Here is a 144,179-nt window from a genome sequence, read left to right as displayed (position 1 = left end):
CCACTCTACCCCTAACACCCAGCATAGAGTCTGGGGCGTCACAGGGAACAAAAAACGAGTGTTGAACAAATAGAGCCCCAGGCACCGTCCAACAGCTGCCACGGAGGACACGCCAGAGTCACGGTGAAAGAAGCCATGTCACTGCCTTGTGTGTGAAAGCAAAGAGCCAGTTCAACTTATTAAAAAATATGCTTTCAGTTAACATCACAGAAGACATTTTCTAACCGATTACAATGAGCTGGGGAGCGAGATACAAAGAAAATAAACACATTTAATTTAAAACAGATGGGAAGTGGTCCGTTCCCCCACGGGTGACTTGATGTGGGGCCCCTTAGAAGGTCTCCCCTTCTTTCCAACATTTTATGAGCGTAATTTTTACAGGCCAGAATGTGCTCGGGGTGGGGGCCGCATCCCCGCCCCTCGGCAGCCACTCGATGGCCCATTTCAGCTTGACAAGGAAAGGCTTAGCTGAGTCCTGTGGGCCACACTCATTTGCCTATCTGCCTGGGTCCTATAAATGGTACCACGCAGCTACAACTTCATAAACAAGCATTCCTGGCGGAGGGGAACCCTCCTCCATCCTTGAATAGGGCCCTAGAGACACGTACAATAGCATCTTTATTGAGTGTAGATTTCCTTAATGTGCCAAGATATGCCTTGGGTGATCGGTTCAAATGTTACAACTTGCTAGCGAAGTTGGAGGTTTCTGATGATCAGACACAGAGCAGATGTTCTTCTCAGTTCAAGAATGTTGTTTTTCTTAAGAAACTGCCCGGCTACTCACAACCGTGCCGCACACAAGCCGCTGAAGTTGCATCTTTGGAGAAGGGGCCAGAGAACCACCATAAGTGAATAGAGGCTTCAGAGACCACAACTCCAGAAACCAAGTTCAAACTCATCAGGGAAAAACCATGCACTTTTGTTTTTATATGGTATGGAGAAAATTCCAGGTTCCTGTCCAAGCTCAGTGAGGACAGTTCCGTACGTGGTGTTAACTCAAGGCTCCCAGAGGGACACTGTTATTTCTAAACCTTAACGTTCTCTTCTAATGATTCACCTCCAGGAGCCTGGGTTTCATATTAAGTTTCTCTGGCTTTCAGGGAAGAACTTAAGCTCAGCAGAGATGTTACCACTTAGTGCTTCTTCAGATGTGCTAACCATGAAAGGCAAAGGCAAAACCATGTCCTGTTTTCTGGGCCCTTAGCGCAGCTGGACACTCTTGACAAATCCCAGAGAGAACATTGGTACAAACACGACCTTGACCTTCTGCCCCTGACTGACCCTGGGTACCACTGTGGGTCTGCAGTGGAGTGATCATACCCGCGTCTCTCCCTTCCACGTAGTTAATTTTTTTTTTTTTTCTTTTTTGCTGTACACAGGCCTCTCACTGTTGTGGCCTCTCCCATTGCAGAGCACAGGCTCCGTACGTGCAGGCTCAGCGGCCATGGCTCACGGGCCCAGCCGCTCCGCAGCACGTGGGATCTTCCCGGACCGGGGCACGAACCCACGTCCCCTGCATCGGCAGGCGGACTCTCAACCACTGCGCCACCAGGGAAGCCCACGTAGTTAATATTTTTAATCTACTGTCTTTTATTCCCCTCTACCTATACCCAATACTTTGTCCTCTACCCATCCACCCTTCCATTCATCAATATGAACTGAGCAACTACCTCTTGCCAGATACAGTGCCACGTGCTCGGAGACACTGGTGAACAGACAGAGGCTAGGACCTCATGGAACGTAAAATCTAACAGTGGAGAAAGACATGAAGACAGATCATTGACTGCACTCTTGGTCAGTACTAGAATGGAGGTGCTTGAAAGGGGCTGGGGACCAGAGGGAGGGCAGGTCTACATCGATGGCTGGGACAATTCGCGGACGTGGCAATGAGGAGTCCCCAGTAGGGTGGGAGTACAACGGAGGGAAAGGGGGAAAGGGTTACACTCCCAGCAGAGTGAGAAACGCAAGCTGAGTCACGCAAGCCTGAGGGCCCTGGGCTGTTCCAGCACTCGGGGGAGCGGGGAGGGGATGAAGTGAGGAGGGGTCAAATCAGGAAGAACCTTGTGGATCCCGCCAAGAGGGATGACTTGGAGGTTTGAGAATCACTGAAGAACTGTGTTCATTACTCCCCCAAATACTCTCTTTTTAACTGATATAATGGGAAATGGGGAAAACTGAAAGAGAGAACACAGTTGGACGTGCAGTATATTAATCCTACCCCATAAAAATGAAATGCTAGACTTTAGCTGTAGCCTGACCTCCTGTGTTTCATCCCTGTAAGAACTATTTTCTTTCATTCATTCATTCATATGCATACACACACACACACACACACACACACACACGCACACACATACACCTGTTCTCCAATCGTCCTGCTACTTGGGGGATACTGTCACCCTTCTCTCATTCTACTATATGCAAGAATAAGCTAACGGCATCAATTCAGTTTCTTTCCAGATTACATAACCTTTTTAAAGTTGTGTTTGATGGGGACCATTTTTAAAGTCTTTATTGAATTTGTTACAATATTGCTTCTGTTTTATGTTTTTTGGTTTTTTGGCCGCGAGGCATCTTAGCTCCCCGACCAGGGCAGGTGAAGCCCTAACCACTGGACCGCCGGGGTGGTCCCGTACGTAATTTTTCATGAAGTTAAGCGTTCCAGTTCACCTCCTTCCTCTTAATGACCACACGTTAGGCCACTTATTTAGGGGCAGTTGAATCCCTCAAAAGCGTCGCAGCTGATGGTGGGGTTCGTGTGTAGAGCTCTCCGTGGGAGAAGGAAGGAGAATAAGAAGGAAGATCTGCCTGAAGCCCAGACCTCGCCTTGCAGTCAGATGCTGCAGGGGGGGCAAGGGGCCCAGACCACGGACGACAAGGCAAAGGAAACGGGGCGACAAGGCTGCCGAGGAAGGCCCTTCTCCTGGCAAAACAGAACCACGAAAAGATGCCAAGGGTAAGGCCAGCTCAGGGCTGCAGACCCGGCCCAGCCTGGCGCATCTACAGGCATCCTTCCGTTTTGGGAAACGGGGCTCTGGGCCTGGAGGCTTCTGGGGCAAGGGCGGAGTTGATGTGATGGGACACAGCGAACAGGGCGGGAAATTAGGTTGTCAGACGCAAGTCTGCAGAGCTACTACTCGTCATGACTTAACGTCTGGCTCCCAAACTCTCATTTCCGTACTTAGGTAATAGCCAGGGTTGGACCGAAGACGGCTGTGCCCGGTGAAACCGAAGGCCACACAGGCCAATTAGCTCAATAGCCACAGACTGTGTCCTGAGTCCCAGAGGGTCAGCCTCACCTTTTCAGGGAGAGAAATCAATTCTGGCCCAGGACCCAGCATCCCTTACCCCATTCGTTGCCTTTACTTCTGCAGAGTTGCGCTCTTCCACAGGGGCTCCGTCTCTAAGCCCACAGAGCACATACCTGAGCCCCGGGCACACCCCATCCGATAGAGAGCGGCCACCAGCCAATGAGGCGTCTCTTCAAGAATGGGGAACAATCACTTAGTGCCAACGGTAGATGTCAGAGGAGGGGCAGCAGTGACTAAGCTGCAGCACAGGATGGCACCTGAGCTGACGGGAAGCAGGTCTCCTTCCTTCTCCTTTCGTAACGTCTCTCTCCTGTTCCCTCTCCCTCTCTGCCTCACCCCAAGGACTGACTTTTCTCTGCCTGTGGCTCTCGAAGTCCTGATGTACCAACACAGGCTTAACACAGGGAGGGGCCTGCACTCTCTGTGCCCAGAGCCGGGTAAGTCATCTTTGCATGTCCATCTCCTCTAGCCAAAGAAATCACACCTTTGGTAAAGACATCCACAAAATGTTTCTGCTCTGAGTGTGCCTCATTGATAGAGGAGAGGAGAACAAGAGTGTATTTTTTAAGGTACAAAGTTATCTTCTGGCTTCATTGACTAACTGGAAGATGCCACCCTTTCTGACCATTAACATGGAGCTATCACTGACTCCAAGTGCTAAACCAAGTGACAAATTCCAGTTGCCAGAGCAGGGGTTACAGAAATTCTCTTAATTACCCCCAGAGCCCTATTCACACAGAGTCAGAAAGGGTTCTTAGTTATGCAGACACGGCTCACGTTTTGCAAATCACTTTCTATTCCCTAAGTCTTCTTGGTTTCAGTCACATTGAGGCCAATGAAAACTGTGAAGACATGAACCAGATAAGGCAGAGCTCAGAAAATGGGTCTTTTGCAAAACCTGGTCCTACTCCGCAGGACTGAAACTAGAACTTAAGAAGCACTGTGGGGAAGGCGAAGAGGAGAGAAGAAATGCAGCAAAAGTAGAAGGAGAGAAAGAGGAGATTCTTTATCTCGAAGCAAAGCAAGTGCAAATGCCAACAGAGTTCAGAATGAGCTGTCAACTTCAAAGGCACCAGAGACAGACGTCTGGCCTTCTCCTGTCTCCCAGCTCAGACGCCTTCTGAGGGTCTGCACATGAGCCCATAGCTTTCCCAGACACCTCCACGCTGCTGTGCTGATTTTATCCTACTCTTCCAACCTGCCTAATTTATATCCCCTCCAGCTCTGCTTAGAGATCGAAGCCTCCTTTGCTTTTTCACCTTAGTTTCATGCATCAACCGTGGGTACAAAGTCAGCTAAGTGACAAGGAATTTAGGGAGTGTGTAGGATACAAAAAGGGACTCGTTCTTTCATTCACTGAATATTTTTTGAGCACCCATTCTGCTCCAGGCACTGTCGCAGGTGCTGAAAATACCTGGGTGAATAAAACCAATAAAGATTATCCGAAACACTAAGGCAGAGAGTATGTAGCTACGGACCCTATTCCATCTTCCAGCTCAGCTCCAGCCTCACAGAGCAGTGTGGGGAGAGGGTGGATTTGAACACCACTCCCATCCACTGATGGTCCCAACTGGGCCAAATAAAGGACCTCAGGAGAAGATCAGGGCTTGGTCCCTAAGCGACCAGTGTTTTGGAAGCTTTGGAAACTATCGTGGGAGCCTGCACCCACGTGAGCTTGTCTGTTTCTTATTTTCCTCCCACTTGAAAGTGATTAGGATTTTCTTCCATTTGGGGGGTTTTTACCCACTTCTGACCCTGAAAGCCTCGGGAAATTACAAAGCAAGTTTTCCAACAGATGCTTTTTCAGCGTCCGGCACTCCTACACAGCTGCTAATTTGCCCTCCCTACATCTTGCAAGCCTGCCGCATACAAAAGAAGAGAGGCCGGATCCGGATGGCCCTCCTTGCCTGTGGAATGCCCAGCTCCAAAGCCAGGTTGGTTTTCGCTGCCTGGTTAGGTGCCCCTAAACCAATGGGGGTTCTGCCAGGAAAGAGGTCCCGGCAGGAGATACCCGAAGACGGAAGACGTAAAGATCCGGCACGGTGGAGTGGTGGGGAGAGAGGCTGAGAGATTGAGAAATGGCTAAAAAGAAATGGGCTTTTGCTTGGAAATGTGCGGTTTCCACAGCAATTTTTGGAATCTCGGTGCAGAGAATAGCAGGGGTGACTGTATCTGAAGAATCCGCAGCCGCTCCCCAACCGGCGAGTCACGTGTTGTATGAAATCTTGAACCACAGCCCTTGCGTATAACCCGTCTCTGCTCGAGGGTATCTGGGGAGATTTGGAAGATTGCAGATCAAAGGGAGCGTTTGCTCCAATTTCTCAGAGTCGGAGAAACATCTTTCAGACCAATAGTGCACCTTCTGCCTAAACGTGCTCAAGACTACATGGCTTAGCAGAGCATGATTTGGTTTTCTCGGAAAAGAACAGACGATTGAACGAGAAAGGAGAGCGGAGAGAGCGAAAGCTCAGAGAGGACGGAGGGTCCACCCCTTGCATGCTGTCTGGCTTTGTGCAACTCTTGCCAGATCTCAGTGCCATAGTTTTTCTTGGGCAAAATGGAGCTCATCGTCCTCAGATCCTCAAAGAATCACCAAGTTCGGAGAGATCTTAAAGGTCTGACCACTAAGAGCCTGACGCATAGTAGGGGCTGAATAACTCTTTGACTCATCGCTGGAGACATAGAGGAAAGGAAACGGCATGTGAACGTGTGCCGGGATCCTGTACCGCATCCCTGCAAACGGTGTTCCACCTACGCTTCCATGTCACCAGCGATGGGACCATCTACTGAGATGGGCCACTCCGTCTTTGGCGGCTGTGGCTGTTAGCATCGTGTCCAAACCCCAATCCAAACCTGCCTGCCTGTAGCTTCCTTCATTGGTTCTAGTTCCACCCACTGGGGCTGGTCAGATGAGTCTGCTCCTTCTTCTACATGGCAGCCTTCAGATATTTGAAAGTAACAGCCATGACCCCCATTGGATTAATTCTTCTTCAGGCTAATTATGCCCACCTCTTCCAGTCATGCCCCAAAGAACAAAGAGAGTTTTAGGGTTTTCGTTTTCCGCATCATACTCATCACTCTCCTCTGAGTGAGCTACAGTTTGTCCAGGTGGCCTTGAGCTGAATTTGAGGATTCAGCTGTGATGGGACCAGGAAGGGAAAAGTGGGTCCAGCTCCTGTGTCTACTGATGCAGGGGGTGGCCTTGCTGGCATGTATGCTGGCTACACTCCACTCACCTTACCCCAGACTTGCATATATTTTTTAGACAGACACTCAGATAAGGGGGCTCAGAGGCAGAGAGCAACTCCTTCTTGGGTCTTCTCTGCCTCAGACAAAATTAGACACATCAGGCCCAATGGGTGATTTGCTATCCTGGTTAAGTCTGTTTAGGCCACCTTATTCCCCATCCCACGCCATGATCCCAACTTCCCATGAGTCAGTACTGAGGAAGAGGGGCATCCTCGTCCTTCCCCTTCTTACCAATTGCATCAGTATTAAGAGATCCTGAAATTATAACAAAGACATTGAATTTTTCCGTGCACGTGCTAACGCTGGTCAGTTTGCCAAGTATTCTCCAATACCTAGGGATAAACCTCATGAAGTAGGTGTGTATATCAGACAGAACAGCATTTGACCTGAAGAAATGAGAAGAAAAATGTCCACCAACACAAAGAAGAGTGTATTTTCCCCAAATGACAAGATGTCCAGAGGAAGGCCAGGAGGGCTAGTAGGTGGCCCCACGGTAGCGTCAGAGACCCAAGGCCATCATCACTGTCTGCCTGTCCTCATCCTCCCGAGATGGCTCTCTCCTTTGCTGGCTTTAAAAGTCAAAGGAGATGCTGACTATAACAGCAGGTGTCCAGGAAGCAGCAGCTGCTCTAATTCGTTTAGAATTTTTGAGTATCTACTACATGGCAGGCCCCATGTTAGGAGCTGGGGATTCAGAAAATAAGAACACAAACCTTGTTCTGAAAGAAATGCTAGCATTTCTCTAACACTAAAAATGCTCCCTCCACCCCCAGTTCAAAAGTTGTCAAATAGGGCTTCCCTGGTGGCGCAAGTGGTTGGGAGTCCGCCTGCCGATGCAGGGGACTCGGGTTCGTGCCCTGGTCCGGGAAGATCCCACGTGCCGCGGAGCGGCTGGGCCCGTGAGCCATGGCCGCTGAGCCTGCGCGTCCGGAGCCTGTGCTCCACAACGGGAGAGGCCACAGCAGTGAGAGGCCCGCGTACCGCAAAAAAAAAAGTTGTCAAATAGCGATAAAGCTTTAATCCCATGAAATCTGACGTTTTGATATAAAGACTCAGAGTTTTCTTGGCTCAGAGAAGCCATGTCAAAAATAAAAAGTGCTGACTCCACGCAAGTGCTGTAATCCACAGCATTCTTATTTCCACCCTTAAAAGCCCCCTTGTTTGCTGCTAAATTATAGTCAGAGCAGCAAACTTAACTTTGGCTGTACATGTCTGAATCATCTGTAGGGCTTGTCCAGGGCCCCACCTGCCAAAACGCAGATGGATACGGCCTGGGGTGCACGCTTGCCTTGGAAGTTTTTAAAGTCCCCAGGAGTTCCCAACACCCCACCCCCACCCCGCAGGGATGAGAACCGCTGCTGTTGCCAAAGCTTGATCTTGTCCCAATGGTGTGAAAGCGAAATTCCCCTTTAAGAGATGGGCAAAGACCTAAATAGACATTTCTCCAAAGAAGACATACAGATTGCCAGCAAACACATGAAAGGATGCTCAACATCACTAATTGTTAGAGAAATGCAAATCAAAGCTACAATGAGGTATCACCTCACACCAGTCAGAATGGCCATCATCAAAAAGTCTACAAACAGGGCTTCCCTGGTGGCGCAGTCGTTGGGAGTCCGCCTGCCGATGCAGGGGACGTGGGTTCGTGCCCCGGTCCGGGAGAGTCCCACATGCCGCAGAGCGGCTGGGCATGTGGGCCATGGCCGCTGGCCCTGCGCGTCCAGAGCCTGTGCTCCACGGCGGGAGAGGCCACAGCGGTGAGAGGCCCGCGTACCGCAGGAAAAAAAAAAAAAGTCTACAAACAATAAATGCTGGAGAAGGTGTGGAGAAAAGGGAAGCCTCCTGCACTGTTGGTGGGAATGTAAATTGATACAGCCACTATGGAGAACAGTATGGAAGTTCCTTAAAAAACTAAAAATAGAACTACCATAGGACCCAGCAACCCCACTACTGGGCATATACCCTGAGAAAACCACAATTCAACAAGAGACATGGACCCCAATGTTCATTGCAGCACTATTTACAATAGCCAGGACACGGAAGCAACCTAAATGCCCATCGACAGACGAATGGATAAAGAAGATGTGGCACATATATACAATGGTATATTACTCAGCCATAACAAGGAATGAAATTGAGTTCTTTGTAGTGAGGCAGATGGACCTAGAGTCTGTCATACAGAGTGAAGTAAGTCAGAAAGAGAAAAATACCATATGCTAACACATATACATGGCATCTAGAAAAATGGTTCTGAAGAACGTAGGGGCAGGATAGGAATAAAGATGCAGAGGTAGAGGATGGACTTGAGGACACAGGGAGGGGGAAGGGTAAGCTGGGACGACGTGAGAGAGTGGCATGGACATATATACACTACCAAACGTAAAATAGACAGCTAGTGGGAAGCAGCCGCATAGCACAGGGAGATCAGCTGGGTGCTTTGTGACCACCTAGAGGGGTGGGATAGGGCGGGTGGGAGGGAGATGCAAGAGGGAGGAGATATGGGGATATATGTATATGTATAGCTGACTCACTTTGTTGTACAGCAGAAACTAACACACCATTGTAAAGAAATTAGACTCCAATAAAGATGTATAAAAAAATAATAAAGCCTCCGACAAAGTGAAAAAAAAAAAAAAGGCGAGAGAGAGAAACTCCTGAAGACATAAGCCAAAGAGACATGGCCAGCGACAAAGCATTTTTCCATTTACTTTCAGCGAAGAGATTGAAATTCAACACATTTCACACCTTTTCAAGCCACCCTCCCAGGTCTGGACGGCGGCTACTTTTAGTAGGCAACCCGCCTCTGGCTGGGGAGTAGCGGGGGTAGTATTGAGACAAGATTAAGTTGCCCACGTACCCAAGAAGGCTGTTTTCTCATGTTGCTCGTTCAGCATTTACTCTGTCACCTGCAGGTATCAAGCACCTACTACATGCCAAGTTTCATGCCAGGTGCTGGGTTTTCAAAGATCAGTACAATCCAGCCTCTGCCTTAAAGAGCCCAGAATCGAACGCCAAGATGCAAAGCTGCCCTTTCTGTACAAGAGAAGTGCTTTCAGGATTGAGGGCATGGAGCTAGTTTTGAGGTGATAAAGAATCATCTCTGAAATTTGCTCAGTCTTCTATGAACATCTGTATCTCTGTCCAGGGTTTAATCACTTCCGGAGAGCAGCCTCTTTCTAATTTCCCCCTCTGGTCCCCCAGCCACCATTCCCCTGCCCCCTCAGAAAATTACTACCACGGAGAGGGTCCTAAAAATTGCCAGGGTGCCACAATTTTTTCACAAGGAGAAAGAGCCACGTGAAGCCGCAGGCTCCCCTTCCCTAACCCCTTCTCATCCGCCGGGTCCTTCTCCCACACGAAGGGCGCACCCCACACCCCGGGAATGCGTCCTGTCCCCTTCTGCCTGCGGAATATTCCCTGATTGCAAATGCGGCAGGAATCCGATCCTCACCGGCTGAGGAGGCTTTGGCAAAGCCCAGGGAAGCTGGGTTCCTCTTTTTAAGATAACCACTCAGCCAGTGGCCGCCCTTTGACACAGAGAGCGATGTGAACCCTGGGTTTGTAAAATTAAGGCTGGATTTGGTTTGCCTGGGTCCAAACAGGAACTTTGCCCCCCATAACATCACAGGCTTCTACAAAGACCTGAAATGCAACCTGAGAGGCAGTGCAGCTAGAAGGAAACCCTCAGCCCCTTTTATTTGTTTTACAGACATCTGCCGAGAGTCCACTATGGGGGGATGCCAGGCTTTGCTAATCACCCACCACTGCATTCCCACCCACTAAAAGCAGCAGAATCCCACTGAAGTTTCAGTGTTTTTTGGCAGACTCCAGAGAGGATCATTCCGAGTCGTTGGTTTTTTTTAATACCGACTCTGGCATCCTGGAGAAGATGCTGTGTCACGCTTACTGCATGCTCTTTTATCTTCATTCTGGTAGAAGAGCAATGCCTCCCCTCGGCCGCTGGAAGGATGCAGGAACCATGTCAGCAGACACCTCTCTTCACAACATCAGCTCTTAAAATCTGGGGTAAAGCCAGTGAGGAACACCAAGGTCACGGCTGGCCCAGCAGAGGAAAGCGTTGAAGAAATGCTTTCTTCAATGCGTAGAGGCGTAGTCTTGCCGTGATCTACCCCCTCAGTGCCTACGTGTGGGAGGATAAATAACTGCCCAGCAGCATTAGGAAGTTAGATTACACTCAGGCAGGGTTGCATCGCGCCTGTGAAAGTTAGCCAGCGTGGACACGAGTGACGGATGAACACAATGAGATCACTGACTCTAGGAGATGGGTTCTTTTTTCTCTTCTCTCCTCTCCTCTCCTCTTCTCTTCTTTTTCCTCTCCTTTCCTTTCCTCTTCTCTTGTAGAAGGGAGCCTTGTATCTCCAAGCTGCTTTAAGTGCAGTCACACGTAAAGTCTAGAACATGGACTGGATGACTCCTAGGTGCGTTGGGACCCTAGATTTTGTAATTGAATTTGCAGCCAGCCTGGGCTTGATTCCTTGAAGGCTCTGAACTTTTGAACATACTGAACAACGCGCACCCCCCCAAAACAAAAACAAGACCCTGTCCTTCTTTACTTCTAATCCTTAACCTTTTTCGCTGATTCACAGAGGGCTTAATTTTTTAACATCAGCCTGTTTCTTTCTGAGCTGTAGGAAAGGCACAGACACCACGGTCCCCTCCTTTCTGGCACATGTCCTCTTTCAATCTAGGGTACACAGCTCCCTTTGCAGCTATGCTGATTAATTCAATTGTCTACTTGCTTTTCATCTTATTGCCATGATTCACGACGACACAGGGAGAATTTTATATTTTAGCGTTTCCCATCTCTCTTAAAGCAGGGATTCCCACACTACAGCTCTTGGGCCAAACCCGACCCTCCTGGTTTAAGTACATCAAGTTCTATGAGGATGCAGACACACCCTCTCGTTTGCACATTTTCTACTGCGGCTCTGGGGCTACAACAGCAGAGTCGACTAAGTTAGTTACAACAGAGACTCCATGGCCCGAAAAGCTGGAAATATTCACTATCTGGCCCTTTGCAGAGAAAGCTGCCTGCTCTTTCTTAAGCCAAATTCCCCTTCACGATTTCTGACTAAGGAATTCTACCTATCTCCACTTTATAAAATTTTCCTTGAAGTCCAAAGTCCATGACTATGTCCATTGACCAGCAAAGGAAGTCAGGAAGGTATCCAGGTCTCACATCCAGACCTCGGTGCACGTGTGTGGGGGTGTCATGAATTCAGGAAAATTCCTGCGACACTCCCTCTCACCATCCGGGGAGCCGCACCTTTCTCTCTGATGCATACCTTTCCCCTGAAAGTAAAGAAATTCTCCTCCTGCCCTGAAGGGCAGCGGGCCCCCTCTTGCCGCCAGGTGTGCCAGCCTACCCGGGAGCCCTTGGGATGCGCAAAGGCTGGGACCCCCGCCGGTGGAGGAGAGCACAGGCCGCTGACTGTTTACAACGGGGAAGCGAGACTGAAACCCAAAGAAACGGGGTTGGTCCCATTTTTACGGAGTTTCAGGGGTGCCTTTTATTTGATGCTCTAGAAATGGATTTTCTTACTGTGTGTTAAACTTCCCCATCTGCTTTGCCATTGTGACTGTGGATATGTCCCTGGATAAAGATAAGAGTCCTCAGAAGCCCTCCCAACCCCAAGGTGGCAGGAAGGACAGGAGACCCGTGATGCTGATTGGTCTGGGCTGGGAGAGACTCGTCCTGGCGGGAAGCTGCACAGCCACTAACCCAGAGACAGAGCACTTCCTGCCCCCTGGGCGCCTGCAGGGGATTTGGGTCCTGAGGGTGACAGGTAAAGGAGGGAGGCAGGGTCATTGGGGAATGAGGGGGAGTGAAGAAGGGGACCCCTGCCCTCTGCCCCTGCATTCATGTGCCGAGCATCTCCCACATGCCAGGCTCGTACCGGGGCCTGGGCATAAACTGTGGGTGGGACGATGTCCCTGCTTGCGTGGGGTCCTCAGTCCACTCTCCCCATCGCCCTGCTCAGTCCACTGCCCGCGCCCTCACCAGCCGGCTCTGTGGTCCTCTGACCCCTTCCACCTGCCCTGCTGCAGCGCCTGTCCTGACCGTGGCACCTGCCCCCATGGCTTGGCCTGAGGCAGTCTCTACTCTGTCCACTCAGGGTGGTGGCTGTGAAGGCGGGGAACTCTGAGATGGTGTCATGGTGGCTGGCAGGTGTCTGTCCCTCAGGCTCTGTCATTCATTCGGCAAATGTCTCCGTGAGTCCCTACGATGTACCAGCGGGAGCAACTGGGTGGGTGGCGGTACCGCTTGCTGGAATAGGGTCAGCCATCCAGGCTGACCTGAGGACCCATACACCACTGTCTCCAGTTCCAAGACACAGATCTAGCAACAAACTGCTGAAACAGAGCTCATGCAAAAATAGCAAATAACAAGCTCCTACTATCTAGTACAGGGAACGAAAGTCAGTATCTTGTGATAACCTAGGATGGAAAAGAATCTGAAAAAGAATAGGTATACGTGTATATCTATATACATATATATATAACTGAACCACCTTGCTGTCCACTTGAAACTATCACCACATTGTAAATTAACTCTACTTCAATTAAAGAAGTGAACTGAAAGACAAAAACAAAAAGTAGCAAGTAGCCCGTCCGTCTATGATTGTGTTATATCAGGGAATTTCAAACAGTCTAACCCTTTATAAGCACGCCTGGGTCTCACATTATCCACATCCCCAAGAAACCAAAGAAAGCAGAAAAAAAAGAAAAATCCCAAGACTTGCTCCCAGTTTTGTTTTGTTTTGTTCCTATTTCTTGCTGACTGGAACTAAATGTTGCCACATGCTCAGAAAACGTCCAACATTTGCATGTTGGTTTTTTTTTTTTCTTATTTAGTTTTATCTGGTCAACTCACAGAGCCTTCAGCTATGAAACCCTATAATCTGCACTTCGTGACTGGCCGTATAATTGAGCGATTGCAGTCACGGCTGAGGGCTGCTGTGTGGACGGTAGTCTCTGGGGTTTTTTCCAAATGTTTTTCTGAATGCCGGGAAAGGTACCACGTGAGTGGAATCTCGGGGCCCCTGGTCCTGGAATCTGCGGACCTTCTTCCAGGAGTAATGAAGGTGAAGAAACAGCCTTGGAAAGCACGGTGAATCCAGCTTGGGAGCGTTTCCCAGAGTGGCCTTCTGTGGGTTTTTTTTTTAAATTAGAATCTTGGGAAAAGCTAAATCTGCCCAGAGCCTACTTGAGGGCTTAGAAGCGTCTCTTTAGAGCTCTGTGCCACAGACACCGCTGCTTGCAGAGCGCCGTCCATGCCTCAGGGCCTCAACACCAGCCCACGGTCTGATATCTCAGCACAGAGCTGGGGAGTAGCATCCTCCGCTTTTCAGGCGTGCGAGCAGGCTGGCTGCGGGTCAGCTTGTTGTACAACAGGCTGTACGTAACTTACGGTGACAGCTCTTGAGCCCAAGCCCGCGTGATGCTCAAGAAGATAAAGTCTCCCATTGCACCCTAAACTTGTTGGCCTGTGAGTCAGGTGCAGAGACGCTCCACAGCACGGCACCGTCTGTCCTTTCGTCCCTCTTCCCAGGGTTCTAGAACTGTCTGGGTGTCTCTAAGTCCAACATGTCCCAAACTCCAAATAAAGTCCCAAACTTTATTCCTTCCTCCTATATTCCCCATCTCACTTAATAAAGCTGCCGTCTACTGTTATTAGAAAAGGAAATATGGGGAAGTCTTAACATCTCTCTCCCTCCTGTGTGTGTGTGTGTGTGTGTGTGTGTGTGTGTGTGTCCCACTTCTCTTCCCTTCTGAGCATCTTTCGAATTAACTACATCCCTCATCTCCATCCTCTCTCCACTATCTTAGCTTTAACCCTCTCCATCTCTCCTCTACATTTGCAAGAGCCCCATAGCAATTCTCCTTGTCAGAACTATTTTTCTGAAACACAAGTGTGATTGTGGGTCCCCACTCCTCAAATTGCTCCCCTTTGCCTCTAAACAGTAGGAGCCAACATCCTTGGCGAGTCACACAGGGCCCTTCTTCATCCGCTCCAGCCTCATCTCCTGCTTCTTCTCACCCAGCTTCTTTGATTCCGCCCCCTCACATCCACCCTGCTCCGTGCACACTGACCCCTCTGCACCACCAAATATCCTGGATGCCCACGCTCTTCTCTACGTTTACACAGAATCATCCTTCTGCCAGGACTGTCCTTCCTCTCCTTATCTTCTGGGGAACTCCAGCGTATCCTCAGGACTTAGCTGGAAAGTCACCTTCTCTGCGAAGCCTCCTCCCGACTCACAAGCAGGAACCGTGCCTCTATTTTCTCCGCTGTTACGATCTTTATCGCAATGAGTCGTGGTTCTCCGTTGTCTGTCTTGAGGACTCTGATTTCCCAAAGAGCATCAGTGATGTATTAACTGCCCCCGTGTCCTCCTACGCCCGGCCCCACGCCTGGTACTCAGCGGCTACTCATTCAATGTCTGGCAAAGAAGAGGATGAATGAGAAAAAGAAAAACATGGCCCCCAGGCTTTGGAAAATCAGGTGTGGTTTTGCACTAAGGGGATAGCTGTTACCAGGCACTGGAGAAGATGCTGATGAAAGCACAAGGAGACTCAGAGGTCAATGTGCCCGTGACGGAGGGGGTGCACGTGGGGGTGTTTGAAAGCTCCAAGAGCTACAACTGGACGTCAGCAGGCTCCCCTGCAACCGGCCGGCAGCTTCCTTAAGCAGCATCGTGTGTTTTGTGTAACTGAGGCAGTTCTACCCATCTTGTAAATCAGAGTCTGAAAATGGCCACGTTGCGGCAATCTTGCAAGGAAACGGGAGGAAGGCTTTGTTGGGAGGCCTTCCGCTGTCAGGCTGGGCAAATCGTTTCCCAGGTCCCATTTTATTTCAGCATGAATATATTGCACACCTGTTGGCGACCTGGCCTTTTGCTCTCCACTCTGATGAAAGTTTTTAAGTAGTAGATATTCTCTCTCCACCCAGGAGACCTCAGTCTGCTTGGAAAAGCCAGCATATATCCCTGGAATTATTAGAAGTCCCAAGACCGTATCAGATCAGTGGAAGACCGTATAAAATGAGTAGGGAGTAAAGAGGCACCTAGAGAATGGACAGATGGATGGACGGGTGGATGGATGGATGGATGGATGGATGGATAGATGGTTGGGTGGGTACATCGATGAATGGGTAGACGGATGGACAACTGAATATTCTCTGGACCGAGAATTGCTTTAAGTTCATCAGATACGTGAGAAAATTTTAGTGCTTCAAGGTGCCAGTCTTTCAACACTCCGAGTAACACAACGATTTAGCCCAATTTAAAATAGTCTATATTACTTTAAGGAGTGACACTGATGAGTGTGAGATGTGAGCATTTTTGGAAAGTTGCAGGTATGGACGTTTTTTTGGTCCCCAAATGACACCTACTTTGTCTGCAGAAAATGCTAGTCCTGGCAGGAAGTCCCAGAAGCTCATCACCACTTAGGAATGAAAATAAGCAACAAACAGGAAACCACGATTATTTTTTACTGCAAGTCAGCCAAACTCCCACACCTGTGCTTTGCATTTCCTCTGTTGGGTGTCATCAAGTGCAGCAAGAAAATGACACTTGCCTGCTCCCTTTCTCCCGAGAAGCTGTCTTACCATCGCCCTGCTGGGTTCAGAGAGTGTGAGGGAATGCAGGGGAGCACAGCTGGGGACAGTACGGGGGAAAATGCTCCATCCTCCAGCCACGATTCCTCAAGAGAGTCATTTTGCAACTCTCCCTCCCAGGGAGGCGTGTAGCTCCTTAGCAACGGCTATGCTTCTGAGTACGAGGTAGCATTTGATAAACCGGCCCCTCCCACCGACAACATGAAAATTATTCTGGAATGAAATGATTTGGAAGAAAACGATCGACCCTGACAGCCACGGGCTGTGCTCCATGTTTCTTGCTCACCAGGACAGGGAACATTTGCCTTCGAACGATGATCTTGCCCACGATTCCTTCAGTCAATGTACTTTATCCCAGGCAGTCTCTTCCTGAGAGCGATTGAAACGTGAATACCTTTTCCAAGTTAGACTGCTCTTTCAACCCCATTTAAATTACTGTTTTCGTGCCTCGTCTTGCATAATGATGCACCTCGGGAGGCCAAAACGTCTCTGAGGTGCAGGACTTTAATGAGGATCTTCATCCAAGAGATATAATTTGACCCGACGGCTGCACAGCAGTCACCAGCCCAGCTGGGTCTTGTCCCCCCTTGCACTGAACTTCTCTTGCCCTCTTAAGAGGTCTTCTGCTTGGCTCTCTCCTGTCTTCTCATGGCCTGGGCCCCTGAGGTGTCTTTCTGCTTCGACCTGCCTGTGCAGTCTTCATATAGCGATAGCATCATATCTGAACCCTGACAGACAGATTGGAGAAATTTCCTTCTTCATAGTCACAGGAGTAAAAAAATCACCATCAGGTTGTTCAGCTGAGAACAAAGTTGCTTTCTTTTCCTAATTTTAATTTTTTTATTGAAGTAGAGTTGATTTACAATGTTGTATTCGTTTCTGGTGTACAGCAACGTGTTCAGTTACACATATACATACACGTGTGTATATTCCTTTTCATTATGGTTTATTACAGGATATTGAATATGGTTCCCCGTGCTATACAGCAGGACCTTGTTGTTTTTCTATTTTATATATAGTACTTTGTATCTGCTGATCCCAAACTCCTCATTTATCCCTCCCGCCTCTTCCCCTCTGGTAACCGTAAGTTTGTTCTCTATGTCTGTGAGTCGTTTTCTCTTCATCAATAAGTTCATTTGTATCATTTTTTTTTAGATTCCACATGGTAAATGGATATCATATGATATTTGTCTTTCTCTGTCTGACTTACTGCACTTAGTATGATAATCTCTAGGTCCATCCATGTTGCTGCAAATGGCATTATTTCATTTTTTTATGGCTGAGTAGTATTCCATTGTATATATGCACCACATCTTCTTTATCATCCATCTGTCGATGGACATTTAGGTGGCTTCCATGTCTTGGCTATTGTGAAATAGGACTGCTACGAACATAGGGGTGCATATATCTTTTCGATTAGAGTTTTGTCCGGATATATGCCCAGGAGTGGGATTGCTGGATCATATGGTAGCTCTATGTCTAGTTTTTCAAGGAACCTCTATACTGTCCTCCATAGTGGCTGTATCAACTTACATTCCTACCGACAGTGTAGGAGGTTTCCCTTTTCTCAGCACCCTCTCCAGAATGTGTTATTTGTAGACTTTTTCATGATGGCCATTCTGACTGGTGTGAGATGGTATGTCATTATAGCTCCAATTTGCATTTCTCTAATAATTAACGACATTGAGCATCTTTTCCTGTGCCTATTGGCCATCTGTATGTCTTCTTTGGACACATGTCTATTTAGGTCTTCTGCCCTTACAACAGAGTTGCTTTCAAATGTAGTCACTCTCTACCTCACACCCATTAGGATGGCTACTATTAAAAAAAAAACAAAAACAAAAACAGAAGATAACAAATGTTGGCAAAGATGTGGAGAAACTGGAACCTTTGTGCACTTTTAGTGGGATGGTAAAATGGTACAGTGACTGTGAAAACTAGTATGTCAGTTCCTCAAAGAATTAAAAACAGAATTACCATATCATTCAGCAATTCCACTTCTGGGTATGTACCCCCAAAGAATTGAAAGCAGGGTCTTAGATGTTTGTACACCCATTTTCATAGTAGCATTATGCACCAGAGCTAAAATGGGGAAGTGAGCAAGATGGATGGATAAGCAAAATGTAGTCTATAAATACAGTGGAATATTATTTAGTCTTAAAAAAGAAAGAAATTCTGACATATGCTATCACATGGACGAACCTTGAGGAAATTATGTTAATGAAATAAGCCAGTCAAAAACAGACAAATACTATATGAGTTCACTTATATGATGGACCCAGATTAGTAAAAATCAGAGACAGAAAGTGACTGGTGGTAGCCAGGGGCTGGCGGGGGGAGGAATGGGGAGTCAGTGTTTAATGGCTTTAGGGTTTCAGCTTTTCAAGACGGAGATAATTCCGGAGACGGATGGTAGCGATGGTTACACAACAGGGTAAATGTATTTAATACTACTGAGCTGTATGCTTATAACGGTTAATGCAGTAGATGTTGTATTTTATCACACTTAAAATTTTTTTAATTCTTTATACAACGTGTGCCTGAGTTTATACACGTATGGACGAATCTAGACCATTCTGACATTTTCCCAGGTACAAAAGAGTCTGAAAACTCTTCTAAGAGTTTCAGGAAAGCAAACTGGCGTTGCTTTCAGTGTAGGAAGGATCTTGTCCTGAACTTAAGCTGTGTTTCCCTGAGGACTCAGGCATGAGCAGGAATCACTAGAGGCCTCTAAGGTTGGTCAAATAATGATGCCTCGATCATTGGGAAGCAAGAGGCCACTTCTGGCCCTGCAGGGGGATCTGTCACTCAGAACAACCCCTCGTGGACTTAGGACTGAGTCCCGGGAAGAAAGGGGCTGCAAGTAAAATGATGGAAATATTATGGGATCGTGGGGGCCATGACAGTGATGGCCTGGTACCGAGACACGGTAACACCTCATAGCCACCAGCCCATTAGCAGCGCCCAAGGCTCCAGCGCTGGCAGTCTGAGCCCCCGGAACCCATAGCTAATTGGGAAGCAGGAAGAAGCAATGGCGACTCTGGACCAAAGTCAGTGCCCTCGGTGGAGATGCCAGTATTTTTAATCATGGGCCCCTCCCATGGCAGTGCTGTGGCCAAGTCCTTGGGTACAGCTCCACGGGCAGAAAATATCATCAAAGGAGCCAAGGCAGAAGGAAAAGAACGTGGCAGAGGCCAGGTGAAGCACAAAGATCTACTTATGGGCCCATAGGAGGACACCCTGAGGACAGCCAGGAATAACGGGTGGGGATATAGAAGGGAGCCCTTCATTCTTCAACAACAAGCAAGGCACATCCAAAGTCAGCATCCGTTATTACTATTATTAATGTGAACCCATTCTGACCCCTGGGCAGGCTGGAGATACCATGAGTTGCATTAAGATTCTTAAATATATTTGCTAAGTGAAAAATTCTCACCAGGCTATGTGTATAGACGGGCATGTGGACATTTGGAGTATGAACTACCTGTCCTAGGATAGGAGCCCTAGGACACAACGCCGAGGTGGAGATACCTGTGACTAAGGCTCGCTGGTGAGTGCCCTTAGGAGCCGTACTTGTAAAGGAGTGAGGGACATGGGACGGGGAGAGGGAGGCTCGAGCTTGGAGGCAGTTGCAACTGCAGCCTCAGTTCCCACCCCATGGGGGGTCCTGAAGCAGAGATGGTCCTTCTTTCTAGAAAGCTGAGTCTTTGGACTTCTGCATCAACCAGTCACTGGACGGGGCTACCGCGCAGGAGGACGTGCTTTGAGTAAGGATGCTCTGTTCAGTGAGGGGGGCGCTGGGGGCTCAACGCGAGCCAGGCAACCATCGGGACATCTGTAGGAACAGCCTCTGGTCCTGAAGTGGGATCTCAGTGGCATATTTCATCATCCACTACACTCCATTTCACGTAACTTCTTTTTACTGCCGTGCACCCCTAATCCTGAGTTGTTCTGAGAAGTAGAACACAAAGACCCAGCTGAGCCTTCCAGCCTCCCTCCCCCAAACTCACTTGAACTAGAAGAGGGAAATAACGGGGTAGAGGAGGGGGTATTAAGCAGAGACCTAACTTGTTGAGATTAGACTCTGGGAAGGAAAGGAGCCGGCACCAGCAACCCTTAGAGACCATCACAGCGTCTGCCTTTGGTGCCATCTGACCTGCCTTTCTTCATTCTTCCCCTCTTCTTCCTCTCTTCCCTGCTCATTCATGACTGAAGTCCTTCTCTTGTACGGACGGGCAAGACCCCAGTCTTCATGGAACTTCCCGTCTAGTCGGAGACACAGGTAAATAACTCCAGTAGGGTAATGAGAGGTTACGACTCTGGCAGCACAGAAGGGTGCAGGGGAGGGGAATCCAGCACCAACATCAGGCAGGCCTGGAGCTGGGACGAGGTCAGGAAACGCGGGGTGAGCGTGCAGCAGGGGAGAGCTGGAGGGCTACTCACAAGCAGAAAGCACAGAGGCGCAAAGACGTCAGCTCACACCATTTATGAGCCCTCTACCTGAAGATTAGTGGGATGCTGTGGGCTGTCGTCTGACGAAACAACACGATAAACATGTTTTAGCTGTCGTGGTCTCTGTTGTTGTTTATTACATCATTCAGACTTCCATCTAACAGCCTCCCCACCCCAGCCCTGCCTTTCAACTTCAATTTTTTCTTTTTTCTCAATCGAAACTCCCGTTCCAGGAGTGTTGCTGCCTGTAACTACGTGTGGAGTTGACGGCCAGGTTACAGCAATCAATACAAAGATGTACCTGTGTTCACAGCAAGCAGCACTGTTTACAGTAGGCAGGACATGGAGGCAACCTAAGTGTCCATCGACAGAGGAATGGATAGAGAAGATGTGGTGTATATATATACGATGGAATATTACTCAGCCATAAAAAGGCATGAAATAATGCCATTTGCAGGAACATGGATACACCTAGAGATTATCATACTAAGTGAGGTAAGTCAGAAAGAGAAGGACAAATACCATACGATATCTCTTATTTGTGGAATCTAAAAAAAATGATACAAATGAACTTATTTATAAAACAGACTCACAGACGTGGAAAACAAAAACTTACGGTTACTGAAGGGGAAAGGTGAGGGGGAGGAAGAAATTAGGAGGAGGTTGGTATTAACATATACACACTGCTAGACATAAAATAGATAACTAATGCACTTCCCTGGTGGCACAGTGGTTAAGAATCTGCCTGCCAATGCAGGGGACACGGGTTTGAGCCCTGGTCCGGGAAGATCCCACATGTCGCGGAGCAACTAGGCCACTGCACCACAACGACTGAGCCTGCACTCTAGAGCCCGCGAGCCACAACTACTGAGCCTGCATGCCACAACTACTGAAGCCCACGCGCCTAGAGCCCACGCTCCGCAACAAGAGAAGCCACCGCAATGAGAAGCCCGCGCACCACAACGAAGATTAGCCCCCGCTTGCTGCAACTAGAGAAAGCCCGCACGCAGCAATGAAAACCCAACTCAGCCAAAAATTAATTAATTAATTATAACAGATCGGTCCACTGTGATGACTGAATAAGAAATAAAGCCGTTTGCCTTGAAGGGAGTGACATCAGTGTGGAACGGGTTTAGTAACAGTGAAGCCCAAATGCAGGGACGGGTGAGTGGAAGGTCTATCCTCCCTTCATTTAATCACCTCCCATCCTTACCACTGTCCTGAGATTAAAATACACAAACATCTGTTTAGTCGAGATGACGTTCACCCAGAAACAAAATCTCTCACCTCTTGGTCCCCTAGATACTGACCTCATAACCAAACCAAAGGAAATGCAGGATGAGAAGACAAAGACAAGGCAGGGTTTGGACCATAATGGCCGTTTCCTTTCACCAGATGGGTCTGTCCTTAATTTCACGGTCCTGCTAATTGGTAGGTCTCTGCTGTTATGGACTTGCTGGCATTTGGGGCCGGTCTGGTCCTGATTTAAGAGAAGGAAATAAGTCACAAATCTTTGTGGACAAAGATATTTGCCATGGGCCACGCGTTTCCCAACCAGAGTCTTTTCCTCATTGCCACTGGATCCACGAGGACTCCATCTCGCCAGCCTCGGCCACAGTTATTCCCCCAGAGTGGGCGTCCGGGTCCCGGCCCTCACAGCTTTTAATGTAGCCATCGGCTAGTCGTTGAATTTCTCCTCTCCCACCCTCTGCTACCCATCTCCCGAGGCTTAAGAGAAGTTTCCTTGAGAGCAACAACTCTCAATTGTCCAGAGAAAGGCTTTTGTACTTGTCCATTTGCAGTCTAACTGTTCGATTCATAAGTTGATGAACGAAATGGTCTATTATCTCTCCGTCTACATATTCTGTGAACTGGCCTAAGGGTCGTGCATAACTTGTAAGCTGTTTAGGGAGATCGTGGCAGCTGCTAAAGAAGTTTAGGGTGGGGAAGGTTTAGCTATTCTCTTACAACCTTCCTGCCAGGGCGTAAGGAAAGAAAATCTCAGACCAAAGTCTTCCAAGTACATGGACATTTACTCAACAAACGTTTCTTGGCAAGCAGACACAAAACAGTTCACGCAATCAGTTCTGCAGACTCAAATGAAGTCCCAACTCTCTGTCTCTTGGGAGCTTTGAACAGTTCCTTTATTAGAAAGGTTTGCTCAAGACAGACACAACAACTCCAGAAGCAGGATTCAATTCTCTCAGTTGGATTCAGCCACTGGAAATGTTCCAGGGTCACAAGCTGGACACAAGACTACTCACTCTAAGAGTACCGGCTACAGGCTTGCAAGATCTTCATACCCTGGGGTTGGAAGGTACAGGTGTCTCCAAAACATTTTAGCCAACACCCCAAACCTGAATACTTTCTTTTCTCCGAAGAAAGCTGATTCTAACAATCATCGTTCTAGTTAACAAGGTACTATTTTCACCAATAAAAGTCATTCTAATATTACTCTGTTTCCCAGCAATGTCTGCTGTTTTCAGCCACCAGCCTGTAGTATTTGCTTCAGTGAGAGAGAGTGCAGGACAGAACAATGAAGAAGACCAATCCTCCGGGTCAGAGGAAGAGCGGTCTGCAAAGCACAAGGACTTTGGAAAAGTAACAAGAGAGGAATGCATGGTCTTCAGTGTGTTGGACAAAGCTCCAGGAAGGAGTCGACTTTTGGAGAACTTGCAAGGTGGAAATGAGAAATTGGATGAGGATGAATTTTCGACACTGGTGAAATCAGGGTAGGAGCTGTGACTGGGAAGATCAAAAAAACGAATTAAGAGAATAAGATCAGGGCCTGGGTGTGATGGGGGGAGAACAACAAGATGACACAGAGGATGCAGAGTGCAGGGGCGAGGATGCTGCAAGTGACACACTGAGAAGACCGGCGGACAATCGAACAGCAGAGAAGCACCCTCTCAGGACGTGTGCAATCACAGCGAGCCTACATCTGATTGGCTCGTGAAGAACCAATCAGAGCAAGCCTGGGGCCTCCAGCGTAGTCATTCTTTTGCCAGAGTAGACCTTAAACTCACGGGGGTGAATGATGCCCTAGAATTAAAACGATGTACGGACTTGCAGGAAAGGCCCCTAACTCGGATTGTCCCTCACTTCTTTTCAAAATAGAATTCCTTTGACTTGACAGAATCTGATTCACCAGTCATTTGTATGAACAAGCCCACACAGATCTGGGAGTTTTGCTTTATTCTAGGACAGCGTATAAAATGCGAATGAACACAGTCTCCTCGCTACTTTTGAAAAAAAAATAGAAAAGAAAAAATTCTGTTGCAAACAATCCTCCTTGAATTTTGACACTGCTCCTACAACTTTCCCTCTGGTAGCCAAAGGTAACTGCACTCAGTTGGGGCAAACAAATCTTTGTTTTCTCATTACAGAACAGCTGTTTTACAGAAGCCATTACCCCTATGCCACCCGTAAAAAATAATCTAACAAATTGATCTTTGATTTAGAAAATAGCTGTGTGATTCTGCCAGCAAAAAAAAAAAAAAAAAAAAAAATCTTATTAGGAAAAAAATGAGTTGTCATTTATATGGACCAGACGTAGTTCAGAGCAGTTTTCCTTGATTTCCCAGGATTCTGAGAGTCCAGGAAATGGGGACAAGTGCCTGTCACTGCTGGTTCCGTGGAAGTAGGTAAGGGGGGTGGAGGTTAGGGGGAGGGAGTACAACACAATTTACTTTGGCAGAAGAGGTGTTTCTTCTGTTGGCTCTCAGGACCGAGGTCAATCTCAAGTGATATCTGCTCTGTAAAGGTAACTTTCAACAGGATTATTGCGACCCATCAGTCACGTAATATTCAACTTTACGGAGCAACTACAGTCTCAGGCAGGTACCACTGCCCTGCTCAAGAACTTTCAGTGGTCTCCCTATTGCCTACTAAACTAGGCATTAGCGCTTCTCCTGGAAGCTGGAGACCTGCCGTGGATACTCCTAAAATCCTTCTCCAGCCCCAGTTTCCTCTCCTCTGTGCTCCCACCAAGCTAGACCACTCACCTTTTCACCAATCCCCCTCAGCTTTCCCACCCATCCCAGCTGGACCTTCCCAGCTGGAGGTGGGTCCCGTTGTATGCAAGGAATGTGTTTCTTCGATTCACACATCTTAGGACAAATTAACCTGCAGCAACACATATAAAGTTTGGAGTATATATTCCCTGACCAGCCAAGGCTACAAGCAAATTTGTTCTTACAGATGTGTAGCCGTCAGTTTTTCCAATTTCCAAAGCTATAAACTATTTTAGGACTTTTGTTAGCCACAAGTATATTTTATAAAGCATCCATTTGAAACTGTATACTTCTAATATTACCCTTTTCTTTTAAACATTTGTGAAAATGACCATGTATGTTGTCCAGTAGCCTCCTTTCTTTGCTTGTTTCCTTATCCACAAATACAGAGCCACCTTTTCATTGTTAACAGTTAGCATTTCAGTGAATGAATACACCACAATTTATTTTACTTTTTTTGGGGGGGCAGTCTTGCCAAATCATTTCTTTGGATGTAGCCTGGAAATGTAACTATGTGTAATCTGGAAGGGAATTGTGGGCCAAATTTTATTACCAGATTTCCATTCATCCATTCTTTCAACAAATGTTTACTGAGCACAGACTACAGAAGAAACCTTGTTTAAGTACTGGAGATACGGTGGTGAGGACGGCGGGCACGGACTTTGCCTTCTGGGAGCAACCATTTCAGTAGGAAAAGACATAAATGTATAGACAAGTAAATATATAAATAAGCAAGGTAATTTTAGATGGAATCCAGTGCTTCGGAGGAAATAAATGGGGTTTTGTGATAAAGAGCAACTGGTAGGTGGGGGAAGAGGGATGTGTCCTTCAGGGTCAATCGGAGAAGAGGACCAGTACAGATACATATCACGAGATGTATTGCAAGAAGCCGGCTTACACAGTGGTGGGCCCTGGCTACGCAAGTCCAAAACCCATAGGGCAGCCTGTTGGGAAGAGCAGGCTGACACTTTGGACATGGACTTAAATGGCTAAGCACAGGTGAGATTTCTTTTTCTTTTCTTTTTTTTTTTTTAATTAATTAATTTATTTTTGGCTGCGTTGGGTCTTCGTTTCTGTGCTAGGGCTTTCTCCAGTTGCCAGGAGCGGGGGCCACTCTTCATTGTGGTGCGCGGGCCTCTCGCTATCGCATCCTCTCCCGTTGCGGAGCACAGGCTCCAGACGTGCAGGCTCAGTAGTTGTGGCTCACGGGCCCAGCCGCTCCGCGGCATGTGGCATCCTCCCAGACCAGGGCTCGAACCCATGTCCCCTGCATTGGCAGGCAGATTCCCAACCACTGCGCCACCAGGGAAGCCCTCTTTTTCTTTATGGAAGCCTCAGCTCTGCTTTTGAGGCCTTTCAAATGGTTGAATCAGGTTCCCCCAGATTATCTAGGAAAATCTCCCTGTGTTCACATCAACTGACTATGGACTTCAATCACATCCACAAAATACTTTCACAGCAGTGCCCAGATTTGTGTTTGGCTCTAGAACTAAAGACTGTAGCCTAGCTAAATTGACACATCAAAAAGACCATCACAGTGTCCTGGATGGGATGGTCCCAGAGAGTGACATTTGGACAAAAACTTGTGGAAAGAGAGAAGCCGAGCAGGAGAAACAATTACCCAGGCCCTAACACTGGAAAGATCACAGTGGGTTTAAAGTACTGCCGGGAGGCCAATGTGCCTGGCCTGTTATAAGCCAGGAAGAAGAAAGAGCAAAATTAAATGGAGGATACCCAATTACGTGGGCCTTTTAGGTCACAGAAAAATGTGTGCATTTTATTCTAACTCAAATAGGAAGTCATAAAAAGTTTTAAACAGCAAAGTGATCCAAATTCACACCGTTTTAAAGAGATTACAAGGGAATACCCTGACGGTCCAGTGGTTAGGACTCCGAGCTTTCACTGTCGAAGGCCTGGGTTCGATCCCTGGTCGGGGAACTAAGATCCCACAAGCCACGAGGCACGGCCCAAAAGAAAAAAAAAAAATAGAAAGAAAGAAATGTGAAGCCGTTTAAAAAAATAAACTAAAAACTACAAAATAAATAAAAATAAAAAGATAACTCGTCACTGTGCAGGGAGATCAGTTATAAGGGGATACAGGTGAGTGGATCGTGGTACCACTGGGCTGCTGCAGGTGAGATGCAGGAAAGCACAGAGGTTTGGGAAATTTGGGGGAGGAACCCCAAGACAGACACTGCTTCTTAACTCTCAGGATGCATACTCCCCTTTTCACTTACGAGTCTCACCTTTGTTCGAGGCAGGAATATTGTAAGCTTATTATCCTCAGCTATGTCTACTGCTGGAGTTTCCGGGGACCTGTGTGAAGGATCCTAGGAGAGATTTTCTTAAGGACAGACTCAACCGGCCTGATTCTTGCCCTTCCGCCTTCTTCCTGCCTAAATAAGAATGCAGTTTTAGGTGCAGAGGCTATCTTGCAACGATGAATACAAAAGCCGCACTCTTAGGGGTGTGCATCTGCGCGTATATCTGTACGGAGACAAGGGTGCTTATTTGCATATACATTAAGAAAGGGAACCCTTGGGACTTCCCCGGTGGCGCAGTGGTTGAGAGTCCGCCTGCCGATGCAGGGGACGAGGGTTCGTGCCCCGGTCCGGGAAGATCCCACGTGCCGCAGAGCGGCTGGGCCCGTGAGCCATGGCCGCCGAGCCTGCGCGTCCGGAGCCTGTGCTCCGCAGCGGGAGAGGCCACAACAGTGAGAGGCCCGCGTACCGCAAAAAAAAAAAAAAAAGAAAAAAGAAATGGAACCCTTTATAAATGAACTAACTTGTTGAGTCTGGACTTGAGTTATCAGAGGTAAAAGTTCTAAGAAGTCTCTTCTCTTGTCTTGACAAACAGAGCACCCGTTTGTCTTTTCCTAGCAAGACCCAATTAGGCCTTGATGTAGAGATGGCAGGTTGAAATACTATGATTCCACCCATCATATTCACAACTGATGCATTTGCATCTCTAAGGAACCAGATCAGAATAAACAAACTCCTGGCATTTTCTTAAATTTTGGTCTCTGTCATTTATCTCTTAATAATTTCCAGAAAAGGCGGTGGAAAAAGAAGCAATGGTTCAGCCGGGGTCAGCTTCCAAGCAACTGACTGATGTTAGCATTGGAATCTTTCTTCAGTGACATCTTCAGAAGAGAGAGGAGTGTGGAGGCATAATGCGTAATCCCCACGTATGCTGAAAGGATGCAAGAACTCAACAGAGATGCTTACAATCTAGTGCTTTTGGATTTCTTTCTGTTTTTGGCTTTGCTGGTTACTTTTGTTAGGAAGATACCTCCATCTTGTTTCACTAAAGTAAATGTCAAAGTGGCCTTTGGAATAATAGGACCCAAGAGTTTATTTGTAGCATCTCTTGTTAGGAAACTAGAAGAGCGACCCTAGAGAATCATTTGCTGCACCAGATGTTTTGTTCTCACAGCTCTGGTTGCTCAATTATCATCTTATTTACAAACGAGAGATTAGCCTGCAGAAAGAGCAAAGGCCTAGCTTTGTAAAGGTGCAGATTCTAGGGCTAAACCTCAAACCAATAAACTTCAGGGGTGAGACCTGGGAATCTGTATGTGGTCCTGATAACCTATGACTCTTCCCCACTCCTAAGATTCCAGCATATGGTGATTTCTCCTGGAAGCAAACAAGAACAAGGTTGAAAGAAAAAGCCAGAGGCAAAGTCTGTTGCAAGTGGCTAAATTCAGAGCTGGGGAATATGCAGGAGAGAAAGCTACCGGGCTCGCCACCATTTCTTGGGGAAATTAAGCCTGTTCACAAGGTCAAATGTTTCAGGAGTAACACAAAGTACTACACCAACAAAAGAAAGAAAACCAGCCATACATGCTAAAGGTACGAGTGGTAAAAGAAAAATCAGAGGTGGAAGGGGACTGTTTCTTGCAAGAAAATTAGTTTGTTTTGATATTGGGGAAACGGCACATCTGCATAAGCAATACTGATTTGGTGACAGTTCTATATTAGAATTAATTATTTTCAGCCCAGAAACAAAAGCATGACTGTGTGGGCCTATAGTACAGGATGTAGCATTTTCCAAGTGGAGGGGAAAAGAAACACTATTTAACAATTGTGTTGAGATATTCCATTTTGCAAAAGGAGTTAGATCCCTCCCTCATACACAAAAATGAATTCCAGATGGATTAAATACCCAGAGATAAACCACAAGCTACAAAAGCATTAGAAAAAATAGACAAATTTTTTATAATTTTAAGGCTAAGAAAGACTTCCTAAGCAAGACATAAAACTGAGGTCTAACTGAAAAGATCTGACAGATTTGACAACACAAAAAATGGAAAATCTGCACTACAAAAGATACCATAAATAGAGTTAAAATCAAACAAACCAATAACGGCCTGAAAGAAAATATGCTCAGCAAATAAAATATAAAGAAATAATAACCAGGGCTTCCCTGGTGGCGCAGTGGTTGAGAGTCCGCCTGCCAATGCAGGGGACACGGGTTCGTGCCCCGGTCCGGGAAGATCCCACATGCCGCGGAGCAGCTGGGCCCGTGAGCCATGGCCGCTGAGCCTGCGCGTCCGGAGCCTGTGTTCCGCAACGGGAGAGGCCACAACAGTGAGAGGCCCGCGTACCGCAAAAAAAAAAAATAATATCCAGAATGTAGAGTTATTGCAAATCAACGAGAAATGGGGAAACAGCACAACAGAAGACCAACAAACAAATGAGACCAGGTGAACGGTAAGAACAGACAACAGGAAAGGAACCCAAATCATGAGCAAATATGAAAAAAATGCTGAACCTCATTGAAACTCTAGCGGGATAAAAATTATTACAGGAAATACTTTCATGATATTGATAACATCCACTGTTAGCAAAAAGGCAAGATCAAAGACACTGTCGTACACTCTTGGTACGACTGTAAACGCACAAATATTAATTCGTTAATGCCCATGTCCCTGGAATCTGAAATTCCATTTCTAAGAGTGTATCCTCAGAAAATACCAGTGCCAGTACTACAAAGATGCATGTAGAAAACAAAAAAGTTCACTTCAAAACAAAAAGATGTGGCATACAGACATACACACACACACAATGGAATACTACTCAGTCATCAAAAAGGACAAAACTTTGCTGTTTGCAGCAATATGGATGGACTTGGAGGGCATTATGCTAAGTGAGATAAGTCAGATAGAGAAAGACACACACTGTAATGATCTCACTCATATGTGGAGTCTAATAAACACAACAAGCTAGTGAATATAACAAAAAAGAAGCAGACCCACAGATACAGAGAACAAACTGGTGGGTACCAGTGGCGGTGATGGGGGCCGGGGGGAGCCGCAGTACAGGGGTGGGGGAGTGAGAGGTACAGACCACTGGGCGTAAGACAGGCTCAAGGATGTAGTGTACAACACGGGAACTATAACCAATATTTTGTAATAACTGTAAATGGAGTGTAACCTTTTAAAACTGTACAAAAATTAAAAATTAAAATTAAAAAATAAGTTAAACATTAGAAACGCCTGCAAATAGAATTCTTGATCAAGGGGTAAGAAGATTTTTAAGTTCTCTATTTTTTTTGTAAATTTACTTATTTATTTTTGGTTGCATTGGGTCTTCGCTGCTGCGCACGGGCTTTCTCTACTTGCGGCGAGCGGGGGCTACTCTTCGTTGCGGTGCGCGGGCTTCTCATTGCAGTGGCTTCTCATGTTACGGAGCACAGGCTCTAGGTGCACGGGCTTCAGTAGTTGTGGCTCACGGGCTCTACAGCGCAGGCTCAGTAGTTGTGGCTCGCGGGCTCTAGAGCACAGGCTCAGTAGTTGTGGCGCACAGGCTTAGTTGCTCCGCAGCATGTGGGATCTTCCCGGACCAGGGCTCGAACCCGTGTCCCCTGCATTGGCAGGAGGATTCTTAACCACTGCACCACCAGGGGCACCAAGTTCTCTATTTTTAAGAGGCATATTTCAAAATACGCTGTATATTTTCTACACAGGACTCAGGATAAAAATAATTAAACTGCCCTATAATTATTTGTTCAGCAATATTACAGCCCTGCCGCTGTAAGCTACCCGAGGGCAGAGACCATGCCCAGCCTGCCTCATGGTCATTAAGGAATGAGCGCAACTTTCCAAGCCTTGATCAAACACCAAATTCTAACTAAATAAACAACTTCAGCTATTTATGAGAGTGTGAGACTCTTAAAAGGACCCCGCTTTGTCTAATGAAGATGGCATGAAACTAGGAATTGGATGACTTAAGTCAAATCACCTAACGCAAGCCATTTCACCTCCCTGATCTCCAATTAACATGTTTGCAAAAGAAGGATAATAACTGTCCTTCTAAAGGATTCCTGTGAGGATTCATGAAATAACCTAGGAGGTCAAGCTCAATGTAGATCTGGAGTTTTATCAAGACTGAGTATTTTGTGCAATAAAATGAAAATTGAAAGATACTTATGACGGGTAATTGCTTCCTTCAGGAAATGGTTTCTTCAGGGAATGGTTTCTTAGAAATACCAATGATTTACCCCATCCCGGCATTGGTGTATCAGCAGAGCCAAGAGGAAGCAGAATGGACAACTCATCTTGAGCTCTCAGGAAACAGGGTTTTGCTTCAAGAAAAGAAACAGAAGCTTGTTGTTTTGTTTCAGCCTCAAACTGGGGTTTTGACATACATCTAATCTTCACATCACTTCCTGAGCTTGTGTGGTGGATACTTGGAAGAGGATAGGTCCAGCACCCTATGACATGTCATTGTGTCCCTTTGCAAAGTCGTGAACCCCTGGAATCCATTCTGTACACGGTGACCTCAGCCCCTGGTCACAGATGATTAGTCTCGAAAGGGGTGGCTGCCCAAGCTGGTCCAATCAGAGTATCTCTTCTAGAAACTTGCAAAAGGCCAGCCCCTCTGTTGGCCAAAGCTGTTAACTTTAACCCTGGAAAGGTGTGGCAACCTGTCTCTTTACAGTCATTAAAAGTGGGATTTATTGCACTCCACTGACTAACCTCAGAGAATTTATCAGTAGAGGTAAGACTGAAATCACAACCTGTTATGTATTTTTGGCTTTGATCTCTCTGTCTCTCTCCCTCCCTCTCTCCCTCCTCTCTCTCTGGTCATGCACATGCACGGGCGAGGGGGGCGGGTAGGGGAATTCACAAAACGTTAGTACTTGTCATGTAGTCCCCCCCCCCCGTGGTGCAAGTTTAAAGAACAGTAACAATAGTAGGCTTCCTCATCCACAGCCCCACTCTCCTCCAGCTGTTGAAATTTTATAAGCCAACAAGACCAGCTTGTGGCTGGATGAAACAGCACACAGAAAACAGACGAAGCGCTTCCTAGGCCACAGCTCCCTTGGATGCATCGGAGAACGCAGTGTGGCTTTTCCTGTGCACCGAGGCAGGCTTTTTGCGGCCACTAATACATGCAGCAGAAGCCATGTGACCCGGAGCACACCACTCAATACGAGAAACAACTTTGAAGAAGACCTGTGTCACCAATATGGAAAGGCCCCAATCGAGTATTTTAAAATAATGACTTCCACAGCCAAGTTTATACAGATATCCTCCCAAACTCCCCCTCCCCCCATAAGTAGTTTAGAAGCTGGTCTGGAGGGTGGGATGGGAGAATGAAAAAATCGGCAAGGGAAAAGTAGAAAAGAAAAAAATTCTTTTTCCCGGAGTTCCAGTGGCTTTCCTACTCCTGATTCCTTTTTTTTTCGTAAGTTACATGAGATAGATACAGAAGCAGCCTTAAGATAAATTACTGAAGTTGTCTTGGGTGAAGTTCCAATGTCCGTAACAAAACAAGTCTAAATTTTACTGATAGATGTTACTATCCCCCTTTCTCAGTGAGGAACCTGAGGGTTAATGAAGGCAAGTGAGTTGGCCAAGGTCAAACGGTTCTCGCCCCAGGTTTATCTAACTCCCAAGCACACGGTCTTCCCATTGAGCTGATGCGGACAGGATGTGTCCCAGCCGATAGCAGCCTGAATTATCCTGAATTATCCGGCTACACCGCCTTGTTGATTTCCTTCTTGGCTCTAGGAAACAAGTTATCTAATGAGAGAATCTCATTCATTCCTTGTTCCTCTGCTTCCTATTCTCCAGGTCAGGACTAGAATTCCATTCCCACCCACAGCCCTTGAAATCTCTAGGTCATAGCAGGTCAGGGAGAGAGGAATCTGGGAATCCTCCCAGACCCGAAGCTGGAAAGGGTGGCTACTGTCTACCCTTGTATCATTTGACTGTGCTCTTAAAAATTAAAAGGCAAGAGGTAAATCTAAGTCCTTCCAAAGGTCAGCTCACTCAGTCTTCCCTCCCAGCTTGCCTTTACACACAGGTATTTCTGAAGGAAGTGGGCCCTACAGTTGAACAGAATTGCTGCCTTTGAATTTTCTTTATTTGGGTAAAAATTAGAGGGACAGAAACATGGATCACCCAGAATCCTACCATCCTAGCAGTACCAGTGTTAAGGGATTTGGTACATCTTTCCCATCCTTTTTCTGATGCATCTGTTTCAAATAAAGTTGTTATGAAGGGGTCCGATTTTGTAACATGTTCTTTCTTAATAAGCATTTTCCCTGTTGCTGCCTGTTCTTTGCAACCATAAATTTAAGGATAGACAAATTTTAAGGATATAGCATAATTAAGATGGACATTTACAGGGGGTTCTCTGCAGGGAACCGAATCATTGTAAAATAAACTTTACTTCAATTTAAAAAAATTAAAAAGGTAAATAAGCATTAGGGATGTAATGCACAATAGGATGACAACAGCTACCACGGCTGCACGATACATCGGAAAGTTGTTCAGATCCTGAGAGCTTTCATCACAAGGAGAAAATTTGCGTTCTTTTTTCTTTCTTTTCTTTCTATTGTCTCTACATGAGATGATAGATGTTAGCTAAACCTATGATTTCATGTATTTCACCGTATATGTAAATGAAACCAGCACGCTGCACGCCTTAAATTTATCCAGTGATGTATGTCAATTATTTCTCAATAAAACTGGGAAAATATATAGACAGTTCGTGAGTTTTGAAAAGCACACACATCTGTGTAACCACCACCACAGTTAAGATGTGGAACTTTGTCTTCATTCCAAAAAGTCCGGGCTTCCCTGGTGGCGCAGTGGTTGGGAGTCCGCCTGCCGATGCAGGGGACACGGGTTCGTGCCCCGGTCCGGGAAGATCCCACATGCCGCGGAGCGGCTGGGGCCGTGAGCCATGGCCGCTGAGCCTGCGCGTCCGGAGCCTGTGCTCCGCAGCGGGAGAGGCCACGGCAGTGAGAGGTCCGCGTACCGCAAAAAAAAAAAAAAAAAAAAAAAAGGCAGAAAGTCCTCCATGTCTACCTTCAGCCCCAGGCAACCACTGAACGGTCACTCTAGACTGGTTTTGTCGGCTGTAGAATTTCATGGATACCATTTACTCTATTTCCTTCCACACATCATAATGTTTTTGAGATACAGCCATGCTGATGCACGTATAAAGTAGTTTTTGTTTCTTTTTATTGCTTTATATCCACCGAATGGATATATCACAATTTCTTTATCCATTCACTATCTGGTGAACGTCTGGGCTGCTTCCAGGGTTTTTTTTTTGTTGTTGTTATTATAAATAAAACTGCAATAAACATTTCTGTATAATTCTTTTTGTGGATGTATGTTTTCATTTCTTTTACGTGCACACCTAGGAGTGAAATTTCTGGATCGTCTGGTAAGTGTATAAACTTTATGAGAAACTGTCAAGACTTTTTCCTAAAGTGTTTCTACAGCTTTGCATTCCCAGCAGTCATGAAGTCGGTTCTCATTTCCCCACATCCTCACGGGCAGTGCTGTTGTCAGCCTTTTTAATTTGAAATGGGTGGAGGCAGGACCAAAATTCCAAACTCTTTCTCTGGAAAGAGGTAAAGTATTATACTACTGTGCTGCACAGCCATGCAGCTTGTGCCTTACCAGATGATACTGGTTAATTTCTGTGATGTTTGTTTTGGTGGAGAGCAGGCTAGAAAGAAAAAAGCAAAGGGGGAGGTAAGGAGGGGGGGAATATTAAAGAAGTGAAGGACAGTGTGTAGGTGGGCAGCGGGGCTCCAAGGACACATCCCAAAAGGATTAGCTGGAACTCAGAGGTTGGCAGATGTCTGTCATTCCCAAGCTTAGGTTCCTGGATAGAAGGAGTCCATAAAATTGGCGCAGGAGCCCAGAAATCACACTCGTGGCAGCAGACGGAGACTCCTGCCTATGTATGAACTCTCCGATGATAAGACTCAGCTTATCGCTCTGTGATTTTTATCAGTCCTTGCTCACGGGCTTGTGAACACCTGTCTAAAGTTTTGCAACTTGTGAATATCCAGCCTCAATTACTGAAATGAACCGTGTGTTTAGGGTGAAAATACCCTTTCCTTTGCCAACTCCAAAGCATGTGTCTTGCTTCTTGGACATGACCAGTCATGATGTCAACAGGTACAGCCTAACCTAGTCTTCCCACCGCAAGCATCTGCGAATATGTTACAAGAGGCCATGCTTCAGATCTTGTATATTAAAACCAGGGTCTTAGGTTTGCTAAATCAACATGCTCAAAATAAAACGTTAGAGCCATAATTCCCATGGTGAAAAAGGCAATGGCTAGTGCACATCAGAGGCTTTGCCTGCTTTCAGACTCATGCACAGTTAAATAAAGGTCTTTGTGCCTCTTGGGTTTTTCCATCTTCATAAACAAGGACCAAACAATGGACCTCCTTGATGCTAACTTAAAAAGGGGAAATTTTCAGAAAACCAACCCTATCTGTATGATGATTATCATAAATTAACATTTATTCTGTGCTTGCCAAAGGCCAGGCATTCATTGCACTAAGCTCTTAACAGGCATCTGAGTGACTCATTCAAACATTTAAACAGCCCCATCCCATACAGTCGTCTCTTGACATCCCTGGGTGATGGGTCCCAGGAGCCCCTGCCGATACCCAAATTTGCGGATGCTCAACACCCTCATATAAGATGCTGTCCTAAGCGAGTACAGTCGACCGTATCCGCGGGGTTTCGCATCCGAGGACTCAACCAACCGCAGATCGTAATTTCGTGATTGGAAATCCTCCATGGGTTGAATCTGCGGATATGAAACCCGCGGATACGGAGGGCAGGTGCTGTACTCCTCTTATCCCCATTTTAAAAACTGGCGAGGTGGAGTAGCTTGCCCAAGGCCAACAGTGTGAAAAGCGTCAGAACCAGGAATCGAGCACACGCTTTCTCACTCCAAAGCTGATGTCCTTAACTACCACCCAGTTACAGCACACAGTAAAATGAACGTGCCACCAGTACTATCTCAATGACTGGAATTGAGTTAATTAGTTTATCTCACCTTGCTACAAACGCACATAGGTTGGGCCATTAGTATAAGCCACGTTTTCCAAAGCGTAACCCAGCAAAGTTTCCAGGAGGGTTCTCTTATTCTCCTTCCTTCTCCAGCTCCGGAGCTCCCACCTCTCCAGACGCCACACGTTTTTAGCAGACATCGGGTGAACCTTAAGAAAGAAGGCCAAACATGAAGAGTAGCTTCTAGGAGAATTATAGCATCATTAAAATGCCTACAGGGTGGAAAAAATCAAAACACACCCGGATCTACACAAATTACACGGCAGTTCACCTGGGGCATTAGATTTTGTAGCAACGTAACGTATTTCAAATACTATTAACTTTTGTTCTCTCCTTTTGGGCCCTTCTTCTGTTTTTAACAGCAAAGATATTTCATGCTTATTGGTTCAGGGGATGATGTAAAGAAGGAAGCAAAGGGAAAAAATAATACTTTCCAGACTGTGATGTTTCAAAAGCCCAGGATGTTAGCGCCCTGGAAAGGACTCTCAGCTTAGACAAAATATTTCTTGGAAAACATCCTGAGTAAGAGTAAAGCCAGGTAGGAACCATGCAACAGGAACAAGGAAGTCCCTACGGGGACACGCTTGGGCCAATGAAGGAAGACCAAGTTGGGTGGTAGTTGTCTCATCCAATGCCCTTGTAACCTCATTAAAGAGCAGATAAGCCCGTGGGACATTTGGTTCCTCCAAATTTAAATACAATCCTAGAGCAGAAAAAGAAAAAAAAACAGTTAACCGAGATTAAATGTTTTCCACTCTGGTGAAATAAGGGTTTGAAATAGAAGTTAGATTGAATTTCAAAAATACATTGTGAGTTGTTTTTCTTGTACACTCAGGCTTCTGGGCTAGCATTCACACCTATGACAATTTATACAATTGAATGCAAAGCAGGCGAGCATTCCTGGCAGGCTCCTGTCTCAAAGGGTATCTCAGGGAAGGATGGAAAGGAAGACTACAGGCCACAAGTTTGGGATATTTCTGGACAGCAAAAGGGACAGGCCATGCTTTACTGCCAAGTCATCTCGTATTAAAGGACAATTTGTTTCTTTATAGACATCCCAGAGCAGGGACGTCAAACAATTTCGAAACACTTCTTCTTAGGGAAAGCGCCAAAATGTTACATAAAGTTAAACACCAACGTGCAGCCCAAGGCCCAAGACGAACAGCGAACCTCTCCAAACGTACTAGGAACCCTGTTTCCCTGGAAGGGGCAGCCTCCGCCTTTGTGCTCTGTGGACTTGATGCCACTGTTTGCTTTTCTCTTTGAGAGGAGCTAGACAGGCTACATTTTTAGCCAACACATAAAGGATGGGAGAAATCCACAGAAAAACAGGTGCTGCATCTGGTTCTCCTCTGATGGCCGAATATCCTGAGTGTGGATCCAATTTCATGCACACGTTTAACTCAGTTGCTGCTTTACAGACAGGACAGGTACAGAAATGACAAGAGAGGTGCTTCCTGCAGTCACAAAGGATTCTGGGTCTTTACATGCAAGGTGTGGCCCAAGGACCCACAGGAATAGCATCACCTGGGAGCTTGTTACAAACGGCTCCTCCGTGCTCCACTCTTGGGCCCCACCCAACAGTGGAGCACACGGCACGTTTAGGGCCGTGAAAATACTCTGTATGACATCATCATGATAGGTAAACGTCATTATACAATTGTCCAAACCCACAGAATATACAACACCAAGAGTGAACCCAAAGGTACACGACGGGTTTCAGGCGATGAGTTAATGTAAGTCCATCCATTGTAACACACATCCGGCTCTGGTGAGGGATGTGGATCACGGGGAGGCTGTGTGGGGGGAGGGGGCAGGGGGTATATGGGACATCTCTGTGCCTTCCTCTCAATTTTGTCTTAAACCTAAACTTCCCTAAAAAATATATAAAGTCTTTTTTAAAAAATGAGACCCCCAACTGCTCCAGCTCACGGTGGGAGCTGTGTGAAACCCTATAATAAGCACACAGAGGCGTACAGGCCTGGAGGGAGTCTGCCTGAGATCGAACCCTGCCCTCTTTACTATCAGCTCTACAGCTTTCAGCAAAGCGCTCTCTGGGCCTCAGTTTCCTAATCTGTAAAATGGGGACAATGATGATAGTAATGGAATTTAGCTTCCAGGATTGTCGAAAGGATTAGATGGAACAAAATACATTAAAAACATTTAGGACGACACCTGGCACAGTGAGCTCTCAGGAAACGTCAGCTTTTAGTGTTTGTAAGAGGAGGTGTTTTGTATGTCAATACCTCACAAAGGAGTTGAGACCATCTTGGAGATTTCTTCCCTGCTCTTCCTTTTCAGCGGCAGAAGACACAGTAAATGGTTTTAACTGCTTCTGTCGGGTCCATGCTAAATGGTGGGCAGTGTAGTCAACTCTAGGAAAGAATGGCTTACATCACTGTTTCTCAAACTAGTCATTCTAGAAACGTCTTCATTTTTTTAAACCATTTCCATATACAACCCTTATACATTATTTTTACATAAATCAATTTACAATGAATCTGGTTTTTTTAGAAGCCACATCCTAGGCAATAAATAAGACCTATGAAATCAGTAGTTTGATGTGCTAAGTTGTATTTTTTTTCTAATCCATGTGAAAGGGAAACCATAACTATGGAAATAAAAACATTCACATATGCATAAAAGTGTGACTGAGAACTTGAAGAAGTCTCTTCATTCCTACGTGAGCATTTTATTAGCTCCCAGCGGCACTTCTAAATGTTTTGACGTTAAATCTCTCCACCCAAGTGACTTGAGCAAAACCTTCTGGCTTCCAGCTCGTCCAGCTCAGCCAGGGATCAGAATCACCAGTCGATTTGCCCAAGATTTGCACGGCCGGTGCAGGGAGGAAGAGACCACAGCTTTTCTGAAACACAGAAGGGGTGAGCATCCTTCTTTGCCCCGACAGCACTGAGACAGCAGCTGTGTCTCCAGCCCTATTCCAAGCCTCCCCACTTGGTGACTTTGTGTCTCACTCCTGCGATTGTTTAGAACGCCTTCCTTTCACATCAGGATGATTGGTGCGTTCATACTGCAGAGCTAGAAGTAATTATTTCTAAATGTCATGGCTTTCATGTTGCAGTTTTCCAACGTCCGAGGGGCCCAATTTCTTCCAGAGTCAGTCATCAAAGTTTTTTTCACAGAACCAACGCAATGGCTTGGTGTTCCTGCCATCCTGCTTGTCACAAAGCATATTTCAAAGGCTGAGTCTCCTGGGCCTCAGATTCCATTCTTCTTAAACATGTAAAAAAAAAAAAAAGCTACTCCAAAAGGAATGTGTGAGCAAACTCCCATGAGTGACAGCCTCCAGCCCAGTTATTTCTTTTCCACATTTTTTCCTCTGTGAATTGCCTAGCAATAGTCTAGTGATCCTTGACAACACTAATTGAGGTATGAGGAGGGAGGACAAGTTAGTAGTGTCTCTCTGCTCTGCTTTAGAACAAGCGTGATAACATCCTTGGACATGGTTACCATCAACATTCAGTTCAACTGAGTAACTATTTTTTGAGGGTTCCAGGCAAGCCACAAGCGCTAAGTGCTTCCCGGTGACAGGACTTCCATGTGACATCCTGCGGTCATCACAAACGAGGGATGTGTCTTTTCCACCCAACAAAAAATGTTTTCAGCTTGTGTTTATCTAAATCATGCATTCTCGGTGGGAGGAAAATCGGTTCTTAGAGGTGAAAAGACCTTGGCCGTGAGAACAGTGCGCGGCCCTCCAAAAGCTCAACTCTACCCCACAGAATCTTATTTCCTAGAAGTTAATTTCTCTCATCAGAGACACATTTAATTTTAATTAACTGAAGTATTTAATTGCATTTAATAATTTAATTTTTTTCTCAGGGGCAGCGATAATGGGGGAAGAAAAGGTCGAGAAACACCGAAAATGAAATGAAACTGTACGTCAAATGGACTTCTCCTTTGACCTAGAAATTCTGCTTCTCTTATCCTCCTAGAGAAAAGGTTCCCAAAAGAAGCACGTATACAAGGTTGCTGACAGCACCATCTTTTTTAATAGTGCAAGAACCTACATGTCCATTAGTTGAAATGGTTTAAGTAAACCAAACTCTGTATTACGAGAGACTATGTACCAGTTAAAAGGAGTAAGGTAAGTCTGGATACAGACAGTGAACCATGTCATATTACTGGGTAGAAAAAGCAATCTGCAGAATACATATGCGTGATCGCATTTATATTAGAACAAAAACACAAGATCTACATGGTTTTATATGCACATGTCATATATGTAAATACAAAAGAAAGCGCATGGTAGGATACACACAAAAGTAATAAACCCAGGTTACCTCTGGGGAGAGGAATGGATGTGATGGTCGAGGGGTGGTGGAAGAGGTCCCTGGGCTGTTTATTTATCTCTTGCTTTGTGCTTTGTTTTTGCATTTTTTTCACAAGAAAGAGTCGTGAACAACTTGTAGAAATGAGAATAATAATAAATATTTACACAAAAGTAAACCCTACCTCAACCACCTGACTACTGCCCTGAAGAAAAAGTTAGTCACTTTATTTCTAATAAAACTGGGAATCAAAAGCCTGCAAGCTCCAGTTGGGTTAAAGTTGTATCTGTTTAAAAACTCGAATTATAGGAAAAAATGACAAAAAGATATGCCAAGGCTTTGAAAAGAAAACGTCTACCAAGGTTTGAATAGAAGAAATCAAAGAGTAAAGAGATCGGGCTTCCCTGGTGGCGCAGTGGTTGAGAGTCTGCCTGCTAATGCAGGGGACACGGGTTCGAGCCCTGGTCTGGGAGGATCCCACATGCCGTGGAGCAACTAGGCCCGTGAGCCACAACTACTGAGCCTGCGCGTCTGGAGCCTGCGCTCCACAACAAGAGAGGCCGCGATAGTGAGAGGCCCGCGCACCGTGATGAAGAGTGGCCCCCGCTTGCCACAACTAGAGAAAGCCCTCGCACAGAAACTCAGACCCAACACAGCAAAAGTAAATAAATTAATTAATAAACTCCTATCCCCAACATCTAAAAAAAAAAAAGTAAAGAGATCGATTTTACTACATAAAAATGAAACAACAGTGAGCAAGATTTCTCCAGGGCGGCTTGGGAATACGTATCCAGGTGTAAACCAGCGCACCTTTAACCAGCAGTCATAATTCTAGGAATTACACAAGGACGTTTACCGCTGCACGCTTTACTATGCAATAGAGAAGGATTAGAAATCACTTAAAAGTCCATTACTAGAGGATCGATTAAGCAAAATATGGCAGATACGTACAAAGAAACACTCTGCATTCACTCCCAATGATGGTCTATTATTTACTGACATGGAAAGAAATTTCCAAGACATAACTGTATTTTTTTTAAGTTGCATCCACCAAGGAGATTTCATGTTGATTTGCAGATACAATACAAATAAGGCTTTCACTAACTTGCCAGAGAGGAAAATTCTAATTGTTAAAAAAAAAAAATGTATTGATGGTCAATCAAAGAAATTTGGTGGCCCTCTTTCAGGTGTAATGATGACCCACTTGCGAGGTCAAACAAACAAACAGATGTATTATTCCCACCTATCAAGTTATCAAATATAAAACATACATATAATGTACAAAAATACATTAAGAAATAATATACACATAGGAAAGGACAAAATCTTCAATGTAACAGTCAATGAATTTTGACCCCGATGTGCATACACACACAGTGAAACAAGACTTTACTGTATTTTATTTTATTTTTTTATTGCGGTACGCGGGCCTCTCACTGTTGTGGCCCCTCCCGCTGCGGAGCACAGGCTCCGGACGCGCAGGCTCAGCGGCCATGGCTCACGGGCCCAGCCGCTCCGCGGCATGTGGGATCTTCCCAGACCGGGCAACGAACCCGTGTCCCCTGCATCGGCAGGCGGACCCCCAACCACTGCGCCACCAGGGAAGCCCTGCGTGTGTCTTAATGAGAAAGAAAATATAAGACATTTAAAACGTTGAGTCTGAACGTTCTAAACCGTTTTTCAATCTGTCATCAACGTCCACATTTTTCCACACAAAATTCAGGCGACCAATGATTCTCCTCCGGGATTTTCTTCTAACACTGACACCTGTTCTGCAGCTTTCGATGCTGGTGCTTTCTTGATCATACTACAATCAATCACAACAACCTCTCATTGCTTTGAAATTTCTTCCGTCTAGTCTGTGGAACTTCACAATTTCTCCTGCCTTCAGTCACATAGCTTAGCAAGGGATAAAAAAAATCCTTCTGTGTGTATTTCCAAAATAAATAAATAAATAACGCAGTTTTATCTACTCATCGATATCGACTCACTTTATCAAATCCCTTCCTTAGGGTCTCATGAAACCGTCATTGTTTTGCAAGAACAAAACATGGAACTGTGGTCATTTCTCCACTGATGAATACTTGCTTCACAAATATCCAATTCATGTGCCACCTGTCTGGCAATAATTGTAAGATGCATCCTTGACTTCAGAGATGTTAAACTATGGACAATATACAGCCTAGAATTGATGACATATAGTGTCCTATTTGAACCTCCCAACAGCCCTGTGAAATAGTTAATGTTTTTACAGATGAATATGCAGAAATGTAACTAGAGAAAAGAACTTGTCCAAGGCCACACAATCAGTGAGACAGAACAGATACTCAACTCCAGGACCTTCTGATGCTATAACCCGAGCATATGACCTCCACACTCTGCTACTTCACGAGTCAGTAGAGTCACCTTCGTCCCTAGCATCGTGGTCGACATTGTCATCGCCATGACTCTGTCGTGGTCATCATCATCACTGTCATAGTGAGACAGGCTGGGACCTGGGACCCTTTGCTGCAGGGCTTGCACCTGGACAAACGTCTCCTCAAGCAACAAAATACACAGAAACTACATGGGACTAAAAATAACTGCGTGCATGCCCAGTTGGGGCAAATTCTGGACAACAAGATACAAAAAGGCCAAAAGAACCCAACTGCCACTTCTAAGGAGCCGGGAGCGACAGCAGGGTGCTGCGCAGGCCCCCTGCACTCGACACCACCAAGGGGTGGGCAGAACGCCTGAGCCACCACTCCCGCCCGACCCCCGGACGCACCCCTACCCTCACCCCACGTAAGGAGCCAGCTGCCCCCCCGGCCTCAGCCAGCCAGCAAGGGGACCTGTTGTTTGTTCTCGCTCCCCCTGCTGCAGCAGCGGCCCCAGTAAAGCCTTGCCTGAATCTCTTGTCTGGTCTCTAGTCAATTTCTATTGATTAAGGAGGCCAAGAACCCCAGTCAGTAACGACAGTGATCACCAGCATCGTGGTCATCAACACAGCTAATATTTACTGAGCATGTATTTACCCTGTGCTAGGCTCTGTGCTAAGGTTTGCCTCCTAACTACCCAACAGATAGGGTTTCTTCTAACCTCATTCCACAAGCATTGATGGTAAGATGGTAAGATTCAACAGGGTCAAGTAACTTGTTCAAAATTATTCATCTGACACCCGAATTCAAACCCTGGCCATCTGACTCTTAACTACTACAGGATCAAGTACAGGACGCAGCAAACTGTAGGCGCTCGATCAATGACATACATACTGTGCCTATCCCAGGGCCTGGTGTGCAGGAAATGAACAATTATAACAACAATAACAGCAGCTAGCATTTACCGAGCAATTATGACACGCCAGGCATTAGGCCAACGGCTTCATACAGTTTATTTCTTTTTGTCTTCATATGAGCCCTAGGAGGCAGGCACTCTCTTACCCTCATTTTACAGGTGAGGAAATTGAGAACTGGAGAAATTAAGAACATGTCCAAGGTTATACAACCAGTGAGTAACCAGCACTAAGTCAAGTCCAAGAAGCCTGATTCAAAAGCCCATGTTCTCGAGCACCACACAATATGGCCTCCTACAAAGAGCGTCACGAGTGAATTTGTTTCCACTGACTCACTCCACAAGTATTTCCAGGGCTGTGTGTTGTGCTGAGTGCAACGGATACAGTAAAGAATAAGAGAAAGATCGACTCTGCCTCCATGGAAATTAAGAGTCTGGATGAAACACCAATCAAAATGAGAACACTGAAGACCGAATAGAAAGGTGGTGATTGGACACTCGCATGTACACCCTACCCTTCCCAAAACTCTGCTAAGAAGATAATGAGATTATAATGATGATAACTAAAATGTATCATGATGTGTCAGACATTGATATGAATGTTTTACAGGTATTATAACATTAAACTGTCATAGGAAAGAACAAATCTGACTCCATATTGGATGTTTTTTTTACTTTAACCTTTGTACTCTATTGCTTTTGCTGTAAGTTAATCACTAAACGAAAGTTGCTTATAGCCTGAAATATACAGGATAGCCCATTCTCAAGGCCCTGACCTTTATAAGTATAACACTTTCCCGTTCACTCATAGAGAAAAAGTTGCAGAACAGAGAATAACATTTGTCTGGTTGGAGGTTTACAGGACCATCATGACCTGACCTATGGGGACAGATGCAAGAACAAAGGATGCTGACACCAAGAAGTCTGCCACAACCAACCACACCCCCCCCCCTTTTAGTATAAAAGAAGCCTGAATTCTACCAACCACACCCCCTCCCCTTTTAGTATAAAAGCCTGAATTCTAACTCGGGGAAGAGGATTCTTCGGGACACTAGTCCACCAGCTTCTCGGTCTGCTGGCTTTCCAAATAAAGTCACGATTCCTTGCCCCAATAACTAGTTTTTCCATTTATTGTCCTTTCACGTGGCAAACAGTATGAGCTTGGACTTGGTAAAAAAAAAAAAAACACCTTATAACAACCTGTTTTACAGATGAAAAAAATCTAAGGCTTGGAGCAGTCAAGGAATTTGTCCAAAGCCATACAATTAGTTTGTGGCAAAGCAAGTGTAAGAATCCAGGGCTTGCGCTTTAATGCACCTCTTTACACAGTAAAGGAACAGAAATATAAATTCTCAAGGACAGAGGCTTCAGGAGAAGCGATATCCTCGAACGGATCAATAGAAGCTTAAAGAATGGAAAGCAGGGCAGGAGGAGCGGCTTATTTCGCCGGGCAGAGAACATCATGAATAAAAGAAGAGGACTGAGAAAAGCACTGCTTCTCCCCACTGCTGGACTTCCCAGACACACATAATTTGGGGATATCTGATGTCACAGAGTGTGGGAGGGGGTCACAGGAAGTCACCCTCGAGTATGCGGTGGAAGCCGATACTCATCACCATCAACACCTTCACCTACTCCTGTGCAGGCAAGGACCCTCCCCGCAAGCAGACGCCAGCAGGGAAACGTACCAGCTTCCGGTGTCTCCTTCTGAATGGAGATGTGACTCACTCTTGGCCTCTCCCAAACTCTCACCTGCTCCTCCCACAGGGCAAGAATGGTTAATCTGGGAAGATCTGGCCACGCTTAGTTCAGCGCCCTGCCCCCCATTTCTTCTTGGGAGAGAGTCTGTCCAGGAGACAGCATGTTTCCTTCTGCTCTTCCCTGATTTAAGTCTCACCATGACAGGAGGCCTGTCTGGGTCCAGCACTGCCCATGACTGGGTATATAAGTCTCCAAATTCTAGGGTTCAGGTCACAGGCCCACTTGGCTTTCACTCTAAGCCACATCTCGACCTGAGCTTTTAATAGTTTAAGAAAAGTGGTGTTTTGATCTCCCATCTGCCTTAGGTTTTTGTCTTATTTCTCAATTTTCTCAGAACTTTGGTTCATTAAGAAGAACAGAGAAAGAGACAGAGAGAGACAAAGGAAGAAGGAAGGAAGGAAGGAGGGGAGGGAGGGAGGGAGGAAGAGGACAGGAAAACGGAAGATGCAGGATTTTTAAAAAATGTTAACATCCTTGGAGAGATATGAGGAGAATAATGTATCCATAAAACAAGAATTTATTAATCAGAGAGCAAAGGAGAGTTCTCAAAAAGTAAAGAGAAAGCTCTCAAAATAAAAATTTCTCTTGATGAACTTGAAGATGAAGTTCATCCTAGTTTCTCTCCCAGAAAGAGAACAAATAGAGATAAGGAGGTGAAAACTATTGGGTGGAAGGGGAGAGACATGAGAGAAAGGATCAATCCAGAAGGTTGAACAGCCAAACAATAACAAGAGCTCTAGTTCCAAACAGAAAACAGTAGGTAGGAAATATATATATCCAAGGAGAAAGGAGCCTCCAGGTTGAAAGAGCATTCTAGGAGCCCAGCATCAGAAGCAAAAAGACACCTGCATCAAAGGCACGTCCCCACAGAATTTTACAATCAGGGATCAAGAGCCACAGAAGGCAGCCCTCCAACAGCGCCCCCGCGACAAGGCACTGTGAAGGTTAAGACAGCAAACCTCCGAAATCTTCACACCTTCAAGCCCCTGGATTTTCTGCCGCAGCTTTTTTTATTTTTATTTTTTTTAGCCATTCCTGACCCTGAATAAAGCCAACCTTCCATTTTCTCTGTTCCTCTTCCCAAGTGTTGCTAGAGGAAGTTCTAAAACTGTGCTGATTGTGCTACAAGCCCAGGACTCACAGCTTCCACTGGGCACACCCTCTGGCTCATCACGCCCAGCCAACAACCTTCCCATCCCTGCATGGCCGTAAGAAGACAGTCGGATGTGAGTGTATATTCACGTGTGTAGATATGCTGCTTTCATATTGTAAAGTATATTACATACTATATAAAATATAAATAATGTATACAATTCTGTATTACAAACTATATCATTACATAATATATAAAATATCTAAAATATTTTACATATAAAATATCATTACACATATAACCATATAACCATATATATACACATACGTATATATGTATATACCATATACATACACACACATATGTATATACGTATATATATAAAAACTCAGATCATGATAAGGGCTGTAAAATCCACATTCCTCCGTGAACGAGACCCTCACAAAACGTCACCCTGTTCACTGCATTGTTACAGGGACCCTTCTGCCTGGACTATTCCTACCCATTAATTCATGTTCATTAATGATAGTGTCTTCGTTCGAACCTCCTTTCACGCAGAGGCCTCCTTTGAGCCCCTACCCCAATGCATTGTGATGCCCTGGAGCACGGCAGCAAATTCACAGGGAACACTCTGGGGTATTTTTTAATTTCAAGGGAAATCCTACAGTGGTTGACATCTGTTGGACACATAATTCCTAATTCAAGGTTTTGCAGTTTCAACGTTAGATCACTGCCTTCTTTTTGATCAAATTCGAGCAAAGTTGGGATTAGGGCAGTTGGCGTGATCCAAAAGCAAGAACCACCTGACAGGGCTTCCCTGGTGGCGCAGTGGTTGGGGGTCCGCCTGCTGATGCAGGGGACATGGGTTCGTGCCCCGGTCTGGGAGGATCCCACATGCCGCGGAGCGGCTGAGCCCGTGAGCCATGGCCGCTGAGCCTGCGCGTCCGGAGCCTGTGCTCCGCAACGGGAGAGGCCCGCGTACCGCAAAAAAAAAAAAAGAACCACCTGACAATCACTGTGGGAAAGGACCTGAGAGTGGCGGGGTCTGATCTGATGCCAACATTTGAGAAGTTATCCTCAACAAGCACACATGTAACGTTAGCAAGTAATCATTTTTCAAAACAAAAGAGTTTTCTCTCGATTTCTGTGTATTATTTTTCAAACTTCTACTAAATTGTTAGGACATAAACCCTAAGTTTTTTGGACCTGATCACTTAACAAACAGAACTTGGGTATTTCTCTTGGCCTCACGCACTGCGGAAGAATTACTAGGGCACTAAGGACTCTGTGAACCCAGAAAGTTTGGGAATCTCTGTCCTAGACCATTAGATCCACTATCATCTGTCTTTGTGGGGCTCTTTACTTCCCTTCACACAACAGTCACTGTACTTTTTTTAATATATAAATTTATTGCTTTTATTTATTTATTTTTGGCTGCATTGGGTCTTCATTGCAGCACACGGGCTTCTCACTGCGGTGGCTTCTCTTGTTGCGGAGCAAGGTCTCTAGGTACACGGGCTTCAGTAGTTGCAGCACACAGGCTCAGTAGTTGTGGCTGGCGGGCTCTAGAGTGCAGGCTCAGTAGCTGTGGCGTGAGGGCTTCAGTAGTTGTGGCGTGCAGAGTCAGTAGTTGTGGCCTGTGGGCTCTAGAGAGAGAGCTTTGTGGCACACGGGCTTAGCTGCTCTGCGGCATGTGGGATCTTCCGGGACCAGGGATCGAACCAGTGTCCCCTGCATTGGCAGGTGGGTTCTTAACCACTGCGCCACCAGGGAAGTCCTAGTCATTGTACTTTGTTGCAAAGTACTTTGATCTGCCTGCTGCTAGTACAGACCACGCGTGTGCACGTGCGCACACACACACACACAGGCACACACATCTCTATCTCCTTTCACATGCATGGGAGCCTCCTCCATTTGTAACTAGCATTTGAAAGAGGAAATTTGGAGAACAAACCAAATGAAGACGAATGAAACTGTGTCCATGCACGGGGTCCCTTTCAGGTCCAGCAGGAGGGAAGACAGTAGAGGCAGAAACCAGGGCAGCTGTTGTAAAACTATAGACAGAAAAAGGGATATTTCGCAACCTCAGGAGACAAAGCATAGACGGAGCCCAGTGCAGGGTGGCACCCTTGCACTTGACATTGATGCTCCCCCGAGCACAGGTTTTTCAGGCAGTGGGGATGGAACAGAGGAATGGGAGGTGGAATGGGAGGGTCCAAGCAGGACAGATGCACTGCAGGGGACAGACTGGTTTCTGGACCCACCCCTTGAGAGAGTCCCCTCAACATCTGGGAAATCATTTAAATGAGGGCTGAGAGCCTGCCATTCATAGATGGGAAGATTTTGGATCAATGGTGAGCTGTATGAAGACAAGGACAAAATCTAACATCTTGACCCTCGTGTCTCTAATACCTAAGACAGGGCTGAGCTCACGGTTAAGTGCTCGTTCATCTGTTTTCGTCTATGTGTGTTTCTTTGTTTGCGTCTAACTCCCTGCTAAGAGAGCACAAACCTTTCCAGCCTATCCAGCTCAAAACATACAAAGCCAAACTCAATGTCTTCTCCTCATTTGCTCCTGCCTGTCTTGGGAGGTACTTTAACTGTCCCACGTTCTTCAATACCCCCAAACCAATCCTCCGCTATGGTTTCCATCTCTGGTCTCTCTCTTGAATTCTGCCTGAGTCAGGTCTTCATTGCCTCTTCCTTGAGCCTCTCCTCCATTCTAGCCCATCCTACACACTCCTTCCTAAGACTCTGGCGGGGAGGAGTACGTCTGACTCCGTGTGGATCTCTTTCTTGTACTTCCACCTCTGTGCTGTGTTGCCTGTGCTTAGTCATGCTGACTCTGCACCTTTTGCAAAAGAATGTTGCCTATAGCCAGAAATATACAGGACAACCCATTCTCAAGTCTCTGACCTTTAATAACACTCTTCCATTCACACAGAGTTAAAAAGTTGCAGAACAGAGAATAACATTTGTTTTCTTGCAGGTTGACAGGAACACCATGATCTGAGCTATGTGGACAGTTGCAAGAACAAAGGATTCCAGCACTAAGAAGTCTGCAACAGCCAACCACAGCCCTCCCTCACCTTGTCTTTAAAAAAGGTTTTGCTGAAACCCTTTGGGGGAGTTTGGGGCTTTGGGGGCAGGAGACACCCATCTACTCGCGTGGCCCTGCAATAAACCTTTCTCTGCTCCAAACTCCCATGTTTCAGTTTGTTTGGACTCGCTATGTGTTGGGCACACGAACTTAACATTCAATAACCCGTAACAAAACCCAACTGTTTGCTCTGCTACTCAGAAACTTTCCATGGCTCCTTAGTCCTGTCTAATAAGGACCAAATTCCTTAATGAAGATTGTGAAGGCCGCTTCTGGCCCCTTTCAACATCAGTTTCTCCCATTTCCCTCACCCTGTACTGAATGCCCTACACTCGTGCATCTCTGTATTTTTACCCATTGCATCATGCTGTATCTACTCTCTCATGCTGGATTATAAGTTCCTTGAACCCTAGGGCATGTGTTATTTGTCTTTGTAACCCCCTGTGCCCCTGCACCCAATACAAGTGCCTTGTTTGGGGAGGGGTACTTAATACACAGTCTACGGGAACAATATTTATTAGCATGATACTCAGGGCTCTCCCTTCCCCCCTTAATGACTCCACCCCAGGGAAGGAGACAATGACTTATCTGACTCATGAGTTTGGCAAAAGGATCTGAGTTTGCTCAGCTCAGCACCCAGCCCCCTCCATTCTCCCTTTGAGGAACCAGCCACCTATAGTTAACCTGTATTCTCACTGAATTCTCATTTCTTCTTGGCCACCCAGAAAGTTTGGGGTAGGATCATTCCAGCAAAGGAGGCCTCCAGTTTTGGGGAGGGATGCAAGTTTGATCCAGGGGCATGTACACAAACCTATTGGCCAGATTAACCCATGCCCTACAATATAATGCTTTGTGAGTAAGAAAGGTGATATTTTTACCTCCATCTGTCTAATTCTTATGTCCATTTTTCACCTCTTCCCAATTAAGGCGGGTTAGAGGGGTGTTATATTTTAGGCCCTCTCAAAACCTAGTGTCTCACACAGACGATGTGTATCCTATATGTAGCCTTGGTTTAGCTGGCTCGAATTCGGTCCCAGAGACTTATTTTCAGCTTTCTCATCCTGAGTGAGATTGAACAAACAAAGCCTTACTTTATAAATAGTACAACAGCAACATGGCATCTCTCAACTGAGGAAATTGAAACATTTGGGTTTTGAGAAACACTATTTGTTATTGCACAAACAGCAGGCGGTTGGGAAAAGCCAAAAGTGAATTTTCCATGTCAAATTCCTCTTCATCTATAAATCCTCCCCTTCCCGGGGAAATTTATAGGATTCTGGCTCCCGTTTCCCTTTGGTCATCAAATTTAATTTCCCAGGAGGTTTGTGTTTCCTTTTTTTAGTTTCTATTCTAAACTTGTAACATTTTCCCGATTCTTGACGTTCCAGATCTTCTCCTGTCTCCTCAATCTGTCACTTCTAACCTATTCCTTCCCTCTACCTCCACTCTCCACTTTTATTCCTCTGTAAATTCTAGAAATGACCAGACCTCCTGCTTCTCTAAGATCCATTCTGAGCCTTTGCGTTTCTTTTGTTAACATCTCAGAACATCCACCAACATTTTTCATCCTTCTCTCCATTCTTTGATCATATGCCTCTTCTCCTCCAAAGTGAGCTTTTCACTTCTACCCTCCATTGAACCCAGGAGACCCACTTTTCTCCATTCCTTTTACATCCTTTCTATTGCTTTTTCTCCCCTGGCTGCTTCCCACCGCCTTTGAACATACCCAGATCCCTTCGTTTTGAAAACCCTCTCACTTTTCACTTCATTTGTTGCCCAAATGAAGGCTGCCTTCCCGCCTGCCTTCCCGGCTCACCGCCCTCTCATTCACTGTCAAAGCTCTAAAAACATCATTACACAGGTTCTACCTGTATTTCCACATCACTGAATTGCTCCAGGACTCCACGACCTTTTGCTTCCAACCTAAGCATTCAGTGGAAAGAACTGCTCTTAAAGTTCACCAACAATTTCTTCATTGTCACATTCTTCAGTCTTTACTCAGCCCTTGTTCCTCTTGACTTCTCTGATTCATTCAACACTGATGGCCACGTTCTACCCAACCAACACCACCGGCTTATTTATCTGTCTTTTTGTCTTAGTCTTTTGTTCTGTCTCTCAAAACTGTGATCCAGTCCTGAGTCTTGGTAAACTCTACAGCAAGCATTCGTGGTTGCTGTGCTCACGTGACCTGACTAATAGAACAAGGTGTTCAACCCAATCATGGCAAAATGTTCCCATTTGACGGCGAGTGGTGTAGGGATGGGCATGTGAACCATTTCTGATCCATGATAAAGGGAAGACCTCTTAGGGGTTCAGGGGAACATTTTACTTCCTATAAGAGAGGCATACAAGGAGAAAAGCATTTCTTCCCGCCCATCTCCTTTTTCTTGGGATGTCATCACATAAGAACATGAAGTATCCAGCCGTGCCATCTCGTCACCAAGAGGGAAGGTCAAGAGAAGAACATAGAAGCCAAGACTGTCCCCTGACATCAAGGAAATTCCAAGCCAATGCTGAAACTTCCCATATGCTTGAACAACAACAGGTCTAGAGTTAAGTAATCAACTATTGACTGTACTTCTATTACTTGCACCCAAATACATTGAAGCATTCTTCCAAAACTCTACCTCATCCATTCTCACAGAATAGACTGTGATATCTATGCTGACCTCATCAAGATCCTTATGTCCAAATGTCTCTCCCACCCCCAGACTCCCCGAGTCCTCGGTGTTTCCACTCAGGTTTCACACCATCAGCTTAAAGCACCATGTTCCAATCCACACTCGTCAGTTTTCCGCTAAAGTCAGCCAGCCTTTTGTCATCTTCATAAAGATTAAGAAACCATTTGAGCTTTATTAGAAGAACATGAGTTTCAACCTTGCTAGAACTTCCCAGGTGGTATGGGTCGGGGCGCGGGGAATTATGCAGACAGGTAAGACAGAATTTAAGATGTATGTCTTAATGAGGCTTATCTCTGTCTGGGTATGCTAGGTATTTCACAATGGATATGGGTATAAAAACACGGATGAGACACAGGGTACAGAGCAGGAAGTGGCCAAAGATAAAGCCCAAATGAGGGCAGCATGAGACCACAAGAGACGCCTTCTCAAAGAGTTAGGCCTTAATAGTGTCGATGGTGTGAGATTTTAAGCTGTGGAACAACATGACAGATTTACACTTTGCAGAAGGAGCTTCAGCAACAGCATGAAGAATGGATCAGGAGATGAAAGCCTGAGATACCAGAGCTTTTAAGGCAGTTAACTGAGCCAGGCAGTGGTTGCCAAGATCACTTCTTAGCTGAGGCAGCCCTGCCAGTGACAGAGCAAAGCATGGTGCAAGATCCCCACCAACACAGGACTCCAGAGCTCTCCACTGGGCTGGTGGAGACTATCAGAGCTTCATCGCAGTCAGATGGCCCCTGCTGCCCAGTAAATCTTGTGTACGCAGCACCTGTATCCCAGAGAACCCAACGGACGCAAAGGACATGAGTTCATGTCTGTTATTCGATTTGCTTAAATAAGCATTTAATAGGTATTAAAGTAAAGAGGTAAGAGGTTAGTGATTTCCTCAACTAACCAAAACTACCAAATACAGATATTCTTATTCAAAGCAATTCACTTTCTAATTAATGTGCTCAGTCCTCCCTGGTTCTTTTATTAAATTAATTTTTATTGGAGTATAGTTGCTTACAACGGTGTGTTAGTTTCTGCTGTACAGCAAAGTGAATCAGCCATAGGTATACCTATATCCCCTTTCTTTTGGATTTCCTTCCCATTTAGGTCACCACAGTGCATTAAGGAGAGTTACCTGTGCTATACAGTAGGTTCTTGTTAGTTGTCTATTTTATACGTAGTATCAATAGTGTGTATGTGTCAATCCCAATCTCCCAATCCCTCCCTCCCCTCCCCCCTCTCCCTTGGTATCCATACGTTTGTTATCTATGTCTACGTCTCTATTCTCCCTGATTGTGTATCTCTGTTAACCCAGAATATAACCATATTCCATCAATACTCTCTCCAAAACATCCTCAATTTCTACTGTTTTACTTTCCTCTTAAATTTTATCTTGCAACCAAATATTACGTAGGAAAAATAAACCAGGATGAATAAATAAATCACATGGAAAAGAATTCATTCAAGCCCCTTTGTGTAGGTCATCACTGATTATTTTCCAGACTCAGCTATCTTATGACATAAACCACAGTCACTCAACACATAACTCCATATGGCAAAAGCTCTGTATAGTAAGGTGAACTTACAAGGCAGGTATTAAATCTGTTCCCAGAACATCACGGGCAGAAGCATTGCCAAGAGAATTAGTTGAAAAGATTCTTGTTTCTGAGAATCTAACAATTTATTTCACAAAGACAGAGGTTCATTTTCTCTTTCTTCCTTTTATACCAATCATCACTGATCCCAGATTAATCTTCCAAGAAAAGCACATATAGCTACAAATATGTTGGCATTTCCTTCTTACAAGAAAAGCAACAGGGACGTCCCTGGTGGCACAGTGGTTAAGAATCCGCCTGCCAATTCAGGGGACACGGGTTCGAGCCCTGGTCCAGGAAGATCCCACACGCCATGGAGCAACTAAGCCCGTGCACCACAACTGCTGAGCCTGCGCTCTAGAGCCCATGAGCCACAACTACTGAGCCCGCGTGCTGCAACTACTGAAGCCCGCGCGCCTAGAGCCGGTGTTCTGCAACAAGAGAAGCCACTGCAATGAGAAGCCCGCGCACCGCAACGGAGAGTAGCTCCTGCTCACCACAACTAGAGAAAGCCAGCACACAGCAACGAAGACTCAACGCAACCAAAAATAAATAAAAAGAAAAAAAAGAAAAAGAAAAACAACAAAGCAGATAAAAATCTGCTTTCCCAGATACAGCCAGTACTGTATTACTGGTATCCTATTGCAACTTTCTGATTTTTTCTTTCAGGGGTCAGCAAACTACCACCCATGGACGTCATCTGGCCCACCACTTGTTTTTGTAAATAAAGTTTTACTGGAACACAGAGATGCTGTCTGTTTACTATTGTCTCTGGCTGCTTTCCTACTACAATGACAGAGTTAAATCATAGCGACAAGGACCATCTAGCCTACAATGCCTGAAATATTTACTATCTGGCTCTTAACAACAACAACAAAAATTGTCCTAATTTAAAAAGCATGGCATTTTCTCACATTTCAGGTATTTATTCGTTCATCATTAACCATTCAAAACATTTTAACTGATACCTTAACATGTTAACATCATTGTTAATGTGTCAATCTGAAATCAGCAATGATTTTTTTTTTCTTTTTTTGCGGTACGCAGGCCTCTCACCGTTGTGGCCTCTCCCGTTGCAGAGCACAGGCTCCGGACGCGCAGGCTCAGCGGCCATGGCTCACGGGCCCAGCCGCTCCGCGGCATGTGGGATCCTCCCGGACCGGGGCACGAACCCGTGTCCCCTGCATCGGCAGGCGGACTCTCAACCACTGCACCACCAGGGAAGCCCCGGCAATGATTTTTGAAGATCATAATGAATTAATTTTCTTTTCTTTTGATTAATATGTGATTATTATTTTTTTAATGAACCTAATTTTTAAAAATCTATCACCAAGAAGACATTTAGAATCTTGAGTATAGCACTCTATATTCATCCATGTTTTAGGCTAGCTTTAAACTTCAAGCTTTAAAACAAAATAAGATTAACCTCCACAAGAGACTGGAAATAAAACTATAGCTTTAAAAAAAATTAAAAGATAATTGTACCCTAACTGCCGTGTTTTCCTTTCTTTCCTTTTGGAAAGATTGCCTCTCTAAATAAAAGAAGATGTCAGCCTTTTAAAATGCCTTTTATCCCCGGATCTTTTGACGTCACAGAACTTCCTATTTTAATGGTGCAACATCTTCCTAGGAATTAATCAATGAATCATAGCCTGAGAATGAGATGGAAAAGGAGGAGGTCTACGCTGAAAGAAAGAGATGCAGGGAGATTCCAGACCTGATCTGCTGCTACAGGCGGTGAGGGCTGCCCAGACCACAAGTCTGCTCAACTCAGGTGCCCAGGAGGCTAAGCGTGGACGTCTGGTTACCGACTTCCGTGTCCAGCTTTGAGCTGGGAGCTCCTCAGGTTTGCCCTAGAGCATAACCGAACACAGGTCTCTGCATGATGAACTTGCCCCTCCACCTGAGATGCCTTATTTCCTCCCCGTTTTCTTCTCAAAGTGGATACAGTTGTTTGGGGTTTTGTGAACTCTGGGCTCAACCATATCTTCAAGAGGATGAGATCGGCATTTCTCAACGTAGTCCCTCATTTGTCATATGCCAACTATTTTTTTACTTTTTATTTCAAAAGTAATACAAAGATCTTTGCATAAAAATCATAAAAATACTGGTAAGCAAAAAAAAGAGGAAAATTCAGATGATCCCTAAATCCTACCACCCAAGAAGCCACTGTAACATGTTGCTATGTATTTGGTCATACGTGTCGTGGGTCAAATGTGCTCATCCACTTCCCCCAAAAGATATGTCAACTAGACCTGGAAATGTGACCTGATTTGGAAAAAGGTTCTTCGCAGATGTAATTACGTTAAGGATCTCAAAATGAGAGCACCCTGGATTATCCGACAGGTGCTGAATCCAATGGCTCGTGTTCTCATAAGGAGAGGAGAAAGTACGTGAAGACAGAAGCAGAGACTCGAGTGGTGCAGCCACGGGCCAAGGAATGCCTGTGACTGGAGCGGGGCCCTGTGGTCCTTCCCGCCCATGTCCTCCACCTGCCTTTTGTCTGTAGAAAAACTTTAGCCAAAGAATACGTTTAATTAGAGACGCGAGAAAATGCAGAAGCCAAGGAAAGCAAACAGGGCAAAATAATAACAGCTGAGTCATTAAACAGGGTCAAGGACCTTTGGCTCCTTCTCAAGGGCTATAGATGATATTCTGAGCCACGTCCTGTGAGCTGCCTTAGAGATACTGAAACCCCACCAGGCGGAAGAAGTTAACTACATGGTGACCAGACTGTAGCTGTGACATAAGCTGCCGTAATTCCAAGGCCTCAGGGAAATGGGAACAAACCTACCCTGGCACTGAAGACTTACTGTACTTAAAACAATCAAGATGATGCTGGTCAGACACCGCAGGATCAATTTCAAGACGACTGTCAAGCTGACTGTGCTGTCTCTACAGGTAGCCCCCTCCTTCTGCCTATATACCCCTGAAACTCCCCTTTAAAACCTCTCGCCCTGGTTGTCAGTCAGGGAGTTGGCCTTTGGACATGAGTCTGCCCTCCCCGCAGTTGCCAGCCTCGGGAATGAAGCAGACTTTCCTTTCCACCAACCTAGCCTCTCGTGCAGGGAGGAGCCACGCCCCACTTTTGGTAACACCTGGGGCCTCCAGAAGTTGGAAGACAAGGGAGCGTGGCCCTTGCTTTCAGACTTCTGGTGTCCAGAATTGTAAGAGAATAGATTTCTGTCGTTTAAAGGTGCCAGGTGTGCAGCCATCTGTTATAGCAGCCCTAGGAAGCTAACACAATACATCTGCTCAGTAAATAGTGACCAACAGCCGTGAACCAGATATTATACCCAGGAGTTGAAGAATAAGACACCAAACCTTTCAAAGTCTTTTTCTACCCATACACAGAAATATATGTATAAATATATTTTTAATGGGTTATAATGTAAAAGTTGCTATTAATACATCCTTTTACCTAATAATATAGACACATGTTCATGATAATAAATACACAGAGCTTCATCTTACAGATTTTGCCTAAGCAGTTCTCAACTTTGGAACATTGACCTGATTTCCATTTTTTTTTTTTCTATACTGCAATAACCATTCTTTATCTAACTACTTACGTACACGTTTGATGATTTCCTTAAATTTTTAAAAATGGAATTTGGAGGTCAACGTCTGTGCCAGTTATCAATTTCTTGTCTCAGTTCCAAATCTACCTTTCTTGCCCCTGCTTTGTGAAACCAGAGCTGGACCCTGTAAACATTTCTCCTCTACCAGCTGGCACAATGTGGGGCTTTGTCGACCGTAGAAAAACCGCAAGGCGACAGAGGCAGGAAGACACTTCCTTCTGGGTCCCAGCGCCTCTTATTTTAGGCAGCAAAGAGGCCGCCCTCACAGACCAGCTCCAACCCCAGGCTCAGCCACATGCACAGCTCCACACTGTAGCTGTTTCCACTGCCACTCTGGCCATGGCCTCAGACACCTGCCTCACCTTCCATGGACACGTCTACAGATCCACACGGCGTGCTGTGTGCACAGTTTCTCCGCTGCCCGTGGCTGGGTTTTCCAGTAGCGGACACATGACCTCCAAGGAGATCTAAGTCTCAGCCTTGCGTAGGGGGTGGGAGAATCTTCCTCAACCTAATTCCTTCACTGTCCACTTCTCCTCAGCCTAGATGCACACGCTACTTCTGGATCCTTGAAAGGCGCCCCATCATTTTTACTAGCTAACAGTCCTTCTGATGAAATCTTTCTCATTCAAATAACCAATGTGCTTTCAGTCTCCTAACTGAGCCTGGCTGGTAATCAAGTCTCAATGCACTGACGTGACCAAATTAAGCTCCAGAACGGTTGCTCCCATGTACAATGCCTTCCCCAGGCTCTAACCAATTCTGGATATTTTCATTCATTTTTAGCAATGACAGTAGGATAAGAAAGTATCCCTCGTCGATTGCTTTCATTTGCACTTCCTTGATTACTAGGAAGGTGGAGGAAAGACTATGTGAGTATATGCTGTATCGGAAGGAGTTCTATCCAGCCCATAATATTGTCCCCTGGGAAGGGGCTGCGGTTAAAGAGAGGGAGGGGGAAGGGGGCCGTCCATTTATTACTCTAAAAGTTTATATATTGTCCAAATACTATACACAGAGAAGATGGTCATGGATTACTTCTATAATTAAGCATATATCCATCATGACAACAACGTGCTGTCGCAACCTCTCTCTAGCTGGTACGAGTCAGAGTGGTTAAATTCATTAGCAGAGCTGAGCAACCGACTTTGGAAGTGCCTTATCTAGACCTGTAACCCCAGGCTCCAGCCCTCATCTCTCTAAGGCTGCATCTCGAACACCGAAAGGAAATGAGGGCCCAGCATGTGCGCTTGGTCACAGCAGTTCTACTTCCTGTATTTCGGGGGATGGGACGTTGTTAGAGCACATGTGAAACCATGGGCTGGACCCTAAGTTCAGATGTTTAGTTCATGAGTTACGGTCACCATACCTCTTGGGGAGAACAAAAGGAGAATACAGAGACCAATATAGGGTCCAAGTGCCTTTTCCCAACTGTGAGGCGAACACAGTTGGAGATTTTGAATCGTGGGACTTAGTCTAACCCAGAGAGAAGAGGACATGATTAGTCCTGCACAGGGATGGGCTACAGTCATCTACCTCCTTCCAAAATGATTAGTCATCTGTCACACCTTTCATCCTTGCTTCCCAATTAAAAACAAAAAACTGGGACTTCCCTGGTGGTCCAGGGGTTAAGATTCCACCCTTCCGCTGCAGGGGGCGTGGGTGGGATCCCTGGTCCGGGAACTAAGATCCCACATGCCGCGGGGCGTGGCCAAAAAATTAATTAATTAATTATTTTTAATGTTTAAAAACCGAAAACCATGAAGAGTTAAGAGGATGGAATTGTACTTATCACAACTGAGAATTGTATAATTCTCTGTCTGATGGGGCTAAAATAGGATAATATTGTGTTACAAATATCTGAAATCCTCCTTTCAGGGAGGAAAGAGTCTTTAATTACCCAGATGTTTAGAAAGGTACACTAACCATCAAAAACCGCAGCAAGGTAATTTTCACTTCTCCACCCCCCTCAAAAGACATTGACTGAAGGCAGGTTAATTTTCAAAGCTTTTTGGACTCATTTCTATTTATTTCAGCTGTGTTGATGTTCTGTGGCTGAACTTTGAGCCAGAACAAGATATTTGTTTGTGTTACGTTTGTCTAATGTTTGTCTCACCCACTAGCTGTGAATTTGCATAATGGGTTAGGAGCAGTGAAAAATGCTTAAAGACCTGGCTTTCTAAAGACCCCCAAAATCCCAACTTCCCACCTTCTGAAAATAGCTATGCTATCAAAGTAGCAAAAAGTGAACCAGAGAAAACGCATCTCTTGTTGTTCGGTGGGATTATAAAACCCACATAACATGCACAAGTGTGCTGCTTAGAAGAATTACAGGATTTGGAAGCAGCTACACTTAAGTTTATGGATTTCTTCCAATTCAAAATAGAATTTAATATTATGCAGCTGATTTAAGTCAAGATGGTTCTCACACGTATTCTTTGCCCTCTATCATGTATCTCCTTGTTAAAGACATGGTTCAAGTTTCTTGACTGTAGATTTTTATTAACCTGCTTAATCTGAATATCAAAGCCCAACTCTTTAGCTCAACTGTCTCTTTAAGAAGATCAAATACCCCAGGATATGAGCCACAAGGAAAATCAAGTTTTTAAGGAACTATTGTAAGTATGCAAACAAGCACAGAGAATAATACGACTAACATCCATACACTCACCACCCAACTTTGTCAAATTTAAACGTTTTGTGATACACACTTCAGATCTCTTTTTCTGAGAAATAAATCATAACCAACATTATTGAAGACCCATGTATAATCTTCCACAATCCCACTGCTCTCACTTCAGTCCCATATATAACCACTCTGCTGAATTTGGTCATCGTCCCTCTCATAAAGGTTTTTCTAATTTCACTAAATCTGTATTTATCCATAAATAATATTGAGAATTGCTTTGCCAGTTTTGAAGTTTATTAAATAGCATCCTACTACGACACACACACTCACACACCTATATATCATATATAAATATTCCCATCCTTTCTCTACTTGAAGATGTATCTATGTTCAGAAAATACAGTTCCTTCATTTTAGCTGCTGCTTCCCATTGTATGGCCACACCGCAGTTGATTTGCTTATTCTCCCGTGGACAGACATTTAGATCTTTTGCACTTCTTTGCTATTATAAGGCAGGCTGCAGGGAAAGTTCTTTTGGACAGATGTATGCGTCTTCTGTTTTTTATTTTCTTTTGTTTTTAAGGTATAGATAAGAGAATACTATGACCAATAAAATTCACCTTTTTAAAAAAGGTGCAGCTCTGAGAGTTTTAAGGCATGTACACACTGGTGTGACCACCACCACGATGACGATTCAGAGCAGGTCCATCACCCAAAACAACTCTAACAGGCTCCTCCTTTGTAATCACACCTTTGTCCCTGCCCCGATGCCTGGTAACCATTGGTCCATTCTCTGTCACCACAGTTTTTCCAATTCTGGGCTATCATACTAATGGCTGCTTCCTTTCAGCACCATGCCTTTGAGATGCAGCCATGCGGTAGCGCACATCAATACTTTTTGTTCCTTATTATTGCTAAGTAGTATTCCATTCTATGAATGTACAACACTTTATCTATTGTGCCCATCGAAGGACATTTGCATTACTTCCGAACTTTGGCAATTATGAATAAAGCTGCTCTAAACCTTCACAGACAGGTCTTTGTGCACACACAAGTCTTCGATTCATCTGGGTAAATACCTGGCTGTGGAATTACTGGGTCTAATGGTAAGTTTGTGTTTATCTTTCCAAATCCTTGGCAATTTACAGGTATCTTTCTGTAATTGATTTCTAGTATAATTTTATTATGATCAGAGAACATAATTTGCATGATTTTGATTCTTTTAAATTTTTTAAGGTTTGTTTTATAACCCGGGGTATAGTCTATCTTGACGTATGTCATATACACTTAAAAATAATATGTATTGGGGCTTCCCTGGTGGCGCAGTGGTTGAGAGTCCGCCTGCCGATGCAGGGGACACGGGTTCGTGCCCCGGTCCGGGAGGATCCCACATGCCGCGGAGCGGCTGGGCCCGTGAGCCATGGCCGCTGAGCCTGCGCGTCCGGAGCCTGTGCTCCGCAACGGGAGAGGCCACAACAGTGAGAGGCCCGCGTAAGGCAAAAAAAAAAAAATATATATATATATATATATATATGTATGTATGTATTATGTTGCTGTTGAGTGGCGGATACTGTAAATGTCAATTAGATCCAGTTGGCTGAAGCACTGTTCAGTTCTACTGTATCCTTGTCTTGCAGAGAAGAAGAAAATTGGTTTCGAGCTATAATTGTTGGATTTGTCCATTTCTTCCTTTGGCTTTATTAGTTTTGCTTCATGTTGTTAAAAACATACATGTTAACATACATCTTGTTAAAATATGCACAGTAAGGATTATTATGCCTTCTTGGTGAACTGAGGTTTTTTTAGGGATTACAATCTATGAATGGAACATTTCTCAGTCTACTTAGCCTTCATATTACCACTTCAAGGGGAGTATAGAACCCCTACCGGCTTTATAGGTTACTTTACCCTCCTCCTTTTATGTTTAGTGGCCATTAAGTCTGTAGATGTTGTAACACCATCAGACATGCTTTCAACTATCATACATATTTTTTTAAATTTATGAGGAAAAAAAGAATCTATTATATTTTCCCAGATATTTCGCATTTCTGTTGCTCTTCCTTCACTCCTAACGTTCCAGGTTTCCCTTTGGTAGAATTTGTCTTCCATCTGAAAAACTGATTTAGCATTTCTATTAGAGCAAGCCTGCTGGCAATGAGTTCTCTTAGTTGTTTTTTATTCGTGTTTCCTCATCATTCATGAAGGATAATAATTCTAAGAGGGGATTTTGAAATTGTCTAACTTAAAGTGCTCATTTTACATGTGAGGAAAATGAAGCCCAGAGGCATCAGATGATTTGCCCCCGTGTCACCGAGCTGCTTATCGCCTGAGCCAGGATCGACGTTCCTGCTTCCTGACTCCCAGCTCAGTGCTCTTACGTTGCCTCAATTATTTACTTTACACTGGAAATAAAGTTGTGCGAAAAGAGCTGGATTATTGCATGCTAGTACAAGAAAAAACTGTACAATTATCATTTTTTAGAACTGAGAAGGACCTCAGAGACGACTCATATCTGTGCTTCGTGTTTCAGATGGGGAAACCGAGGCCCAGGGAAGGTAATGCAGCAAAGCCGTGACTTTTTAGAGCAAGATCACACCTGTAAAGAGCAGGCACTGGGGCTGCTTGTTTATTTGTTCCCTAGTAGTGGGGATGGATTGCGCTGGACCAAACTTATACCCCTACTCTCTCTCTCTCTCTCTCAACTTTATGACACAAGTCAGAACGCCAGCCCTGGGCAATGCATCCCAGCTGGACCGTTTGGAATCAAATCTATAACTCTGCTCTCATTAGCACTATCCTCTCAACCAATGATTCCCAAACTTCAGCATGTATCAGAATTGGACCTCAGTGTGTGCCGAACCGTATGAGCTGGTAAGAATCAGCTTATTGAAACTGCACATTCCTGGTCCCACTTCCAAAGACCCCGATTCACTAGATCTAGGGAATGACCCTGGAATTTACCTTTTTACAAACACCCCAGGTAATTCAAATCCACAGGCTGCACTTTGAGAAATCTCTGGCCTGTGTTGAGGCATTATGTTTTGGTCATGAACAGAAAACTCTGGACTTTCTAGCTCAGAATAAGAGAAGAGTGAGTCCAACACCAGATCAGTATCAGTTTTCTGAATCCCGCTCCATTCTGGATCTGCCATTGACAGTAGTCTAATTGCTTCTCTCCTCTCTCACTGGTTGCTGAGACAGCAGGTAAAGGTAACGTTTTCCTCATACACATCTATACAGTAACAAAATCTCTTAGGGACACAGATGTCTGCAGTTAGCATAGTTATTTCATTCTATGTCTCTTACCTATTGCTCTTTCAATAGGTCCATCAGGATTCCTAAGGTTTAGATATTCTAACTAAATATAATATTTAACATATTCTGGGGTCAGATCTTAAAAGTCCTGATGTTTTAAATTTTATTTTTATTTTGGGCGCGCTGCATGGCATACGGGATCTTAGTTCCCCGACCAGGGATCCAACCTGTGCCCCCTGCAGTGGAAGCGTGGAGTCTTACCCACTGGACCGCCGGGGAAGTCCCAAAAGTCCAGATTTTTTAAATACTCTTTTTCAAACCACGTCCCGGATACCTGAGCACACACGGACCCACATATACAGGTATCATTTATTCCACAGGTGTTTGCTAATTTCAGCTCCATGCCTTCCATGTAAGAGTTCCTATGAAAGCAGGAAAAGGAGGGGGAACACGTCAGCCCCGTGCTCGTGGAGTTAGCGCCTAGTGTAGAAAACCAACCACACAAACAAGAAACAACTAGTCGTGTTTTAAGTAACATATGAACATGTGTACAACAGAAATCAGTGCAACCGTCACAGATTGAAGAGCTCTTGTGTTTAAATGTTGACTGTTGTTTTCATGATTTAATTCCTGGAAATAGAGGGCTTGATATTTAGCTAGACTGAAAGGAAACACAAGTGCCCTTTGCGTTTCCTCCTCCTAATTTCTGCCGTGGCTCAGATTCCTAGCCTGCTCAGGGACCTCTGTCTTCATTGTCTCCTGGATACAGACAGATCTGGTTTCTCTAATAACCATAAGCGATGCTTCAAGGGAGGAACCATGTCTTGTATTTCTTCTTCATCTCCTACAGGGTCCCAAGTTGTTATTTTATTGTAACCAATAGTTCAGCGCCTCCGGGATACCAGGCTCTGTGTGAGAGACTACAGCTGCAGAGGTATAGCCTGAGATCCCTGCCTCCAATGACTTCCCTTCATTCCTTCTGCAAAAACTTCTCAAGCATTTCCCAAGTGATAAACCCTGTCCTCAGAGCCCCCAGTCCTTAGGTACCAGCCTCCTTGTACACTTTAGGAGGTCATGCTCCAGCGAGGAATGCAGATGTGCACTGGATTCGACTGCAAGGGCTGCTGTAACTAAGGGCCACAAGCTGGGTGGCTGAGACAACAGAAGTATACTGTCTCACAGTTCTGGAGGCCAGAGTCTCAGATCAAGGAACTGGCAGGGTTGGTCTCCCCTGAGGGCTAGGAAGGCAGATCTGCTCCATGCCCCTTCCCTAACTGCTGGTGGTTTGCTAGCCATCCTTGGCCTTCCCTGGCTTGTGGAAGCAGCACCCTGATCTCTAACTTCATCCTCACGTGGAATTCTCCTTATGTGCATACGCCTCTGTGTCCAAAGTCCCCCTTTTTATAAGGACACCAGTCATACACTCTACTCCAGTATGACCTCCTCTTAACTAATAGCATCTGCATCGGCCGTACTTCCAAGGTCACCTTCTGAGGTATTAAGAGTTAGGATTTAAACATATAAATGGGGGGGGGTACAAAATTCAAACCATAAAGCAAATAAACCACTAAACTCAACATGAGGGACACAGATGAGGCTGGGGAGGAAGCCAGGGCCCAAAACGTGGAGAGTCAGAGCAGGAGCCCAAGGGAAAGGCTCACTTCTGGGAGAATGAAGGAGAGATTTAGACAAACCCTGAGGACAGTGACCTCTGCCTGGTCAACTCTGCCTGTAGGGTTTCCACTCTCCCACCCCAACCTTATTCACACTTCCTATCTGCCTTCCACACGCCCTTTTGCCCTTGACCTTTGTAGGGCTGGGAAAACACGCTGCGATGGTCCCTACTTGAGTCAGGAATACTGTTTCCTGAATCGAGCTCATACAAAAGACTCTACTGAGCGAGCAGGACCCCGTGGGTGCACAAGAAGTGAAGTCATAAGACGTGTGATGGCTTCGTGGCCACGTCCTCTGCCAGCCCAGACACGCAGCCTAGTTATTACGGATGCAACACTGCCCCACGCCTGACTTCTTCACCCTCTAGCATGGATGCCTAATCAGACACATCCGGAGCTGCAAAGTTTCTTAGAAACTGGAGACCAGTTCGAAATTAACTGCAGAGAAAAAGAAGAAGGTGTTTCAAAAAAAAAACCCCTAAAAATCCTGCCAGCGTACCCAGCTGAGAGGAGCAGCTGGCAATAGTATCACCTCGGCACTGCTCACTTGGACTAGGCATTTTAGGCCACTACGTTGTGTTGCTGACAGTCGTCCCTTTTTGGCATCTTCCTTTTCAGTACTTTTCTATTTTCGTCCCACTCACCATCTCGAACCTGTCCCGGTGTACAACAGGAACCAAGAAGTAATCATATTTCTGGCAAACACATCTTTCACACGTACCACGTGCTGTTCAAAGCAAGTTCTAGGTTTTAAGTGGCTCACGCCACACAATAACCCTGTGGGGTAGGTTCTATTACCATGTTCCCTTACAAATGATGGGGATGGCAAAGGCCACAAGGATCTCCCGCCGAACCACAGGAGCAAGAACTCTGGTCTGAACCCACAAGTCCAAGTGTGTCTGAGGGTTCTTGACTCCAGCAGGGAAGGACGGGGTTAAAGACCGGGGTCCCCAGACGCGGGAGGGAACCGCTGCTGCCTGGGCAGGCAGCTCGCTCAGGCGAAGATGCCTTTCGCTCCACACCCAGCAGGCGGGGGGGGGGGGGGGGGGGGGGGGTTCGGTGAGCACTTCGCCATCCCACCAGGTCATTAAACAGAGGAGCCCGGAGTTCAGGGCCAGGCAACTGCCTCTCCCTCTTCCTCAACGGGAAAATGGAGTGGGGAAGTAGAAGTGACCTCACAGGATATCGGGAGAAAGCCTGAATCATGTGGGCGGACCCGCCTTCACACCCAGCTCACCGCAAAAGTTCGGAGTGGGGTCATGCGGGCGGGGGTGGACGCCCCCCTCCTTCGCTGCAAGACAGATTTCCTCTCGGTACAGTGCAGGCGCAGTTGGCACCAAACTCCCTCCAAACAGGAAGTCGCCAAGATGCTAGGTGGAACCGGTGCCTTTTTTTTAAAGGTCAAACTTTTTCCTTGGCTAAGCGGCTGTTTCCCGAGCGCCCAGTACGTGCCAAGCACATGCACACGACACGCAGTCCTTATGGATCAAGTGGGTGCTCTGCGGGAAGATGCAAAGAGAGAAAAGACCACACGCGCGCGCGCGCACACACACACACACACACACACACACACACACACACACCTGGCAAATCTTAGAGGAGAAAGGCTTTCCGGGAGCTGTCTTGTTTTCTAGGAAATCAACATGAAAATCGAAGGTCTCGCGCGCACACTGCGGGAGCCCTACCTTCCCCGCACCAAGCGCCCGGCCTGAGCCCCGGGCAGGGCAAGCGGGGGTCCCGGGCGAGGGCGGAAGGCGCGCGCGCGGCGGGGCGGGTGACCAGGTGGACCGGCAGGGCCGGAAGAGGGCTCGGAGTTGGCTGGCGGGCGGCGCCGGAGGCAGGTGCCAGCGGGAGTGGGCGGGGGCGACCCGGCGTCACCCTCCTCCGGGGGCCGGGCGCGCACACCAGCTCGGCCCGCGGAGCCGGGGGCACGGGAGTCCCCGCCACCCGCAGGAGGAGCCCGAGCGGCCGCATCCTCCGGAGAGACGCCGCGGGCTCCGCAGCCGCCCTCCCCCTCCTCTGAGAGGCGAGCGCCGCCCGTCCCCGCGCCCCGAGCCTCCACCTGCCGCGGACTCGCGGGCTGCCGGGCGCGGGGCAGAGAAGGTGCGAGAAACAGGGGCCCGAGAGACAGCGGCTCTCGGGGACCGCTCCGCGCAGAGAGGGGACGCCCTTCCACGCCGCCAGCCCCCGCGCGTTCGGCGCCCCGGCCCCGAGTTCAAGGGCCACCGCCCTCGGAGGGGGCTCTCCGCGCGGGCAGCGCCCCGTCCCGGGGCTCCGGCGCCTCGCCCCACCACCACCACCACCCCGCGGCGGGGCCATGCCGGGGCTGCGCCGGGACCGCCTACGGACCCTGCTGCTGCTGGGCGTGCTGCTGGCCGCCGACCTCTACTTCCACCTCGGGCCCCGGGTACGGCGCCGGCTGCGGCCCCGGGAGCGCCCGCCCGGCTGCCCGTGCGCCCACCGCGCCGCCACCTCGGCCCCTCGGCCGGCCGCGCGCCACGTTCCCGCGGCCGAGCCGGACGGCGGCGGCCCCGGCTCCAAGCTGCGGGCCCTCTTCGCGCACCCGCTGTACAACGAGCCGGAGAAGCCGCCGCTGCTGGGGCCCGAGGACTCGCTCCTGGCCGGCCCCGAGGCGCTGCGCTATTACCGGAGGAAGGTGGCCCGCTGGAACAGGTGAGACCCCGCGCCCCGGCGCCCGGCCCCCGAACCGATCTCCGCGCGAGGAAGAGCTTCTGGGCAGCAGCGCCAGCAGGAGGTGCTCCCAGCTCCTCTCCCCGCGAGCCCCTGGGGGTCCATCCTGAGCCCCTTCTTTTCCCCGGGCCATCTCCCCCCTCTTTCTCCTGGCCCTCATGTGGAAAGCCGCTGCCGGACTTCGGTTTTCCAGAATGAGGTTCCCCAGCAGAGCAACTCGAGAGAGAGCTGCTTCGAACCCGGCACCTACCTCTAGACCTGGGCGCCTTCCACGAACCGAGGCTACACCCGCCACCCGGCTCTTCCCCTTTGCTTATTCCTCTGCCCGGGGTCAGAGATCACGAGAGGTCAGCCGGGCAGAAAGTCAGTGGTCAGTTTCCTGAAATGGTCGCCACGCTGTGCAATTTACAAAGTGGCTTGTCCCGTGAGAGTTACGACCTGCAGGCGGTTTTATTATAGTGGGGATTTGGGCACGGGGAAGATAAAAATCTACCTGGGAATTTTGTTTAAATCCAAGGCAAAATATAGAGGGAAAAAAATGCCAAACATATGTAGGCTAATATTAAGAAGGATTTTGTGTGTGTGTGAAAGGATAGGGTGGGAGGGTCCTTTGGAGAAGCTGGAATGGTCAGTTCTGAGGTCCCCAGCTGATGACAGAAGGCCTTCACAGGAGTTAGGACTCTGTTTTGAAGTACACACTGGTCTACAGATCACTCAGTCCACTTTCGGACCGCGCCCATCACTTTTCTTAATACAAGAGATTTCCAGATGAGATGTCTTTGCTGGCTTTATAGCCTCTCGGGAGGATGGGTAGACATAAACGTCTATGGAAGGTCAGCGCTAGTCCAGTTTTACTGCTCGTTACTCTGTAGTGCTGAGACTGACCAGGGGTGGAGGGGGCCTTCAGAAAGCAAAAAGAAAAAAAATTGAGCGTTACTGGCTGAAGTCACTGTGGTGCGTTTCAGTTGCAACTGGCTAATGATTTTTGTATTAAAAAGAAAGTGGTTCTCGATTCTCTTGCTGATTGGACGCAATAAAAAGGCAGTTTGAGATTGCTTCTCAGGCACTGTCATTTTCGATATTACCTTTATTTCATCAATAACGTGCAGATCAGTGAGCTAGAAGTTTTGCCCTTGGAAAATTATCTCCACATCCATTGAGGATTTGAGGAGGGACCGTGGGAGAAGTTGCTTGCTTTTGTCAATGTTGATCAATAGTCACATAACTCACATTTCTGTGGCCTTAACGTTACTTTTGTCCTTACGGAGAGTTGAAGGGAATATTTTGGAAGAAAAGCGAAAGTCTTTCTCACCAATCTGTCCTACAGAGTTTTGAGCTTGATTTCTGTGCCATTATATGTCAGAAAAACACATTTACTGACCAGGAGTGATCTTGGGCATTTAACGGAGGTTTGATGGGGGCTGGTGACCTTGCTGTATTCGGCGCTAACAGAGTAGTTTCGTGTGGTTGGTTGAACGTGACAGTTGTGATACCTACTCATCACTACCTTTTAATACTTGAGATCTCAAGTGAGGTTTGTGGGCTATAACAGGAGGGGAGCTGCACTTACAAGTGTTGAAACCGGACCCCAGAGGCAGAGAACCTTCACCCAAACTGCATTGTAAATGTCAAGGCAAGGATTTTAATACGTGTATATACCAGGGCTAAAAATGGAATGTGGAAGACTCATTAGCCAGGGTGCATTGGAATTGCACTCAAAGTTCTATTGTGAGAGATAGTCACTCATTACCTTAAGTGAGACAGCGCCCTGACGATGTGAGGACACATAAAAAGTACCTGCTGTGATATGCAGGGCCAACCAACGCTCCACGTTTCAGTGCAGACAATCAGAACGAACAGCAAAGGAAAAAAAAAAACAACAGGGAGTGACCTTGCCAATTGTTTCCCTCTTGCACAGACAAGCCCCCCTTGTTTGCAGCCACAACCCAGCCAGTATTGAAAAGCCAGGCCTTTCTAGACATATGTGGATGTCACCCTACCAGTAATTACTTAGCATCATTAACTGCTATCCAGAATAATTGTAGCAGTAAACCAATCTGCCTCACCGGGAGCGGCGCAGGTAATAAACTAGCCAAATCAGCATTTCCTCCCCAGTGGCCCAGAGGAGCCCATTAGTCTGAGTGAATGATTTTTTTATTTTAAACCACCACACTAATAAGTACTGGTATGAAGTCAGAACGTATCTTTCTATAACTTGAGCTCGTCACCGATAGGAGTTAGGACACGGCCTGCCTTTTCCTCCGCAGCACGTCTCTTTTTGATTTCAGTGGCAGATGGAGCTGATACACTGTTTTGAACGTTTCAGGTTCTCGATCGGTATTTGTTCACGGGGTGTCAACATGTGGTTGACACGCTGGGTAGGGTGTGCTATCCTCGTGCTGTCACGAAGCTTTGTGCAGACCTCCTCAACGAGCTGCTCTTCCCTCCCTTCCTCTCTTTTCCCCCTTGCGATGTAACTAAGTGCGGCAGCAATCCAAGTTAAAGATGCAGTCGGGGAAAATGTCTCTGTCGCACCATTGGCCGCTGATCAGCGAGCGGTCCAGCACGTTCGGCACCTCTCTTGACTGGAGAAGAGAGCACACAGGGAGCCCGGGAAGTGGGGTTGTCACTATTGCAGACCTTAAACCAACAAGCCAGATGAAGCCTTTTCCTTTCAAAGCGGTGGTGGAGGGCAGCGCTCACCTGGAGCCCAGGTTCATGCTGTCGCTGCCCTTACATCTTAGAGGCTGAGCTCTGGGTTCCTTCCCCGCCCAGCAGCTGCCCGAGCCAGACAGCATCTGTCCTTTGACATGTCAGAGCCGGTCAGCTTGGCTTGGCCGTTTGCCCTCATATCTTTGGTCGGTTCCTCTGTAACCCTCTGGTCTGACAGTCAAGGTCAGACAGGGTCATGCCTGCCTGGTGTAAGAACTCTGGCAGCTACAGCACAGATGCAAGTTTTCCACTCTCTGCTTTTCTTTCTCGACCTCATCCTCAGGGATCAAGAAGGTTATATTTTCCTGCACTTACCGAGTCAGCATTTCTCAAACACGTGTGTGTACCTGTGTCTTTCCCTCCATCGGATGCCCCTGTCTTCCACCTTCACACCTCCACCGCTTGCCTTCGCTGAAGAAAGCCTGGCCCTGAGTCTCCCTTTGAAAATCACAGCAAAGAGACAGCTTTGCAAGAATGACAGCTGTTTGAGGGAAGTAAATTGGCTCCGGTTTTTCCCGGAGAAGCTATGAGAAGATCCAGAAGCCGAAGCAGTTGTAGGAGAGCGGCAGCAGGTGGCGGGGCCGGCGGCGGGGGGGGGGGTGATGCCAGAGAGACGGGCAAGAATTCAGCTGGGCATGAGCGTGGTCTGGTCTAGGAATTGCTGGAGAAAAAGCTTCTTCCCACCGTGGCATCCGGGGAATAGAAAATAAAATCTCTTTGTTCTCATCCCCTCCTTTTTATCTCTTTCCACCTTATCTCGTGCTGGCCCGAGATCGTTTGGAGCGCAGAGTTATTGAGAACAGGCAGTTCAGCTCACAGAGCAGATAAAAGCCCGGGGTCTCACTCAGGGGTGCCGGCCATTTGTCATTCACCCAGAGTCAGCAGGACCTGGACCCCTTGTTCGATTCTTCCGCCAGTGATGCCAGGCTGAGAAAGGAAACGAGCCTCCTGGGATTTGAAGAGGGGCCTCAGCCACCACCTGTATGTGGCTAGCAGAAGGAGTGGGGATCTGGACTTCCATTTCTCTTTTCTCCCAATTAGAGCCTTGCTTGGCCGGTTGGGAAAAGCTGTGATTTTAGTGGTTTCTGAATCCCTGGATTTGTAGCTGGAGGAAACCTCTCCACTCTTCTCAGAGCCAAAAGCTCCAAGCAGATGGTTTCAGAGAGAGCTCGTCCAGAGGCCGTTTCCAGGTTCCTGCTCCCTCATTTCAGAGCTCAGTTCTCATTGCAGTAAGCTCGGCAAAGACCTAAACCAGGGAGGGTACCAGCGTTCATCCAAGGAGGACGGCACTTCCGGTCTCCAGCTGCATCAGAAGGAAGCCCGTCGGCCAAGAACTGGAAGATGCTCACCAGCTGTTCCCTTGGTCCCAACCGCTGACAGCCCCCTTTTACCCCAACCAAATTCTCATCCCTCTGGGAACTCCACTTGGTAGTTCTTTGCATGCAAATCCTCCTACCTGAGACATGCTTGGTAGGTGCCAGGTACTTGACGTACACTTGCTAACTCAGGCCTCACAATTTCCTGAGAAGTAGGTGCAGGATTCCAAGATGCACTCCCTAGAGGCCAGGCCCTGGGTATACACACACCTCATTATCCAATCCAGTGCTCATCTAGGTACTGCAGTAAAGGGAATTTACAGATGTAACTGAAGTCCCAGACCGGTTGACCTTGGGATAGGGAGATGACCCAGGTATGCCGGACCTAATCACATGAGCCCTTTAAAAGCAGAGTTTTCTCTGGCTGGTCAAAGAAGAGAAGGTCAGAGACTCCGCATATGACAAGGGTTGGATGTCCCATTGCTGACTCGGAGATGGAGGGGCCATGTGGCAGGAGAGATGAGTGACCCTCAGGGTCTAAGATGGGCCCCAGTCGACAGCCAGCCAGGAAACAGGGACCTCAGTCCTACAGCCACAAGAAATGAATGCTGCCAACAGCAAGAGTGAGCACGGAAGCAGATCCTTCCCCAGAATCTCCAGGCAAGAACTCTGCCTAGCTGATGACTTAACTTCACCCTTGCACAGCCTGTGCAGGGAACTCCGTCGCGCTGAGCTCGATTCTGACCTATAGCTCAGGGAGCTAATCAGTGGGTATTGGTTAAAGCCACAAGGTTGGAAAACTAGTTCAGCACTGTGTTTACTTCATTTTATGGAGGAAACTGGGGATGGGAAGGTGGTCATAACTTGTCTTCTTAAGTCAGGCAGCTAGCAAACCTCAGGCAGCCTTTGCACCCAGAGGGTCTGGCTCTAGAATCCATGCTCTCTGACCAGCAGCTCTCGCCCTCTGCATCCTTGGACGTCCACGGGTGCTCGCTCTTCCGCTCCTGGAAAGGCTTTTCCGACTACTTCCACCCACTCTGGTCCCTCCCTGACTAGACTCATCCTCTCCCTATACCATCACGTTAATTGTTATGACCATGCAGCTTCATGGCAGCTGTCATGCGAGCATGAATGACCACTTGCTCCAGGCATGAAAAGCCCCCAGCTTGCACATGGTTGCACGAATACATCTGTTTCATGGTTCCCCGTAGGGGAGAGCCAGAGTAAATGTCTGTGGGACAGATGATGGGGGACAGACGACCTCAGGATTTGGGGGCCCTTAGTCAATGGCCTGCACCCCTATGGGAGAGAAGAAGCCTCGAACAAAAACAATCTTAACCGTAAAATTATCCCACCCATAACCTGGCTCTTCCTCCCTATAAAAGGCAAAGGCAAAGCCAGCCTGCTGAGACATCCTGGAATTTGGATCTGGGGTGCTCTCCCTACCGCAGTAGCGTAAATAAAATCAATTTCCAAAAAAAAAAAAAGCCCTGAAGGAAAGTTGAAAAGGTGCCATTTGCCAAGAAGAGAGAATTGCCTCAGCTCCCTGAACTTTCTGAGGAGGAGCCGCCAGAAAGTCACTCATTCAAGAAAAGTGGGAACCACAGAGAGACCCTGACTTAGCCGGAGCAGTCCCCACTCGCCCCTTGGGAGGTGCTGACCTGTGTTTTCCTTGGGATTATTCATTAAACTGGAGGGCGATGAGAACCTGTGGATCCTGCTGAAGTCGGCCTTCGCGTGGCTAAAAGCCGAGTGACGATTCTACACAGCTGCAGCCTTAGTGGAGCAGGAGTCCCTAGGAGTAAGGGCATCTGCGTACCTGTCGGTATAGGCAGGCACACACACGTATGCCTAAGGAAAACCGTAGTGCGGAAAAAGAAAAGGCCTAGTTCTTTTTATGGCCTGCCACTTGGCAGGATGTCCTGTGGTTGAAACGTGAAATCAAGACAGAACTGAGCTTGAGTGCCTTGGAGATGCCAACATCCAATACTGTCGATCCCTGGAGGCTGACCTTGGAAGCCAAGAACTGGAGACCGCCAGCATCATCAGGCTTTAGTGAGAGGCACAGCTAAGAACCAGAAAAGGGCCTATTTTATCAGATTCTCTGGTAACCAACCAGGTAAATTTGGGAAGTCACAGGGGATAGAAAATAGCGCAGGACTGTGGTTCCCAAGAAGCCAGGAACCTGTAATAAAATTCAGCACAATGTGGAGAGTAGAGAGAAACTTGAGGAGTCGTTGGCACAGGGGCAGATGAATTGAGGCGCTGGACCATAAAAGACAAGATGGCCTGGGGAGAGATGGGAATTTAGACAGCGTGGGAGAGGTGGATGGGTTAGAAAAGAGCTCTGCTGGCAGAAGAAGACCAGAGCTGTTCAGCCCTGGGAAGTCAAGTTCAGCTCTCAGAGAACAAACTTGCCTTCAGCTGTCTGTACCTGGGTCAAGCTCTGTAGTTCGTGGGTAAGTACTTTTCGTGATGCTCACCAAAACGGAGCCTGGGGCTCCCCTGGTGGTGCAGTGGTTGAGAGTCCGCCTGCCGATGCAGGGGACACGGGTTCGTGCCCCGCTCCGGGAAGATCCCACATGCCGCGGAGCGGCTGGGCCCGTGAGCCATGGCCGCTGAGCCTGCGCGTCCGGAGTCTGTGCTCCGCAGCGGGAGAGGCCACAGCAGTGAGAGGCCCGCGTACCGCAAAAAAAAAAAAAAAAAAAAAAATGGAGCCTGTATGGACGGACAGATTGTCTCTTCTGGCCAATGCAGTCATCCCGGTTTCGTCAGTTTCAGTGGGCTTTTCTATTTCTCTGGTCCATTTTCTTCAGTGGCTGATGAGTGACAAGTCCTGTAGGGAAAGTGTGTTTATCTGCACTCACAGCCCAGCTCATGATTTTTCACTCTGAGTTAAAGAATTCTGCACAACCAGCGGCTGCTTATTTATGCCTCTTCTGTGCTCCTCTTGGGCGCTCAGAGATGCTGGGGGAAGTCAGACTGACCAGCCACAACTCCATCGTCAAGTCAAGCCCTGATTAACCACCCTTTCGTTGCAGGGGTTTTTTTTGTGTGTGTGTGTGTGTTTTTTAACCGGGGTCATCGGATCCTACTGAGTTCAAGTGATGAGGTCTCTATTTCCCTTCAGTTTTATGCGTACTTTGCTTTCTGTGCATATGTTTATTTTCTTAGGAAACAATACATTGTATTTGCAAAGTGTTGCCTACACTCATCAGAGTACTTTGATGTCAAATGACAGAAACCCAACTCCCACCGACGCAAGCACTTAAAGGAAATGTAGAGAATCAAGTAACCAAAATTCCGTGACGTCAGCTGTCTCCACTCTCCCTACGCTTAGTTCTTCCTCTTGTTGTAATCCCCTCTTGCGGTTTCAAGCCCCCAAAACCCTGGGACCAGAGAGAGAAAAGGGCTTCTAAAATTTCCGAAAAGAAAGACCCTGGGCAAAGCCACTGATTGGCCAGGCCTGGGGATACGACTAGGCTCTAGAGGGTTATGATTGGTCCAGTTCTGAGGAGCATGCCCAGGCTTCAACCAATCACTGACGCTGGGGAGGTGGCGTCATTGGAAAGTCTCCACTGAGCTCTCCATTCAAGCCACGTGGCTCAGTGTGGGAAGAGCAGTTCCCCCAAACCTGGCTGGGTGCCCAGACCTCAAGTGACCCAGAAGAACTTATGTGACCAGAGTGATGCTAGAAAGTTTCTCAACTTGTGCTTGCTGCATTTTTAAAAATAAATTCATTCGTAACAGATTCCTAATGTGCAGAACTTTTACACCAACCGTTAAAATTACCGCAAGAAGATAGGAATCTTTATTTATTTGGGCTTTCTCTTAAATCAGCCGTGCTCTCTTCATGGGAGCCTAAAGAAGGAATTCCTGTGGACCCATTAATGGGCTAGTGTCTCTTTCTCCCAAAACTCAACTGAGAACCAAGATGCCTGAGTGTTAATCCCAAGAGAAACACTTACCTTCTCCAGGCCTATGTTCCTCCTTTTGACATGAAGAGGGTGAGTCTGTGGTTCCCAAAGGCTCTGACAGCTGTTTTCCAAGCTCTGCACATCTTCAACCAGGATTTCTTCTGAGTGAACATATGGGACAAGCATTTTCCCAGTGTGTCTCATGAACTTCCAGGGTTCCTGGAGGTGCTTCACAGGTTCTGCAAATGATTGATTGAATTTGCATTTTGAAAGTATATACTTTAAGGCAATCTTGACGTAATACGAGAAAATGCACACCTGATTGTGTTATGCACACTGTAGCACCCTGAGCCAGCCACGGGTAATTTATGTGGACAGATGACTTTCCTCCCATCTTTGTTTCATTGAGGAGTGTCCTGACATTGCAAGGAGAGCTGTTAAAAAACTGTCTCCTGTCCCAATGACTTCTGTGTGTTTATCAGGATTTTTTTACACTCTGCTCCCAAAATAACATGCAGAAATTAAGTGGGTACTGAAATAAGACTATTCTGTCCTCCATTCCCCCCCGATTTTGAGTGCTTGAGTCCATAATCCTATTATCCCTCTTGTTCTTATTAGCTTTTAAGAATAATTTTACATATTTGACCATATAAATTCAATTTATACCCAAAAGTTATAAGTTTGACCTATTTTATACATTGGGGATTCTGTGTAAGATTTCTTTTGAAAAGAAAGTCCCACTTCTAGAAAAAATTTGAAAACCACTGATTTGGCAGATACAGAAATAGAGTAGATTCCTTTCCTTTTCTCCTAAAATCGATGTGCCTGCAACCCAAGCCTCGTGCCCCCCTCGTCTCCCAGCCCCAGCTGTTATCACTCATTCTCTCTGATAACCAAGCCCCCACCATGACTTTGCCAGTGCTTCTGGCCACTCGAGCATAAAAGAGCAACTTTTAGGTCCCGCGTACTCTCTGCTTTTGTTTCCTAACAAATCACTCCAATACTTAGTGACTTAAAACAAGAACCATTTACTTAACTCGTGATTCTGCAGGTGAGCGATTTGGGCTGGGCTCAGTCAAGCAGTTCTTCTGGTCTCTGCTGGGCTCCCTCAGGCATCCGTGGTCCACCTCAGGGATGCACTTCCTCCTACAGAGTCCCGTGTCTAGGACCCGGGCTGAGATGATGATCACGGCTCCACGTGGCCTCTCATCCCCGAGTCCAGCCAATCGGTCTTGTTCACATGGTAGCAGCAGGGTACCGAGGGAGAGCGGAAGTGTGCGTAGCCTCTTGAGGTCCTGGCTAAAACCTGATGAATGTCACTTCTGAGACATTCGATTGGCCCCAGGAGATCCAAGGCCATCTGGGGAGATGCAGCCACCATGGCCATCGAAGTGGAGGTGGTCTGCACACCTTAGTCCTCTTCTAGTGAGCAAAGGCTTGAGGGTAGTCTTTTCTCCTGGTGAGTTGTTGGGTGCTGGACAGGCAGCTCTCAGGGGTAAGACCCCTTCCTGTGCGTCAATGGGAAAAATAATAGAACCCTTCACAAATCTAGTGAAGCTGCTGTGGACCGAATTGTGTCCCCACAAATTGTGCTGACTTAGGCTCGTATCCACCTCAGTGCCCAGGGCAGGGCGCCGAAAGCCATCTCTGAAACTGTCTCCCTCCTCCCGGTACGGTCCTTCCAGCCTCTAGAGGCCTCTCGGCCTCCCTGACTCCCAGACAAGATGGGCTCAACCCCTTCCTTGGGGCCACGTGTTTAGCTCTTCAATTATTCTCTTTTCAACCTGTGTATTTATGGATAGACTTTAAGTCCACCTTCTTCTGCAGGCCATCTTTGAGGTCAAAAGCTGCAAACTGGCCCTTTGTCTCTCTTTGCATTCCTCCTATAGTAACCCTAATCCTCCCCAAGGCCACAGATGCTCCGATTGAGTGGAATGAGTACACAGCATCCTCTCACAAGGATTTTAAAGCTCGTTTTATAAATTTTTAAACACTTTCATATTAACCACCTTTTGTATTAACCAACATAATATTTAGAACAATTATGAAGGTTTGTTCTTCCTTATCAGGTGTATTAAGAGCCTGTATTTTATAAACAAATTTCCAAAGGCCATTATCTGTCCATTTATCTATAAGGCATCTGTGAAAATAATTGTTAATATTGTTAACACCATGAATAGGCAGAGTCCTTTCTACTTCCTGAAGCTCTTTAAACAGTCTATAATTAGTTCATTACTGAAAAAGATTGGGCTTTACAGCCAGTAAGAGGTTGACCAGTGTACCCCCATGGAAAGATGTCCAGTCAATCCATATTTTATTATAAAGCAGTATCCCCTGGCATTGCCCCAGGCTGGCGAGGCTTCAGTGAGCTCCGTGTGGGACCCCTGATGAAAAAACTCGTCAAGAACCACAAGCGCTGCCTTGTCCTGAGACCCTCAAGAGGCCAGACCTCTCAGAGAACTCTCCACTGAAATGGACAAAAACGCCGTCAGTGCAACTCGAGGCCCTCAAAGCAACACATGGAAAAGTGTGTGCTCCCTGTTTATTATATCAGTATGTTATTATAATATAATGGTGAGAAGCTGAGATCTTCTCATGTAATTTGCTATTAAAAAATTAAATATGCCGTCCAGGATGGGTTTTCTACGATAAACTTTTCTGCCTCAGTAACCTGGACCCCTTTCCGGGATCCCTTTATGAGCTGCACAGCAACAGCTGGATGCCTGACACATCCCACTTCTAGGAAGCTGGAAGTCAAGTCTTCAAGCCATCGGATCTCTTGGCATTTCCTGAGCAGGGTCTAAAAAGAGAATTCAGTCACTGTATTTGTTTCCTAGGGCTACCGTGACAGATTGCCACTCGTTAAGTCACTGCTGGTGGCTTGAAACAACGTAAATTTATTCTTTCACAATTCTGGAGGCTGCGATCTGAAATCGAGGTGTGGGCAGGGTAGCAGGCCTTCCAGAGTGTCTATGGGAGAATCCATTCTGTGCCTCTTGCCACCTCTTTGGCTGCCAGCATCCCTCGGCTTGTGGCTGCATCCCTCCAGCTCCGGCATCCTTGATCACATAACCTCCTCTTGTATCTCTGTCTCTCTCCTCTAAGGACACACGTCGTGGATTTAGGAGTCACCTGGTAATCCAAGACAATCTCATCTCAAGAGCCTTACTTACCTCTGCACACGCTCTTTTTCCAAATAAGGTCACTTTCACAGGTTCCGGAGATCAGGTCACAGACATCTTTTGGTGGAGCAGCGTGCAGCCCGCTGCAGTCGTGTGTTATGATGACCATAAAGGCCCTGCAGGTGCCATTTTATTTTTATTTTTTTAAAGAGACTTTTATCGTTTACCTAAAAGATTTACATAAAAAGAGTATTTTATCGTTTACATTACCGATCTTGCTTTCTCTGCTAGAGCTTCTGATAGGCATTCAGGGCAGTGCATTTAGGATGAAACGCTCGGCGGTGCCTGGAATGTAGGTCGTCAGGGTTGTCATTCGGAACAGAGACATAGACCTAGTAATTAGCTGAACTTGGACTTAGGAACAAAGGTTCTTTACGAAGGTCGCGGAGTCAAACAGGATCAGTGAGTGAACTCAAGCCACGGACCTCTGTCCAGAGAGGGGCCGAAGGGTCGGGAGCAGCTTGGACTCTCCTCGGACAATTCTTTTGGACCTGCTGTGACAGGTGAGCCAACAGGTGATCAGTGCATCAAAGCCATGTGCCGTGGAATGCGACTGCAAAATGTTTGGCTGGAAAAATATTAAAAATAGATGATAAGCCAATGCCCACCTTAGGTATTAGAAAACCATCAGTAAAGCAACCATTGGATGCCTAATGTGAGCAGTGTAACCTACCAGGGGCCCCTCTGGGTTAAACTCATTGCAAACTGTACACCCCAGGTAACTGGATGAGGTGGCGTTCTGTTCTGTGATGGGCTGTAAATCCATTGAAAGGTCTGGGGGGTCAGCCCAAAACGATGATCTTGGATTTACAGCAGTTGATCTGCAGACCTTCTTTTTGGCAGGAACCAAGCTAGCGGTCTGTTTAGGCTACTTGTAATTTGTGATATTACAACCACTTTATCTGCATCTATGAAAATGCTTCTTCCTCACTCTCCGGGCAGGGGACGCTGTGCCTAATGCACCCAAAATGGTTTTTTTATTATTAATTAATCTGTTTATTTATTTATGGCTGCATTGGGTCTTCTTTGCTAAACACAGGCTTTCTCTAGTTGTGGCGAGCGGGGGCTACTCTTCGTTGCGGTGCGCAGGCTTCTCATTGTGGTGGCTTCTCTTGTTGCGGAGCACGGGCTCTAGGTGTGCAGGCTTCAGTAGTTGTGGCTCGCGGGCTCAGTAGTTGTGGCTCGCGGGCTCTAGAGCGCAGGCTCGGTAGTTGTGGCGCACGGACTTAGTTGCTCCGCGGCATGTGGGATCTTCCTGGACCAGGGCTCGAACCCGTGTCCCCTGCGTTGGCAGGCGGATTCTTAACCACTGCGCCACCAGGGAAGCCCCCCAAAATGTTATTTACTCATTAAGGTATAAGTAAACAACCACGTGGGCCAGAACATTGGGGCCCACTGGAGATGATCTGCTGACTCTTTTCCTTCTGGTCAACTTGCAAAACTGCCCCCTCCGAGAGATCTTTCCCGCCCCTCCAACATAAGGGATCCCAGGACCCTCTTCTACCAACTCCTGCTTTGTTTTCATCAGGGCTCTTAACACATGCCCTCTTGTCTATTGATATGCTTCGTGTATATCCTCATCAGCTTTTCAAGGAGGGATTGAATCGAGTGGATACAGCCATGTCCTGATCCCCAGAACATGTCACCGTTACCTCTTGGAAAAAAATTCTTTGCAGATGCAGTTAAGGATCTTGACGTGAGGAGATCTTGCTGGATCGTGTGGGTGGACCCTAAATCCTACGACCCGTGTCTTTGTAAGAGAAAAGCAGAGCGAGATTAGACACAGACAGAAAAGGAGGAGACTTTGTGACCAAGAAGGCAGAGGCTGCAGTGATGTGGCCGCAAGCCAAGGAATGCCAGTAGCCGCCGGAACGGGAAGAAGCAGAGGATGGATTCTCCCCTGCAGCCCCCATCAGGAGCAGGGCCTGGCCCACGCCACGATTTCAGACTCTTGGGCCCCAGAGCTCTGAGAATGAATTTCTGTGACGCTCCCAAGTTTGAGGTCATTTGTTAGGGCCTCCACAGGAAATGAACAGAAGACGGGATGCTGTTTGCTCCTTGGGCAGTGTAACCCCGGGGTCTAAAACGCTGCCTGTGTATAGCAGGTGCTTACTGAGTGTTTGGTAAACGAGTGAATAGGGAGCATCTCGGAGGCTTTGCAGTTGGGCAGCTCTGGGTTTCAATCCTGACTCTGCCCCTGAAGCACTGGGAGGCCTGAGGCTCATTTCCTCCCGCCTCTGTTTCCTGCCCTGTAAAGTGGGCCGCATACCTACCCCTGGGGGTGTCGCGAGGGCAGATTGAGGTCACGTGTGTAACACACGTGGCAGGGCGCCTGCTTCCTGCGGCCCTGAGTCGCCAGTAGATAAGGGAACACTAGTTAGTTATTGTGGTACGCTCCGTATGGGTTATCTGATAGCCACCAACAGCCAGCCGCGTTCATCGATGTTTGATGCCCAGTGGGTGGGGGAGAGGAGGAAGAAACAGCCTTTGTGGTTCCCAGACGCCAGGGAAAAGCACCCGTGCTTCCAGCCCAGCCCCTGGCCTGCCTGGCCTCAGCCTCAGCTGCTGCTGCCAGAGAGAATGTGCGCGTGTTCATCTCTCTGCAGTCACTTTGACATCAGATACCCAGAGCTTGTGGGCGGGGGAAGACACGGACCTGGGGCAGCCTGCAATAGTCTACCGACGTCAGAAATTCTATCCCCACGTACGTGCGTGCGCGCACACACACACACGTACACGTGTACACACACACCTTCACACACGCCTCCACACACACAATACATACACACACATCCACATGTCCACACACACATGTACACACATACGCCTCCATATACACACATACACGTGTACACACGTATCCACATGCATCCACACACACTCGTATATACACACACACCTCCACATACACGTGTACATATGTATCCACATACGTCCATACGTACACACACATCCACACACACGTACATACATCCACACACACACATACATACACATCCACACATCCACATCCACACACACGTACACACACATTCCTCCACATACATACATACACGTGTACACACGTATCCACATACATCCACATGTACACCACACATCCTCACACACAGCCACACGCCTCCACATGCATACATACATACACGTGTACACACACATCCACACGCACGCCTCCACACACACGTACACACACAGCCACACATATACACATCCACACACACATACATGTACACACATATACACACATGTACACGTACACACATCCATACACGCACATCCACACACACGTACACGCACACACACGTCCACATATACACACACACGTACACATATCCACACACACACGTACACACACACATCCACATGCCCCCCCCCCACACACACACCCTTCTGAGGGGAAACCAGCCAGCTAACGTTCCTCACTGACCTGACAGGAACCCTCCTTTCCCTTCCTCTTGTCTCCTTTTCCCGAGGCCTGTACCAAGCCAGCTAAGCAGGGCGCTCCCCGCTGGCTGGAGGCCTTTCCCCTGGCCCCGCCTCTGCTGAGCTGGGGGCGCGGACCCTCCGTCCGTGCGCGGCGCAGAGACGACCCCCCCCACCCCGGACCGTCTCCTTTAGCCTCAGAGCTGCCCCATAAGAGAGGCGCTGTAGTCCTTCCTCAGATGGGAGGCTCAGACCAGTTGGGTCCCACCGGAACCCGGACTTCCAAGGCAGAGGTGCCACCTCCACGCCGACTGTGCCTCACGTCTTAGGTCGGATCCTGGTGCACTTTCAGCGCGGGAAGAGAAGTGGGCGGCGATCAGAGCCCCAGCCCTGCGAGGCCCACAGGTGGGAAGGGCAGAGCTGCTTCCGGTCCTGGACTCTGCAGGTGGGGACTGCCGTGGTCCTTCCGGAGACGAGGTTGTCACGAAGCTCAAAAGCTCTACAAAGAGCCCAACTTGTCCGTCCTTATACACCGTAGAGCTGCTGTTCATCTTTAGACTATAAAGTTTTGTTTTTTACCGTCAGGGTAAAAAGCTTTATTGGAAGAATCTCTCATCCATGTCCTGATTCCAGGCTTGGGTTTAATCACAGGTCTGCCGCTTCTTAGCAGGGTGACCTTGGACCGTTCACTGGGACCGCCTTCATCTGGGCCCCGAGGTAGTAACAATAATACTGACCTTCTACGGAGCTCCTGGGAGGCCTCAAAGAGTTAAAACTGCAGAGTGCTTCGGACAGTGCTTGCTGCAGTGTAAGTGCCAGGGGAGGGTGAGCTGTGTTCCTTGTTATTATTCAGACCTGTGGACCCCTCTGGGCCACTGGCTCTTCTTCCGCCTGATGTTCGTTCACAGGGACAGAGGTCCCCGTGGCTCCCACACGTGGGATGCTCTCTGACGTGCCCCTCCCCATTCCGTCCGCTCCAGCTCGGAAGCCCTGATCTCTGGGCAGGGCTTATGCCACCGCCAGGCCAGAGCTGTGGTTCTGGGACAGCAGCATGGGGCCAGGGACCCAGCAAAGCCCGGAGTGAAAACAAGTGGCCCATTGCGACACAGCTCCAAGAGGAGAAAGCGATTGTATTTCAGCCAGAAAGCAAGGGGTTTGTGCCGGGAAATCAGCCCATTTGGCAAAATCTCACTGCAACCTCCGTACAGTTATTACTTTCTCAACAGAAGACAGATAAGCAGGTTCAGAGTTTCCACCACCACCCTGATGTGTCAGGAGTTTCCCTCAGTGTTCTCGATGCACCTTGACAAAGCGTCTCCGTCTCTGCAGCCTCCGTGGAAGGGCAGAAAAGGCTTAGGTCAGAACCCTGGCTGTTCACTTTCTCCTTTTCCATGGACCGTGTTGCTGCTTCCACTGTGCAGACCTTCCTTTCCTCCTCTGTGGATTGGAGGAGTGATGTAGTCACAGGGCTTCGACAGCACAGGGAGAGAACCCCCAAAATACATTTGCAGGAAGCTCTTCGCAAATGCAGAGATCGACGGTATTAACTACAACGACGCCTCCTGCGTTCAAGAAGCAGCACAAGGCTATGGGAGAGGCGTCGGGATCCAGGGGTGTCCCAGCCCCCTCGCAGCTGGGGGGACCCTGTGCCGAGTTCCAGCCCATGCGATGTGAGCTGAAATGATCGACATCGCTTCCTGGCCAGAGCCTTTAAAAGCCGGGACCCAACCCCTCCAGTTCCTCTCTTTTGTAGCCCCGCTGGCTGGGAGACCACAAGCGGGGGTCTTGGTGTGTCCATCCAGCTGACCCCTGAGTCCCTCTGTGGAGCAGAATCCCCACTGACTGACCTTCGTTAGAAAAGCAGCACAACTAAGAGATAAACCTTTGCTGTGTGAAACCACTGAGCTGTCAGGACCGTGTTGTTTCTCCCCAGAACCTGAGTTTACTCTCCAAATGCAAGTGTCGAAGACATGTACCGAGGATTCCTATTTCTAAAATCACATCCAGTGGGACTCTAAGCCCGTTTCCCGTGAGGTTGGTTGGAAATTCAATCTCAGTCGTCACTGGGGTTCCTTTCCCTAGACCCCCTAGTGTCGGGGGAATGTCCTTAGGGTCTTAGGGAGCAGAAGGTGTGAGGTCCTCATTCTGTCACCTGGTCTCGTGCGTGAGGGTGGCAGTGCTGCTTTTGTGGCGAGCTCGGGCACGGGACTATTTCCTGATGCCTGAAATGCGCCTTCCCAGGTGCACCGCACAGCCGCTTCCCGCCACCTAGGGTCGCCTCCAGGACTCACCACCCCAAGCCAACTTTCCTTTCCTGATCTCAGCGAATCTGCCTGTTCCCCCAAAGCGTGTGCTTCTGCCTGCACTTCCCTCCTCTCTCCCCTGTCTAGCCTCTCCCTTTGCTGAGTTTAGGCTTTCCGAAAATAAAACCATTTCACAAGCCAGAGAAGGAGTGGGGAAGCCTGTCTAAATGTCTGCCTGGTCCTGGATCATAAACACCCCCTAAGACAAAGAAACACAAAGTCCGGCCCCTTCTTAGAATAGAGGTGGGTAAAATTCCACAAGAACAAAAACCACATTAATATCTCAATAAATTATCCTACCCCACGGGTGACTTCTCATAGGCTCGGGAGGAAAAGAGGCCAATGATCCTCTCCGTGTGTAAATCAGATGGAAAGATAACACCATGCAAATTAGCGCCAGCGCATGGGCCAAGGACTTGAAAGAATTTAACCTGTGGGGAAGCCACCAGGAAGTTTGCCTACAAACCATGAGAATACGTGCCCCCAGCCCCTGCAGTCAGATCCTTCTCTCCTTCGGATGCCCACGCCTGGCGACAGGCGGTAAGGCAAAGGTCAGACACTTTTGAAAAGACGTATGTTCCGGTCAACGTTTGTTTATTGAAGGACCCAGCGTGTGGATTTAGTCTCCTCCTGTTCTCAGCCCACGCTGAGCGCTGCCTTTAGACCTCAGCTCTGCTTTTCGCACTCGGGAAAATGGTGGAGGAGAGGGAGGGTACACAGCCATCCAATTCCAGCGTCAGTGTCATTTGCTAACTGTGTGTGTGTGTGTGTGTGTGTGTGTGTGTGTGTGTGAAACATACACTCGTCTATTTTAGGTTGCACAGTTGGAAGAGGAAAGAACCAGAATTTAGTAGTGCCTCCTTTGCAAGTAACACGTGTGTTGGTATTTTATCCATATGCTTGTTAGGTCAGTAGAAGCCTGACAACTAAATGATGGCTGACCCACATTTGTTTTTGTTTTTTTTTTATACAATTAAATAATACTTAAAGTTTTTGCTGTGCAGAGGATCTCGGAGGAGTGTAGGAGACCCCGAGGAAGGCTTTTATGCTGTCTGTGGAAAATATTAAGTTGTGCAGAGACCAGAATCAATCATAGCAATTTTCAGGTCATTATCAGAGGATTAAGTGCCTTCTGTGCTCATGATTCTGTAACTCCAGCCAGGGCTTTCTCAACCTCAGCACTACTGCCATTTGGGGCAGACGATTTTCTGCCGTGCTAGGCTCAACAGAAAATTAAATAAAAGAGGAGAATGCATTAGAAGATGTTTAGCAGCATCCGTTAGCACCCCTCTTCCACCAACTGTGATGCAAAAATGTCTCCAAATATTGCCATCCGTGAGGGGTGAGGTTGCCCCTAGTTGACAACCTCTGGTCTATACCATGGAGGCCGTATCCCATGGAACAATGTAGTTCACAGCTGTGGGACCTTGGCTTTGTGAATGGTCACATCGTGATGAGGTTGAGCGTTCAGTGTTAATATTTAATGTTTCTCAAAATGTGTTGTGCACCACACAGAATCCAGTGCGTGTCGTCATGGGCTCTGTAAAGGGAAGGTTTAGGAACTGCCCTCTGCACAGGAAGCCTGACTGCAGGACTTCTCAGAGCCTTTACTGTCTTTATGTAACTGGGACTCTCCCAGAGAGGCTGCAGTTTGCGACTCTTACGGAGCAAGTGACGTGTGTTAGTTGTGCAGGTGCTTTGCTTTGTGCCCAGGACCGGAATCTGGGAAACGTGGCCCAGCTAGAAGTTCTCTGCTAGGTCCCTACCTCGACTCTGGGGATCCCTTAGACCAGGATCTAAGAAGACCTGCCATCTTCTCCAGGATGTCCAGTCTGCCCTCATCTTCGGCGATAGGTCTGGAAGTTGTTGCGAGGGTGGAGATGCAAGTCTCTCACTGAGACCATAGTCCCAGCTCCGGGAGTGTCCTCGCTCTGTTAGCTCATCCAAAATCAGCAAGGTCTGTTGACAGTTGCCAAGACATGGAAACAACCTAAGTGTCCATCAACACATGCATATGTGTATACGTATACACAGTGGAATATTACTCAGCCGTTAAAAAGAACGAAATTTTGCCATTTGCAGCAACACGGATGGACTTGGAGGGCATTATGCTTAGTAAAATAAGTCAGACAGAGAAAGACAAATACTGTGTGTCATTTATATGTGGAATCTTAAAAAACACGACAAACTAGCGAATAGAGCATAAAAGAAGCAGACTTACAGATACAAACTAGTGGACACCAGTGAGGGGGACAATATGGTTGGGGGGAGAGTGGGAGATACAAACTGTCGGGCGTAAGACAGGCTCAAGGATGTATGCACAACACAGGAAGTACAGCCAGTATTTTGTAATAACTGTAAATGGAAAGTAACCTTTAAAAATTGTATAGAATTAAAAATAAGTAAATAAATAAATCGGAAAAAAACCCAGCAAGGTCTGAGCAAAACGGGCAAGTCTAACCAGTTTGATAAGACCAAGAAAAAAAAAAAAAACAAGATCACATTTTGGGTCATGGGGACCGAGATTCCTCACTTTATCTTGGATTTCTGTGTGAGTCCAGCAAGTCCCTTTGTCCCTATATCCCCAACTCCACTTAGTAACGTCTTCCACAGTAGCCAGCCCCCAGGTGAGTGGAAGTTGTCTCCAGCAACGCTCCCCCGCTGGATGGAGCTCTGGTGGCATCACATGCCTATGGGTCCCTCTCCCTGGGGACGAGCTGGGAGGTCAGAGGGAGCCTGGGCTCGGCGCTGCCTCCCCGTGAGGAGCGGAGGGCGGGGCGGAGGCCCCAGTGTGGAAGGCACGTCGAGTGGGAACGCAGAACTTGACCTCAGAAGCCAACTGGCCAGGTTCACACCTGTGTCTGCTCTGGGGTGGCATTCTCCGGCCAGATGACCTTGAGCTAGCTCACCCGTGCCGGCCTCCTTGTCTGTGAGATGAGGCCGACGGTGCCCCTGCCCCCTCCGGAGGGGGAGGAGGGTCCTGAGGGGTGGGCACGGAGCCCCGTCGGTGTTGGCGTGATGACTCCACGTGAGAGCAGAGCCGGGGACAGCCATGAGGAGCGGGCCAGCCATTGCCGTGGCTCTCGTGTTCTCCTGGGAGCTTGTTTCCCTGGCCAGCCAGGTCCATTTAAAGGGCCCAGTGGGCAGCCACGTTGCAGAACTCGGGATGGGATGGAGAAGCAGTAGCCTCTCTCCAACCCATTAGCATCCACTGCCCCCCACCCAGTGACAGCTCCTGGGCACGGGGGCGTCAGTTCCACTGAACCAGCTCCTTATTCACAGGAGAAATAGGACAAGACGAAGGAAGACTTTTGCAAACTCGTCACCACCCAAATGAAGCAACTCTGGGAAAATGTTCTTTCTAAGACCAATGTCAAGGCTAAGAATATTGAAACAGACCCGTGGATCAAACAGATGCACAGATTGAGGTCGAAAGCCGAGTCCCTTAGAGGTTCACTGGAATGCTTTTATAATTTTCATCATGGCAGAGTGCTTTTGGAAATTCATAAGATGAGTAAGATAATAAATAAATAACCTTATGAGTTCCCTTCTAACAGAGATAGAATTCTAGTGCAATGCCTGTGTTCAAGAGATTCTTGGCCCCCCCGCCCCAAGTTTTGATACTAGTATTTTGGAGTCTGATGGAGTTTTTGCAGCAGGAAAATTGTTCAGGCATCTAAGAATCAGTTATTTATAGAACATTTCCTGCGCGCAGAGCATTTTGTCAAATGCTAAGGAGGATGTAAAAATCTTAGGCAGGCTCCTGCCCTCGAGAAACGTAGAGCTTTGTTGGGAAGAAAACCCACATGGCTCTGAAATGTTTCGCTGTCGCCGCATCTCCTGCCCAATGCTCCAGCACAACGACCACTCAACTGAGTTTCCAAAAGAGGAAATTTTGCCCGAGTGCCTGACAACCCCGCCTCCCTCCGGCTGCTCAGGCTGCTGGGAGCAGACGGTCTGGGCTCTGTGAACCTCCACAGATGATCCGTCCTAAGCCAGATGATGGGGTTCGGGGAGCCCCATCATACTTCTCCACCAGGTGCGGCATCTCCCAGCCATGCTGGGAATGAATGGCTCTAAAAACAAGCAGGGGGTCAATCAATTAGAAAATAATTAATGGATTTTCACCAGATTCCTCCCCAGGGGACCTCAGTGTGAGCCCTTAAAGCAGAGAGTATGTCATCTCTCATCACAGCTTCATAACGAGAGAATGTAGCAAAATATAGATTCTCAGGCGTGCAGCTGAAATGGCTCTGCTTGCCAGGGCCTGGCCTCGTTGCTTTTGGCAGGGAATGTGTGTCCAAATGCCAAAGAGAGACTGGTTATTTCAGCCGGAAAGGACAGAAATTAATTCCCAGGATCAGTTCAGTCTGTCCTGACTCAGGAGAACCAGGAAATTTACGAGATGCTACGGTTAGAAAGAAGGAAGGATGGCAGGCAGGATTCCTGGAAACTTTAGCATTAGAGCGAACATACGCTATCCAGAAAGCATGCACGTCAGCTGCCCTTGAGTACGCCTGTGATTCCCATTAATTGTCTTTCCAGAAGAATACAGAGGGTAGTTCTTACAGCGCTGTGCACCCACTGTGGGTGAGGTACGGAGCACATTCATTGGTTCCCCAAACTTTATTGAGCACCTGTTGCATACAGCAAGAACAGCAGAAGAGATGGGAGGTGTATACGGATTTGCAGGGGCGAGAGAGAAAGCTCACATCCACGTGCAGAACTGGAAAAGCTTCAGAGAGGACGTTCCTTGAGAGTTTGACCCTGGAATCTGGAGATGAAAATGTGGCAGTAGGCATTCCCATGGGAGAAACAGCACGAGGTGGGGAGGAAGGTCTGGGAGCACTAAACATAGTGCTTAGGTAGGAAGGGAATGGGGGCGGGGGGAGACTAGAAGGGGTCAGAGGGGCTCTTGGGGGATACCAGAATCAGGGCTGGCAGCGAGGACATGGCAAAGAATTTTGCAGGAGGGAGACGCGTGCTTGGAGCTCTGATTTCCAGATAATTTGGCTGAGATCGGAGCCTGGAGAGACGAGGGAGAAGACTTGAGTCCTGAACATCAGTTAAGAGGCCACTGCAGGCTCCAGGCGAGGTGTGAGGGCTGAGGTGGCAGGGCAACAGGAGGAAGGGCAACACTGTAGAGGTTGCAGAGGTGAAAATGCAGCTTTGAGGAATGATTTGGAGGGGACGGGAGTCAGATTTCTGCGCTTCACGGCCAGGTCGCCTGAGCAGTGACTAGCTTGTTCCTAGAACTGATGGGACCTCGACTGCCTGTCCTGGTCCAGCCCTAGCCTCTCCGCTTTATGGACCATCAGACAGTATTCTTGCGTATTTCTTTGCACGGTCTGGTGCCAGAATTATCCCCAAAGAGCCTGACCCGCCCCATGAGGAACCTAACTACAGTGGAGGCATCTACACCTTGAAACCAAGTGCAGGGAGGGGGTCTATCCTACCCCTCGTCTTTCCACCAGACCGGAAGTCGAGGAACCGAGGAAGTTTTTCAGGCCTGAAGCCGTGCACTCAGTGATGGGGAGCATGGCGTGGGGGAGGGTGGCGCCCAAGCCTCTGAGAACCTTCCAGGTCCTTCCTGAACCCTCTGAGTCACAGCTGTCTCCCCTCCTTGCCAGATGTGTTCACAGCACCTGGCCCCTGAATACCACACCCCAGGGGCTCTGCCCTGAGAATCCCAGGAGGGACCAGAGCCAGGAATAGCATCCTCCACACACTCTTAGCTCCCCACATCCCAGGAAGAGTTCCCAGGCCCTCACTTAGCTGGGCGGCAGCAGCTGAAGTGCCCGGCTCCAGGCTTCCCACCCAGCCCCAGGCCAGACCTGCCTGAACAGTCAAAGGATGGAGAAAGCATTTTTCTCTAATGCCCCGAAGATAACTTGGCTACTGCTTCCTTAGCACACCTAGAGACCGCAGACAAGCCACCGTGGGATTCCCGGGTCCCTGGGATGATCCGTGACCTTGCAGACGTGCCAGGGCAGGTGAAGGGCAGTGCGTAGCGCAGCAATAAGACAGAGGTCCTTCCCTTCTTGCTTACAGGCTGTTCCGGGGATTGTGCTGTGGCTTGTGAAACCGGTGGTTTCTAGTGACCCACTGCAAATATGATGATCTGCCTGCTCTCTAGCCTTTATAAGCAGTAATAATAGTTAAAACTGGCAGCCGTCCTTGGGCACCTGCTGAGTCAAAGGGTAAACTCATTATAAATTTGGAAATGGAAAGTTGCCCTCTGAAAAGATGTACCAAAGTATTTTCATCAATAATGCAAGAAAGCATTATACTCGATGCTACTCAGTAAGCCTGTTTAAACCCTTTTAAGGTTTCCACTTTAAAAGCATCTTATAATTGTAAAATTCATGTAGGTAACTACACAAGTTGGTCCACATAGGAAAACTCTTAAAAAGAGCAATACAGGGGGACTAGCCTTACCAGCTATTAAAGTGTTTTATGAAGTTTTTTAAAAAGTTCAGACTATCCTACCGGAGCATGGCTAGACAGAACATGAAACAGAACGGAGAGCCCAGAAATAGACCCCAAAATATAAATGGAAATGTATCGTGTGAAAAAAGATGATGTTTTTAATCAGTGAGATTTTTTTAAATGGACTGTTTAATAAATGATTTTTAGAGAACCGGCTAGCTATCTAGCGGGGAAAAAGGTGCATGCCATACTAAATATTTTCTACATACCTTTTACTAAATATTTAAATGGAAAAAATGAAACCAGAAAATACTAGGAGGAACCATGATTTGCTTTGATTTCGTTTTGTATTCCCGTCACTTCAAAGGGAGACTGGCTTTTCTAAGTATAACGTAGAAGTCAGAGCCTGAATAAAAGGAGTGGTCATTTCAGCCTTTATAAAAATCAACATTTTTGCATGAAAAAGATCACCCCAAATAAAGTCCAAAAATTGGGGTGGGGGAAATATTTGCAAATCCTAGTAGGGAGAAAGAGCTGATTTTCTACGTGTGCACAATCAGTAAGAAAAAGATGAACAGCCCAGCACAAATGGGCAGAGGAAATGGAAATGACTCTTGAACGCATGAAAAGATGCTCAGCTGAGTGATCAGCTCAGCTTCACTCCTCGCGAGATAGAGACGTGCATTTAAAATACACGGAGATACCATTTTTCCCCTATTAGGTTGATCAAAAAGTAACACTGTTGGCAAAGCTTCGTGAAAATAGTCTCAGACAGCACTCACCCTTGGAGGAGGGCAGCTTGGTAATTCCTGTAACAATGACAAATGTATTCATATCTACCTTTGACCCATCAATTCCGCTTCTAGAATTTCACTGTACAGACATCCTCCCGCACAAGGGAAACGTCACAGGTACAGGTTAGACTTCACAACATCGCTTGTGGTAACAAAAGAATTCAAACAACCTAGATTTTTACCAATACGGAATAAGGTGAATTCTGTGATTCCCAAACACTGGAATACTGTGCAGCCTTACAAAGGAATAAGGAGCGTTCTGGGTGCTGCATTGGAACAGTTGCCAAAACCTAGTGACGAGAGCAAAGCAAGTTTCAGGACAGTGGATTTTATGCTACAAAACCTATAAGGGTAAAAGGGGAGAGAAACAAGGGGAAAAACTGGCCACATCAGTTACCTCTGGAGACGGAAGTCGGTGAACGGGCAGACAGGGGTGGAAGGGAGATGTTTGAAATTTAAAATTTTGAACCGTGTAAATATTTCCTATTCAGAACAATTTTTGTGGAAAACTCCAGTACTTCCGAGGGTAAGGAGCAGAGTGGAGTTTACCCCTCACCTCAAGGTCATGGGACTTGTAACCGAGGATTTTTATGAATGAAAGCAACATCCCATCAATACTTTGTGCTTTATTGTTTGGTATCGACTTTATTTCTTCCTTTACAAGTAAGGCTAGTTTAAAGACCAGGATTATCTTGGCTGATACTCTACATAACAATCCCTCGCCCCATATATATAATATTTTTTTAATATATAATATTTTTTTATATTTACTTTTGCCACATTGAGCTGCGTTTTTAGAAATCTACTTTCTTTTTTTCCTTGGGTATAACAAACAGGTAAAAAAAAGCAGGTAATTTCTGTGTTGGCCATATTTTTTTAATTTTTATTTTATATTGGGGTATAGCCGATTAACAATGTTGTGTTAATTTCAGGTGTACAGCGAAGTGATTCAGTTATACAGATACGTATAAACATTCTTTGTCAAATTCTTTTCCCATTTAGATTCTTATTACAGAATATTGAGCAGAGTTCCCTGTGCTGTACAGTAGGTCCTTGCTGGTTATCTCTTTTACCGTTTTTATGTTTGCATGCACACAACCATAATCAGAGCACAGGCCAGTGGGAACGGGCTCTCCTCTAGGGGCCAAAAAGCCCCGACCTGTCACATTTGCCAGTTTCCATGGTGTAAATTCTCCCACAACGGCAGATGTCAAGCTACCTGTCCAAGCCAGCTCCAGCACACCCCTGCTGGTTGTCCCCAAGGAACAAAGGGCACACAGACAACGTTTCTGATAAAAAAAAAAAAAGAAAAAAAAATGGACAACTCTCAGCAGCTCTACCTTAACCATTAAAAAAAAAAAAAACCCCAAACCGGGGGCTTTGCTGGTGGCGCAGTGGTTGGGAGTCCGCCTGCCGATGCAGGGGACGCGGGTTCGTGCCCCGGTCCGGGAAGATCCCACATGCTGCGGAGCGGCTGGGCCCGTGAGCCATGGCCGCTGAGCCTGCGCGTCGGGAGCCTCTGCTCCGCAACGGGAGAGGCCAAGACAATGAGTAGGGCCGCGTACCGCAAAAAAACAAACAGACAAAAAACCCAAAGCAAACAAAAAAACCCAGTGTGAAGGATCCCGTGATGCCCTTTCTTTGTGCTCCCCCCCACCGCCCCCGCCCAGGCTGTGACACTGGCCCTGGGAAGGGCAGAATCGCTAACCAGAGAGCTATGCATCCCCACCCAACAGTAAATACGAACGGTTTAAAGAGCGATTTGTCCTCTTGAGGAAGTTACACTCAATTTGCCGCATTTGTTTTTCTATTTGGAGCCTGGAGCCCCGGCTGTTGGACTGTTGTTGTAGCTGGAACCCATCAGCTTGCAGCTCCGCTTAAGAAAACCCCACCTCTTCCCCAGCCCTGCTCCAAATCCCAGAATCATTGTTTCTCTTTCTGCTGCTCTAGCTCAGGGTGACTAACTCCGCTCAGGATTTTGCAGCCTTTCCACCAGACTCCCAAGAGAGTCGAGCAGTCCCAGAGTTTAAGCCTCAAAGTAGCCTTGGGAACTAGAGCCTGGCCCGGCTCTCTTTTAAAATAAAAATAAATGTGCATTAAAGTAAGGAAAAGCTGGCCGGTGGCCTGCAGACCTAGCAAACTGCTCGGACTGAAGCAGTTTAACAGGAGACACTGCGGACAATTACACCAATGGCTCGAGCCCCCCTCCACCCACAGCTGGAAGGCTGCCTGCCCAGAGCTTGCTGTCCTGGGGGGACGTCCCAGCCATCTTTTCTCCCCTCCTTTTGGAGAACAAAGATCTCCTACGCTTCTAGTAAATTTTAAGCATACAGTACAGTGTGATTAACTAGAGTCGCCATGTTGTATATTAGATCCCCAGGGGTTATTCATCCTGCACAGCTGAAACTTTGCACCCTTTGACCACTCTCCCCCCACTTCCCCCTCCCTCCAGCCCCTGGAAACCACTGTTCTCTCTGCTGCTATTAAATTTGACTTTTTCAGAGTCCACATAGAAGTGAGATCACTCGGTGTCTGTCTTGCTGTGTCTGGCTTATTTCTCTCGACTTAATGTCCTCCAGGTGCACTGATATTGTTGCAAAAGGCAGGATTTCCTTCTTTTGTAAAGCTGAGTGATCTTCCGTTGTGTGTATATACCACATTTTCTTTATCCATTCATCCCTCAACAGACATTTCGGTTCCTTCTGCTACCAGCCAGAGAAAACTCTCTGCTTTCAAGAGTCATGTAACTACATTAGGCCCTGCTGGTTCATCTCCTCACCCCCGGTCAACTGTGCCACAACATAGAATAATCCTGGGAGTGACAGGTCATCATGTTCACAGGTTCTAGCGATGAGGGCGTGGAACCTTGAAGGCCCGTTCTAGAATTCTGCCAACCACAACATCTCTATTTTCTCAGAGACCTGTGATGTGGTTTCTCCACATTTATTCATTATTTGACTACCTTAATAGGAAGAAAACATCTTGAATGGGGGTGGTAATTATCCTCTTCTGCTCTGCACTGGACAATCCTTGTTGGGCTCTTGCATTTCATTCTGGGTGTCAGAAATAAGAGGGAAGTGGGACTTCCCTGGTGGTCCAGGGGTTAAGAATCTGCCTTCCAGTGCAGGGGACGCAGGTTCGATCCCTGGTCGGGGAACTAAGATCCCACATGCCGCGGGGCAACTAAGCCCACACGCTGCAACTGCTGAGCCCGTGTGCTCCAGAGCCCACGTGTCACAACTAGAGAGAAGCCTGCGTGCCGCAACGAAAGATCCCGAGTGCCGAAAGGAAGACCCGATGCAGCCAAATAAATAAATATTTTTAAAAAGAAAAAAAAGAAAGAAAGAAGAGGGAAGCAGACCCACATAACCAGAATCACAAATGGATCACACCGTGGCCTGGGAAGGTGGTGAAGGGAATGCAGAAACTCAACCTGAAGATGGGAACTGAGGTCACGTGACATCCATCTTCAAATATTTACAAGGCTACAATGTAAGGAAGGGATTTGTTCTGCATAAATCCAGGGGATAGAGCCAGGACTCCTTGATGGAAGCTCTAGAAAGACTTTGGCCCGGAATTGGAAAATGCTTCCTAAGAGAGCTGGCCTGATGGACTGGGCTACTCTGGATGTAGGGTAGCTGCATCTGCTTCACTGGAGCTGATCCAGTACAAAATAGGCAACTCCTGGATAGGAATGTGGTAAGTGGAATAACACGTTGGGTTCAAGGGTCCTTCAGATCCCTTCCAAGCCCGAGCTCGTTATCCGACAGCCTTGGCTTCTTTGGTCCAAGCCTTCCTTTTGAGTCTCCTCCGCCTGGCTTGCGCGTCCTTGTTCTCAACCATAATGTTGTGTCACAGTCTGGAACTCACCTTCACCAGATCTTTCTTTCCGGTTGGCTATTTTCAGAATTACGGCTTGAATGATAGAAAATACGAAGCGACAGATTGAAAGAGAGGAAGAAAGGGTCGTCCCAGGAGGACTCATCTGATCGAGCCAATGGAGCTGTTTCTCTAGGAAGGATCGTGGCAGTAAGAGTCTGGAAGAAAGAGCAACAGGGTGGGGCCCTAATCCAATAGGACCCGTGTCCTTATAAGAAAAGGAGGAGACACCAGAGATGTGTCCTCAAGAGAGGAGACCGTGGCAGGAGACAACAAGAAAGAAGGTGGCCGTCTGCAAGCTAAGGAGAGAGGCTGCAGGAAAAACCAAACCTGGTGACACCTTGATCTTGACTTGAGCCTCCAGACCTGTGAGAGAATAAATTCCTGTTGTTTGAACCACCAGCCTGTGGAATTTTGTTTGTGCAGCCTGAGCTGACAGAGACAGTAGGTCAGGGATCTTCATCCATTTACAATGTAGACACGGTGCCTGAGACATACAAAAGCTTTGACGATGCTCTGAGGCCTGAACAAAGAAAATGGATTGGCTCAGAAATGGAAAAAGAAAAAAACAAAAAAACTGCAAAACAAAATGAATTAATATATAATTAAATGTCCACAGAACAACGAGCCAGTGTTGACTTGGTTATACTACTAGATAATATATTCTTTGTTGTTGTTTATTTTGATACTTTATTCTTAACAGATTCAGAATGATAAAAGAAAATTTTCAAAAGGGATAGCAACAAATATTGAAGGAGGGGTGGATTTTAATATGTGTGACATGATAAAAGGCGAAGGTCTCCAAAAGTAGGGGCACCCAGAGGCCACCAGGACCCTGGAGCAGGTACCAAGACGGCTAGGACCTAGAGCTGCCAGACAGCCATCCTTCCACATCAGTTTATAGACCTGAGCCTCTTCCTCAAGACAAATGACTCTCACCCAGGACAGCGTTATTATTTGACTGTGTTCACACAGGGCGAGGTGAGTGCAGAACAAAAAACACAAAACAAAACTCCATTCCCTCCTGAGGGTCCGGACTCTTGGAGGTAAAGTCTGAGGTGACCAAGTGAAATTTTCTTGGAAATTTACTGTTTTTTATTAAAACTGATTGTTTCATTTCCCTCCCCATAACGTGTCTATATTTATTTTAATATAAAAGTAATTTTTGAAACTATTTACCAGTGAGAACATTTGACACGCCAAGAATATGGGCCGTGTTTGTTTTGTTATGTACCCCATCACAGACCTCAGAGGTAAGGTATCACGGTTTGATAAATACGGATGTATAGGGACTTGCAAACCCTGCCCCATAATCCCACTTAGCCCGTCCCGGTCAGCTTCACCTCGTCAGATGACATGTGCCGACTTGCCTTGCTTTCCAGTCAGACGACCTCCATCTTTTCACTCAGCCATCTATTTCATCCATCCTTCCTCTCTAATCCTCAGCTATACCTGTCCCTCGCCTGCCTCTCGTCATGTCCACGTTGTCCCCAATCCAGGAGCACACCCCACATCTCCCCTTCAATCCAAACACCACCCATGTGGATCCAGCTGAAGCCCACTTTCTCCCATCGGAGTCTTCCTCTGACTACTTCACCATATAATCGTCTTTCCCTTCCCCAAAATGTTAAGGCATTTTTGTCTGAACACATGTCCAGCCGTTGATTACAACTGCCTTATATTCTGCTCTGATGATTTCATAGACGTACCGCTTGTCTCCCAGACTGGGCTCTGAGCCTCTGCGTGGCAGTGGCGTTGTTTTTCAGCTTTTTCTTTTTATCCTGGCAGGAAAGTTTCCTAAGCAGGACCAACAGTACATGGCTAATTAATTCTTCTTTTCTCATAGGACGTATTGATTAATCTCCTTAACAATCCTGACCCTCATTCTTTTCATTCTCATCAATTACCTTCTCTCTCCTACCTCCTGACTCCTAAGGTCAGGAAATATTGGGAAGTATAAAATACAGACTTTTTCATGGTAAAGTGCCGGAAGCGGCCCAGGATCACGCCCTGAGGTCCCAGATTATACAAGGCCCCTAATTTGACCCTTACCCTTCTGCGCTTTTCCTTCACAGTATTCGTCATGGTCTGTGGTTAGGTATTTGTGGATGTGTGTGGGGCCCTGTGTAACTGTTTGCCTGTTTCGCTCCCTGGATTGTAAACCCTCTGAGGGCAGGAAGCCCTGTGGCTGCTTTGTCCCCCGTGGGACCCTGAGCACAGCCCAAGCCTCATACATACCAGGTACCAGATGAATGAAGGACGGAGAGTCCAGACAAGGCGCTTCGGCAGGTCTTTGCTCTCTTGTTCCCGCAGCTGAAGAAAAACTCTTCCGGCTCTTTCAGGCGACACAGGATATACAAAGAGCAGCTGAATCTCACTTCCCTGGATCCCCCACTGCAGCTCCACCTGGAGACCAGCTGGATCCAGTTCCACCTGGGGATCAGCCGCCACGGCCTGTACTCCCGGTCCAGTCCTGTCGTCAGCAAACTTCTCCACGACATGAGGCACCTTCCCACCATCAGCGCTGGTGAGGGTCACAGGACCAGGCGGGATGGACTGACTCTCTCTCCCAGAGAGGCTGGGTAACCCAACCAGGCCAGGCTCCAGGGTGAAGTAGTAAAGGGTTGGTTCTGACAGCCAAGAGAGAAAGAAGCAGAAAAACACAGACAGTGACCTTTTTCCCTTTGAAAGAGATCTTACGACCGTGATCTCATCACAACCCCATACGGGACGCACAGGAGGTGTCCGTAGCTTACGGAAAGGTGATGGCCGCTACTGATCCGCTGCTCCTTTCGAATCTGGCGACTCTCTCTTATACAGTGAGCTCATGATGTAGACATTACCACTGCTGCTTTACAGATGGGGAAACTGAGGCTCGGAGAGTTTAAAAGTGACCTGGCCGAGGACCCAGTGGCTGCCTGCTGCCTGAGGCCTCGAGCACTACGCCAGCCTAAGGGACACACTGAGGGATTTGCAGACACCAGCCAGCACCCGTTTCCCCACCAGCTGTTGCTGGAGCGTCCACGGAAGGGCTAGAGAGCATGGGGCCTGGATGGAGCAGGCTGGGAGGCTGCGGCCCCAAATGGGGCTCGGGGAGGTCCCCTATTGAATGCGCAAGGGCCCCAGGCTGCCTTCCAGGCTCCCCCTCTGGCGTCTGAACCAGAGTCGAGGGTTCTCAGCGCCCTGCCCCTCCCTCGCAGACTACAGTCAGGACGAGAAAGCCTTGCTTGGAGCCTGCGACTGCACCCAGAGTAAGTGGCCCGGCCCCGCCCCCGGCCCGCCGCGCCCCATCCCCGGCCCCGCCCCGGGCCCCGGCCCCGCCCCACCCCGGCCACGCCCCCGGGCCCTGGCCCCGGCCACGCCACGCCCATGCCCTGGCCCCGCCCCCGCCGTGGCCCCGCCCTGCCCCCCTCCATCCCCCTCCATCCCCCTCCATCCCCTCACTGCCCTGTGGAGCCCAGTACCTGGCAGCAACGTGAAGGTCCCGCTGCCCACTCCGTGGGGCTCCGTCAGCAGCTGAGGAGCATGGGTCCCTCTGCCTCATCTCTGAGAACCTACATTTCTCCCCACCTTCCCACACAAAAGAAAAGGCATTTAAGAGGAGCTCTTGGGTAGGACCCTGCTGGGCGGCAGGTGGTCCTTGGCCCAGCGTCTTTCGTACCATTCAGGAGCTTGCCAGACACGCAGAATCTCAGTCCCCGCCCTGATTTTCTGAGTCAGAATCTGGATTTTCACAAAATCCTCAGGGGACTAGAGTACATTTTCAGATTTAAGAAGCAATGGTGCAGGACGGTGGTTCTCAACCCGGCGGCAGAGTAGTCACCCAGGGAGCTTTAAAAATTGCTGCGTCTTGGTCCCCACCCCAGGGGTTTTGATTCGATTGCCAGGGGGAAGCCCAGGCACCAGCATTTATATAAAAACACTCCAGGTGATCTTCATGCAGCCAAGGTTGAGATGCCCTGGGGTAAATGATGAGTAGAATCAAAAAGATAGGCGTGAGATACAGCACTGTCCCTGCCAGGGCGCTGTGACTTGGGTACAGGTGTGCCTGGACATGAGATCCCACCAGTCACTGCCGGCCACGAGGAGCCCCCTCCAGTGACCTCGATGAAATGAGCACATGTCAGAAATTTCCGTGGGTCACGACTTGTTAAAGACACAAGTTTGTAGGGCCTGGGGCTTCCGTTTTCTTTAGTTTCGCCCCTGCCATTTGCCATTTTTTAGAAGGCAAAGGTGAGGGAGGCATTATCCCGCCCCTCGCGGGGCTGACGGCAGGGCAGGGGCAGGGCCAGGCGAGTGAGGTGCCCAGGACACACATCAGGAGGCGGTACCCACTGGCAGGACCATGCACGTGCACCCCATCACAGCCCAGGTGTCCAGTCTTACGTAGGAAGAGATATCAATAACCAAGTCTAATGCCATGTAACAGGTGGCATAGTCAGAGTCTCTAAGGCACAGCTGAAGCGAAGAGGAAGGGGTCAGCTCTTCTTAGGAAAACATCCTTTGGGGTTTTCAGCGAGTGTCCCTCTGGGGAAACCTGCACTGTTTTGCCCTTTCCCTGTAACAGCAGAGAAAGTTTTATCTTGAGTCGCTGGACACACTCTCCATGGCCTGACCCGCTGGACTGTACCCTGCAGGCTCTGTGAGCAAATCCCACTCTTTAGGGTCTCAAGTAAGAAGGGCGAAGAGAAGAGATGGGCTGGGTTTATTGAATGAGGAAATGATCACAGCCCGGACCTTGGGCCCAGAAGCATCGTTAACTCCCCCTTCTCCCCAAACAGTCGTGAAACCCAGTGGGGTCCACCTCAAACTGGTTCTGAGGTTCTCGGACTTCGGGAAGGCCATGTTCAAACCTATGAGGTAAGTGACTGGTCTCCTCACCTCCATATGCATAGCTGCGGCAGCCCTGGGGGAGTTCTGACCAAAAATGAATAAAAGTGGTCTAAAATCTTTGAGCCAAGCATTTATAGACTCTCTTTGGGGCCATCTGCACAAGCAGACGACTGTTTTGGTGATAATGATTCAAAATAGTAAGAGCTGGGTCTTTGCTGGTATTTCTGCGACACACTTGACATGCATCGTGCCTTTGGACCATCCACCATCTTATTAGTCGGGGACTGTTACAGTGTCCACTTTATGGATGAAAACACTGAGGCCGGGAGAGGCCAGCTCGCCCCAACCTCCCAGCTGCAAGCAGTGGAAGCAGGATTCAAACCAGGCAGCTGGACTGCCAAATTCACACTCTACCTCCAGAAATGAGCCTCGCTTTTTTCCAGGGCTAGGACCCTCAGAAAAGTTAGAGATCTCTACATAACAATACTTGTTTTGATTGAAAAACTAGACCATGAAGAAAGGCTACCCTGAAGCCAATCACACTTTTTTTTTAATTTTATGTATTTATTTTTTATACAGCAGGTTCTTATTAGTTATCTATTTTATACATATTAGTGTATACATGTCAATCCCAATCTCCCAGTTCATCCCACCACCATCACTCCCCTCCCCGCTTTCCCCCCTTGGTGTCCATACGTTTGTTCTCTACAGCCAATCACACTTTTAAATTAATTTCTATTTTATTTGTAACAACAGCAAATACATGCCTTTAAAATTTTGTAGTGTGTCTATGTGGGCGAAATAATAGGTATTCAGTCTACGGACAGCGCTTGGTGTGCGTATGGGCTCCTGGCCCCCAAAGGGTCTGCAGCAGAGGTTTGAGATTCCTGAATCAGGAATGGTCCCCTGGACACGACACGCCCAAGAGAAAATGGCCCAGGAGGGGTCTCATTACCCAAGTCATGCTTTCTGCCAGAAGGCGCGGTCTTCCGGTGGAATCGCATTCGGCTGACTTAGATTCCAAAACTTCCGTCAACGGAGAGGCGTACTGAAGGCCCTGTAGGTGGGTCTGATGGTCGAATGAGCACTAAATAAAAAGCCTTAGCTCTGATCCCTGCACTGCCCTAGCAAAAGCCCTTATAACGCACTAAGCACTTACATACTTAGGCATATAAAGTACTAAGGAGAGCTTTATAATACATCAGCTGCGCGCTGAATCACCTGGGAAGCCCTGAAAATCCCTGATGCCTGAATCCCACCCTCAGGGGGTCCAATAGGATTGGTCTGGGGGCCCCCTCTAATCCCAAGGCCAGGACAGCCTTGAAAACCACTGCCACACAAGGAGACCCTCCATTTTTCCATGTGAAAATCCAAAAATCTAGTTGTTTGGTCAATTTAAATAAATAACGATGTATTGGGAGATTGGGATTGACATATATACACTAATATGTATAAAATAGATAACTAATAAGAACCTGCTGCATTAAAAAGAAATAAAATTCAAAAAAGAAAAGAAACAGGGCTTCCCTGGTGGCGCAGGGGTTGGGAGTCCGCCTGCCGATGCAGGGGACGCGGGTTCGTGCCCCGGTCTGGGAAGATCCCACATGCCGCGGAGCGGCTGGGCCCGTGAGCCATGGCCGCTGAGCCTGCACGTCCGGAGCCTGTGCTCCGCAACGGGAAAGGCCACAACAGTGAGAGGCCCGCATACAGCAAAAAAAAAAAAAAAAAAGGAAAAGAAAAGAAACAGATGGAGTACTACAAAATAAATAAATAAATATATAACGATGTACATGAAACGAGGGAATGTCTGCCTGTATTTAATTTACCGATGAAAAAAAACTCATCATATAAAACAATACAGAGATTTGGAAATATTGCTTCCCCCCCACCCAGTCTCACATGTCACTTGTCCAAAATTTTTGACATTGGTCCTCAGCATCGCTGGAGTCGAGTTTGGGGTCAATGTTAAATCCATGTTAAATTCTGCCCCTGTCACCACCAGCAGCCTGTTTTAAGCAGTTCAGTCAGGTAATAAAAGCAGCATCTCAGCTGAATGAATCTGTCCCAAACAAAATAAAGAAATTGAGAGGGAGCCCTTGAATACGTTAGGACTCCCTTTTCTGAGGGACAGTTTGGGGAGGGGGGGTCTCATCTTATATGCAAGCCTATAAAGTACTCAAAAGAACTGTGTTCCTTTTAAAAGAGAGCGACAGCTTTGCGTACACAGGGCCATCAGCCCAGGTCCAGAAGCAGGCACAAGACTCCTGGGTGCCACTCAGCTGGACACAGAGCCACCCACGTGTTTGGGCCATTGGACAGTTTTAAATGATCGTTACGGTTAGTCGTGCAGTTTAATGTATAGTCCTAACTGAGCATCAGTTAGAGAGGAAGCAGAAGGAACACTGATGTAGAAACACGAGATGTTCAAGAGAAGCGTCAAAATAATGATAAATCTGCGAATTCACCATTTATCGCCAGATCCACGAATTGCATTCTCTGAGCAAAATTCATAGGTGGCACATGAAGATGTCTGTAATTTTAAAAACTGGAAGCTAATAGAGAGTGGATGAGCTCTATTTGGGGGAGAAAAAACTACTCACACTTGTAGTGTTTTATTTGCAAGAAAGCCCATGAAATAACAGCCTGAAATCTCTTCTCTGCCTTGTCAATTACGAACAAAACGCAAAAAGTGCTCAACTGAACCAGCTGTTTCCCTGAGTATAATGCAAAAGCTTCCAACATTAGGTCACAAAAGCCATTTGATCTACGCTCACGCCATAACACAAACTTGAATCTGCATTTTCTAAACTTTAGTCCCAAGCCAAAGTATCATTTTAAAATGTATTTCTTGAAAAAGCATGCATTTTTTTCCTACAAGTAATGTAAAGTAAACAGCATTTGTCCCTTTTTAAAAAAGGAAAGTAGAAATTTATCTTTGGGTAACACAAATTCTGACCACAAAGCTTATATTTTTAATGTGATATAATTCAATAGATGCAATGAGAAATACATCTGTGCGTCTCAAGCTTTGGGAAGTACCGACGTAAAGGAGAAATGATTTTCAAATTTAAAATCATGCCTAAACATGCCATACAAAAATGAAGAAAGGATGGTTTAGAAAATTCTAAAGGGCATCCCAGAGATTGTGTATTCTCTCTTTTTTTTAATTTTTATTTTTTCTTTACCTTTTTTTTTTTTTTCCTGGCCAGGGGTTAAACCCATGGGTCGCAGCAGTGAAAGTGCCGGGTCCTAAACCCTGGACCGCCAGGGAATTCCCAGACTGTGTATTCTTACATACAGAATTCAGGAACGAAAACGAGCTGAGGACACATGGACAGTCCTTGCTGACCTGGACATTCGGCGATGCCGTAAGCAGCCCTGGGTCAGGCCTGGGCCGTACTCTAAGTGCGGCTGCACCTTCTAAAGGAGAGTGCCCACTCTGGGCAGCCCCTTGCCGTGGCTTCCAGGACTGGCTGGTGTTTGGGACGAAGCGCCCATCACTGTTTCCATTGCGGGCGCCGCGTACTTACAGCTCGTTACACAACATTGCGCTGATTTACATTTGCATTGCTTTCACAGCCCTCGTGCAGCCCCGCACGGTGGATTATAAAATTACTTGAAGATCATCCTTCTTCCAAGGATTATCATCAGCACTGGGGCCAGTCAACCTGGGGCAGCAGCCGGGATGCCCTTCATATTACTGGGAGGCACCTAAACATACCTACCCAGCCGGCCCTTCATGACCAGGCAGGATGGTGCTTTTCAGGAATCTAGTAGGGATTCTTTAATGTACATAAGTACATATCCTCTGCATTAGCCTCCCTTCAATCTCTGGCTGGACCCGCTCTCACGACCCAGGTGAGGTGCCTCTGAGTAGACGGTCGATTCACAGACCCGGAACTTTTTGCTCTTCCGGGTCAGTCATGCTAAATCGCACCTGTAGGGCACTTTTCCTTTTATAAAGTTCTGTCTCGTACCCCACCTCTCTTAATCCTTGGCCCCCGGGTGTACACAACCTCTTGTGTGTTAGCCAGTGCCCTGTCTTCTGTGTATCTGCGGAAGAATGGATTTCTTCCCTCCAACCACTGGGCTTTTCAGAGAATCAGAGGCCGTCACCAGAGCTGCTCGAGAAGGAGGCTTGGCACCCGGGGGCCTCCAGGTTGGTCCGCATCTTGCAAGAAGCTTCGCTCCTCCCGCCTGCCGGTCTCTCCAGCCGAGGGAGCCACGGGCTGTTCCTGATGTGCTGTCCCATCATCTGTGCATCCCTGAAAAGTATAAAAGCGTGTCTTCCTTTCCATCTGGTCACGTGTATCAGCTCTTTTCTCAGGCTCCCAGCTGAGGTCTGAGTCCAGGGCGTGATTCCTTCCTTCCAGACAGCTGCGAGATGAAGAGACGCCCGAGGACTTCTTCTACTTCATTGATTTTCAGAGACACAACGCTGAGATTGCAGCTTTCCATCTGGACAGGTAGAGTCTGGCCCCAGGGAGGCGGTGCTGACTGCGGAGGCCAATCCCCAGAGGGCGCCCCAGGGAGACCCGGCCCGCCCCCACTTCTTCCTGGTACTTCATCTTCTTCGTGGGTCCCAACACCTTCAAACCCAACATGACCCATCCAACCCCATGGATCGAAAATCACAAGGCCTTTTTGTTACTTATTTATTTTATTTTTGGCTGTGTTGGGTCTTTGTTGCTGTGCACGGGCTTTCTCTAGTTGCAGCGAGCGGGGGGCCTCTCAATGCGGTGGCTTCTCTTGTTGCGGAGCACGGGCTCTAGGCGCGCGGGCTTCAGTAGTTGTGGCTCATGCGCTCTGGAGCGCAGGCTCAGTAGTTGTGGCACACGGGCTCAGTAGTCGCGGCTCACAGGCTCAGCAGTTGCAGCTCACGGGCTCTAAGGCATGCAGGCTCAGAAGTTGTGCACGGGCTTAGTTCCTCCGCAGCATGTGGGACCTTCCCAGAGCAGGGTTCGAACCCGTGTCCCCTGCATTGGCAGGCGGATTCTTCACCACTGCACCACCAGGGAAGCCCCACAAGGCCTTTTAATGTAATGAAAAGAGTCACTTAGTAAGAAAACTAACCCTGCCAGACTGCCCAAGCTACACCTGAACCTGACATTGTGATCTGGCTCTAGTTTCCTGCCCTGAAAGTGGCGAGAATGTGCCCACGGCCATTTCCCCAAAGGGTCTCAAGGTTACGATATTAAAAGGTGAGAGCACCTTCCTCAGTTTCCTAGCTCCCTCTGTTTGCCTGTCGTTGCTCCTCGAGGTGTGGTCTGGGGACCAGCAGCCTGGCCACCCCCTGGGAGCTCTTCAGAAATGCAGACTCTCAGCCTCACCCTGGACCCACTGACTCAGAGCCGCATCTGAACAAGATCGCGGGTGACTCATGTGCACACTGGAGCGTGAGAAGCACTGAGCTAGGACACAGCTTGGAGGGTGGAAGCTTTGCCCGGGAGGCCTCCTGGGATAAGGATTCCTTTCCCACCCCTTCTCCCAGCCCCTCAGATGCAGGCTAGCCTCGGCACGGTCGGCTCTGCACTGCGGAGAGCCCCGCCCTCGGCTGGGTGTGGTCAGAAGGCCGGTCCGTTTCTTTTTTTTTTCTTTTCTTTTTTGGATCCTGCCGCGTGGCTTGCAGGCAGGATCTTAGTTCCCTGACCAGGGATCGAACCTGTGCCCTCTGCGGTGGAAGCGCGGAGTCCTAACCACCGGACCGCCCGGGAATTCGCAGCAGGTCCGTTTCTAATGGGCGATCATCCCCCAGATGTGAACTGGGCTCCCCCTCTTTCAGGATTCTGGACTTCCGACGGGTACCACCGACCGTAGGGAGGCTAGTCAATGTCACCAAGGAAATCCTGGAGGTCACCAAGAATGAGATCCTGCAGAGTGTTTTCTTTATCTCTCCAGGTAGGCTTCTCTGGCCAAAGCAACACTCTGGGTCTAAGAATGTGGTTGGCCAGTGTGGTCTGACCTCCTGCTGGTGGCCCCATCCCCTATCAGGTGGCTACATGCTGCCATCAGACACTCGCACCCCGGGCCACCTGGGCGTCACACAAGGTGACCTGGGGATGGGAGACGGCTGGACGTGAGATGCTCACCAGCCTGGGCCCTGAACTCTGATGCCGGCCGCCCCCGAATCCGATGCCACCCATCTGAACAAAGGCCGGGTTGGTCGCGTGGGTGCGATGCAGCAAGGCTGGTCCCACACCGTCTCTACTCGGACGTTTGAGAGCTGGTCCCCAGGATGCTCAGTTTAAGAGCATCCACAAGCCCCTGCATCGGGAAAAGGCGCTGTTTTCTTCTTCCCCGGCCTTCTCCCCCCCGAGCCGCGGGTTCAGGGTTTCCCTTCCCTCCTCATGGATTTCGTGGGGCAGGAGGACGGCGTGCGTCCTCCGCTTACCGCTCTCCTTCTCCGCCTCTAGCCAGCAACGTGTGTTTCTTCGCCAAGTGCCCGTACCTGTGCAAGACGGAGTACGCCGTATGCGGCAACCCGCACCTGCTGGAGGGCTCCCTGTCCGCATTCCTGCCGTCCCTCAACTTGGCCCCCCGGCTGTCCGTCCCCAGCCCCTGGATCCGCTCCTACTCGCTGGCGGGCAAAGAGGAGTGAGTGGCCCCTGGACCAAGGACTCGCTCGCCTGGCTTGGGGAGCCCTGACGCTGCCTCAGTCCTCCTCTGCCTCGTCTCACGTGGATCCTGGTGTCCGTTCTGTCCCTTTCGTTCATGCGTTTGGTTATAAAGAGCCCACTGCGTACCCAGCACTGGATGCTGGGGGAGACAGGACAGACCTGGGCTGTCCCTTCAAGAAGCTCTGCGGTCCAGCGGGGCGGCAGACGGTAGCCAGGCTGTGAGAACGCAGTGCCCACCTGCTGTCCCGCAGAGATGCCCACGGGGAGGCCGCGGGAGGGGCCGGGTTTGCTGAGTCCACGCCGTGAAGCCGGGACCTCACGGTTGTTCCCCAGGGCGTGGCACACTCCCGGGCACAGGGCAGGTCCTCAGTTAATACGAGGTGACTGAATGAATGGGCTCGTCGATCCAGCCACCCCAACCGTGGTGGGAAGAGGAGTAACCGGGCCAGAATTTCTGGGGGATGTGACAGATCCTTAGGGACTCGTGAAGGCTGAGGAAGACCCCCCCCTCAGACGAAAAGGGACCTGGGAGCGTTCTAGGCGGAGGAGCCCATGTGGCAGAGAAATGGCAGAGGATGGCTGGCAGGGGGGCTGCGAGCGGCTCGGGAGACCGGAGGGCAAGCGCCCGAGAGGCTGGGCGAGGGGCCGCAGAGGGAGCGGGTGCCCTCGCGGCACACGGGCAGTACGGCGCCCAGCCAGGCGATGCTCGGAAACGCGCGGAGAAAGGGCCCCACCCCTTCTCACCCAGGGCGTCTGCCGTTCCCGCGGGTCCTTGCCCAGGTCCTGGTGGGGGCGCCTGCTGCCGGCGGCCCGGGCAGGACCGGGGGGCATGGATGCGGGTCGGACACCTTGCCGTCCGGGCTTCTGCAGCCCAGGCCCTGTTCTCCCCTCAGGTGGGAAGTCAACCCTCTTTACTGCGACACGGTGAAGCAGGTCTACCCGCACAGCAGCAGCGGCCGCCTCCTCAACATCATCGACATGGCCATCTTCGACTTCCTGACGGGTGGGTGCTGCCCGCGGGGCCCGGCCGGGCGGGGACCCTGCGGCCTGGGCCACCCGGCCTCCATAACCTCGCGCCATCCACGGGCTCCAAGTGGTAGAGGCCCCGGGGACAGGAGTGAGCGGGCTGCCCTCCTGCGAGGGGGCTGCGGGGAGGCGCACAGCGGGCGCAGCGGCGCGGCCCAGGGAACGGAAGGCTCGGCAGCAAGGCCGCTGTGCGCCCTGGGAGGCGGCCCGGAGCCGCGCCTGCGCAGCGCAGAGGCGCCGAAGCGGGTGGGAAAAGCCCCCGACGGGACAGCAGCTCGCACCGGCTCTGCCCGCCCGCCTGGCTCCCTCCTGCCCCCTCCGCGATTCCACCGGCCACCTGGGGGCGCAACAGCTGGAGGCCCGGGTTCCGACTCTGGCCTCTGAGCAGCCCGCAGGCCTCCGAGCCGCCCGGGGTCTCACAGGGCGGGAGCCCGCGCCCACGCCTCCCCTCCTCCACAGGAAACATGGACCGGCACCACTACGAGACGTTCACCAAATTTGGGGACGACGGGTTCCTGATTCACCTCGACAACGCCAGGGGGTGAGCGTCCCCACGGCCCTTCTCCGGCGGCGGCACCGCTGTGCAGCGGCCCGGGGGCAGCAGGGCCCGAGCCAGGGCCTCCACGGTCGCGTCCCGCCCCCTCCGGGCCCTCCTGGCCCCGTTTCCTCTGCTCTTGATCTTTGCTGAGTACCGCCTGACTCTCCTCCAGCCTAAGAGCGCTAGGAAGCAGATCCACGTTTTCTGTAACTCGCCCCACGGTCCCCTCCCGGAGACCCAGCGCATCATCCTCGTGCTTGGCCTTGGCCCTGTGCGGCCGGTGCATAAATGAACGAACGGATGCTTGCTTTTGCCAGCTGTGGACAGAGGCTCTTGTGACCTGATGGAGAAGGGCTGGAGAGGCAGTGGCCGTGATCCCTGGCATTTTACCCCAAGCTGGGATTCAAAAACGGCTGAGGGGGAGGCAGGAGGAAGCACTGAGGCGGGAGGTGGTGCCTTTCCCCCCACACCCCCGTGCTCCCGTGAAAGCCTGTCTCTCCTCCCTGCAGGTTTGGACGGCACTCCCACGACGAAGTCTCCATCCTCTCGCCACTCTCCCAGTGCTGCCGGTGAGCTTTCCGTTCAGGGACGGGTCACAACTGTGACACTTCGTCCTGCTTGCCACCAAGCTGTGCAGGTCATCAGTTTTCACTGGCCGAGGATGTGGGTGGGTAGAATGACAGGAACAACCTCATTCCTTGTGCTACAACCACAGAACTGTCCCACTTCTCACACCTTCATCTCTCAGCAGATGACTTAGGATCTAATCTTTTAAAACCTCTCGGTCGCCCGCTTTAATAACACACTCAGATCATCACTCACTTTTCGAAGAGCCCGACGGCCTCTGACAGGACTAACCAGACCTCTGCTGCGCCCCGCACTCACGTAAGCTCATAGGTATTACTGCCTGATCACCAGCTAAGCAAAATCCTGACTGAAGTCCCATAAACTCATGTCAGATTAAAGGAAGTCCTCAGGCCTCTGCCTGGCCAGCATTTCTCCAGAGAATCTCTGCCCTGCCTCTACACCTCTCTGGTGTTTCAGCCGAGCTGGTCAAGATCGTCCACCTGCTCAGCTGCAGTGTCCGGAGCTAATTAGAAATACGTGGCCCACGCATAGCAAAACGGTGTCTATTTCCAGCTGGAAAACTCAGAGCAGAGCCTGAACTTTCTTTCTCCACTTCTTGGGGTAGCTTACGTGTGCCTCCCTCCCACCCCACTTCCTCTCCTCCTGAGTAGGAAAGGCAGGAGTTGTGTATGACAATGCGTGGACACCTAAGCTGCTTACACATCTGAGTCCAGGTCACATTCCCACATAAAAAGAAATCAAAATACTAAAGGCAAGGTTGGCCCTACCCCGTTTCCATCCCTGATTTTAGAATCTGACACAGAGAAATCAGAATTACAGAGTCGAGCAGAAACAACTTGGAGCCCGGTGGTACCCGCAGCCTCTGAGACGGCAAACATCTCCATCATTTCACCTGCTGGAAACTTCTCTCGTTAGCTTTCAATTTCCTTGAGAAGTCGTTATTACACAGCACTTCTGTTCGGACTCCCCGAGGAGCAGCAGATGCTTGGCGGGACGACTGGGCCAAGGACCGCCAAGTCCTATAGCTGTCACCCTTCGTCCATTCCCTTCTTACCGGGTTTGCATTAAGCGTGCCTGAGAAGACACTGGGGGCGAAGGCTCTCCAGACGTCAGCCCCCACCACTGTCGGCGGGGAAGGAAGTAAGTTCGAGAAGTTTCTTTCTTTACGTTTACTTACTTGGTCCCCTGACTTTGTCCTTCCAGAATAAAAAGGAAAACACTCTCGCACCTGCAGCTGCTGGCCCAAGCCGACTACAGACTCAGCGACGTAATGAGGGAGTCGCTGCTGGAAGACCAGCTCACGCCTGTGCTCACAGAGCCGCACCTCCTCGCCCTGGATCGCAGGCTCCAGACTGTCCTGAGGACCGTGCGGGGCTGCATTGAGGCCCACGGAGAGCACAGCGTCGTGGCCAACGGCCCCACGGGACAGTCGGCCCCAGACTCCGGCCCCAGCTAGGGGCTGGACGAGTCCAACCTCGGGAACTACGCCTGGAGCCCGCGGTGGACTCTGGAGTGTGGACCACAGTGTCCTCACGGGCCCCAGGCCAGGCTGGGGCCTGGGTCAGGAGCTCACGAAGCAGGCAGGGCACTGGGATGATTCCAAAAGAGCAGAAGAAGTGGGACCCACTGCACTTTCCTCCTTGGAGCACTGCCCTGGCTCCCTATCTCCCCAGAAGCTCTGCTTCAAGGCCACAGACCACCTGCTGAGCCCACTGGGAAATCTAGACACGGGACCAGCCTGGAAGCCTGGCTCCCAGGAGAGAGCATTAACTGTAACAAATAAAATTACGGGACATCAGATGGACACCCCCAGATCTTTATTACATCTACAAGGATAATTCCCAATCCAGATTAATAAACATCTGGCATCTCACAAGCAGACCCCCCCAAAAAAACCTAAATATGGTAACTCCAACTGGTTCAAAGTAGTCTGCACACTTTCTATTCATATTCTAAACACTGTGGCCCAGTCTGAACACAATAATCCCTACTGACTGGTCCTAAAGTAATTTCTCAGAAGTGTTATTACAAGAGGTGAAAATAACATAGGGATTTGCTCAGAGTATCAGCAAAGGGATATTTCAATCCGAAGAGTAAATGTCAATTGAAATAACATCAAGGCTGTCAAAGCTGGCATCCAGCAACAATAGAAGGCAAAGCGAGGGTGGCCCTGAGGGGGGACAGCGGAAGAACAGGTCCGGCAGGTCCATGAGCCTGGACTAAGCAGCACAGCCAGGACCGACCCGAGCCCACCGGTGAGTCCTCCTCCCCTAAGATTCAGGCATTGTCCCCACCGCCCCGTCCCCAAGCGCAGCGGGCTGTCTGGAGAAGCCTGGCACTCTGGATGCCACTCCCCTCTGCTCACTCAGAAAGCACTAAGTCAAATTTACTTTCAAAGCCTCCCTCAAAAGTGGGCATCTCAGGGGTTTCCTGTCTCTTCAGCCTCCTCCCTGCTGACCTGCTGGTGTCTGAAGAGGAGGCTGTTTCTTATTCAACAATCCATGAAAACACACAGGATAGGCGTGTATTCACATTAATCACTCAGCAAGTAAAAACGGCTGATTTCATCAGCCCAGCTTTTCTGGTACAGGCCAGAGGCGCAAATACCAGTACGAGTAGGGTGGGAAGAAGCTGTCGCTAAAGCGGGTATGAGGTCAAGACGCCTCTAGACGTCATCCAAGATGTCTGCCGTGTGCCCAGAGACAGGGGCGCTTCCGGCCCAGCCCGGCTGCCCCCATCACTGGTACGCTGCCCCGAACCTACGTCCCCGTGATAGTGATACCACTTCCATTCACGGAGCTCGTTCTCCACGTGCCAAAGTCAAACGCAGGCTTCCAATCCTCCCCGACAGACAGGATCCCTGACCCCCAGGGTACCTCCAAGAAAACTAAGGCTCAGGAAGGTTAGCTAAAATCATGCAACTTAATGATTCAAAACTATCCCAAAGCGTTCTTTCCACTGTAATGCAAAACTCAACAGCATCTCACCCAATTCATGCAGTTGTATTTGTTGGCTTTAAAACAAAAACCAGTCTTCAGTAGAGGAACCTCAATCCCAGAGCCTCGTGTTACTGAGGCGTCTCTACTGCTGCTCAAGGCCTCCCACTTCACAGATGGTTTCTTCTACTTCAAGCCTACGTTTCCTCTTGGAGGGGGAGCCAGGTAATCACACGCAGCGGAGCGAGAGAATATTCAGGCGAAGGTGTTCAGAGACTATAGCACAAAATGGTCTGAACTCGCAAACTGCAGAGGCTCAGGAAGGCAGGCCCAGCTGCACCTCGACCCGGCCTCTTCCGTGACAACGGACTAGTTTTCAGATGGCCTATAATAAAAATGCTGGCGTACTTTACAGACTGAGAGTAAGAGAACTGAGTTTGACCACAGTATGTCGCGTACCTAGATGTTTTATTATTCACCCATCCATTATTTTTTCACTAATACCAAAATTAAGCCACTACCATTTGTCAAAAATACCAGAAAACAAAAGACCCCAGTCTTAGATCAAGTTCTTCCAACACGCTCACTTTGGACCACTGTTCAATTTTCCATGACATAAAAACTCTCCTGTCTCTATGTTAAGAACTTTTCATGTTTTCCTGTCAGTACTACTAACAGCAAACTAAAAAATGAAAGGGAACCGACAGCCCACGAGCTGGTGGAGAAAGGGGTCTGGAGGAACTCACTTAGCCTCCCCCAAAGTCAGGAGGACAATCTGAGTCTGAAGACGGTAAAAAGGGTAGTTGATTCTCTTATCTGTGGTAGTTTTATGGTTGATGAGTCACCAAGGACACGGAATCAGCGGAGACAGCCGCCTTCCCCTAAAAGCGATACAGGGCTGTAGGTTCCTGTGCCGCCTTCCCCTAGGAGCGATACGGGGCTGTAGGTTCCTGTGCCGCCTTCCCCTAGGAGCGATACGGGGCTGTAGGTTCCTGTGAGAGCCTCTGGTGACACTCCTGTCAACCTACCAATACACGATCTTGATTCCTGCGTTACGGTGTGATGAAGACACCTCAGTTAGTATCCACTGTTGCTTCACGAACACTGAGCTCGGCCAATGGCGCTGCCTCTCACGCCTGAGAGAAGCTGGCTAACACGTACCCCTCTAGAGACCCACCACAGCCTTCTCACCCTCGGGACCCCCAGCCAGGACACGAGCACTCCTCTGGGGGCCACTTTAAATAGAGAAATCACCAACAGGAAGTACAAAAATGCAAAAAAGTGGCACTAAATAGACCAAAACAAGGGCATCTGATTTCAGCTGAAACTAGAAGGCAGAGTGTGCCTGGTCTGACCTGTGCCAGGCACTCACGTGTCGGGAGACGCGGGCCCCTCTCCACTCAAGTCTGGGAATGACTGTGACAGTGCCGGGAGTACTGATTTGGGGGTTACAAATGAATTTCAGCAAGTACGCAAATTTGCAAAGTTCGCAAATACAGCATCTGTGAACAACGAGGACCGACTGTAACTGACTTTGAGGCTAACAAAGATGATAAAAAGCCCTCCATCTAGTGGTGACTTAGAAAACCACAAAGCTACTTAAGCTACACTGGCAGAGAGCTTTCGCAAAACGAAAAAATTCTGCTCATTAGTGGTTTGGGTTTTTAGGCAGCATCAGGATGCAGTCACAGCTCTGCACTTCTGTCAGTCCACAAATTTTAACTTTATACGCACACAGTAACACTGACTGCTGTGTGAAACTCCTTAGGGTAAGAAGGGAGAGATTTACCATTCTCCCTTTTATGTTCTCTCCACAGTCTTTCCTGATGGCTATTATGATGGTGATCAACACACTGCTTCTCCATGTTGTTTTAGTAGTTTTAGCCCATCTAGAAGTACACTGCCAGGGCCTAACAAAAATACAAAAAGGTCCAGATGGGAGAGGCCACAACAGTGAGAGGCCTGCGTACCGCAAAAAAAAAAAAAAAAAAAAAAATACAAAAAGGGTTCAGCTGTTCATCTGTGGTTGGAGAGAAAGCAATATTAAGAAAACTAACATCATACTACTTCAATTTTACACTGTCAATATTTAAGCCATTAAAATACAAAAAGGGATTTCATATAAGCCAGTGTTTTCGAGGGAAAATTAAACTACAACCAGTACAGTCAACCCAGGAAAATGTTCTTCAATTATATTCTGTTGTGACTCAAAAGGTTCCAACTCCAGCAGGTTGAGGGAGGGGATTACTGAATCTGGACAAAGTGCATGTGTTACAAAGTAGCACAACTTAAGCAATGTTCTGGGCAATACAACATTATCTCCAACTCCACTGGATGCAAATGAATTAATTCCAATATGCTAATGAATTCAATTTAATCGTCCCCACCTCAGAAATGAGAAATGTTAGAAATGACTTTATATGTATGTGAAATACAGAAGCATACCTAAATATATGAATGCACATATTAAATTTAAACCAAAGAGTATGCTGACCTAGAAATGACATCCCCCATTAAGTGTGGGAAAGTTCCAAAGCCAGAGAACCAGTCTACCCTCAATAAAAAGGAAATCTTTGACCTCTGATTTATTGTTTTCCTTCCATTACTCAGTACAGATCTGCTACATCTCAATTACTCTTAAAGAAAGGTTTTTAGATTCATTCTTTGACAAACTGAATTGGGAAACACTGAAAACAAACACATTATTGTTTCAAAACACCGATCCCCTAATTCACTTTCGATTTTCATTCATGCCCACCGGATTAGCAGCTTCGGGGGGTGGGGGGGAGAGGAAGAAGAGGAGCAAAGGAGAAAGGGAAGAAAAACTGATTCGTTAGAGAATTAAATTATTTAATCTTTTTTATTACTTGACCTACCATTAAGACAATCTACAACAAAAAGAAGAGGGTATATTAGCACACACAGTATAATCAGACTAGTGACCAGGAAACAATACAAAATGGTCCTTTGGCCATCTACGCTTTCTAGAGCAGTGGAGCTCATAAATCCACTTACCAAGCCCAGAAATAATGACTTCTAAAGCCCTGAATATCCACTGAGACAAATGATGCCAATCGTGATTTCTCACATAGACTGCACAAAGATAAGGCTTTAAATGTGATCATTTTTAAATTCAGACTTAAATTTTCTTAGATTAAAAATTACAAAAGGGAGTAAACAGCAAAGCCGAATGATTTAAGAACAGAACCCATTTAGAAATCACTGTTATGAATCTGAACATACACAGGAGCATGACTATATACATATATGAAACTCTGCAAACTTACGGCGTTCTAAATAATTTAGTTAAGTACAGTTTTGGCATTTAAACAAAGATCAAATCAAGCTTTAAGCTAATAAGAACATAATTTTTATTTTTAATCTTTTAAATATAAAAAGCTAAACACAAAATACAGACCAGAAAATCCTCATTTAGTAAAGATTATTTTGAAAAATAAAAAATTTGAAATAAGGTGTCTTTCTATCCCACACTAGAATGTAAATAAAATCTCTTTCCCAGATTTATACTCCAAACTTAGTAACAACCCAAAAGCTGTTCAAATCTATGAAAAAAATGTACCATGACCAATTTAAATTACCTGGGAAAGGGGAAGGAGAGGGGATTAAAAATCAGAGCCAGATGCACACAGATGGAAAAAATGCTTGCAGTCACCCCCAATATAACCCTATATACTATATAAATCACAATGCAAATAAAAGTGCCTACATTATGGAACTGTGAAATTTTGTTTCAAAAAATAACAATAATAAAAATAAACAGTTGGGTATCATTGGTGCACATGGAATAATGTAACAACACATAACCTTGATAAGGCTGGAAAATACTGAAATAAAGTTAAGACTCAAAACACTCGTTTACACAAAAAAGTTTGCCAGAGAAATAAGGTGGTAGATAGGAAAGCAGAACTTTTCAGTAGGATGGCCTTTTAGACCAATTTGAAACACAAACACATCCTACCCCACCCCGCAACCCACCATAAATTCTAGTTGATGTAAACAGGGGAGGAAAGGTTAAAGCAAAGTAAAACACTTCTTCCCAAATCTCCTGCCCCAGTGAACTGAGTGGGGCAGAGCTCCCGACACTGAACTTTGTCCACCTGCCACTTCTCCCTTTAGCAATCCCACCTCCATTTTTCGGTTACAACATTTAGTCTGTCTTTTCCCAGTAAATCCAATCTCCTGGAATCAGTGCTTAAAGAGCATAAGAGATTATTATCCTGGACTCAACTGAAGGATATACATTAACCAAAAAGTCTAAGTTAGCAACCTAGAGTGCAGACCTCAAATTCTTATTCTCAATTCAGCATGTGATGATCAACATTTGGCACCAGCTGGATAAATGAAGGTGTGATCAGAGTCTGTGAGCTGAGGCAGACGCAGTTAAATCATTACCCAATGTTTGCAGCTTATGATTTGGTGTGAACCTTAAAAGGCAGGTAGGTATAGACAGCCACTCCTCAACATATTTTAGAACTGGAGAGGAAACATTAAGAACAAGATATAAACAAAACCAGGCAAAGTCGCTTGACAAATAAAAATTCTTGTTAAAAAGAAAAAAAAAGAACTGATCATTTCCACCTGATAATTAGCAAAAATGGGCATTTTTTCACCCTTAAACTAGTTTAAATACAGGCGGATGTCTTTCTACTATACTAAGATTTTTCTATATCTGTTTTTCCTAATCCTCAGAGCTTAATGAGAGATCGTTTATTCTATAAAGAAATATAGCATATATGGCCACAGTCTAGAATCTGCTTATGGTAACAGGAAACTTCTGTCACTTGAAAGGCAATCTTGCACGGTTACATCATGACTCTATGGTAACTCATATGGCGCAGGGTCTGCCCTCACCAGAAAGCATGGCACGCGCGGCCCAGGGTGAACACTAACACTGCACAGAGAAGCAGGAACAGCCAAGTCTCCACAGAACTCTTTCTATTTATTTAACTGTGTATGAGCACTCAGTTAATGCTCCAAAATAAAAATGGTGCAGTAAGAGCAACTTTTAACAGAAACCGACAAGAAGCTGCGATGCCACTGGCCACGTGGCGCTGCAAAGAGGGGCCAGAGAGCAGTCTGCATGGGGAAGCCTGGACAGGGAGAGGCGGAAGGGAGGCACGGGAAGCAGGTTTCAGACGGACAGGGACACAAAACTGTTGTACTGCTGGATGTTCCGTTTGAGGATGTCCGAGCACGGGCCAAGAACACGTTCAAACCTCGGGCGGTCCAGCTTGACGCACTTCAGCGGGCCACGGGCAGCCACGGTGGCAGCGCGAGGACGATTCATCAGCAGCGCGATTTCGCCTGCAGGAGGGGAAAGGGCTGAGAGTAGGCTAGCTCCCTCAGAAACGTCTTCTGAGGGGCGCCCTCCGGGGAAAAGAAAACCCGTATTTTTCCTCCTAGTAACTCAGTACAGGCCACACTACATCTGCACCTCAGGAAAAAACCAACTGACAGATATGAGACAATCAATAACTTAATTATTAACTGAGTCAAGGTCAAAATCTCACACTACTTCTCTGAGAGCCGAAAACTAAAATAAAAAATAAAATTCAGGGCTTCCCCGGTGGCGCAGTGGTTGACAGTCCGCCTGCCGATGCAGGGGACACGGGTTCGTGGCCCGGTCCGGGAAGATCCCACATGCCGCGGAGCGGCTGGGCCCGTGAGCCATGGCCGCTGAGCCTGCGTGTCCGGAGCCTGTGCTCCGCAGCGGGAGAGGCCACAACAGTGAGAGGCCCGCCCGCATACCGCAAAAATAAATAAATAAATAAAATAAATAAAATTCAGGAGAAGAAAAGGCAAGATTATGAAAGACTGTGATAGCTCACTGAGAAGTGACTTACAGAAACTGTGTTTATTGTGAGGAAATCCACATACCAAAATAATCAGAAGGCCCCAATCTTCCCACTTCAACAAATTCTTCATTTTCTGAACGACGCTGTAGCACAGCAGCTGAACCCTATAACAAAATCACCAAAAAGCAAAACACATTAATACTTTCAAATCCTGGGTGGCATTTTAAATATCCTATGCAATTTTAGCTACTCTGCAAAAAAAAAAAAAAAAAAAAAGGACTCAGCAGTTATTTCAAATCCTCTGTGTTCATGTGATAAAAGGTAACTGAAGAGTCACTACAGGCTTGACGCTTATTTACCCCCGCAGTTCCTGCTAGGAGGTACTTCTCATCACGCTGAGGTACTTCGAGGGTTCAGACTCAGTATAGCAAACTGCAGAAGGAGGGCCAAATCCAAGCTCACTGCTTTTATAAATAAAATTTTATTGGAACAATACACCAACTCATTTAGATACTGTCCATGGCTGCTTTCCCACTATGACAAGAGTTGAGTCTGCAACAGAAACACTATGGCTCATAAATGCCTAAATTACTTACTGTCTGGCCCTTTACAGAAAGACTTCCTCGACCCCTGGCTTAAACAACAGCGATTAGCATCTAGTGAGCCACATTCAGCGAATCTGCTCTGTGGATCTCCTTGGCTGGCAAGAGTATCTGCTAGACATTTCCATGGATTGTGACGATATAAAACATGGTAACATTTAGAATTTAAATACCTGCCTTTGATCCTGTTTGCCAAATTAGCCCAAATGCATGATTTTAACAAGAACGGTGCAGTATATCACAGCCTGTGTGCTAAATGGCTGAGTTCTGTTTGGCTTCTGTGAGGAGAATTAATTCGAGTAGGTCAGAATTCGGCTATTACTTCATGCAAAGCCCTCATTTAAAATGTGGTGGCCTGGCCGAAAACCAAACGACGACATTTCAAAGGGAACGATAATTTTTAAATAAAACTGTTTATCTTAAGAACGGTAGCTGTAAATGAGAACTGGTGTCCCCCTATTCCCCGCCCAGTGCTGCCCCGTCTTTACCTCTAAAATAATGAAGAACTCATCTCCCGGCTCCCCCTGCACCACAATCTTCTGCCCGTCTTCAAACTGCACTGGTTCCAACGCATCAGCTACCGTGAGACGCTCCCACTTGTCCAGAGATTCTAAAAGGCAGGAATCAAAAGAATTTCTCTGCATTATTTGGTATTGCTAAAAAATCTCAAAACAAAAGGTATAAAGAAGTCAACCAAAATACTCTAGTAGTGGCTCTAATCCAACATGGCACCTGTCTTCAACTACCTCTCGTCTCACCAAGATCCTCCTGTTACTTACAGATGACCCTAGAGCTTTCTTTCAGTAGCCAAGTGGCCAGGTTAACCTATACCAACTGCGTCCGATGGTACAGGGATAAGAAAAATGTAACGGTTAAGTATTCCTAAAGAATGCCATCAATGCAATCGAACCTACAATTACAGGACCCAAAAGTAATAGTTCCAGAGATTCAGAGAAATAATGTATCAATTTAAATCCTCAGTAGAATTTATTTACAAAACCAACAAGAGTAACTAGAAAATAACTTTTGTTCCCAAAGGCCAAACTAACACCCAAGACACTAAACAAATGTAACCATTTCAGAGAAAGCACAAATAAGGGCAAAAAAGTCAATTCACTGTAACAAAGCAATGACTCAAGACTATATCACCTTATAAATCGCCATTTCCCCTCCCAATGAAGAACAGCTTGTAATAATGTCTCTAAGTCCACATAACAAAATATGTAGAAATGCCTCCAATTACCCTACTTTACTCTAAATTTCCCCACACTTCTAGCATTTTTTCAGAGAAAGCAAGCTAATGACACCTATTCTTTCTACAGAGGAAATGCATTCTTGGAAATACTCACTTTCCTGAACCAATAAACTCACTGACGGAGCAACAGAGAAACAAGTCCCAGGGGGAACAACTGTGAAAGTCCACACTCAGGAGAACACTTCCAGTCTTTCTGTCTCTCCAGGAGGAATAAGTAACACTTATTTCTAATTTAGAGGTCTGTCATATACTAGCAAATTAAACGCACTTTAAAATTACTTCTAATTTAGTCACACTTCAACTCTGCATTCCATATGGTTTTTGTTAACCATTAAAAAAAGAAAAAGAGTTGATAACTGGAGTAATCTTTATGAAATACAATCAGTTTCCTTAAGCATGACTAACACTTCAATACAACAATTCTCCGTGCAATCTTCCAAAACTTACCTAAAATAGACACTTTACTAAGAAACTCCTCATACATCTTGCGCTTTCTCAGTGTGCTTCCCTATAAATGAAAAAAGAAAGTGTAATTCACATCACGCTGTGGAGTAAGAAACACTGTTTCAAGTAAATGAACAACAACAGAGAAGTCAAAGCTTGCTACTGCTGCTTGATACATGACTGGTTTCTTCCTGTTGAAGATGGTAAGCCCTCTATTCAGTTCAATCAAAAGCTCTTAGTAACTTGCTCCTAAAAGAAACACCAGGTATATGCCCAAAGAATTCACAAATTAGCGAAGTGTCAAAAAGCAAACAATCAGTTCTCAAAACAAAACAAAACAAAGAAACAAAAACCCAAGTCATATATGTGACTACAGTTGAATATATTTCCAGCCCAGGGTCCTTTTCCACAACCCTGATCCTCCACAGAAGGAAGGAAATACAACTGCTACCATAGAAACAACATCCCACCCTGACAAAAAAAAGTGCCGTAACCCCAAACTAAACCAAAATGTCTTATCTGCAAGGTTTGCTAAATACATCTGGGGGACAGAAAGGGGAAACACACAGTTCCTCTATAATAAACATCCCTTACACAGTAAACTGCCTTGGCAATTTATATACTTATAAATATATATGTATAATATGTATTTATATTATTTAATATTTATTATATAATATGTATCTATTACATAAGTATATATATAATAGATATGCATTATCTCCATCCCCAGTACAGAAAATTTTCTAAGTATGTAAATATTTATTATATAATATGTATCTATTACATATACATATACAAGTATATACACAATAGATATACATATCTCCATCCCCCAGTACAGAAAATTTTCTAAGTACATCCAACCGCATACTGTCAAACAGCCAGACATGTAATACACAAATTTAAGAAAGCCATTTAAGATGACTAATGCCATTTACTGGGACTTAAACACCCAAGCTACTCCATAAATTTGTCAGAAAGTTCTCATAGAGTCTAATTACATCAGCAGAACATTCCAATGGTTTTATTACTTCGTTTATTCCTTTACAGTGAGAGGGGACATGAAACCTGCATCACTGCTAACCTCCTTTCCATTTAGAGAAGCTGATGGCTTCTGAGTGGCCTTCAATAACGTCATGCACTCGGAAGCGGCACCTCTCAGGCCAACTGTAATGTGTAAAGATCAGCTAAGGGAAGAGGCACTGACTGACAAATGGAGAGATTCCCAAACATAAGCTGACCACTGCGTATACACCACATTTGTTTCCCATGTTATTTCTGGCCAAAGTTTTGTTCTAAAAGATCACTGTCTCAAACGGTATAATGAATAATGCTAAGTTGGGCTTAATACAAGCATTCAATCATTAAAAGTAAAAAATATTCTCATTTTAATGTGGTGATACTATTTAAACATTAGTCACACAGCCTGGATTGTGAGCACTCCAAAACCCACGTATCTTACCATGAGGATTCTTCTATAGCTGTCTCGGTCGATACCCCACAATTTCACATTTGTCTTTGCCTTGACAGTGGCTGCTCTAGGTGTTCCATAAATCAAAGCAAGTTCCCCAAAGCTCCCTCCTTCCCCAACACTGGTTGCCCACTCATTGTTGACATAGACCTAAAATACAAAAGCATTGTTTTTTTCTACATAGACAAATACGTAAGTATTAAAAACCTGCAAACCTTTTTAAGAGGTCAGAATCCTGAACTTTGTTTTAAAAAATAAAATGTGTTACATTTTCGGTACACAACGGAGCAAAACAGCTGACTTCTGACAATGAGTTAAGTAAGTTCAGAGTGTCTGTAATTTACCTAGTTTAATTATCTGATAAGAAAAAGTCCTCTGTAAGGATGACCAGGGCAAAAAAAGTGAACTAAGCATTAATATTAACCACATGTATTTACAGAGCACTGTGCCAGGCACGGTGCTAGGCAAGCATTTTACCTGCAGGAGGTACCGAGTTTTCTAATAATCTTATGGGAGCAACAAGACTTCCAGAACCAAGAAAGCTGTATACCCAGTCTCCCAGCTCACGACCGGTCTAGACTCTCCCTGACACCTGTCTTATTCCACAGCACACACACATGCCTTAACCACTAATCTAGCAAAAGTTCTGAACTGTAGGTCTAGCTGAAGAAATTACCTTTAGAAAGTATCTGTGTCAGTAAAATATTTGGCAAAAGGAATCGAACATACAAGGATGTAATAGCCCTTCAGAAACTCTTAGAAGCAACAAATATCAACAAGTTGACTTTTAAGATTATCAACATATTTTTGCAATTATTAAATCTTACATCCATCTCTCCTTGATCAATCACATAGAAGTTATCCCCTTCATCACCTGAAAGCGAGGAGAGTAAAAAAAAGTTAGAAGCATATTAATTAAAGAAGCACAAATCAAACCAAATTAATGTAAAATAATGAACTTATGTCAGAGAGGTGCTGTGAGAGAAGAGTATATTACAAATGAACAGAAACTTTCAAGAAAAAAGTCCAGCAATTTATTTTAGAAGTCGTAAAACTGAGTTTTTAGTCATCTCGTGGCAAAGAATGCCTCTGGAAAAAAAAAAAGCCACTTGTATGTACAAAGACATTAAACGCTACATCATCTATAACAACAAAACAAGAAACAACTCAAATAGTAAGCAACAAATATCAGATTGTCACTAAACAAGAAAATATATGGATTATGAAGACCCATGAAAATATCGAGAGTAAATAAGAAAGGAAAAAAGAGAGGACACCAAAAGATGAGATCCATGTTACTATATGTGGTCAAAAAAGGTAAGAACCAGTAGAAGGCACAGAACCTTACAAAGAGACGGGCTAGATGATGAAGAATAGAAGTGTTGTGCTTATTTTCTACTTTATTTTACTTTGTAAGTGGTTAATAAGCAATATAAAGGATATGTGAAATATGTGTGGCTCTGGAATTCCATACAAAGTAAAAATGCATGAATTCCCTTTAACAGTTACCATAAACAAAACTATATCAGATGTTAGGGAAATATTAGTCCCTTAGGCAAAGTGTGCCTTTTAGCTCAGAAGATTTTAATTAAAAGAAATAAGAAAACCCAGTAGTATAACAGAAGGAAAATCATGGGCTTAAAGAGGAAAACAACTTCAATAATAACAGTGCGTGCCATAAAGCAGCCACCCTTACCCTGCTGAATAACAGTCTCTCCAGCAATAAAGGACACCGGAAACATGGCATCAAAAATATCACTGCAAGGGAGAGAAGGCCTCGCGTTACATTTCATGTGCTGCTTCTGTGGATTTCAAACATTAACCTTAGAATTAAAGCTCCCAGATTTTCAGCCTGGATTGTTATCAGGTGAACAATTACTAAGAGCCTTAAAACTTGCAACAGTGATGAGACTAGTTTGGGACACCAACTGCACTGGAAAAATAGTATAACAAAGTACCTGCACCTACCTTCTCTCATTATCATCAAGATGTGAAAACAGTACATTCTTTTCAATGGCTTTGGCTAAAGCAGCCATTGTCTTATAATCTTTTGGTATAACCTAAGAAAGAACAGAAAGTCAAAATGACGATTCCATAAACCAAGACCACTTCATGCTTGCAACCTAAATTACAATGAAATGTCAAGCTACATTACGGTATTTAAACAAGGCTGCTTTGAGTTAAATATTTTCAACATAACACTCTCACGCTGTCTTTGATCCACAAAGTTCTCAACAAATATTGACTCAATAATCCCCTTTGCCTACATCTAGGCCTGTGTTTAAAGGCTAGTATTTGGTTCCTAGTCAACAACTAAAGGAACAAACCAAAATCACCTTGCCCAAGGTGATTAGTGAGGCAAAACTAAGCATTTTCTGACAACTGGTCATTTTCTAAACTGTGATCAGGTACTGTTAGTCTCACAACCTCTTGCAAGCTCAATTCCCTTCCCCCTTCAGGCTAACAGCTTAACTCGAAATGGCAGACTGGCTCTAAGAGCCAACTGAGACAAATGACGCTCGTAGGGTAAAAGGCTGAAAGCCACAACATGAATTACAGGATGTCAAGAAACTGGACACCATGATTCAAGAGAAAAAGGAGTACTGCCTGCTCTTCTACTGCAAAACAACAACATGCAAAAGAAAACCCCCAAAACTCACTTATGCACTGTTTCATAATTACTGTTAGTTATTTCCTCTGATGGTATGCTGTTACAGAAACCTGTTCCCCAAGTACCCAGGAACTGTACAGGATGGAGTACGATCCATCCTGTTTGTGTTTTACTACTCAAAACAGTGCACGCATTCATCAGAGAAGACTGGATGGCTACCACGTGGGTCCCAGTGCTCAGATATGAACACTACCTTCCTCACGTAGGATGCAGCATCTTCCTCCGTGTAGACCTCGGCACTGATGGCGCCTCGTCGCCTCCGGCCCTTTACCGCTGGGTTGGGTGGAGGAGGAGAGATTTCATCCTCCCTCGAGTCTGCACGAGCGCTCGCTTTCTGCAGAGTCTGGATCTGTTTTGCCTCCTCCTGAAAAAGATTATAAGTTTATAAAATGAGACCCTTCAGCATGGCATTCTTCAGCTGGTATTCTCATACTCCAATGACGGTCCTTCTCAGTCACTTCAAATCTCTCCCTCTATTACCAAGCTGAAAGTTAAGGGGCAAAGGTCAATTACAAATGGGGGGGAAAAAATGGAGAGTCAAGCTTGAAAAGAAATACTCTGGAAAGACTTCACTGTTTCTCAGAGGGTAACAGATGCTGTATTTATTAATGAACAAAAGCCACTGGTACAGGGCACGTAACATGCAAATAAAAAATTACATACTCATTATGATAATATACCGACAATGATTTGTAATGCACTCAACAGTAATGAACTGCAAAACAAAAGGCTGGGAAATTAGTGTGAGATCCCTGCCCCGCCCAAGAATGCCGTCTAGGAATAATCACTCAGGCACAGCAAAGTGACAGAAGAATGCCTAGATCACTGTGCTACTCCATTCATTCAATATGTATTCTCTGGATCTGCCACGCCAAGTCTACACGAAGCAAGGGGAACATAAAAACCAGTCGGAGGGCTTCCCTGGTGGTGCAGTGGTTAAGAATCCGCCTGCCAATGCAGGAAACACAGGTTCAAGCCCTGGTCCGGGAAGATCCCACATACCGCGGAGCAACTAAGCCCGCGCGCCACAACTACTGAGCCTGTGCCCTAGAGCCTTCGAGCCACAGCCACTGAAGCCCGCATGCCTAGAGCCCGTGCTCCACGACAACAGAAGCCACTGCAATGAGAAGCCCATGCACAGCAACGAAGACCCAACGCTGCCATAAATAAATAAATTTATTTAAAAAAAAAAAAAAAAAACACCAATAGGAGAGAGTCCTGAGCCTGTGGAGCTCATATTGTAGCTGGAGTCTCAGGTATAAACAAATAATGAAATGTGATGGCAACCTAGAATTTAACTAAGATCGGATGTAACAATACTTCTCCTAACAGAGCTGGAAGCATTCTTTATGATCAGGGTTGACACTTGAAGTTAAAACAAAAAAAAGTTTACCCGCTTTTAAAAACTTATTAAACCAATCCGTTTAAAACTGATATCAACTACTTAACGTTCTTATTTTTCAGATCTAGGGCCTTAAAAAGAAATTCCTCGCAGGTCTTCAGTAAAGAATGAGTTATGCCCTGACGTAAAATCAGAATGAAAAAAGCCAAGAATGGTGAGCTATTTACATTCTCATTCATCTGACTCACCCTCCATTATTTTTCTAAGCCGTCTTTCAAATTCTAAATGAACTCAGCATTTACTATTTCTGAAAATTTTTTGATAAAAAAGAAACTAAGGAGCTGCCTACTTTTTCTCCTGCATGGTACTCAGCTCTGCATTTGGCATCAAGACAAACAAAAGAACATATAAATGCAGCAAGGAAAGTCTAGAACGATAACAATCAAGGCATTAATAGTGTTTATCTCTATTATAGACTCATGTTTGATTTTTATTTTTTGGAGGGAGGAATTGGCTTTATTTTTCTCATTTCTCTAGATTTTCTAATTTTCAATTAAAAACACAGTTAAGAAAAGCCTATAACAAAAACAACTTTAATATATTTGCATATTTAGTTACAAATGCACTTACCTGTTGACCAAATAATCCAGTAAGTCTACTGCCAGGAAATCTATTCTAAAATATGCGTGTGTGTGAAGTGACAGATATACAAGGTTATTTATTATATCATTGCTTTTAATAGTAAAACACTGGAAACCACCAAAATGGTCGTCAACATGGAGATTAAATAAACTGTAGTACATCCATACAATGGGATACCATGCACATGCTGGATGTGAATTTGTAAGTGCCCATATATTATCCCTGGAACACAGTGTCTTCCTGCACTCTAGGAAGACAACGAAGTGGGGAAAAGACTTTTTATTGTCATATCCTTTTGTACCTGCAGAATTTTGAACCATGTGCAAATATACAACCATTTTTTAAAAAATACATTTTTAAAGAAAACCCACTTCATTGTCATTCCGGTAATTCCAGTAAACAGGTGAGGTTTTCCCATTCCATATTAACAGAGGACTTTAAAACTCAAGTCTCCCCCAAAGTCTAAAGTTCAAGAGTATAAATGAAAACACAAATTCTACCCCAAAATCTGTCACTGATATTTCACAAAAATTTCATGGAAAGTTTCACAAGTAATATCTCATTTGGAACTGTCTTCTATCTAACTGAATTTTTAAGACAATTCTGAAGTACCAAAAGCATTTTGATTTTAACACTGTTCCATGGGTTTTCATCTTCAATAGCAATAAGCTAGAACCTAATCCTGGTGACTCAGAGCCATTACTGAGATCATCGATTTCTATTATACAGTTTTACATCCTTTTTCTTGCTGTTGTCATTCATCCTTCGGTCAGTCTCCTCCCTCCTCAGTTCTCTCACTTATTAAAACAAAAACAGACAAAAGAACCCCTCCTGGTCCACTTACTGTCAACACATCCTAGAGTATTAAGCTCCGGTGCTGTGCCCACCGCTTACTTAATATGCTTTCAACAATCACTATTTGTCCCCTCCCTGCCCCTGCAATTCCATGCTTCCCTGTAGGTGAAGTAAACGTCCCCGTCCCACGGACCTGGGGCTGGGTAAGTGGCTTGTTTTGCCACAGCATGTCCTCTTGTAAGATCTGACTCTGGCCCCTGCAGCATCCGATCCCTCTCGGCCTTGGGAGCAGCTCCTTCCACTCAACCCCAGAACAAGACACATGGAGCCAAGAAGAGAAGATGGGCTGAGCCCACAAGAGCTGCACATTACCAAGAAATGAGGACTTCTGTAGTAAACGAATGAAATTTGGGGGTCGTATGGTACAACATAAAGCTACTACCCTGTGTGACCACAGGAAGTTACCTGATTGCTCTTAGTTTTACCTGCTACCTCTGTAAAATGGTGATAATCAGCAACCTCACACATCTGAAATAATGAGCATGTATGTACGTATGTAAAGGGCTCACACGGTACCTGGCACACAGAAGACACTCCATGGTCGGAGCTATTAAAATTCCTCTGATCTATCAGACAGGGCGGTTCTAATAAATATATGCAGAAAAGAGGATTCAAATTACAGGTAACAGTCTGAAATAAAACGCAGAAGCTTTCAATGGAGTTTTTTGGTGCATTTCTTATCGAGCAGTTGAGGGTACCAGAAACATGACCCCTGGTTAACACAGGGAAAGAGATGACAAGAGCGTGACCATATTTTCACACATATAACCTAACACCTAATGCACAGAGCAATGACCTGTTGAAAAGTTGAAAACCTAGTTACTTGAAAGTTCAGATATTTACATTCAACCCTGGCTAAAGGAATGTATACAAGTGAACAAAGATCCTTGAATTATAAGAAAAAGCGTTAAGCTGTGACTTTTATTAAAAGGCAAAGAAGCCAACACACATTAAATTAAAAAATCCCACGTGCAAAGAAACTACTTTAATCATCATTTCTTGTTTTCCCCTTGCTCAGTGCTTAAACAGGGCTATGAGAGTACAGGCTCTGAAATGAGCACCACACACGCAACACTCCCTATAAAAAGACACACCCTTCACGTCTCACCAACCTCATCCCCTCATCAGATGGCTTCTATTGATGTCCCAAAGAGAAGAAGAGGGATCACCTTACAGTGACCAATTTCAGAATCAGGTCTCCAGAAACACACTTCACTTCAAAACAGGGAAGGCCCACAGCAGCCTGGCGCTACAGTATTTCACTATCAGGAAACTGCTTAAATAAGAGAAAACCAGACTTTCTACCACAATTCCAAGACAGCAAGGCTACATTCATCGGGACTGGTTAGTTTTTTGTTGTTGTTGTTGTTGCGGTACGCGGGCCTCTCACTGCTGTGGCCTCTCCCGCTGCGGAGCACAGGCTCCGGACGCGCAGGCTCAGCGGCCATGGCTCACGGGCCCAGCCGCTCCGCAGCATGTGGGATCTTCCCGGACCGGGGCACGAACCGGCGTCCCGTGCATCGGCAGGCGGACTCTCAACCACTGCGCCACCAGGGAAGCCCCTGTTGTTGTTTTTGATTAGTCTAATCACGGTACTAGACACCAATTTCAACAAACAGCTTTTCAAGAAAACAGTAGAAAATTCCTGATCACTGAGCCACCCAAACATTTTTTAAACACTAGTAAAACAGCCTCTTTTACTAGTAAATTATGCTGGTTAAGAAACTGTCCAAACCAGTGGGATATATTACAAATATTTCTGCAATACAATTAGATAATTAACAATCATATACCTAAGAAAATGCCTCCCAACTGGTTCACAATTATGAACCACATCAAAACTTCAATATGCTTAAGAAAACCTGTAAATTTATCTCGCTGAATTTCAGAAGCAAATCAAATAAACTACTCAAAACAATCCAAACTTTCTCATTCATCATTTTTTGAGGGAAGTGAACTGAAGCATCGACCTTGATGAAAAATGATCATTTTGCTTAGAAAAGCACACACCACATGCTTAGGTCCCACTGACACAGAATGAGGATGAACAACAACGACTAAAAACTGCACTAATTTTTTTTCAAGAGGAAACAAGTCCTGACCAGAGCTGTAAAGTAAAATTTTGACAACTATCAATCTTGATCTCTCTGTTCTAGAGTCGATTCACCTGAGACATATTCTACAGTAAAACACACTTCACTAATTCAGAGTTTCTGAAATATCAGTCACAAGCTAGACTCAACTGTTTCATTACAGTGATTTCAAAAAGTGGGATAAAACTTATAAGTTCACTTGCTTTGCTGAAGAAAAAAGCATTAAATGCTTTCAAGTACTGTAGAAGTTCTCACTTCAGTGGTACAGCAGTACCACTGCTGTACTACTTTTTAAAAAATTTTTATTGGAGTATAGCTGATTTACAATGTTGTGTTAGTTTCTGCTGTACAGTGCTGTACTACTTCTGATCAACTGTACCTAGTCAGTTATTTCATTTAGTCAGTTTTATGTACTAATTAAAATAGTTACAAGGAACTATATGTTTGGAAGACGAAAACCTGTTAGCCAAGTAAACTTAGCATACAGATTGGTTTTGATAAATTCTACTGATTACAAAGTTAAAAATTACTTCAAGTGCGTTAACTACATTTCTTTTCTGAAGTTCTATTTTAGATGATGATGATGATTATAGATTATGATTTGGTCAGAATTCCTTTTCTTCCAAAAGGTACAAATCAGCGACACTCTACAGCATCCCCTTTAACAACCGTCAGGGTCATCTCATGCTCTGCCCCATTTATTTTTACCTTCTCCAACCTCTCAAAGTATTCCCTGAGGAATGCCATGGGCCTCTCGGGCCGCGCGGTGCACAACTGCACGATGGAGTCCTTGAGCAGGGCCTGGATGTTGTGCTTCTGCACGTAGAGCTCGCATTCCCGGAGGCTGCGCTCCTCCTCGCTGGCGGTGCTGCCAGACGCCATGGCTCACTATGGGGAAAACACACAGATGCCTGTGAAAACTGTTTACAAAGAGCAAATGTCAATTTGGCCTTCGACCTAACAAATTCACTAGGCAACTGATTCACAAGGATTTCTTTCTACGTAGATTTTTTTTTAAACAGGGAGGTGAGGGCTAGGGAGTCAAGTATGTACAGAAATAGCATTCTCTCAAAGTAGTGTTTCACTGAGGTCCTGCTGCACAGGATCTAGGCTCTGCAGGCAGCCACAGTGAGAAGAACCTCAGCTCTCCGTTGGAAGTATGAACCACTTATCCCCGGCAGAGGCGGGGTGCGGAGGAGTCAGGCCCTTAAGGGAATTTCATTCAGTTCTCCTCCTACAAAAGAAATCATGATGCCGTGCAAAGTGTGTACATGGTAAACGGGACAGAGAATTATAAGGGCACACAAGTCAGCTCTAAGTGAAAGCAAGAAAGCACAAGAAAGAACATCTGACATTCCCTATTCGTAACCCAGATCCCAGGGGAGTGTCCTAATCTCACCCAGCAAACCACTGGAGCAAAGGCTCTGGTTAGCCAACTACTAGCACAATCAACATTTTTTAAAACACAAAAGAAACGCCAGATGAGTTATAAAAGCAACTTTTAATCCTAGACTCTTTTTACCAGATTCCAGCTCTAGATGATAACACACTTACCCACTAGTAAGAGGGCAAATCCTTAATAGAAAAAAAACCCCACATAAACAAAGAAACACCTTACTAAGTAAATGATAAAAGATTTGGACAGGAAAAAAAAACATTTTATTCATCTGGACAGGAAAATGTTAAAACATTAAGTTTTAAACTCACATGAAGACTCAATAGATAAAACTGCATTTAGTGAATTTTAGAAGGTTCAAACTACCTCGATGTGAAGTAAAATAAACAAATATAACAATGGGCAGCTAACCTTACCCTGGAATTAAAAGCTTACTCATTTAACAAAAGAGCCATAAACTGTTTTCCTTTCAACTCCTAATTATTAAGTAATTAAGATTAGAAGATAAAAGTGAGGTCTCCTCCACTTTGCAACTGAATTCAATACTAGTTGGTCTTTTCCAAATATAATGCACACAAAACCACTGAGATGACACTGTAAATTTCAAAGGAGAAAGAATCAGCAGAGTAAAGAGCTACCGTGCTGTTAGGCATCTCGTTTTGACAACTTTCACGGTAAGGGTCAATAACGAGTAAACTAATTAACAGACCATGAGAAAGTCTGTAGCTCCCTGACAAGCACATAAACTAAGAGGCCACAGAAAAAGACTCATGCTGCTACTTCAGAAATAAACACTCTAATACAAACACAAAAAACAAAACAAAACAAACACACAAAAAACACGGTACTTTCGGACAGATTTACACCAGCCCCTTTTCCAGTTCAGACAGCCACATGAACTGAGAATCCACTTCAGTAGGATTTTCTGCATTTGAAAAAATACTGTACTGAAAGCCACCGAGAACAATGATCAATCAGATCTTTTTATGCTTCAAAACATTCAGATCCATCTCAGGAATATCAATACATGTATTCAACGGATCAGAGAAATCATTCGAAGATCTGGTCTGTGGTAGAAATGAGAGAACTGGGGCTAAGCGTGAGACTGGTTTGTTGTTTGCAACAATGCATTTAAAACACCAAAAGGAGGACACTGGAAATAAGGTAGCATATTAACATAAATGCCCCAGGACTGGCGCAGTCAGGTCACCGTGTGAACCCCGGAATATCCGTATTTCACGGTCTTATTTTTTTAATCGAATACACCTAAATTAAGTCCGTCCTCGTACTTGGTTGTAAGAGTCTAACAATTTAGCTCCCCCCCGCCCCCAATTATTTAACTGCTGCAAAACGTACACTGCATTGCCTCTCCTCCTAAGAAAACACTGAGATTCTTTCTTTCATAAAGTCGGTTGTGACACAATTCCGTTTCAAAGGGATCACATGCGAGGCGCTATGCCAGACACCTTGAGAAACTCGCTGATTCAGGCCGCAGACCCTCAGACCAGCCAGGAGCCCTTCCTGGGGGTCATCCTCGGAGCACCGAGAAGACCCATCTCTCGGGCATCCCTCCGGCGGTGACGCCGTTCGGCGTCGCACCTACACTGAGCTGCCGGGGGAGGGGGGGCGGGTCACAGGTACCGCGCACGTTTCGGGGGCAAGGACACGGAAGTGCCCTTCACTCCACTTAGGCCACAGTCACGGCCACGAGAGGAAGGGAGGCCCATCCTGCATCCCGCTCGGGTCGGAAGACCAAGGGGAGACCTGGGGGGGCGGGGACCGGGAAAGGGGGGCAGGGGAGAGGGGACAGAAAGCCACGGATCGGCTGGGCGACGACCACCGCGGGGGCGGGGCGACAATCCCGGGAAGGAAGGGGAAGCGCCCGCGGAAAAGGCCGGAGAGAGGAAAACGAGGACTGCCGGGTCCCCGGAGCAGCCGGAAAGGCAGGGGGTCGATGGCGGATTCCGGAGACATCTCGCCACCGTCCTTCAGGAGACGCGGGAGGGCGAGCGGGGAGGCCGCAGGGGCGGGGCGGCCGGAGCGGACCCCGGGGGTCTGGGGGGCGCAGACCCGGGCTAGGGAGCTAGGCCCGCGGGGGGCCCTCTGGAGGCGCCGGGCCGGGAGGCGCAGGGGGTGCGGCCGTCCCCCGCAGGTCGCTCCCCGCGACGCCATCTTGGATCGGCCCGGCGCCTCCAAACGGGCGGCTGGCGGCAAAGCTGGGCGCGCGGGGGCCCCCGCCGAGGCCTCTCACCTGCGGGCGGGCTGCGGCGGGTTCGGACTGCGGTCGAGGCGGCGGCCGGCGGAGCTACCTCAGTGCTCCCCTCCCAGCCCGAATCCACTCGGCTACAGCTGCTGCTCGGCGGCTCCACCGGAAACGGCCGCGTCGCAGCCAATCAGTGCCCAGCTGCTGACGTCAATGCGCCTCGCTCTGGCCAGAGCCGTCGCCTTGGCAACCTTAAAGGGGCAGCGGCCCCGGGTCCTCCGCCGCCGCTCGTTGAAGGACCCTCGCCCCTCCTCCGCCTGGAATGGTCCCCCTTCTACCCTTCTTTCCGTCCTGCCTTGTCCCTCGTCCGCAGCTCTCCTCGCGCTTGCCTCTGGTCTTCTCCTCACTCTCTCTAGCCCGAGGCTTCCCTCCTCTGTTCACCTGCCGCCCCTTACCTGTTCCAGTCTGGACGCCACAGGTCCTCTTTTTTCTCTCTGCTGCTCTTCTCTCGCTCTCCGCGCGGCTTTGGGCAGCTCCCCTCTCTCCTCCTCGCCTCTCTTCTCCCCACCCTCACTCCCACCTCCCTCGCCGCCTCCGCCTTTTCTCCCTGCCTTCAACCCCCGCCCCCAACCCAGGCCGACCCACGTGGGGCGTCTCGGATGACAGGTGGGCGACTCCGCCCCGTAGCCCGGGCCGGAGGGGGACGCGGGGCCGGGGAGGGGGAATCCCTGCCGCTTCCAAGCCCCGGAGGAGGAGGCGGATCCGCTGCAGCTGCGCCAGGGGCCGAGCGCGGGCGGATCCCGGGATGCGCACGCCCGCCGCGTATCCTGTGCTCGGCCCGCGCCGCGGCCTCCGGGCTCCGGGCCGCCATCCGGTCCAGGAAATCCGAGCCCTGCCAAGTGTCTGTTTGGCCAACCAGGCCGCTCTCCCCTCCATGGGTGCTGTCGCCAGTGGAGGCCACACAGTCCCTACGGGCACAAAATGCTGGAAAGGACTTTGTCAGGGTCCAAGAGAGGCCTGAGTCCTTCTAGCTCCTGGAATGCCCCCATCCTCGCCCCGACTCCTCATAATGAGAAGTACAAAACGTGCCGGTGGGCACAAACCGTCTGTGACCACACGAGAAATCTCAGCCGCCTGTAAAAACTGCCCTCATCGGGGATGATGGAGGGGAGGGCGGGGGAGCGACTTCTATACTGCTTCAGCCATTTTTTTTTCCCATGCAAGTATCCGCCCGTGGAAGAGGAAAGGGGATGAGAGGCAGGGGACGCTTTCGGACATATGAAGTCGCTAAAAGAATAAAGAAGGTCCTTGGAACACACGTATCTTTGTGTCTGGCTGGTATCTGTTGTACCCTTGGGGTATATAGCTCTAGGGCTGTATGTGTAATATACACAATGGATTTAACACATAATGCAAAAAATATATAAATACCTCTAATAATTTTTATACTGATTCCAGGCCGAAACCGTAATATTTTGGATATATTCGGTTAAATATTATTAAGATTAATTTCGCTTTTGTTTTTTACCTTTTTAATATAGCTATTAGAAAATTTTTAATTTCCTCTGACTCGTGTTTATAGTATTTCTGTTGGACATCACTGTCCTAACAGGCCAGCTGCTCCCCGAAATCCACCAGTATGATAAGGCCCCTGCTTATCAGAGTATTTCTTTTATTTAGTTGTGTTTATCCCACCCCCCCACCCCCAGCCACGGACTTTCTGAAAGTCAGAGGAAGCATAGGCACATCAGAAAGGCCAGATTAAGCCTATAAGAGGGGAATGTAGGGGGGAAGTTTCTTCTCCCACCTATGCCCCCATGGGACTTTCGCCAGGGATGGGTGGAATGGGAGATGAAAGGCACAGCCTCAGTCGTATATATGATTTCACCCTTGTCAGTACAAAGAAAGGCTAATTAAACTGAACCCTAAGCTGGCAAGCAGGAGGGGGAATTCGATAGCACTGAGCAGGCCCGGTCGCATTCTGAGAAGAAAACACTGCGGTCGGATAAATCTGAGTTTGGTTTCAGGCTCTGCCATCTCCGGTAATTGACTTAATCCCCGTGAGCCTCAGCTTCCTCAATCATAAAGGATGAGCAGGGCTGTGCTAAAAGCAATAAAGATAATAACGGCACACAAGTCTGTGGCACTTACTGTGTTCCTGGCAGTGTCCTAAGTGCTTCACTCATCATAATTAATTGAATCTTCATAATAAACTCTAGCATCAGTATTATTATTATGTTATTGTCATGGAAGGAAAATGAGGCCTGGAGCAGTTAAGTGCCTGCTATGTTTCATACCTAGGCAGTGAGCTAATCACTCTCCTTTGCAGCATGTATGTAAAGAAAGTGCCCAGCACAGGGCGGGATACAATAGATAAACATTAGTTTGCTTCCCAGTTGCTCTCCCCTTCCTCAGGAGCTACCCACTCTACTAGGTTAAGACTTGAGTTGCACTGTGTCCCATCCTCAGTGTTACCTTCCTAAGAGAGTCAAGACGCTTAGAACAGGGAAAGCAGCAAGCTGGTGACATTGAGCCTGGTGTTTTGGGTGGCAGCTGACTCCGTGCTGAGGCCTGGCTGTGTGTCCCCATTCAGCTGCATTCAGGCGCCAGTCCAGCCACGGGCCGTCGTTTCCTGTGTCCGTCGCACTCAACCTTGTTCTAGCTGCCAAATCCTCCTGGGCTGGGGCTTTGAAAGACAAAAAGGGAAATGGGCAGCAGATAGTTGAGCCTGGGGAGAGTTCACTGAGACAGCTGCTGCGAAAAGCCAAACAGCCTCGGTGGTTTCCAAACGCTGCGAAGGCTCTTTCAGTGCAGCCGGCCGTGCCGCTGCGAGAATTTCAACTCATCAAATTCATTTCAGAAATGACGGTGGTTCCACCCTAGCTTGTGTGGTTTCCCCTTCTCCAGAGGCCTTCTGCCCTGAATTCCAAGGTCTGTCAGCCCTTTTTTTCTTCTTTTTTTTTTTTAATCTGTGTCCTTGGAAAACTCCACAAAATGAGTTTCTACGGTAGTGGCGTTGTAAGTAAATTTTTCTCTTCAAAACAAAATTCCTTAATTGCTGTTACAATGTTTGTGAAACAAACAGCAGCAAACAATTTTAAAAGCAAAATAAACATCAGTTATGCATTTAGTAAGCAGAAGTTGAACTAAGAAAGCCAGTGTACATAAATAGAGACACAAATGTAGAGAACAAATATATGGACACCAAGGGCGGAAGGGGGTGGTGGTGGGATGAACTGGGAGATTGGGATTGACATGTATACACTAATATGTATAAAGTAGATAACTAATGAGAAATGGCCATGTAGCACGGGAACTCCACCTCGCTGTACAGTAGAGACTAACACAACGTTGTAAAACAACTACACTCCAATAAAAAAAATGTTTTAAACAAGAAAGCCAGTGTATAAAAGGAAGGAATATTTTGGCATGCCATTTCTTAGTGCTTCTTATGTTTAAAGTTTCCATTGGGTGAGGCCAGATGCACGTATTTCAGGTTTCCAAGGAGGAGTTTTCAGACTATCACCACCTATTGGTGCTGAGTATATATGCTTCCTGTGGAACTCAAGATTGTGGTTTCAAAGATAACCTAATTCCAGCAAGCATTCCAATGCCAAAAGTCTTTCTGCTTTTCTCACTGGCAAATGTCCAGGGAGGAGCTGATGTTGCAGCCTTGACTCTGAAGAGGGTCTGGAGGCCCAAATTCTTCCTCTGGGAACCTCAATCTTTTCTCTTAAGGCGTTTATAGAGGGTAATGTGCCTTACTTACAGACTACTGTTCTAAAGGTGAATCACGTCTAAAAAATACCTTCTCAACAACATCCAGACTAGTATTTGACCAAAAACTGGGTACCAGGGACTCGCTAAGTTGACTCGTAAAAATTAATCATCGCAAGCGTGAGTCAACTCTAGCCCAGATACTTGTATGAATGTCTTCTGAATATTCTTCTCCCAGATATGGATCTCCTTTGCCTTTGCTAGTTTTAACTCATGCTAATCCGAAATCAGTAGTTCACAGATCTGGGGCTTTAAAGAAAAATAGTGATGATAAGCAACCAGAATTTACTGTATAACACGGGGAATTCTATTTGATACCTTAAAATAACCTATAATGGAGGGCTTCCCTGGTGGCGCAGTGGTTAAGAATCCGCCTGCCAATGCCGGGGACATGGGTTCGAGCCCTGGCCCGGGCAGATCCCACATGCAGATCCCACATGCTGTGGAGCAATTAAGCCCATGCGCCACAACTAATGAAGCCCGTGCACTGTGCTCCACAATAAGAGAAGCCACTGCAATGCGAAGCCCATGCGCCGCAACGAAGACCCAACGCAGACAAAATTAAAATTAAAAAAAAAAAATAACCTATAATGGAATATAATTTTAAAAAAACAACTGAATCACTCTGCGGTACATCTGGAACTAACTCAACATCGTAAATCAAATATACTTCGATTTAAAAAATTTTAGTCATGGTCTCCTCAGAGAAGCTCATGAAAACAAGGGCTTTCTTTCTCCCCAGAAAATATGCCAAGCATACACACATATGACATTTATCGTCTGATTTCAGTGGGTCCAGAGATACTGACGCTCATCCATGCCTGGACGTCAGGTTCAGAAGACTTAAAAGGTATTTCCTGAGCATACACAGGGCAGGCCCTAGATGCCTGGGATGCAGAGAAGGGGAAGGATGAGCTATGGCCCTGCCCTCGAAAGCAAGGAGTACGATTGCTGTATCATATGGTACGAGTATGTTTACTTTTGTAAGAAACCTCCAAACTGTCTTCCAAAGTGGCTGCACTATTTTGCGTTCCCACCAGCAGTGATGAGAGTTCCCATTGCTCCACAGCCTCACCAGCATTTGATGTTGTCAGCGTTTTGGATTTTAGGCATTCTATCGGGTATGTAGTGGTATGTCGTTGCTGTTTTAATTAGCAGTTCCCTAATAACCTATGATGTTCAGCTTCACTTTCTATGTTTATTTGCCATCTGTGTATCTTCTTTGATGAGGTGCCCGTTAAGATCTCTTGTCCATTTTCGAATCGGGTTGTTTGTTTTCTCATTGTTGAGTTTTAAGAGTTCTTTGTGTATTTTGAATAAAGTTCATACAATTTTCAAGTCACATTCTTTTGCTTTCTTTTGACAATTTTAAAATGTAAAAATTATTTGTAGCTTGTGAGCTGTACAAAAACATATCGTGGGCAAGTCAACCCACAGGCCATAGTTTGGCAACCCCTGCCTTAGAAGTTTGGGTTTTCTACTTAGAGCCACTGGGGAATCATACAATGGTCACGTGCAGGGAAGAGACGTGGTCAAGTACACACTTTATCACTCTGCCTCTAGTGAAGCGAGGGCAGGCCCAAGGTGTATGAGGGAGCTTGGAGCAAAGACACCTGCTGGAGTTTGTTGCCAGAATCAGGTGAGGGGTGGGAATGGCTTAAACTAATAAAATTTTGATGCAAGTGAGTAGAGCCGGGCCTATTCCAGAAACACTAAAGAAATAGGAGAGACAGAACCTAGGGATTGATGTGGAGCTTCAGGAGGAGGGAGACTCGAGGATGACCCCTAGGTTTCTGTCGCAGCCAATGAATCAATGCTGCTGCCCTTTACTGAGTCAGAGAAGCCGGGAGGAGCAGCGGGGGTGGGCGGGGTGAGGGGCCGCGAGCCATCCACGAGGGGCTGTCAGTTGTGTGCTGGTTGGAAGCTCAGGAGACAGTTAAGGGCTTTGAAATCATCAGCTTATTCATTTCAAAGCCGTGGGCATGAGTGACATCCTTCCCAGTAGCAGGTGTTGAGAGAGAAGCAAAGGGAAGCAGGAAGATGGCATGAGGAGGACCAAGAACAAAAAGATAAAGGGAAGAAGGGATGTTAGAAAGCAGGCAGCAAACCAGGAGAGAATGGGGGTCGCAGAAGCTGAGGGGGGCAAGTGTTTCGAGAAGAAGACAGATGCTGCAAAGACACAGAATAAGAAGTGAAGAGTCAGGGCAGTTCACAGCACCGGGAACCAAGATGACACTTCTGACCTGCAATCAAGGGGGAAAGGATGCTCAGAGCTGTTTTTCCACATGGACTCCTTTGCATGACCAGCCAGCAAGAGATTAGAGAATAAATAATCATGAGGCTATTGCGCTGATTAAAGCCATTTGAAACTTGTATCCCTCGAAAGGCACAGGGAAAATACACAGAATGTCAAGGCTGCATTGTTTCCATTAACTGCTTTCCTACTCACATCCCGTGGATGGAATCCTGGATGGTGTTCTCACCCAACCAATTCTACACTGTGCTTTCGGGTGTTGGCCCCAACTGGCACATTGCCGGAGCCTGGTTCTCCTGCCTTCCCAGAAGTGCTGTGAGCCACCCAATATACGTTCAATAAATTCCTTTTCTACTTATGTCATCAAGGGTTTGTTTCTTTGCTTACATGAAAGAGCTTTGAGTGATATGTCCCTTATCCTGTCCTGGAAAATAACAGTATAAAAATCTCCAGGCTCTTGTTGGATAATAAGGGAGTGACCTATTTGTTAATGTGCAGTCTTCATGTCAACCAAGAGGGAAAAAAAAAAAAAACCACTGCACAGTGACTGTGGTCACCCAGTCAAAAGTCACAACTGTGTGGAGAGTCCAGGCTGGCCGGCCACACTTTGGTCAACCCTTGATCCACCCATGCCTGAAGATGGCAGCCAGAGAAGCGAGCTCCGATCAGGGGCCATCACTGAACAACTCCTCACTCTACGGTGCAGGGGCCATCTCCACTGTAGAGGATGAACACAAAAAAACTCTCCTCTCTAAGATGGAGAAAAGCATGGAAAAATTTTCAACGCCCATGCTGAGAAACCCTATGTGCCTTTTCCACTTTGAAATAAACATTCTACCTTTTTTTTTTTTTTTTTTTTTGCGGTACGCGGGCCTCTCACTGCTGTGGCCTCTCCCGTTGCGGAGCACAGGCTCCGGACGCGCAGGCTCAGCGGCCATGGCTCACAGGCCCAGCCGCTCCGCGGCATGTGGGATCCTCCCGGACCGGGGCACGAACCCGCGTCCCCTGCATCGGCAGGCAGACTCTCAACCACTGCACCACCAGGGAAGCCCACATTCTACCCTCTTAATCGTGGTTATGGGTGAGCTTTACTAAGCAGCTCTCATGGCTGGCCCTTCGGGACTGAATCTTGGCTTGCCTCCCCAGCCCTGCCTGCTCTTCGATTTGGATTCCAGGATGGAAATCGGTGCCCCACATCTGAATGTTTTCTTATCCCTTCTTGCTGACTTGGTCATATATCCTCAACCATCTCCTTCCTCTCTCTCCTGCCCCCATGATATCCCTGCCCCCTGCACTGAGTTCGGGATTCTGGATTTGCAGCTAGCTGGCCTCCTGGCCCATGTTCTTACAGACGCGTCTTATCCTCCCACCCCCTTGATACAGTCTGAGTTCCTGTCCTGGCATTCCCTTGCTCTTCTCTATTTTTCTACCGCCCATCTCTCTTCGGCCCTAGTTGGGAGTACAAGGTGTTAGCATTTTAGGCAAAGCACAAATTCCTGAAGACTGATCCTGAGGAAGGCTGCTGGGCGTTGTCGGGCACCAACTAACCCGGCACCACCAAGTGGCGATAGTATAAACAGCGCTTAGGATTCACTCCAGCTTTGAAATTATGCGGCTGGAACTTTAGGTCATTTTATTTAGATTTGCATCAAACTAATGCATATATTTTTGTCTCTACTATGCTTTGCCTTGACCACTCATTCAATGACAGTTTAATGTGAACCTACCCTGCCAGGAACTGTGATCGTCCTTACAAGGGTCCCAAACATGGTCCCTGGTCCCTAGGGGGAGAGACAGAAAAATACACACGGGGGCTTCCCTGGTGGCGCAGTGGTTGAGAGTCCGCCTGCCAATGCAGGGGATATGGGTTCGAGCCCCGGTCTGGGAAGATCCCACATGCCACGGAGCAACTGGGCCCGTGAGCCACAACTACTGAGCCTGCACGTCCGGAGCCTGTGCTCCGCAACAAGAGAGGCCGCGACAGTGAGAGGCCCCTGCACCGCGATGAAGAGCGGCCGCCACAACTAGAGAAAGCCCTTGCACAGAAACGAAGACCCAACACAGCCAAAAATAAATAAATTTATTAAAAAAAAAAAAGTGAAAGGGAGACAAGGTCATTTACATGGCTGTTATTGATAGAAAAGAGGAAGTGCACCCACCTGTCGAGAAACTTCTGTGGCCCTTGGCTAGCGAAGTTCTGACATGGGTTTTACAGCGGCCCTGCCCTCCAGGCCCTTAGCGCCCTCTGCTTTCCCAAGGCCACGCGCTGATGTAGGTCACTGCCTACAAGCACACAGCTATCAGTCAAAATCCTGCCCAAATGTCAAAGCTCAGCTTAAGGAGTTTGGCACCCATGAAGTTGCCTCTTTCCTCCCTGGTCAGATGTTCTTCCCTCATGTAGTTCCCTGCCTTGTTTTCCCTTATTTCATGGCACTCAGCACATTCCACGTTATAATTCAATGTGCACATGTCTCATCTTACTGAGGTGGTTTGTGGTTAGAGTGACAACTTCACAGTCAACCTACCTGGGTTCTACCTTTGACACTGACAAGCCATGTAACCTTAGGCAGATCACTTCCTTTTCCTTAGCTTCAGTCTTCTCATCTGTAAAATGGGCATTAGAAGAACATCGTCCTTGTTCTCTCAGTAGGGTTCCTGGCACCTGAACTATCGGCATCTTCATCCCCATTATTGTCTCCTCTTCTCTCAGTGCTGAGCCGTCCAATGCAGTCGCCACAGGGGGCTCTTTAAACTGAAATCAATTATAATTAAAATAAAGTGTAAAAGTCAGTCTCATGTCAAGTGCCACAGGTGGCTGGTGGCCACCATATTGGACAACGACAGATATAGAACATTTCCATTGTCATGAAAGTTACATTGGATGACACGGGTCTAGAGCAAGGATTGGCTTGCTTTCTTTTCTGTACAGGGTCAGACGGTAATTATTTTAGACTTTGCAGTCATATGGTCTCTGTTGCAACTCCTCAACTCTGCCAACGTAGCATCAAGACAGCTACAGATAATGCGTAAACGAACGGGCATGGCTACGTTTCAGAAAACGTTATTTATGGATGCTTCAACTGGAATCTCTGGTTTTCACATTTCACAGAATATTCTTCAGATTTTTTCAACCACTTAAAAAGGGGGAAATCACTCTTAGCCTGTGAGCTGTTCACAAAAGATAGACCATAGTTTGCTGACCCTTGCTCTAGCATGTAAGCTCCATCTGGACAAATCTCCCACCTTTTACTTATTTTATTATAGGTCCATATCCTGGAATACCTATTCGTGGGTGTCTCTTATGCAGCAGGCTCCTGTCCTGCTTTGGAGGAGAGTCACGCAGAAGGTCACAGCCTCTGTATTGCAAGAGCTCACAGACTGTAGTCAGCAGAATAATGGCCCCCAAAGATGTCCACCTTCTACTCCCCAGAATCTATGATATTTTATATCACATGGCAAAGGGGAGTCAAGGTTCCACACGGAGTTAAGGTTGCAGATGACCTTAGGATAGGGAGACTATCCTGGATTATCTGAGTGGTCCCCATGTACTCACAAGGGTCCTTAAATACAGAAGAGGAACACAGAGGAGCCGGTGTCAGAGAGATGCCACGTAAGAAAGACTAGACCAGCCATTGCCGGCTTTGAAGATGGAGAAGGCTCCGAGTCAAGGAACGTGGGTAACTTCTAGACAACGTGAAATGCAAGAAGCAAATTCTTCCCTGGAGCCTCCAGAAAGGAAGGCAGCCCTACCAACACCTTGATTTTAGCCTGGTGAGACCCATCCAGGACTTCCGACTTCCAGGACTCCTGATAAGTTTGCAGCGTCTTAAGACACTAAGTTTGTGGTAATTTGATACAGCAGCAACAGGCACTGATACACAGACCAACGGCAGAGGAGGACCTGGGAACAGATGTGATGGTACACGAGCACCACCGAAGCGGGTACAACGTACATTAGCACGAGCAGTTCAGGCAGATGGAAGAAAGGAGAAAAGAGGCCCAGCATGCAAGTGGAATCATCTGGGTTTGTCCTTCTGAAACTGGCTTATTTCACTGAGCATGTAAAATGCCACTGCTAGGAGGAATCTAAACTGTCAAACTCCTAGAAGCAGAGACTAGAACGGGGAGGGGCTGGGGGAGGGGCACGTGGGGAGATGTCCTTCAATGGGTAGAAAGGGTCAGTTATGCAACACAAGTAAGTTCTTATGAAACAAAACATTGTCAATCAACTCTACTCCAATACAAAATAAAAATTTTTTTAAAAGATGAGTAAATTCTAGAGATCTACTGTACAGCCTTGTGTCTAGTGTTAAAATATTATGCACCTAAAAATTTGTTAAGAAGGTAGGTCTCATGTTAAGCTTTCTTACCACACACGCACATACATTAAACATGTCATTTTTTTTTTTGGTATCAATTAGACGTCAATAAGGCTGTTGTTAAAAAAAAAAAAAAACAGGCCCAGCGTGGACAAAAGCACGGAGAGTAAAGACCATAGCGGGTTCAAGAACCTATAAGAAGTCCGAGATTAGCAGAGAGCTCAGTAGGAGGGGAAGGGAGAGAGGAGGGGAAACGCAGGTGGAGCCAGATGTGGGAGGACCTCAGCCCTGCCAACAAGCTTTTCTTCGTCTTCTGGAATTCTAGTTATTGATCGCCACCGAACGAATTAACCCAGCACTTAAAGCAACAGTCGCAGTAGGGCACCTCCTGATTTTGCGGATCAGGAATTTTGGCAGAATTCGCTTGCGTGATTCTTCTGTTCCATGTGGTATCCACTGAGGTCGCTGGGTGGTGTTGAGCCAGAGGATGGGCTGGCCTGAAGGATTCAGATGGCCTTGCTCACAGGACTGAGGTCTCAAGATGCCAGACTTCTTCCACGAGGGCCCAGAGCTCCCGGAGAGAGTATCCCGAGAGAGCCAGGCAAAATCTGCGTGGCTTTTGATGACCTAACCCGGAAGTCCCAGAACTTATTCTTGCCACATGCTCTTGGTCAAACACAAGACTTCAGCCAGCCCGGTTCCAAAGGGAAGGGCGCTGAAGCCGATCTCTCAATGGAAGGAGTGTCAAAGCTGCTAGGCCACCTTTAATCTGCCACATCTAGAAACAGGGAGCTGGTAAAGGGCTTTTTTTTCTTTTTTGGACTATGTGGGGTTTTTGAAAACAGTTTTAGTGTGGAAAAATACAAAAAAGAACATTAGAAATCACCCGCAACCCCACTACCCATTGTGAAGAATCCCCTTTTAA

The 144,179-nt window shown here is 47.1% G+C and overlaps 2 protein-coding genes and 1 long non-coding RNA gene across 12 annotated transcripts; 1 reads left to right on the top strand and 2 right to left on the bottom strand.

Moving 5' to 3' along the window:
* Positions 1–35,862: 35,862 nt before the first annotated feature.
* LOC125962078 (uncharacterized) lies at positions 35,863–66,424 on the bottom strand. The gene is made up of 3 exons (XR_007473467.1): positions 66,168–66,424; positions 65,575–65,657; positions 35,863–36,158 (listed from the first exon to the last, which is right to left on the bottom strand). It is a non-coding gene; the product is annotated as an uncharacterized LOC125962078 (long non-coding RNA).
* Positions 66,425–66,790: 366 nt separating this feature from the next.
* Positions 66,791–114,695, top strand: FAM20A (FAM20A golgi associated secretory pathway pseudokinase). Of its 9 annotated transcripts, none has more exons than XR_004486312.2 (12): positions 66,815–67,603; positions 97,916–98,100; positions 98,774–98,824; positions 100,355–100,433; positions 104,780–104,872; positions 106,162–106,304; positions 106,820–107,000; positions 107,917–108,026; positions 108,509–108,590; positions 109,097–109,156; positions 109,966–110,315; positions 110,410–110,549. XR_004486312.2 is itself a non-coding variant. In XM_033438382.2 (11 exons), exons 1-11 carry the CDS (start codon positions 67,248–67,250, stop codon positions 113,936–113,938), a joined length of 1,350 nt encoding a protein of 449 aa, XP_033294273.1. In that variant the 5' UTR covers positions 66,814–67,247; the 3' UTR covers positions 113,939–114,695. The 9 variants fall into 9 exon arrangements, 6 of the variants coding, with proteins under 6 accessions (XP_033294275.1, XP_033294271.1, XP_033294272.1 ...); XR_004486314.2 differs by lacking the exon at positions 109,966–110,315 and adding an exon at positions 109,339–109,472 and having other exon boundaries at positions 110,379–110,519; XR_004486311.2 differs by lacking the exon at positions 109,966–110,315 and adding an exon at positions 113,929–114,695 and having other exon boundaries at positions 66,826–67,603; positions 110,379–111,430.
* A 2,357-nt stretch (positions 114,696–117,052) lies between these two features.
* Positions 117,053–133,614, bottom strand: PRKAR1A (protein kinase cAMP-dependent type I regulatory subunit alpha). 2 transcript variants are annotated; one of them, XM_033438385.2, is made up of 11 exons: positions 133,360–133,614; positions 130,014–130,193; positions 124,567–124,737; positions 123,671–123,762; positions 123,399–123,460; positions 122,530–122,576; positions 121,694–121,852; positions 120,232–120,292; positions 119,018–119,139; positions 118,010–118,091; positions 117,053–117,436 (listed from the first exon to the last, which is right to left on the bottom strand). In XM_033438385.2, the coding sequence occupies exons 2-11, from the start codon at positions 130,185–130,187 to the stop codon at positions 117,264–117,266; spliced, it is 1,143 nt and encodes a 380-aa protein (XP_033294276.1). In that variant the 5' UTR covers positions 130,188–130,193; positions 133,360–133,614; the 3' UTR covers positions 117,053–117,263. The 2 variants fall into 2 exon arrangements, with proteins under 2 accessions (XP_033294276.1, XP_004275464.1); XM_004275416.4 differs by lacking the exon at positions 133,360–133,614 and adding an exon at positions 132,953–133,333.
* Positions 133,615–144,179: the final 10,565 nt, after the last annotated feature.

This window comes from Orcinus orca, chromosome 19 (genome assembly GCF_937001465.1).
Source record: "Orcinus orca chromosome 19, mOrcOrc1.1, whole genome shotgun sequence".
Classification (NCBI taxonomy): Eukaryota; Metazoa; Chordata; class Mammalia; order Artiodactyla; family Delphinidae; genus Orcinus; species Orcinus orca.
This window is presented reverse-complemented; position numbering and strand designations above follow the sequence as displayed.

Excerpts from the sequence above, each read along its gene's own strand:
- FAM20A (XM_033438380.2), top strand. The coding sequence starts at position 67,248 with ATGCCGGGGCTGCGCCGGGACCGCCTACGGACCCTGCTGCTGCTGGGC. Across the intron at positions 98,101-98,773 it reads CCTTCCCACCATCAGCGCTG|ACTACAGTCAGGACGAGAAA; the intron begins GTGAGGGTCACA and ends CCTCCCTCGCAG. Across the intron at positions 98,825-100,354 it reads AGCCTGCGACTGCACCCAGA|TCGTGAAACCCAGTGGGGTC; the intron begins GTAAGTGGCCCG and ends CTCCCCAAACAG.
- PRKAR1A (XM_033438385.2), bottom strand. The coding sequence starts at position 130,187 with ATGGCGTCTGGCAGCACCGCCAGCGAGGAGGAGCGCAGCCTCCGGGAA. Across the intron at positions 122,577-123,398 it reads AGAGACTGTTATTCAGCAGG|GTGATGAAGGGGATAACTTC; the intron begins GTAAGGGTGGCT and ends CCTCGCTTTCAG. Across the intron at positions 120,293-121,693 it reads GCTATAGAAGAATCCTCATG|GGAAGCACACTGAGAAAGCG; the intron begins GTAAGATACGTG and ends TTTCATTTATAG.